The sequence below is a fragment of the Solea senegalensis genome, linkage group LG2 (assembly GCF_019176455.1).
Source record: "Solea senegalensis isolate Sse05_10M linkage group LG2, IFAPA_SoseM_1, whole genome shotgun sequence".
Classification (NCBI taxonomy): Eukaryota; Metazoa; Chordata; class Actinopteri; order Pleuronectiformes; family Soleidae; genus Solea; species Solea senegalensis.
Genome location: NC_058022.1, coordinates 13865873 through 13991820, shown reverse-complemented (window position 1 = coordinate 13991820; position 125948 = coordinate 13865873). Strand labels below are relative to the sequence as shown.

The 125948-nt window shown below is 40.6% G+C and overlaps 9 protein-coding genes across 20 annotated transcripts; 4 read left to right on the top strand and 5 right to left on the bottom strand.

Annotated features, from left to right (window-relative positions):
- Positions 1–11595: 11595 nt before the first annotated feature.
- Positions 11596–22189, top strand: nme9 (NME/NM23 family member 9). Its single transcript, XM_044019232.1, has 17 exons — positions 11596–11762; positions 11841–11898; positions 12990–13093; positions 13192–13263; positions 14422–14538; positions 15011–15089; positions 16306–16388; positions 16499–16591; positions 17225–17379; positions 17644–17840; positions 18508–18652; positions 18741–18848; positions 19001–19152; positions 19248–19392; positions 20645–20895; positions 20992–21087; positions 21922–22189. The coding sequence occupies exons 1-17, from the start codon at positions 11730–11732 to the stop codon at positions 21984–21986; spliced, it is 1953 nt and encodes a 650-aa protein (XP_043875167.1). The 5' UTR covers positions 11596–11729; the 3' UTR covers positions 21987–22189.
- smarcal1 (SWI/SNF related, matrix associated, actin dependent regulator of chromatin, subfamily a-like 1) lies at positions 22186–33104 on the bottom strand. The gene is made up of 17 exons (XM_044019231.1): positions 32459–33104; positions 31500–31854; positions 31127–31177; positions 30755–31015; positions 30606–30656; positions 30329–30512; positions 29436–29586; positions 27971–28132; positions 27758–27823; positions 27089–27229; positions 25868–26086; positions 25417–25487; positions 25118–25220; positions 24424–24606; positions 23356–23456; positions 23056–23152; positions 22186–22952 (listed from the first exon to the last, which is right to left on the bottom strand). Exons 1-17 carry the CDS (start codon positions 32732–32734, stop codon positions 22818–22820), a joined length of 2607 nt encoding a protein of 868 aa, XP_043875166.1. The 5' UTR covers positions 32735–33104; the 3' UTR covers positions 22186–22817.
- A 1375-nt stretch (positions 33105–34479) lies between these two features.
- Positions 34480–45779, top strand: marchf4 (membrane associated ring-CH-type finger 4). 3 transcript variants are annotated; one of them, XM_044051097.1, is made up of 5 exons: positions 34480–34718; positions 35248–35940; positions 41898–42053; positions 43372–43564; positions 45172–45779. In XM_044051097.1, exons 2-5 carry the CDS (start codon positions 35446–35448, stop codon positions 45591–45593), a joined length of 1266 nt encoding a protein of 421 aa, XP_043907032.1. In that variant the 5' UTR covers positions 34480–34718; positions 35248–35445; the 3' UTR covers positions 45594–45779. The 3 variants fall into 3 exon arrangements, with proteins under 3 accessions (XP_043907032.1, XP_043907015.1, XP_043907024.1); XM_044051080.1 differs by having other exon boundaries at positions 34480–34879; XM_044051089.1 differs by lacking the exon at positions 34480–34718 and having other exon boundaries at positions 34889–35940.
- A 6753-nt stretch (positions 45780–52532) lies between these two features.
- Positions 52533–63695, top strand: LOC122765083 (collagen alpha-2(VI) chain-like). The gene is made up of 28 exons (XM_044019154.1): positions 52533–52691; positions 54432–54594; positions 55599–56206; positions 56289–56309; positions 56405–56470; positions 56575–56628; positions 56719–56763; positions 56847–56873; positions 56971–56997; positions 57122–57166; positions 57271–57324; positions 57542–57604; positions 58232–58294; positions 58389–58442; positions 58545–58580; positions 58670–58732; positions 59165–59227; positions 59475–59537; positions 59621–59683; positions 59764–59814; positions 59894–59992; positions 60913–60975; positions 61068–61103; positions 61191–61236; positions 61319–61471; positions 62208–62663; positions 62741–62779; positions 62871–63695. The coding sequence occupies exons 1-28, from the start codon at positions 52677–52679 to the stop codon at positions 63470–63472; spliced, it is 3138 nt and encodes a 1045-aa protein (XP_043875089.1). The 5' UTR covers positions 52533–52676; the 3' UTR covers positions 63473–63695.
- xrcc5 (X-ray repair complementing defective repair in Chinese hamster cells 5) lies at positions 63628–74214 on the bottom strand. 2 transcript variants are annotated; one of them, XM_044019158.1, is made up of 21 exons: positions 73983–74214; positions 70461–70574; positions 70202–70385; positions 69513–69561; positions 69305–69427; positions 68898–69077; positions 68676–68790; positions 68338–68476; positions 68150–68262; positions 67954–68016; positions 67721–67858; positions 67540–67630; positions 66548–66678; positions 66211–66407; positions 65532–65628; positions 65334–65403; positions 65083–65192; positions 64739–64835; positions 64444–64511; positions 64261–64335; positions 63628–64077 (listed from the first exon to the last, which is right to left on the bottom strand). In XM_044019158.1, exons 1-21 carry the CDS (start codon positions 73995–73997, stop codon positions 64063–64065), a joined length of 2184 nt encoding a protein of 727 aa, XP_043875093.1. In that variant the 5' UTR covers positions 73998–74214; the 3' UTR covers positions 63628–64062. The 2 variants fall into 2 exon arrangements, with proteins under 2 accessions (XP_043875093.1, XP_043875091.1); XM_044019156.1 differs by lacking the exon at positions 73983–74214 and adding an exon at positions 72618–72893.
- A 547-nt stretch (positions 74215–74761) lies between these two features.
- tmem169b (transmembrane protein 169b) lies at positions 74762–78853 on the bottom strand. 2 transcript variants are annotated; one of them, XM_044019159.1, is made up of 3 exons: positions 78703–78853; positions 77704–78125; positions 74762–77077 (listed from the first exon to the last, which is right to left on the bottom strand). In XM_044019159.1, exons 2-3 carry the CDS (start codon positions 77975–77977, stop codon positions 76443–76445), a joined length of 909 nt encoding a protein of 302 aa, XP_043875094.1. In that variant the 5' UTR covers positions 77978–78125; positions 78703–78853; the 3' UTR covers positions 74762–76442. The 2 variants fall into 2 exon arrangements, with proteins under 2 accessions (XP_043875094.1, XP_043875095.1); XM_044019160.1 differs by lacking the exon at positions 78703–78853 and having other exon boundaries at positions 77704–78684.
- Positions 78854–79520: 667 nt separating this feature from the next.
- On the top strand, positions 79521–83328 carry LOC122765087. The gene is made up of 14 exons (XM_044019161.1): positions 79521–79532; positions 79712–79768; positions 79912–80038; positions 80134–80223; positions 80308–80495; positions 80856–80898; positions 81006–81114; positions 81205–81331; positions 81428–81498; positions 82035–82180; positions 82259–82394; positions 82493–82534; positions 82613–82640; positions 82731–83328. The coding sequence occupies exons 4-14, from the start codon at positions 80135–80137 to the stop codon at positions 82856–82858; spliced, it is 1107 nt and encodes a 368-aa protein (XP_043875096.1). The 5' UTR covers positions 79521–79532; positions 79712–79768; positions 79912–80038; position 80134; the 3' UTR covers positions 82859–83328.
- pfkla (phosphofructokinase, liver a) lies at positions 83074–95398 on the bottom strand. Its single transcript, XM_044019155.1, has 22 exons — positions 95159–95398; positions 93985–94058; positions 93815–93892; positions 92082–92271; positions 91822–91987; positions 91213–91257; positions 91033–91141; positions 90819–90914; positions 90545–90637; positions 89080–89205; positions 88929–88993; positions 88743–88806; positions 88502–88648; positions 88357–88427; positions 87676–87763; positions 87430–87582; positions 86647–86811; positions 86505–86566; positions 85998–86109; positions 85249–85348; positions 85044–85149; positions 83074–84952 (listed from the first exon to the last, which is right to left on the bottom strand). The coding sequence occupies exons 1-22, from the start codon at positions 95241–95243 to the stop codon at positions 84805–84807; spliced, it is 2343 nt and encodes a 780-aa protein (XP_043875090.1). The 5' UTR covers positions 95244–95398; the 3' UTR covers positions 83074–84804.
- Positions 95399–96608: 1210 nt separating this feature from the next.
- On the bottom strand, positions 96609–124607 carry si:ch211-45c16.2 (mitogen-activated protein kinase kinase kinase 13). 8 transcript variants are annotated; one of them, XM_044016652.1, is made up of 17 exons: positions 124457–124606; positions 121900–121986; positions 115051–115686; positions 106777–106916; positions 106216–106659; positions 105701–105884; positions 105416–105607; positions 104585–104743; positions 104250–104408; positions 104002–104110; positions 103735–103844; positions 103412–103528; positions 102921–103064; positions 101962–102712; positions 101799–101869; positions 100414–100705; positions 96609–99827 (listed from the first exon to the last, which is right to left on the bottom strand). In XM_044016652.1, exons 4-17 carry the CDS (start codon positions 106847–106849, stop codon positions 99726–99728), a joined length of 2907 nt encoding a protein of 968 aa, XP_043872587.1. In that variant the 5' UTR covers positions 106850–106916; positions 115051–115686; positions 121900–121986; positions 124457–124606; the 3' UTR covers positions 96609–99725. The 8 variants fall into 8 exon arrangements, with proteins under 8 accessions (XP_043872587.1, XP_043872582.1, XP_043872557.1 ...); XM_044016647.1 differs by having other exon boundaries at positions 101962–102640; positions 106216–106916; positions 124457–124607; XM_044016622.1 differs by having other exon boundaries at positions 106216–106916.
- Positions 124608–125948: the final 1341 nt, after the last annotated feature.

The window sequence follows — 125948 nt, the reverse complement described above, 5'->3', positions numbered from 1 at the left end:
GAATACATGTGGTACACCACATTAACTTATGTTGCCTTGTATGCAGTTTGTGGTTCCGCCCCCAAGTGGCCAAAACAACAAATGAAATCTCTCTTCATCCGACATATAATAGTCATCAGAATAAAACCTTCACAAAAGTAGTGCTGTCTGAATGGTGTGACTATTACATATTCTATTGTGTTATATAACATAAGCCTTTTTTTTTGTCCTCCTCCTCCTTATGAGGAGGAAAGAGAACCCTGAGGCAGTGCGATTACAAGCCTTGACAATAGTTCTCTTACTATTCGGCTGTGATGTGGAGGGGAAAAAAAGTGCAGCTGGAAAACAAGAAATTGTAGCTGTGCAGGTAAAATGCATGGGTATTTTGTAGTTTTGACCTATTAAACACTCAAATTATGTCATGTCAAGGGTCACATGGTGGAATGGTGGGTTAGCATTGTAACTGATGGCAGAATATCTTACAATAAGCTATTCAAAATTACACACTAGAACTGCAATCACAATCAGTATAGTGTAAATTTTAAGTAGGCGTCAGTCAGGCAGTTTTCTCTCACATTTTGCGGGAACAGAATAACCTTTATTCTACAAATTAATCCAGACGGGGTGTTTAACTGTTTTCGAGTAGATATACAGCAATTGTGTTATACTAAAAGGGCTACAACCACCTGTCTACAAAAAGCAAACAAAAGACTATATCTGTGCATAACAATAATGTCATAATAACATGTTGTAAAACACCTGGGTGAAAACGTGTCACTTGGCCATACATGTTGTAAATTGAAGGCTCAATTGAGCTGAAATTTGAAATAGTTTATAAATAATTATCATTCCCCACTGATTGTCTTTAAAATGGTACAAATGGATCTCTTTACGTGTTAATTCACATCTAGTATGTGTGATCAACTAAGAAAGGGGGTCCACTGAGGATGGATACATCAGCAGCTGCTTGTAGATGCAAATAGGAATCATAAAGCGTGAGGGATCGTCAGTGCAATCAGCCATATTTTTTTCCACCAAGCCTTTCCCTCCACTGTACAATATCACTGTAATTAAATTCACATAGTGTGAGTGCGCCGCTGTGGAGTGGAGGATACCTTTAAATCCTGCAGCAGAGGAAGATAAGCTCAGCCCACAGACTTGGTGTTCTCCTAATACTGTTTACTGATAGATAAAAAAAAAAAAAAGAACCCTGCAGAATGCAAAATTTGACAGTCACTTTCGATTCACACTTTGACAGACAAAGCTAACTCAATTACTCCTCATTTTGTGCAAAGACACTCGCTGACATCGAGTGCTGACAAGAGAAAAAAGTCGTCTCTGTCCTGAAACTGCATTGATATTCCAGTGGCTCTCTAACTGGGGGTCAGGTCCCTCTGGGGTGAAAGGGTTAGTGTTGGTGTTGGCTGAAATATGGAGTGAAGCCACGTTAAAGGTCCGGTGTTTAATATTTAGTAGCATCTATATTGTGAGACAGGGCTGAAGAGTGTAAATGGACTCCTCCACCCGTTTGTCAGGAACCTAGTGGGCTTTGCAAGCCAGAAATAATGTAAACACTCTGTCACAACTCTCCCCGCTGTCTCACTCTATCTGCCAATTTCCTCCTTTTTTGTTGGTTCATGCATCAAATTTATGTGGGTGCAACTAATCCCAGCCCTTTGCTTTAAATCACTTTATTCAATATACCTTAAAAAGAATGTATACACAATTATACACTTAAACAAATATAGTGATAGGTTCTCCAAGATGTTATTCACTGGGCCTTTAACTGATTATTTATTTATGTATATGACTTATGGAAAATGTAAAAAAAGACTGTTGCTTTATTTCGCTAAATGCATCAACGCTAATTTACTAGTAGTTGCTTCCCCTATCAATGGAATTAAGTGACTGAAAAAAGGTGGTATCACTAAGGCCTGCAATGACAGCTCATTATGCTGATTAGGGCGTCTGAGCAGAACTGTAGGACGCGGGTTCTTGTGGTGGAAGTCCGTCCTCCACTCTGAGTCAGGCACATCATCTTGACTGCATTCGCTCTTTGAATTATGCATGCCAGCTATCCGCATGCATCAGCAACGGATGCACAAGCCTGGCATAGCACTTTTCCTCACAGCCAGACTGCAGACACCCCATCTGCACCCATCAACACTCAAAAAAAAAAAGAAAAAACACTAAAGCAGTACTGCTGCAGCATCACATTAAAAGTTCAGCCTTCAATAGCCCCGTAGCAGAAGTGGACACTGCCTCCCAAGCGTTTCTGTTTTTGGAGTATTTTGTCAGCAGTAGATGTCGTGTCAGGAGAGCTACTGTACTCCACTCCCTCACTGTTACAGCATGAGCAGCCCACAGACATGCACACATATGAGAAAGGAAACACTGGTGGCTGAACATCTCATCTCTCTCTGTCTTTGGATGCCAAAGATCACAGAATCATGTTTCGTGCCATCAAAACCACTGAGGTTACAGTGCTTGTGTGCGCTCCTTTATCACAATCTTATGCTGAGGGGCAGAACCTCTCACAACCTCTTCAGATGCTCCTCTACTTGTTTCACGTCTTAGCATAGTTACAGCTTTCTTTCAGATACTAGGATTATGAGCTCTGTGTTTAACCCTTAGTGCTCACGTGGCACAGATCTGTGCCACAGGTGCACCCTTGGAAAACTGCAGTGGGACTAATACTCAACTTTTATATGGACATCTCTAGGGGTGTGTGTTTATAGGTCACATCTTCAGGCTTCTTATGTCCTATGTGTTTTAAATGTGGGAGTAGTGATAATTGTGTGAAAGTCACAAAACTTTGAAATGGGACGTATTTCCAAATTTCACAAATTCTATCCGATTTTTAAACATTTTGGCTCAGGTGTGTTTATATAGTTGGTGAAAATGGAAACAAAAGTCATGTCATCAGATTGTCTATAGGTTGTGCTCTATATTGCACATTCTTAAAGCCGCTACATATACTTTTTTAACATAGTAATGGAAAAAAGCAGCCTAAATGCTCTGTGTTCTAAGGGTTACAACAGAGGCATCATTCATATGTTATTCTTTTACACCAGTCCAAATAGATCTGACAGTCATGCATCCACAGCTGCCACGCATAACCTGTATACCACAAACCAAAGGACTTGTTAGCGTCAGGAGTCTCTGCTCGCACCGGTCTTTTTTATAGTTGCATCACGTTTTAATCAACGGACAGAACAACTGAAAGGAATTGATGGAACCACAGTGTTTTTTTTCCATGACTCACACTGGCTTCAAACAGCCTGCCGCTGTCAAATACATAAGAGCTACGCTAATGTAAGAATCCCACAGAGCAATGTAAATGCAGAAGAGTATGTTACGCCGAATAAAACATCGGAATAAAACATGTTATTATCACTACATTGAGTGTTACTCTCACAAGACCTGCAGGCAAATGGACGCAGTTGACAAGAGTTATATCTGAGAGAAGTTAAAGCTTCAGAAGAAGCAGTCCATTATCTGTAATCTTTGGGGAGGCTATTTCGAAACAAGACCTTTAAACCACAACCCACCCCTCCGGAGACCGTCTACCCACTAATAAACTGGCTTTTCAATTAGCACCTATCAGACATTACAACGATAACACCAAACCAATTACACGCTGTGCTGCAGATAACTCGTAATCCACTTAATATGTCTGATTTGATTTCTTCTTCTCCCTCCTCCTCCACCATTTTGCTGGCCTGGAGCTTTTTTGTTCTCCGACCAGAACAAGGTATCGCTTTGAAATATCAGTGCGGAAGGCACCTCTATGATAACAGGCCAACCAATCATCTGGACTTCCTGATAGTGTGTTTTCATGTCAGTGTCAACAAGTAAAACATGACCACATACACACAGACACACACATCACTGTGCTCTTTGTGTTTTTCCTCTCACTAATTACACCAGCTTTAACCTTTAATCTTCACACCCTCGGTTTGAGACTGCAACTTGATGTCTTTTTTTTAGTTTTTTTGGGCTGAATTAAAATCACAGTTATTGTTAATCTGCATCAAATGTTGTGTTTTAATTGACCTGACTGCACACTAACTATATCCAACATCGGCAGTATTATACACATGTTCTTGTAGACTGTTATATTTAATTCAGGGATGCTTGTTCATCTAAAACAATTAAACAGTTAAACATTTAAAATGGCATCTTTTGCTGGGTTTTTATGACACAATACTAATTATCACCTTTTTGAATCTTGCACCTGGCAAATACTCTAAACTAAACTAACTTACTAAATACTAAAACTAAACTAAAACTAAGCATTTACAAAAAATAAAAACCAATAAAAACCCGCTCTAAAAACTAATTAAAATTAAAACTAATGAAAAATCACAAACTAGTTTAACCTTGGTCTTGAGTAATGGCTTCAGTTTGCGATGTGTTACTATTCTGTCTTGCAAAGCAGATACATAAAATTAATGAGAGCTTTGAATATTAAGAACTGTGGGATATTATTTGTACTTTCATAAAAATCAAAAATGTCCCTTTTATTGACTGATATAAAGGATTGCCATTAGTGTTATTCCGTCACCCCAAACATGGCGTGCTGGGGAAAAGATGAAATGAGGAGCAGCAAAGCCGAATTACGTGTAGTAGACTGAGTGTCTGCAGCAATTACGCTGACGTTGATTCGGCTTTGACAGATTACAGAGACATACTGCTAATGATGCCACAAAGCCAGATGAGCTATCTAGAGCAGTGGTTCTGGGACTTTTTATATCAAGCACCACCTGAGAAAATATTCAGCTCTTGAAGTAACACCATTATCGCCTACGTTAAAATACAGTGGGCAGATTTATTCCCAATAAGATAATTTGCTATCTCATCATCCTCCTCTTCCTCACATATACAGTATACTTCACACACTGATATAGTGAAATTAGATTAAGATGGAGCGAGAGATAAGGTAATTATTATTTAATATTCAGGTTTTTTTTGTCATTTGTTTCATTGTGTCATTTCATCATTCAAGCGCACATACTACTGGTGGTACATGTACCGCAGTTTTAGAACCATGGATCTAGAGCAGGGGTGTCAAACTCAAATGACCTGGGGGCCAACAAGTGTCTAGTCTGGTCAAGAGGGGGTCGGTCTAGAGTCGGCAATAACATCTTAAATTATAACACAATATTCCACTATAATATCACAATATAGATATTCAAAGTGATATTTCACAGAATTCTAAAATAAAAGTGCTTGTTTTGATATGAAACAATGTATACTTCACAACAGAAACTTACAAAATAAATCTATTTTTATATAAAAACAGAAGTAAATCAAAATGTACGTAAATAAAATGGTAGACATTTGTAATTAAAACATTACACAAGCTTATATATGTGGTATTTAATGTTAAGAAGAGGAGGTTGTGGACCATTTTTTCATTATAACATGATATCAAGAGTGGGCCTCGTGTAATTGATTGGGGGGCTGCATGTGGACCACAGGCCGCCAGTTTGACACCTCTGATCTAGAGCCTTCACTGACAGAAGAAAGAGCAGAACATCAGCTGCTTTGTTTCAGTCAAACCAGTACTGCAGTTGGGCAATCAGATGCAGCAAGCGAAAATAAAAATTTCAACTTCCCAAGTTTAAATCAAAACAGTTCTTTAGAGACCGACATGGTCCACCAGATGTGAGACAAATTTCCCCGGTGCATCATACAGTCCACAAATCAATCACAATTTGCATCAAAATTAAATTTCAATGGAATCTTTCTCTCACTGCACGTTCCCCCCTTTTTAGGAAAGTCATTTTTGCTTCAGGGTGATTTGTATGAATGGGAAGGGGAGGAAAATAGATGTGTTTATCAAATATGGCAACTTGTTAATGGACTTTGACAAAGCCATTGGCGGTCCTTATTTAGATGCAGATGACTTCCTCCATACTGGCTTCCTCTGTCATTCTTACAGCCGCCTGTCAGGAAATAGAGGAAAAAGCGCCCCCCTCTCCACAGACTGACAATCAATATGCTGTCTCTCTTTCTATATATACATGTATATATATATATATATAGACTGCCTGTATAAAATCACCATTAATGCAGCAGAGATCAAATAATTTCCCAGCTAAACTGCTCAATGACTGTAAAACCACAGGTCATTGTTGTCATGGCGTCTAAGAAAAATGGGGATAGTTGGCTGAGGGGAACAATGAAAAGTCTAAAAATGGGAGTGTTTCATTTCATCTAGCACCGTATCACACAAAAGCACAGCTGCCACTCCTAAACTCGCAGCCTGGTGCAACGAGCAGATGGAATAATGTCTGTACTTGACATTATACACCATGACGTTCAACAAATATATCAGCAGAAAATGTAAGCTATTTCGTATTCAATTACTGTATTGCTTACAGGATAAGTTTGAGGCCTGCAGGAGCTGATAAGCATAAAACCAGAATATTGAAAGTGCGGAGCTTTTCTGAATTAAAAAGAAAACAACTCCCAGCATAGTGTGTGTCTGTGTGCGTGTGCGTGTGCGTGTGTGTGCGTACTCGTATTTGTTGCCACTTTAGGGCCTTTGTCAGTACCAGTAGTCCTCATGGGGACCAAAACCTGGTCTTAATGTGGTAGAACTTCATTTCTAAAGGAAATGGTTCAGTTTAGGTTACCAATCTCCTGCGGGTGTTTGGGCATTACTCTTCCTCAGAAGGTAAATGTGTTTGTGCACACATTACAAGAAACAAAAAGTGAAGCTGAAAACATCTCTGTCTGCAGCCTGTGTGACTAGTTTTTTGATTTGGTGTGTGTGTGTTCAACTGTATTTGTTACCATTTGAGGACTTTTTCTGGCATAAACACTGAACTTGTCAGGACCAGTAGTCTTCATGGAGACCAAAACCTGGTCATAATGATGTCCTACACCCTGATTTGGAAGGAACGGGTTAAGTTTATGGCTAAGATTCGAATTGTGGTTGAGGTTAAGGTTAGGATTAATGCTTTGTTCAAATGAATGTATGCCAATGCAGTGTGTGACGTTTGCATTTGGAGCTTTTTAGAGTCGAGTTTTATTTATTATTTATACTTTGCAGCAGTGCAGTGTGGCACTGATTATTTGGGTTAGCTAATCAACATGAAAAATAATCTGCAATCATATTTATTATGATATTTTTCATAACGCATACTCCCTCTCCACATGAGTCAAAACATTTTGCTTTATGAGCTGGTACACCTTTATATTTTAGCCACCACACTGATTTTATATTTATCATTTCTTGAACTGAAACAAGGAGGTGTAGTGGCTCACATTGTTGCCTCACAGCAATAAGGTCTAGATTTGCAACCTGATTCGACTGAGGGCCTTTCTGTGTGGTTTGCATGTTCGCTCCATGTGTGCATAGGTTTTCCTCCCACAGTCCAAAAATGCAGAGGTTAATTGGACACTAAATTGAATGTATGTGTGAGTGAAAGGGTGAATGAGCGACCCTCCTGTCCACGGTGTACCGCGCCTTTTGCCCTATGTCAACTGGCACCCCGCAACCTTCATGTGGAGGATAAAGAGGTAGAAAATGGATGAATGGATGATTAGCTGCAGCTAAAAAAATATATATCAGACAATAACAAGCAAACAAACTAAGAGTTTGTTTTCCTTGTTTTGAGCAGTTCCTTAAAAACACAATGCTAAAGACCAAGTGGGATTTCTCCACCATTTGTCTCTGAATAATTAGACTCAAATCCTTTGGGCCTTGGCTTTGACGATCTTATATGGAAGCAAAAATAAACACAACAAATGGAGTCCTTTAATGAGGCTTAAAATTACTTTTGTGCTTAAGATGCGTTGACAAAGATTAATCTCCGGCGCTGTCATGGCTTCAAATCCTCAGTGTCTCTGTATTTCAGAGGAGAGATTAACAGAAATTCACCAGGGGAGATGATAAGTGGTTCTTCAAGTTAACATTGGGACTGAAAGCCTGCTTTATAACCTTTTGTACCAACATCGGAAGAGAACGCATCTCAAAGCAGCGTCCTTCAGATTCTAAGAAACAAATGATCAGCGACATGACGTGAACATCTCGAGTCTAGATTCATTCCATCCACAGTCAGCGGTGATGGACGGGCAGACTGGCACATCTTTTATTTTATTTAATGGATGGTTATGAATCATTGTGTTCTGAGAGCAAAATATTAACGTCATACTGACTCTGAGACGTGAATGAAGCAAACAGATACACAGACGTTTGTCAGTGGCAGCATCATGAGAGATGTGTGTTACTTTAAGAAGTGGAACTGTGAGGATGCACCAGCCCATCTGAAGAAAGTGTGCAACTGGGAAAGAATTCAATGCAATATGCAAACTATAGTTCAGGCAGTCAACCGGAGCGGCATTTTAATATCCATCAGATACGCCCCACATACACTCGCTCTCAATTTAGAGGGCTATTTAAGCAACATTTCCAAAGATTGCTACTGCTACTGCTACTGCCACTGCCACTGCTATTGCTCCTGCCATTGCTACTATATGCTACTATGCTATTTTCATGAAATTAAAATTTGATTGGGGCTTCAAAAATAAAGAAATACTTGATCTTTAGTCACATCAGTTACCACATTATTTTTAGCATCAGGACTAAAGGAAATTGTGCAAGAAACTGAGTCTGTTTGGAAGAAAGAATCCCACAGACTGGGAGAAAATAATTTATTTTGTGAAGGAGTAAATGTCTTGTGAGAACAAGAAATTCCAGGCTGTTCATTAAATGTAAAACAAAGGGAAAAATGTGGAGTTCTTGTTGTTTATAGGTTATTATCCTATTTTACAGCTCCAGCCTACTTAAGATAAAAAAAAAAATATTCCGATTAGCTCCCTGAGACTAAACTAAATCTAACCATTTAAACTAATAAAAACGAGCAAACATGCTCTGAAAAAGTCAAAACTAAATAAAAACTAGAACTAATGAAAAATCCCAAACTATGAAAAATCCCAAACTATTATAACCTTGGTTTCTCATCACTTCCATATATCTTACTGATGAAAAGTAGCAAAAAAACATGAAGCTCACACATTAAACGCTGGCTGTATGAATATATCTGCAATAAAGGGTTGTGTCAGGACCTTGTTGCCGCAGCCGTGACAGAGGGGAGGTGACTGCTCTTTCCATCTGGCTGCATAATGAGCTCGGAGTGAGACACAGGGTTACTAATAGGGACATGTCATACGGTACATACAGCAGAGTGCGGAAAACAAACGGTGCAGCTGTTGTTAATAACAGAAAGGGGCCCCGACATTTCTTTTTGAGTGTTTCCTTTTTATTATTCTCTTTCTCACTTACTGTCACAGTGCACTGCGATATGTCTCTCAACAAAATTGCTCTAATTGTGGGACTTGCTTTTCTGGGCCCACTTTGTGAGCGAGGTGTCTATGGAGCTGAACCACTTAAGCGCAGTAGTTCATTGATATTCATGAGGGAAGAACGTGCAAAAGTGGTGGGCGCTCTTTGAAGGTGTATCACGTTCCCTATTAAATGAAATGTTACAGTTGGGGGAAGCCTCTGACACTGAGAGTTTTACTATAGGCTGCAACCTACAGTAAAACCTGGGTCAAGGTTAAAATTGAAAAACATTTTTGTTAACTGATTTTAAAAAATCGATAACTAGCTGAAACTGAATTGTGTGTTTATAGAACTCACTAAAACTAAAATTGTAGTAAAAATGTGCTTTATTTCATACATAATCCTTTTGGGTTTATATGAAGTGTATTTATTTTTCTCTGCCAGCAATTTTGAAAGGTTGTATTTTCATTCATAATATAATGTTTTCAATTTTGTTTTTGTTTACAATGTGGGACACAAGGCTATAAGTTAAACATAACATTATTGGGTTGAGTTGGTTCATCTAAGTGAATCAAACCTTAAGTATTTTATTGGATTTATTGTTTAGATTGAGCTTCCTGAGACTCCTGGCTCATAAGCCATGTGATGCGGCTTATGAGGGTTATTTATTATTATTTATGTTGTTATGTTCATGTGTGTCTTTAGTCTGTTGGCTATTTGATTTTTACCTGACACAATAGCTGCACCCAACCTCAGCAGTATGACGCACATTTTCTTGTAGACTGTTATATTTGATTGATGGTTGTTCATATGTCCTAATACATTTTTAAAATTGCATCTTTTGTTGGGGTTTTTATGACACAACATCTATTATGACTGTTTTGAATCTTGCGCCTGGTCAATACTCCATATTACAAAAAACTAACTAATAAAAACTAAACTCAAACTTAGCATTTACACTTAAACTTGAACTATTAAAAACTAGCAAACCCGCTCTAAAAACTAATTAAAACTAACTAATTTTAAAAACTAAAATTCAAAACTAAATAAAACTAAACCTAATGAAAAATCCCAAACTACATTACATCACCAAATTTACATAAAAGACACAAAGACACACAGTAACGTTAAATCTGTCATGTCACTGATCATACATCATTGATAGCGATTAACTATTTTGTAAGTGCTTTACGTAAGGCTATGACATTATGTTCTGTTTTACAAACTGAGCGTATATTTTGAATTTGTGAGTTATTATAATAAATATCTCATCTTCTACCGCTTTATCCTCCACGGTGCTAGTCCCAGCTGACATAGGGCAAATGACAGGAGAGCACATTGGACAGGTTGTCCATATCAATAAAAAAAAATATCATTAAAATGGGACAAAATAAAGTCACCTGACATGAAGCGGTTCAGAAATAGAATAAACAGGAGATACTTTACCACAAAGGGTACTCGTCCTTGTCCTTGTCCTTATACTACACTTACTTTTAATTCCTGACTGCACTGTGACATTTTAGAATTTAAAGGACTTTACGGATATCAGCCCACAGAATTTTCTCTGTAATCTTTGAATAACATACTGTTTAGAAGTGCCTAACATTTACAGCTTGGAAAGTTCACAACAGCAAAATAATATTGGTAAAATGTAATATAACTACAATTCAATTGTTAAAAGTGCATTTGCACCCCATATTAGGCAGTGATGTATTGCTGTACATATACAGAAGGGAAAGTAATGATTTGTATGACACAAGAAAGAACCCCAACCTTGTTCAAAAGTAACTAAGTACATTTTATACAAGCTACTTTTTTACTTTATTTTGAGTACATTTTAGACCAGTACTTTTAATTGTACTTAAGTAAAATTTGATCAAATTAGTGGTGCTTTTACTTGAGTATCATTCCACTCCTGTACATATACTATATATTTTTTTTAATTTTTCTAATGTGAAAAATGTTAATAAATAAAATAAATAACAGGGGACTCCTCAAGATGGTATAACTAACAGTGGTAAAATGAATGAATGAATGAATGAATGAATGGATGTAAGAAACAGGTGCAACATGCAGGTACGTACAATAGTCGCAGTACTGATGACGATCGATAGGGGGCAGTAGGAAGCAGAGCAGAGAGGTAAAGATTGTTGTAGCTCCCATTCATATTTAGAACATGTGCCATTAAGCTAATTCATTTTAGTAGCGAACAGAAAACACGACCGTCCTTGGCATTAATTCCCAATAACACAAAATGTCACTTTTTGTACGCAACATACGTAGCTACAGGAAGCGGAAAGTGCCGTTGCTTAGCAACCAGGCGGGTCAAACAACCGTGAGCAGCATCTGAGGAGTTTGAGAACGTGGCATAATTTCGACTCAGTCAATTAGCATTTCAGCGCTTTGGGATAAAAAAAAATAACGAACATTTTAAAGTTGACAGGTTAAACAAATGGCAGGAAAGAAGAAAGAAGCGAGTTTGCAGGTAGAACAGCACACACACACACACACACACACACACACCTTTAGTAATGTAAACATTTACATTGGTTTTCTTTTGCAGGCGTCGGTCACAAACCAGGAGCAGTGGGAGGAAATGCTTGCAACCAAAGGTTTAACTGGTAAGATCAGTCAAAAGTTGTTGTTGTTTTGTCCTTTAAACTATGAAAGTGAATCATGAGCATCACATCAAAACATCAGCCAAATACTGTCTGTGAATGAGCTTTTTTTTCCATTTAATTATTTCAAATTTCATTGCAAACACTCAGAACTAATTCAATTTATCTTTACACAACGTTCTCCAATCACAATATAACAAATGTTTAGTCTAACATTCAAAACACATATACAGAATTTATACATCAGGTAATGTTTAGACCAATAAATTAAATCAATAAAGAAAATGTTTGTCTTCATTATACTTATATACTTGATACCATGTTTGTTCCCCACCACGACACCACAGAAAATCACTGTAAGTCAATACCTACTTAGTAATAAAACAGATTCTCAAAGAATCAAACATTTAGAAGGTTCTCAGTTATTATCTATTAAATTGTAAAGTCTTGCAGCACTATTCTTCTTTATTAATTTCAAGTGCCAAAATATAATGATATAGTTCCTTGAGAAGGATGAAGTTTGGCTCAGTTTTTAGGAATCTGTCCTTATGCAAAAAATATTGTAATACATGTAATGCATACATGTAATACATGTAATGTAATGTAATATTATGAGTGTATTTCTTGAAATTATACAAAAACTGATATTTTCTTTTGTCAGTGTGGGAATCTGTCAAACTAAGGGAATTAACCGGTCAGGTAGATCTTTCCAAAACATCTGCAAATGTAAATCTAAATGTTCCTTTGTTTACATGTGTTCCTGGCAGAAGGTACAGTTGTTATGATCTATCAAATGAAGAATTTTAAAGTGCACTTCCTTTGCAGTGAATGGAATTGGAAACACATTTTGGTTAATAAAGGCTCTCTAAGTTAGGGAGCTGCAGATCCAATTTTCTTTTAAAAACTAGTTTTAAGACATCATGATTATAGGCTGTTGGATTGCTCGTAGGTCTGAGCGTGAGCTCTGACAATAATTTATTGTATGCTGCTGCTGCCCCACTGTGTTCACTGCAGTAACTGCAGATGAAATGCTTGGACCAGTCTGTCCTTCTTCCCTGTCTCTCGCACACAAACAATTGTTTGTCTTTTTACAGTCGTCGATGTTTACCAGCAGTGGTGTGGTCCCTGCCGTGCTGTTGTCAGCCTTCTGCGCAAAATAAAAAACGAGCTGGGTGATGACCTGTTACATTTTGCCACAGTAAGGAAAAGACAGTGTATGTGAAAGTGAACAAGTTAAATTTGAAATGAATTTAAATTGTGAGGCAGCATCTGTGTGTGTGTTTGTGTTTGATGCAGGCCGAGGCAGACAGCATTGATGCTTTGGAAAGGTATCGAGGGAAATGTGAGCCCACTTTCCTGATCTATGCGGTAAGTATAGTGTGTGTGTGTGTGTGTGTGTAACTGTATGTTTAAGGTTAAGCATATAAATTTGTCCAGGTAAAAAAGTAAAATATTTTCTGGCTATTACTCTCACATGTATATGTTTTTAGGCACTGTGGGGGGAAAAAAAAGTATGACTATAAAACATTAGGGGTGGGAATCATAGGGAATCATACGATACGAGATACAGCGATTCTGTGATAATCAATATATTGTAAGACAATGATATAGTGATACTGTCACAATATTTGTCTTAACTGAAGAAAACAAAATGTCTGTGAAAAGTCAAAAGTGCAGGATATCTCTATTTATTCACAACAAAGAGAGTGCATAAAGTCTATGTATTGAATGTTGATGGTGCATCTCTTAACATAGTTTTCTCCACCATTATCAGCAAGGAGACATGAAGCAGTGACGGCCGGCGACTGAAACTGTTTACTTTAGATCAGTGTTTCCCAACCCTGGTCCTCAGGGAACACTGTGCTGCACGTTTTAGATGTTGCCCTGCTCCAACACACCTGACTGGTCAGCTCGTCATCAAGCTCTGCAGAAGCCTGATAACGAGCTGTTCATCCGAATCAGGTGTGTTGCCCTGCTCCAACACACCTGATTTAAATGGTCAGCTCATCAGCAAGCACCGCAGAAACCTGATAACGACGAAGGAAACCTCTAAAACATGCAGGGCAGTGGGTCCCCAGGACCAGAAACCCTGCTTTTGTTAATTAAAATATTGACATTTCCCCTGGTGTACTGATTATCTCATTGCACCAGGAAGGATATATATCGCCAAATCAATAATCTGACCCACCCCTATAAAACATACAAGGAACAAGTGAGAATAAATTATACTGTAAGCAGTTGTACTAGAGAATGAACATATATATATATAGTATATGTACTCTTTTATTTATCCTGTTTATTTATATAAAGCATAAACTACATGTTTTGTTTCACTCATTAACATACTTTAGTGCAGTTTGTTGATTAAAATGCAAAATAGAAGAGATGCACTCAAAGTTCACCTTCAGGCCCTGCACTAGTACGAACCAGCAAGTCATTTATTTGTAATACCTGTTTCATACGACAAAATGACACAGTAAACTAACTCTGTACCTATAAAGAATATTATTTATGCCGACTGGACAGGGCGGGGAGCTGGTGGCGGTGCTGCGAGGAGCCAACGCTCCTCTGCTCCAGAGAATGATTTTAGAGGAACTGAGCAAAGAGAAGTTGGTTCTGGAGCACGGTGGTGAACGTAAAGTGGTGAGCACTAAAAAACACACTCACACAAATATTATTATTTTAAAGCCAATCATATAAAAGTAAGGTTTTTTGACTTGTCAGGTGTATCAGGTGTTCAAATTAATAGTGGCTCTCTTCTACCTAAATAATGCAGCAAACCATCAGAATAATATAAAGAGCCTGAAGCAACTAAATATAAATCACTCAAACTTAACTTAATTATTTACAAGAATGTATTGATGCTGATGCTCCTAACGTTATTTATAATATATATATATATATATATATATATACACACATATATATAGTGTTTTTTGGGTGTCACACAGCAACTCTTCCTCTTCCTGGCTTAACATTTTCTGATAGTAGAAGCTGATAGTACAAGTATTAACGTAAGTAACCAGCCATAGATCATTCATAAAAGAGTTGATGCTTACGAGTGTTTACAGACTACAGCCATGTCTATTATCTTTTTTCTTTGTGTGTATGTGAGGTTAAAGACGACGGTCTGGTGAATGATGAAGAAGAGGAGGAGGCGCCTCAGCAGTCAGAAAATGAAGAAAGCATAACAGGTACGATGGAAATAGTTTAATTTACATCTTAACCGACACGAATGGAGTTCAACTTTTTAACCCTCAACAAAAAGAAAAGTGAAATTATTTTCTTTGGACCTGTTATTCTGACCTCTTAGATGATTAATTCTGTCACGCAGCTGTCTGGAAACTTTGTGTGATTATGGAAAACACCTTTAAACTTGAGAAATAAGCTCAGTATTTGCAAGGGCCCCTTGCAAAGGTGAAGGCCTACATTCTTCCCTCAAAAGACTGAGAGAGCGAGCAATTCACACTTTCTTTTCAGACACTTACAGGTTCTCCAAAATGCTGCTGCTCGCCCTCTGACAGAGACAAAACACTGGGCTCTTTACACGGGCTCCCTGTCTATTTTCCTTTTACCTGCTTTTAAAAGTCTCAATGGCCTGGCACCTGTGTACCTGACAGAGCTCTTGAAGCCACACTCACTCACAGAGCTCTGATGTCAGGTGACCTGCTCTTACACATGCATAGATCACAGCTACAAAACAGGGGAGATCCAAATGTAATGGAACAGCCTTCGTTTACATGCAAGAGCTGTCGAGACCCTCAAGCAATTAAAAAAAAAACAACAAAGATATATCTCTTGCTTAGCAAGTCATGGAGTATTCTAATTTATTTTTCTATTGTTATTTGATTTCATCCTCCACTAATTGTTCTCCCCCTGTCTCTCTTGTACACTCCTGCTCCTGGTCTCTCCTCCTCTCTTGTCTCCCACCTCTTTTTGCCCTCCCCCCCCCGTTTTGGTTTTATTATGGAGGCATAGTCTGTCCTAGCTTGCCATCTGAATTTCATTGGTTTGTTTTTGTTTGTATTTTATCGTTATTTTAGTTTTGTTCTTTTGCTGTCAGTTTCTTGTTCCCTCTTCCTCTTGTTCTCTCCCTTTCCTCCAGTTTTATTGTTGATATGTTGATTTGTTGTCTCCGGCTCTCATCTCTTCTTGTTACTTTTTCTCTTTTTTTTCTACCCATCCTTTCTGTCCCCCACCTATCCTTCATCCCCTATTTTCCCTCTCATCCCAACCGGCCGAGGCAGATGCTGCAGATCTTTGAGTCTGGTTCTGCGAAGAAATTTCTCCCTGTTAAAGAGAGTTTTTTCTCTCCACTGTTGCCTAGTGTTTGCTCATTGAGTAAACTGTTGTAAATTATAAGCCTTTTTATTTGTTATTCATCACTTGCTCTGCTCTCCTCTCCCATAGTTCCTGTCAGTAGATCCTACACAGTCGCCATCATCAAACCAGATGTTGTTGCTCATGGCAAAGCCAATGAGATTATTATGAAGGTACACAGAGACAAAAAACTGCTCACAGTCTGTGAGGATTTGGTTGTTGAGGTGTGGTAACTTACTGCTGATATTATTTCATCATGCTGACGTTATTCCCCCCTCGCTAGATTCAAGATGCAGGGTTTGAGATTCTGGCCCACGAGGAGCGCACACTGACTGAGGCCGAGGCTCGAGATTTTTACCAGCACAAAGCAGCAGAGGTATGATGTTGTGAACTGAAGCATATGAGCATATGAAACGCTAACAAAGAGGATGTATCATATTTATGTTGTACTTACGCAGTATGTTCAATGTAGACTTGTAAAGACTGTACATCTGACACATCCAGACAGTGGGTGTGATGAACTCTTTGTGTTTGTGCAGTTAGAATCCTCTGTGAACATCCTAATGTGAGAGAAGAGACAAAACAAAGCAACAATCATTTCAATTAGGTTGCATTACATCACACATCCATCTGAATATCTGCACAGGCTTCACAATGGAGCCTTTTATTTTCCTCAGTGCACAAGCTGTGATGAGACTATAGCATTAGAGTTTCAGATTCATAGCATGCGCCTCAAGGTAAAGCAGTTCTTTTCATGAAATTATAATACAGTATATATGTGTGGCTTGTGGTGTAGAATATTTGTCTTACCTGTCTTTTATATAATCATTTTTCCTCGTTTCCCTGCCTCCTATTTTCACTTTATTGACTGAATTATCCGCATAACCTCACAGTAAGAGTAAGAGCCAGAATTCAAATCTCAAACACTGACTGATGTAAAAGGACTTCAGTGCAAATCACATGCTATATATCTGTGTCTTCCTGTCTCTGTATGTGATTATGTGTATAGGCTTGCTTTGAGGACTTGGTGGAGTTTATGTCCAGTGGTCCTTCCCATATTCTGGTACTGTCTCAGGCGGAGGCCTCTGCCAACGTTGTTCCAACGTGGCGTGAATTCATCGGCCCAGCAGACATCGAGGAAGCCATAAGAGAAAAGCCAGACAGGTTTGTAACTTGAAATTGTTCATAAAAGAGAACGATTAAAATGTTATTCTTGTGTCTGTACATAAACAGACATTTGTTTATAGAGCTATGTATTTGTGCAACAGTGTGTGCAACAATCTCAATCTAAAAATCTGGAAAGGAGAACGAACAGCACATTCTGGCTGGCTCCGTCAGACACACCCAAACATTATGTTTCTCTCTGGTTGAGCACCAGCAGAGCAGCCATCTGCTCTCCTCTCCTTACTCCCCTCTGGCTTCCTGCAGCTTACGGGCACAGTACGGCACACAGCCACTGTTCAATGCAGTGCACGGCAGTGAGGACAGCGACCAGGCCAGCAGGGAGCTTGCCTTCTTCTTCCCCAACTTTAGCACGGCCTCGGTAAAGAAGCAGGATGGGGAGGAAGAGCGTGTGGAGAGGACACTGGCTCTAATCCGGCCTGACGTTGCCAGAGAAAACAGAGGTGGGGCCCGTGCCAAATGCACAAGTGAACACGTGTCTGAACACGGACACACACTACAGAAAATCACTTTCTTGATAGAATTTAGCAACCATCTATATCCTATATGAATACTGTGAATCAATCTCAGGGACTAGGTTGGGACGCGGGAGATTTGTTTTGGGTTGCCAAATGAATTAGCTGAATTTAGTTTTCTAGCGTTTTGCTCTACATGCTTTAAATTACAATTAAAATGCTGTGATGCATTTGTTATATAGAGAACTTGACTGGCCCACAAAGAGCCCTGACAACAACCCCATCGAGCACCTGGAACAGAGATGGGCACAAATTCCCATAGAAACATTTAAAAACATTGAGGAACGTCTTGCAAGAAGTGTGGAAGCTGTAGGTGCATAATAGGGACCAACTCAGTCTTGGCTATGCATTACAGTCCCTGTCGGTGTAATGTGAGGCGTCCCAATACTTTTGTCCATATAATGTATATCTCTGAAATGTCTGGTTTACCTGTTCTAAATAATATTATTGGTAACAGAAATGGCAGTCAAACAAAATCAGATTTCGATTTCAAGTGTGAGATGGGTCACAATGGTTTGTCATCTTTAAAAAGTTGGCTTTTTATTTAAAACTTTTGGGAGCCACTCGTGTAAATCACATGTCTATGGTTCTGCAGAAGACGTCCTGGCCCACATTCACAATTCAGGATTCTCGGTGGCTCTTCAAAGAGAGGTGATATTAACAGAGGAGCAGGTCAGACAGTTTTACTCCCAGCATATTGATGAGGACTACTTCCCTGCACTGATGAAGAGTATGACCAGGTAACTTCCATTTGATATTAAAGAATTGTTCGACTAATATTATGTTACTGGGGAAGTTTATTCTTTTTGTGTTTGTGTGCATCTACAGTGGACCAGTGCTTGCTCTGGCTCTAGCCAGGACAGGGGCTGTACAATCCTGGAGGAGCATGCTTGGCCCTTCTGATGTTAATAAAGCCAAAGAGGAGAATCCTGACTGGTGAGTGGTTTGTAGCTGGCCTGTCAGATTAATGAACATTTGTGCTTTAAAAAAAAAGGGAAATGCTCGTATTTTTATACTGACATTCACACATGAAGAAAAAAGCATTATTCAAATTTGTATTTCTGGTTCCTGCAACTTTCATTACTCAGTCTGAGGGCCCAGTTTGCTTTGGAGAATGAGCCCATCAACCAGCTCCATGGCAGTGCAAGCCACGAAGAGGCAGAGCGAGAGATCGACTTCTTCTTCCCTCACCAGCGAACACTGGCAGTCATCAAACCGGATGCAATGGAGGATCACAAAGGTCATTTGGAACAAAATGGAAATGTTCAAAATGACCCTTGTTTATAAAGATAATGATAAGTTCTATTTTTCTTTTTTATTTATTTCCTCTATCAGAAAAGATATTAGAGGAAATCCACTCTAGCGGTTTCTCTGTATCACAGCTGAAGGAGACGGTGCTATCGAAGGAAATGGCTGAGGAGTTTTACAAAGAGCACAGGGGGAAGCCTTTCTTCGAGCAGCTGGTGGAATTAATGTGCCGGTTAGTTTCACATGTCGTTAAATTCATCCCCCAGTCTCAGGAGTCAAAGTGACCACAAGTGGCCCACTACGCGTTTAATGAGCACTTTTAACAGTCATCATTGCACCTCATAATCAAGGCAGCGCCAGGAAAGTGGCCAGGAAGTCCATCTCAGTCAATTTCATCCTTTGTTCCACAGCACATGTAGATTTTTAGAGTTATTTCACGCTCCGATTAGATCCTTTACCTGCTAGTTACACAACTGCCAAGACACAATGGGTGGAGATATTGGTGCAGCTGGAAACCTCAGTTTACTGACACTCTTTCTCAGCCTAAGCTCGGGTTTTAACTTAACTTTAACTTTTAACTGTACTTTTATATCAATTTTCAATCATTTGTTGCCATTTCTGCCTTCATTAGAAAGTCAGAGATCCCAGGAAATGAGAGGAGAGAGACAGAGCAAACGAGTGAGAGAAAGCGAGCGAGCGAGAGAGAGAGAGAGAGAGAGAGAGAGAGATGGGGACTGACATTAGACAATGGTCCTGAGCCAACTGCTGACCAAGGACATTTCAGGGTGCAGTTAGTTGCAGTCACTGGTCACTGCGGAAAGAAAACACTTAATCTTTATCACTTTGTCTCAGACAACACAGTTCAATCATTCGCATAGTATTAAAATGAGAAGGCTGGTAGATCACTCTTTCATACTGAGTTTGACATGCATTGGCCGAAATGCATCAGTCATGTCATACTGATTAACACATACCAGCCATCAGCCATATATATATATGTATATAACATACAGTGCACTAACAATTTTGGGATAGAGGTGAATTTATGGTATGCAATTTCCAACTTGGCGATTAAAAAAAACTGGAGATAATATTACATTCATACCATTTTTTTTCCTTGCAAATAGCTTGGTAATGGAAATTTATATAGGATATAATCATTATAATACCTTCACATGATAAAGTTTAAATCAATCCTCCTTATAGTGTATCGCACATACATTTTCCTTTTATATACTACTATACCAACTGTCCAGGGTGTACCCCGCCTATCGCCCGATGTAGCTGAGATTGGCACAGTACCCCCCGCGACCCTCTGGTGGAGGATAAAGCGGTAGATGATGATGATACTACTATACCATAAAAATAAGATGGTATTGCCAAAATATGGCGTCACTTTGTTATTACCACAAATGATCAAAGCGTCACTGTAATGTAAAATGTTACAATTTTGTATGTTAAATGAACATCTTTGGTTGTTTTAGGGGGCCCTGCATGATGCTTGTCTTGACCAAAGAAAATGCCGTGGAAGAGTGGAGGGCCATGATGGGACCGACTGACCCCGCCCAAGCGAAGGTGTCATCCCCAAAGTCTCTGAGGGCTCGCTTTGCCTCTGACATCCTCCACAACTCAGTCCACGGTGCCTCAGATGAGCAGCATGCAGATGAGAAGATACATTTTATCTTCGGTGAAATCGACACAGATGAGAAGCCCAACCATGATGGAACCGTTTTAGGTAATCACACGACGTACGATATAAATAACACATTTCCCTGTTACAAATACAGACAGAGAGAGATAGGAAATAAAACAAAGATCAATTTCTTTTCAGCAAAAGAGCAGTCAGGCAACACTGCCAGTGAAAACACAGTTGTCTCAAGATCTGAAGATCAGAATGAAGACATGCCTGATGACCATCACCAGAACGGTATGCAAGGATAACAGTGTCACTGATGTATCAGGTGACCAAATTAAAGGACAAGTCTGCTTCACATGGTCAGCTATTCGTCAGAAGAGCATGGATTAAACAACACAACATGAAAAACTCAGTCTTTTATCCTTATTAATAATAATAATAATAATAATAATCATTATCATCATAATCATAATAATTTACCTGCAAACAAATTGACAACAGCTTTGAATAAAAACATTGCTGCTGCCTCAAAATTATTTGATTACAAGTTATCAACCAACTGAATTACACAAAACCATTAAAATATGAGGTAAAATATTTTATATATAAAATATATTATATAACTTTTTTATTTTTAATCCTCTACCTACCTCAGAATGTCGTCTTTCATGATGAAAGACGTTGAATTTGACAGTTTGTAGTCTAATAAAGTGCCAGTACAAGCATTAAGTGCAATTTTGGCATTTACTTTATGATGATTTACTAAATCATTGTTTACAGACACTACAGCCAAAATGACTTGTTATATTTGACAGATTATAACTCACTGTTGAGAGTGAATACAATCAGTAAAATGGAGTTTTCACTTGCCAAAAATGTATTACAGCTCCTCATCATTTGGGGAAATACTTATTTCTGGCTCCAAATGACTTCACGAGGGTTGTATTAGAAAGGATTATAGCCCACTCAGTTTTGTTTGCTTAACAGATTTCCTATAAATGGCCAGTACAGAACACTAAACAGCACTTTTTTGCACTTGCCTTTGGAAGTTCCTTGATTGATTAGATTGAGGGTTATTGTTATTATACAGAAATGTTGATATAATTATCCTCCTTTATATTGCAGGTGACTCACACAGTTCAAACACTAGCAGTCCACAGACAGGAGAGAATGATGAGCACTCAACCTGAATCAGCACAACTCATCTTATCTTTTTTTTTTATGTGTTCTTTCTCCAACATTGTAAGAGTGATAAAATATGTCTTTTTATTAACTAAACAAATCATGTTTATCAGGTCACATGGTCAACTACCGCTATGCTGCGATAATTTAAGCAGAAGTGATAAGGCTGGAGTATTAATGGCTTTTATCCGTGAGCATAATAATGATGATATGAAGGGCCACATCTGTCATGTTACTTTCCTGTACTGATTGTACAATTATACTGATCAATATAAACAGGTATTAATAGCTTTGTTTACCAATTAAGAGTTGAGTTTGTTAAGTATTTTATTCATTTGTTCATCTTCTACCACTTCATCTGGCTAGAAGATAGCTGGTGCCAATCCAAGCTGACATAGGTCGAAAGGCGGGAACACCCTGGGCAGGTCAATTTAGACTGTCCAATTTGCCTAATCCCCAAATCTGCATGTTTTTGGACAGTGGGAGGAGACCAGAGACCCCAGAGCAATAAACTATTTTATTGCATAATTCAAATAATGAACTGCTTGACTTATACTTTCTTGACACTTCCATAAAAAGTAGTGTGAAAAGAAGAAGAAAAAAAACAACCTTTCAAATTTACACCCAGTAATCCCAATGGGCTGCCAGGTTTTCCAAAGATTATCAAAGCAGTCTTGAGTTAAATTTACTTATTTTCTCTTATATATATATAGGTTTATTAGACCGTTATTTTACATTATAAAACAGAGGCAGAACAAAGTAAGTTTACATCTGTCATGATAAGTGAAAGTAATAATTCAGTTATCTGCTGAAATAATCGATCACGCGAGTTTGACCAGTCATGTTGTGATGTTGTTCTCAGTCGAAGTGTCGTCCCAGACCTCAGCAGCCTCCAGTAGGTCGGTTTCGTCTATGTCGTCATCTGCAGTGAAAGATCTCTGAAACATCTCTATGATGCTCCTCTGTTTCGGGTCCTGAACAAATCCATATTATCAGTTTAGAGATGCAATCGTTGGACATGTATAATAAGCTGTGAATGCTCAAGTATCAGTGTGTACATGTGGTAATGTACAGTACCTTCGAGTGAAAGCTGGCACTGACTGCCTTGTCCGAGAGGTTCGACTCAGAAAGACCCACTTGCTCCAAGACATTCATTTTTTGTTGGATCATTGGCCTGCATCAATGCATAAATTAAACGTTTGGAACAGAGCAAACACATTTAAACTCCCCATTTCTTACACATACACACATGGACTAGACATTCCACATCGACATGTCTGGCTTACTAACCAGCAGCAGAGGGAGGATGGATGACTGTTATGGAAGGAAACAGACTGAATACCCATGGTGACTGAACATGTTGTCATTGACACATACCACAGGTGATCGTCAGCAGTTCCCTTAGCAACCAGGTAGTGAATGTTCACATTGTTGGTCTGTCCAATACGGTGCACCCTGTCCTCTGCCTGAATGAGAACCTGAAGGGGAAAAGACAATCATTTATTAAACAATGACAGCAAAATCATCTGAGGTTTATCAGTGTCAATATAAGACATTAAGAAATGAATCATTATTTTTTTAGACTTATAATTCAAGTGCTGTCAGTTGAATCTGACACACCATTAAGAGATTCCCTCTGGATTCGTCCCCTTGTACTCCCCAGTTTTAGAATGGTCACCTTGCCTGTATTGTGATCCATGTCATATCTTCCCATCACTACCAGCTCCACTGGAGTGGAGTGTGGAGGATGTGGACAAGCTCCTCTGACAGACACAGGTAGACTTATTTTCCCATGTGAAATGGTTATTTTGGGGGTGCTGTCAACTCTCAAATTGGAAAAAAAGGGAAAACTGGCTGCCAAACAGAATGAAATTCTATTCTATACTAATTATGAAGTGCGAACAGTACTTTTCTCCTCAGCTGCCTCTCACAGCTCACAGGAATACAGTTTCTTACACATTACCGTCAACAAACAGTGTCACTCAGGGCAGAAGCTGCAGATGCACAGCCTTGATGTTGTTGTTTTTTTAAAAAGCCATTCGATGGCAGAAAAACATGAGAACAAATGGAGAGATACAATGATACATCAAATTGGGATATAAAGATATAATCACTAATATGTTGGCAGAATATTACACAACTGGGAACCAGAGAATAGCAGTCGTCACATGAATAGTAATAAATCACAATTCACTTATATTTTAAGCTGAATTTTTGACTGCAATGAACTCAGAGAGAAATCAGTCTTTCACTGCTAAATGCTATTACTTTCCTCACCAGCCACTCTATTTTACATTGGCAGATCTCAGTCTTTATGTAAATACTATATAAAGACCTGGATGGAGGAGATGAACTGGGCTGGAACCGAATAGGAATATATTGTGTTCCTGATAAATTAATTTTATCAAATGTTAACAGATGCTGTGATGATGTGTTGTGGCTTACTCCGGGGTTCCAGAAAAGCTCAGCAAAGATCACCAGGTCTGCAGAGTGCAGGGTCAGACCCATGTTAGCTGCAGTGATGGACAATACAGCCACACAAGCTTTGGCCGAGAACTGGAATGTCTCGCACAGCTGCTGCCGCTCAGCTGATGGGGTGGCCCCATCGATACGAATGAAGAAGACGCCCTGTGGAGAAGAAGTGAAAGGACATTTTGATTTACCAACAATTAACCCTTAAAACACCTACCAAGCTGAATATTTTGTACAACTTAGACTTAGACTTCTTTTTATTGTCATTGCAATAAATGGGCAACGAAATTCCGTTGCTTGGCAACCGGAAAAAACAATAACACAGCATTGAATTGTGAGGTAGTTACTGTAAACTATGATTCGAGAAAAAATAAATAAGTGTATATGTATATAAATATATATAAAAGTAGTGCAAATATAAAATATAGACTTAAAAACAGGAAAGAAAAACTGTAAGCAAACAATATATGAAAAAATAACAGTTGATATATTGCACAGATAGTGTCCCTGAGTCTGTTTGTTCTGCAGCGGATGCTGCAGTGAGGGAGCTTGACCAAAGAGCTGATCTCACCCTTAGTTACAGGTTTTAAAATGCAGTCATTTTCAGGTATGAATAATAAAAAAACAACAACTCAACTTTTGAGTGACATCTGTGTGTCCGACTGACCTTTTTCCTCAGTTCAGAGGTGATGTGATTCAGGACTAACTTATGATGTGCGAACACGAGAAACTTCTCCCTCCCACACTCCAGCATGTCTGTGATGTACTCCCTGCCGGTGACAAAAACAAAACACGACTCTCTATTATGTTAAAGAACCACTTTAAAAACATCATCATCGTCATCGTCGTCGTCTCCATTCCAGTGCAATCACAAGATTCAGATTAATTTTCCATTTTCAACTCACAGTCCCACCGGAATCACAATTCAACGTCACTGTTCCTCGCCATTACGGCTCATGCACTTACATAATAGCTTGTAACTTGGCTTCAGCTGTGTGGTTATAGAAAACGAGGAGGGCGTCCTTCTCTTCCGTTTTCTGAAAAAGAGATAAGGAACAACCGGAGATAAGAACTGACAAGAGCATACTGTTTGATATGATAAGACTGCCATTAGTCTGAGAAGCAGTGTGATTGTGCCAGTCAAGCTCAGCATCTCGTTCCCACCCGACTGCATAATCACTTTTAAAAAAGGGCTTATAAACCAACTTTTTGGTTGATAAGTCCTTTGTGCATGTGTGAGGCCACAGCAAGGTTCCTCAACCTTTTATTAACTGTGCTGCTTTGTAATTTGAAATTCAGAATATGATTCTATGTTCATTTTGAGGAAATAGAAGGCTGTGCATGCTGCTGAAGGATTCACATTGTAACATGACATGACTAAATGCAAAACACTTCCATTTTCACATGTGTAACCTACATTGCGATGCCCTTTGGCCAACTCGTTGGCAGCAGCCGACAGAGCTGCTTTCAAGCGAGCGTTAATCCCGTCTATGGTCACCGTGACAACTTTGCGCTGTTTAGCGGGAAGCTGGGACAGGACTTCGGACTTCAGACGCCGCAACATCAGACACTCTTGCAGCAACAGCTTCAACTCCCCAAGATTAGACGAGCCGGAATAGTCCCAGCCCCAATTTGTCTAGAGAGGAGTGGAAGGAGAAAGATGTGGAGGAAATAAATAACAAAATAATGGATAACACTGGGAGTAAGAGGTGGACAGACACATTATTCTCCTTAGGAGGCTAAAGGAAACACGGAGCACAGCACACAACATGGAGGGCTGGAAATGTTCGATTTAGAAAAAGCTGGAAATACATCAAATCAACTTACATGTAGAGCTGCAACTAATGATTATTTTCATAATCGATTAATCCGTCGATTATTTTCGCGATTAATCGTTTGGTTCATAAAATATCCAAAAACCTTAAAAAATTTTGATCGGTGTTCGTCGAACCTGGAAATGATGATGTTCTCAAATGTCTTGTTTTGTCCACAAACCAAAATCATTAACTTTGAATGATTTCTTTGTTATCCAGAGCAAAGAAATTAAGAAAATACTCACATTTAAGAAACTTAAACAATCAGGAATCTTGTTTTAATCATGAAAAAAGATTCAAACCAATCAATTATCAAAACTGTTGTCGATTAATTTAGTAATCAATTAATAATCGATTAATTGTTTTAGCTCTACTTACATGTCTGTTTTCATCAAAGTAAATCTTGAATCTATAGATGGGATAGAAAACCCAGACTGTTGACTCAAATGTGTAATTTCGGTGCAAAATCTTGACAGATATGACAAATTAAAAATGTAATTTACCTTTAAAATCTGCTCTGTATTGATCTCATTAAAATAGCAGAAATAAATACACTCGCGAGTGTTTAAAGGTATAAAAGCCATTTCAGTGACATTCAGTGAGACTGCTAAAGTGCACAACTTTACCTCTGCAACCATATTGCCCCCTGCTCGTCAGCAAAGCTGTCAAATTTCCTCAACCTACAGTCGTGCACACACTTGATAGCCCCTTTAAAAAGCTGCAGACTATGCATTAATGCAAGGTATGTAGATTAATATTGATTCATCCCTCATCTGAAATTGGCTGTGGTGTTTAAGGTGTCCTGGAAGGACTCCTCAAAGTACCTGTTTGGCATCACAGTAGCGCAGCCCAAACTCATGGAAGCGAGGGAAGAGTGAAGGTCTGACGGCCAGAATCTGGGTGTAGAGCTCCGAGGGCCTGGACATGGCAGGAGTCCCAGACAGAAGAATCACCCTCTTTGCTGCCTGAGGACATAAAAACAACTGATCACACCACTCCTAAGGGAGTTTAGGTGTCGGAGCAAGAGAGTAAACACAACCAAGAGAAATAGAAACAAACCACAAGTTAAAATGCTGCAATGTTTTTGGCTTCTGCTTTTCTTTGTAATGAATTCAAATCTAAAACACTGCCAACTCTGAGCTAAACCAACATTCAGCTCAGCAAGCCTGTCACATACAGACTCAGGAACGACACAGTTCAACAAATATTAAAAGAAAGCATGAAAGTGTAATTGGTCAATTGTGAAGCCGACCTTTACACAGAAAACCTGTATCTCAATACCTGAAATAAAATCTACTTCTGTGACATTTTCAGAGGGAAAATGTGAATATACTTCTGTGAACTGATTCACTTGGGTGATTCGATTACCTGCTTCTTTGGATATTTTTCAGATATGCTGAAGAGTCAGGTTTTTCGTAACAAGTAAACATATTACTTATTTGGCTTAGGTCGTAAAACACAAGTTTCGCTGAAAGAGAAGGGAAAAAAAGCACCTTGAGTATGACCATAGCTGCCTTACAGCGAGCTGTCTTTATGTTCTTCAGAAAATGAGACTCATCCTGCAAAGAATGACAGAAAGACTTTGTTTTACAGAACAGTTGGTTTTTAGAGGTCAAACCTGCGTCTAATAGCATTGAGTCAACAGATGGAAATGAATGAGGATTCGGGAGGCACATGTAAATATACAGAACCACCGCACAGCTGACCATGATGAGAACGTTGAAGGGCTTTCCAGGCAGCTGCTTGTCCATCCTGCTCAGCAGGTCGTAGCTGATGATGTTGACCAAACCAGAGCGCAGGTTGTCTTTGGCCTTCACCACCACATTAATGCTGTCAGGACTCAGGGAAGGGAGCCAACGTCTGAAGGCCTACAGAAATTCATAACACTCGCGTCAGAGATGCAGAGCGAGAAAGAGCTCAGAGACCAACTATTGGTTTAAATGTCACATACCAAGTGCTACTAACACAGCGCTTCTTGAATAAACACTCAATCCCATGGTTTGGAAAAAAAATGTTTACGAAAGCCAAAAATGTTTCTGACAACCTGAGTTATATCGGCCGTGCTTTGCAGCAGAACTGTCCAAAGGCTCAAGACTAACCCGAGCAGATAAGAGCCAGGCCAGACAGAGCAAGTGTACTTTAATAGGACAACATCCAGTGAATAAACTCTGCTCTGTGATTCCAGCTTCTGATTGGGGGACTCTTTTCTGATCCAAGATATCTATTTAGAGAACAGACTGTCTCATCCTGTCAAGAGACAGACGGCCAAATACAGCTCTTCTGAGAATGCAGCACTCTTAGTGCAGCCTGCTATGCTACTGCAAGTGAAGCAGAAAATAGATGCTACAGCACATAGGACACACACACACACACACAGAAAAAAAGACGCCAAAGATGAACTCTGAATTTAGTATTGGTGATATTGTAGAGGAAAAACAGCGAAAAAGAGAAGCACAAACATTTCAAGGAGTGTGTGGGCGACACAGTGGATATGTGGCGATAAAGTGTGTGTGTACCAAAAGTGTTAAAAGTAATGCAAAGCATAAACCATGGTCCAAAAACAGGGAAAACAATCTATTACTCAACTGAAAAAAAAGAATCAAATAAACAGTTAATGATCGATTGATCTGCTGTTTTCTTCGTCAGACTCAGGCATGTGCAGTAACACACCACAGACAAAACAATGCAAATATGAATTGAGAAACTAAATGGGAAATATCTTTTGCAATTTCTTGTTCTGAAAACAGGTATCAATGGAGGAGAATTAGAAGAGCAGCAAAATAAATAAGCTGCATTAGCATCTCCATCATCAATCAATGGCCCACAATTTAAGTTACACATCTGCTCCCACGAGACAGATAAATGGAAGCCTGAAATTCAATACTACCCTCCTTCTTACGGAAGACGGAGCACCTCGCAGAGTGCAAGCAGTCCATAGGGAACAGTATTAGCATTCCTCAAATGCAGAGAGCTTTAAAGAGAAAGTGGCATGATAATGTGAGGAGCATTGCCTTTTTTTTCCCCAGAGGAGATGAGAAGGATATTATTCAGACAGTGCCTTGCTGATTTAATGTAGACTGATAATGACACCATTAATCAAAGTGATAAGTCCCTAACACTTAGAAAGTAATGACTTCTTCTAGGCACAACAGTTTGGATGAGTGTCATTACCTCAGCCCAGGTGAATCGTACAGAGGAGGGAGCCACCACCATCAAGGGCCACTCGTTCCTGTAGTAAGCTGCGATGCAAATGGCCTGCACGGTCTTTCCCAGGCCCATGTCGTCGGCCAGCAGGAGACGGCCTTGTTTAAACACTGCAAAACTACAGGGACACGGACAAAAAGGGGCACACAAATATTGATGATTATTAAAGCTGTTGCAGTTATTGCATATCCACAGATATGCTGTCTTGACACATGCACCACAGAGTCAAACTCATCAAGAAGAGAAATGATGGCAGCAGACACTTAGTCCAACAGCAGTGGATCACACAAAGTAAATAACTGGTTCTTATAGAGGCGGTTTTTATCCAGACACATCAATCACTGTTATCAGTTCAGCGGAGAGGCTGCTTTGCTGATGGCACCTGTGGCAGCGCGAGCGTGTTCCTGTCATATCAGCTGCTGAAGCGGAGACGTCAGATGTGTCTCTGCACTTTAATGTGCATGATTCTTAACTTCTGCTCAGTTTTGCATGTTTAATGCATGTTTTCCCAGTTTAAGAGTCTAAGGAATCTGTCTTCTGTGCTTTTTTTTTTTCTCCCCTTGCACCGCAGCTATGTGGTGTGCAGCACCGCAGGCAGAACAGCTAATAACAGAAGGAAGAGAAATAGCTTATTTTGTAATGATTAAGTTTGAGGTTGGGTTCTGTCGCACTGGTTGGGCTTTTTTTTTAATCTTTGAGTATTAACTTGCCTGGAAAAATAAACAACAGGCTATCAGAGATACAAGTCCAGCTTATGTTAACAGCGTGATGTTTAAGTCCCAGTGACACGAATGGTTTGTTATGGAGTTATTGGCTATACCATGCAGATAGAGCACTAGTGGCTGTTCAAAGACACCTACTTGACTCCCTCCCTCTGGAAGGGCATAAGGCTGTGTGTGAGCGAGGGGTCAATGCTGGAGAGGTCTGCCTCAGGGATGGCTAAAGATCTGGCATCAGTCCCTTCAAACCTGGCAGAGAAGGCCTGGATTAGTGCCCTGGGCAGAGGCTCCACCTCCACTGCTGCTATCCCACTGAGGAGATCCACTGGGTATGGAACATAGCATGGTCAGACAAGATGGAAAATGTAACAGAGACACACATGGAGATAAACCTGCTTAAAAAAAAAAAGGCACTCACTCAGTCTCTTGTAATCCTCAAGTGAAAAGCTCCATTTTCTTGTTTTCATGTCTGCCAACAACAACAAAAATTTAGAACTTGCAAAGCATAAAAAACACAATGACAGGTTGAACAGAAAAACAACATTAATTAAACGAAGTAACTCTGACCATAGTTCTTTGTTGGCATTTGCTTGAACGCTGCAACGACATCTATATGATAACCAACGTCAACCTCGAACTTTGTCGGAGACACCAGGATGCACTGGCCCTGCAGAACGGCTTCAGGTTTCTGCCAGCCATTGCACAGCTTCAGCAGTGCCCCCAGCGCTGCACCGTCACGAGGACGGCAGGTGGCTGCAGTGATGTCCAAAGCTTCCATTCCTTCTAGAGGCTTCAAAGACACGGAAGCAATAGAGGCAGCTTGCTCCACTGCAACACAGGGTCAAGATGAGATGCAGCAGCAATTCAAGACAAGAGAAATACTAATACTGAGGCAGAAATAAGTACATGTTCCTATGAATATTTTCCTAATCTACACACTTAGCTGTCGATAGTCCTCCAGGCTGAAGTCCCACTTCTTTGTGGCAGGGTCTAAAATAGCGCAGAAGCATAACACTTTAATTCAAGAGACTGTTCTTAATACTGCTAAAGATAAAAAACAAACAAAAAACAAGTGTACTTCACTTGTTCACCAAGATGCTACAATGCTGCAGCTCTGGCCAGTAGATAGAATACATTTTATGTTGTTTATGCAGTGATACGTTCAGCATTTTATACTTATTTGTATACATATACTTAAATTCTATGTGTTTAAGTGTTCCTCTCAAGTAGTATCTGAGGTGGTTTACCCCATGGGAGCAAAGTGTGGCAACAGAAGGCACTGGCCATCAAGAGTCAAATAACAGTAACTTACCATAACTCTTGGAAGGGATGGATTTGAAAACGGCAATAAGCTCTGCATGGTAGCCCACTTCTATTCTGAAGCGGTCCTCTGCGTGAGGTACACATTTCCCTCTCACTGAGATGGCAGGCTTTTTCGCAGCTGGAGCGTTCAGAGGTGAGGGGTTTGAGGGAAGCTGCGCCGCTGAGCTTTGGACAGGTTTGCTTGTTGCTTGCTTGTAGAATGAGCCAGATGCACCGGCAGAGCTGCCGGAGCCGAGGTTAGGTTTGGGCTGAGCTGATTTGCCAAACGCCTTTCCTACACTGAACAAGACGGGGCTGCTCACTTGCTGAGTCTTTGTCTGAGGAAGTGGGTCAATAACTTGGATCTACAAGGGAAGACAGTAAAAGGGGTTAGGGCGGACGATAAACTGCGTTTCACACATGGAAGCCTCAATGCCACTTGTTTGGGTTCAATTTCACTAGCCAACCTTGAGAATCTACAGATATTGATATCAGTCCAATAGAGTCTTATTTAATCAAAAAATAAGTTGACTGTATCATATTTGTGCTGATGCATTTACCACCTACTTGTTAGAAATGTACAGCCCTCACACATGACAGCAGTGGTCACATGACATTACAGCAGAGGCTCACAGCCATTGCTACAGCCCCAGTGCTTATTGAAGCTTTATGTAATATTTAAAAGGGCTACAATGCAGTTTAAGTTTTATAAAGGAACTGCACAGATATCTGCTCAGTTTATCGAGGGTTAGATTAGATGACGGTACAAGGGCTGAATGGTTGCAAATTATAACGATGTCATTCTGTTCTGTTGTGTCTACTGTGCAAACTATAAAATGCAACACATACATGTTGGAGGCAGACTTCTCATCCTTTCAATAGAAAATACAGTAGTTACTGTCTTGATGAAAAATTTCACCAAATATTGTCCCTAAATCGTTCAGTCCTAGACTGAACACTAAACCTCACCTGTCTTGAAGAAGCAGAGTTACACAGACTGCTCTGGTTGACTTGATTGTCTTTACTAGATGACTTTTGATGTGTTGGGCCTTGATTCTGGCAGCTAGATCCATGTGGTTGTTTTTGAGGCGGTGGAACGTGCCTCGGAGCTGCTGAAGTGCTGCTGAAGCCTGCTGAAGTACTGGTGCTTCCAGCTTCTGCAAGTCTCTGGGCTCGTCTCTCCAAAGCCCTCCGCCGGTTCTCCTCAATCTTTCGCTGCTGCTCTGCAGTCAGCTGATGAGACATGCTGCCGTTTACCAGTTATATCAGTTAGCAAAGACACCGCCAGACACACCGGGTAAGAGCGCGCCAATTCGTCCAGCTAACAACCAAAACAAGTGATCCATGTGGACACTGAGACGCCGGAGCCCACCAGGTTACTGCACTGCTAACGACAGCAGCTACCGCGGTTAGCCTGGACGTCAACAGCCAACAAAAATCAGCCCGGAAGCGTCACGGTGGCGGCAGGACACAATCACGCGTGGAAGAGCAGGTACTGAATACAGTGTAGTCCGCAGACGATAACGAAAGTTTTTGATGTTTGTACGACTAAGTCGTAGTTAATGTAGTTACCGCTGGTTGAATATTCGGTATCTGCCGCGCCGGAAGTGACGTAGAAAACGCAGCCAGAAAAAAATAGCTAACGGCTGTCTCTCAATGCCTAAGTATGGAAGGATGTACGCGAATACTTGGGAAGTATGAGTACATAAAGTACGTAAAGTGAGTGAAGTGAATTTTACATTTCATTTACGTAGATTTTTACACTCAGATGTGTAATTATTTTATCTTCAATTTCTGCCAAATGTTAATATTTTCACCTATATTATACACACGTGACCTTTAAGTAGAAATTCCAATTGGTCTATTAATTGAATTAGTATTGCCGTAACAATGTAACCTCTAGTGCGGGCAGTGGCGTGCACAGACGTTTGGAAGGGCAGGGGGGAAATTAAAAGGGCCCTCAATTAATTCCATGTGGCCCTCCACTGAATATAAACTCATAAATATTATGTCAGACTTTTAATTCACAGATTAATTGTGCATCATTTATACATTTGTTTATGCATCATTGATACATTTGTTTATTTTACTGACATGTCAAAAGAAACACTTTTATTTTGAAATTCTATTAAATACCCTCACACAAATATCATTAGTGTTATATAATGGGGGGGTCGTAATGGACCTTTTTCCCCATGTCTGACCAGACTTGATGCTCAGTGGCACCCAGGTCATTTGAGTTTGAGACCCCTGCACTAGAGGGTACTTTCCTATGCGTCTGCAGTTTATGTCCATTAGGGCACGCCCCCACAAGTGGAATTTGAATTGGAAAGTTGCAAACTGTCAATAAAAATACATAAATACACCTTAGACATTTGTTGACATTGACAAACTTAGGTTTTACCCGTTCCATCCACTCCAGGTTTAAGAGAGCCAGGCTTGTGGTATAGTAAATGTAAGAGTAGGTCACACTGAATACTTGACATTTCAACCTGTGACACATGTTTTCTGTATTTTCTAGATGTGTTCCAATGAAGTGATTGAGAAATAATTAAATAATTATACTGTTTGGTCGTGATAGTGTTGCTAAAACAACAAATGACTTTTGCACAGTGCTGTAGATCACCTTTGACTGAATGAAAGAACTTAGAATACAGTTCTGCTTTTATACTTATAAAGCCTTGAATAGTCTTGCCCCATCTTACCTCATGCAGTGGACTTTTACATCCACATTCACTGTCATGATCACCGAGGTCTGCATAAAGATCTCTTCTTGTGGAACCTAGGTTGACCTTGTTTCTGTGTTTTATTGTTTTTTTGATTCCATTTTAATTGTTTTTTTGTTTTATTTAATCATGCCTTTAGTTTACATTATTTCATATCCTGTCTGTTTCTATGTATTTATGCGCGGTGCAGCACTTTGGTCAACTCTGTTGTTTTTAAATGTGCTATATGGAAATAAGTCTGGACTGGATTGGATGTATATGCTGCGTTTTTGACCCTGTGTGTGTGTGTGTGCATGGGTCTTGGTGCACAGTTTTAGTAATGAGTTGGCTGCTTGCATCACTGTGCGCTGGTGACGTGTGGCGTCTGGGAGCTGTCCCAGGAATCATGGTGCTGAAGCTGCAGCATCGATTCAGCAGCCAATGATCGCAGGAGAATCCGGGGCTACGGATGCTTTCACCCGGAGCAGGACGGTCCGACACTCTGCTTGGATTTTAACCGAGGTGTACGTGAACCTATCGGCTTGTTCCTGGCACATGGGGACTCCATAATTTGGGACGTATGGCTTCATATATATATGCCAGCGACCTGCAGTCTGGCTAGATACCCATAATAATAAAAAAAAATCCTGAAACTGTGGATATAGAAAACGCTGTCGCTGACCAGGTAAGACAGATTTCGCCTCCTAACATGGCACACCATCGTTTGACTTCATTTGCTTTGAAATCCTCGCAAAGACACCGAGAGTATAATCTGAGCTGTGCTGCTTTAAATCAGGCTTTCGCTCTTGTCAGAAGGCAATTTTGAATGTTAAGATTGGGCGCTGACATTTGGTTTCGTAGTCTGTTTGAATCGACCAAAGGCGGATTTTATTGTGGGTTTGTGCGCTCGTCGTGAATCTGGAGAGAGAAGCTTAGTTTATGTTGTAGAGCGCAGGCAGACTGTGACAGTGGGCACTGAGTGAACGGGCCACAGCCTTTTTATTACTTCAATGCACATTACCATCAGTCTAACATTTGACTTTTTCCTTGTAGCTGCTACATTCGCTGAACTTAATGGCTTCAGACACTTGTTTGCATCGCTGGGATTTATTTGCCTTTTGGATTTTGGAGGACAATAAAAGTCAGATGCTACAGTTAAACTAAAGGAAAAAGACCCTCCTCCAGCCTTTACACACAATCCCACAGCGTATATGAAGGAGTGCTTTCTCATGACGGGGACACATACAGTGCATGCTGTTTTCTTCCAGCAGCACCTTTGCACGGTGCCGTGACTTTCTGGCCGCAGATAGCTCGATGCAGCGCAGCCGGGGAATGTTGAAGAGCCGCTGCTGCGTCCTGCTCGGTGACCTGAGGCTGCTGCTGCTCGGGCCACCACCACCGCCGACATCGCTGCCCCCGCTGACCCCGATGAGCGGCCAAACCGCGGAGAGCCATGAGACAGGCGTCGCCGTTCCCGACAACAACAACACGTTAACGCGGAGCCACCAGCGCGCAGGGGACCGGACTGCCTCACCTGCGCCGGGGGCCACGGGGCCATCGGGTGGAGAGCGACCATCGGCGGGCTGGGTGGATGCTGCAGAGCTGTCGGCCGCCCTGCGCGTCTGCAGCAGCTCGTCCGACGACTGCTCCAAAGGCAAACTGGAGGAGAGGTTCTCCCTTACCAGCTACACGGAGAGTGGCTTCAGGACGCCCGTGTGCAGAATCTGCTTCCAGGGACCAGAACACGTAAGTCAAGGGAAATAATGCTTTCAATGTAAAAATGAGGTACTGCTGTCATGAAGTGCAACATCTGTTTTTTCAGAATGAACTCCAAGGGCCAGGTGATCTAATCATCCTTTCTGGCTGAACAACTGTTTTGTGCAGGCTTTCTGTGCTGATGATTTACTGGCAGTGGCTTGCGCTGACATTTCAGGGGGGCAGGGGCCTAAGTGAAAAAAGGGCACCCCCTCATAAATATTGGATGGGGAAAAACTGTGCAGTAGCAAATCTAGGATTTATTCAATTACATTCAGTTCAATTCCATTAAAAATAACCTCAGTTGCTCACAGAGCAGTCATAAAATACATTTAATTAGTTAAGAAAAACAAAACACAATGTCAACGAGTATTGAACAAATTTAAGTGCATACTTGAAGTGTGGATATGGATATAAAGGCAAATAAGTAAATAAAAGCAGTACTTTAACACTACAGTACAGTATAACATGACTGATCCCACAGATGTTACAGTTCAAAAGCAATTTTTGGGCATTATATTCATATTTCCAAAATCAGTGGCACATGTCAGTCTGACACTTATCTAAAGTGAGTGGGACAGTGGTAAATAACATGTGCAACAGATCTAATTCTATCTATCTATCTATCTATCATGAGATATGTGTTACATGTAAGACAGTTTTATTAGAAGTATAACAAGTGAAGGTAATGTGCACATGTGTAGGAACCGTCCTGTAACATCTGTTATATGCAGGCTTTCTTGTTTTGAGGATTTACTGGTCAATCCTTTCCCAATCCTCAAGGAGAACCTTTTGAACCCTGCACTTGACCATGAGGAGAGAGCCATAGCCAGTTGTGGGGGGTTGCACAAACAACTCATTATAGCCAAATGCTATATGAATTGGCTTCATATCAAGAGAAAATATTAAAACAGTAATAATAATGTGCACAGAGTCAGCCACACTGTGAAGCCTTCACATCTTAGGCCATATCGTGATGATAGCGTCACACAACATCAATCAGGAGAGGAAGAATGGGAAGGAAGCCGACTTAAGTGTGTGCAGCAATAAATAATATTAAACGATAACAGCGAAGCAGGGACTTAACAATTTGCAGACATTAGTTACACTGTTTGACAGAGCCTTTGACACCACAATGACAAATACAGTATGTCACACCTCGCCAACTATAATGGAGGTAGAGCACTTTTAAAATGTGAAGCAAGAGCGAGATAGCTGAGGTGCAGGACAAATCCAGAAGGCTGTACTCACAGTTGTCTTTTCTTTGCCCAAGCACCAGATTTTGATGATCATTTCATGGTTGTTGCACACAGTATGTCCTAAAATCTGCCTTTGTTTCATCAACTCATTATTCTCACAACGATTGTGTGCATCAATCCACCTCTGAGCTCAGCGTTTGTAATTATTACTGACATGGGTCTAGTTATGAAATTTGAAGACGAGGCCTCATCCTTGTTCTTTTTCACAGAAAGTCAGTGCACTCTGCAGTGCATACAAAGTACTGATTTGAGAATTTGCAGTGTTTCCCATGGTCTCCTCCAGCTCAGCTCATCAATGCATCTTGCAGCTAGTCAATAGCATTTGATTTTATGTCATCCCATCATTATGCAAGTTCTTATCTATCACCAGCTCTCCTTTTTTCTGCCACTGCTGCTGTTAGTTTGGATAAAGTCCAGATATGGATCTGCTGAGGTGTAAATGGACACAAGGAGAATGAGGAGGAATGAGTGGACTGTCTTGTGTGTGTCACTGTGCGACACAGGCACCAGGGACATTAGTTATCATCTATTCTCCTCCTCTATTAGCCTCCAGGATGTCACATAGACTAAGGTAGCCATTATGTGATGCGACAGTCCATCTTCAAAACACTATCTCCCCCAAGGCTGAGAAACTCAAGAGTAAATAAGGGAGGAAGTTATAAAAAAAAAAAGACCAGTTGGCGTAATCAAGTACATATTTACATTTTTGTGCCATTTTCCCTTTGTCTCTATGTAATACTTACTGTGTATTTATGCTTCCGTGCTTTGACATATAAATACTTCTTTTCGCTTCTCTTGTCATGAATCGATGATAAATCGAGTGGATTGCTTCCAAAAACAATAAGAAAATGTTGTGCAAGTGAACACAAACATAGGGTTGTTTTTTTTGGCATTTTGTTGTTAATGTGTAACGTTAGCATTACATATCTCTCCATGGCCAGTATGGCTAAGATAAGAGCCGTATGTAGGCAGCCTTATAACGAGAGACAAGAATCAGAACTGACCCTTCAACCCAGACACACATAAACTGAGCCATTGCTAGTCAAAAAAAACCAACATATTTTCATCTTTTGCTTTATTTACTACTTACAGTATGTACTTCAGGTTATTCATTTAGTCTGATTTTCCTAAGCTTTACAGAAATCATGTTTCAGTCAAATTATCACTTGTGGTCAATTTGAGGCTTTACAGAGCTCGTCTTGCATGGAGCTTTAGCTTTATTCAAACTTGTGCTTTAAGACTTGTTCTTGACCTCTGCTTGACCCTTTTGTTAGATTGCATAGATTCAAATGATGTATTGCACAACATTTTAAAAGGAATATTTAAAAGGTAAAGTACTATGACAAATCATGGACTATTTCTGCACATGCTGAGGTATTTTTATTTTAAAAGTGACTATTACACTTTGGGGCCGTCACTGCTCTGTCCTCACTTCAGTGGCACATTGAGAATATGGGAATCCCTGCTACTTAAAGATAGCCAGCTTTCTTTCCTAAATCATAACACAGATAATGCACTCCCATGTTTGTGCTGCATAATAAGAAGCCTTGAGGGGTCAAGAGAGCATCTTTTTTTTCTAAATGGCCCCACAGTGGCAAGGGACTATGCTTTCGGTAGTACATCATATGCAGGATGGCTCCTTTGCCAGTTATTTTGGAATGAGATATAAACAAGTTATGTAAGCACATAAAATGTCCTGGCTTGGCTGAAGTCTGTAGATAGGAGCTGTGAAGTCTTACACTTGAATTATATACCCCAGTTTCATTTTTATTCAGTCACTTTAAAAGGACCATTAAGTGTCACCGAAGGCCTAATGGTTCCCGTAAAATTAGCAGTAAGTGGAAAGTCTCCCAGCATATGTTTTATGAGTTCTAATTATAGGTAAATAAATTTAAAATGATCTGACTTTCAAATTCATTTTTAGATGATTAGATGTCTTTTCCCTCTAACTTGTTGAATGTAGTAAAACTAATATATGGAGCTGTTTCTTTCGGATGACTGCAATATTGCAGGTTGCTGAAAAAAATCCTTGTGGCCTCAAATGTTATTGGCTCTTGTAAAAAAAAAACGCTGTCATTCAGCTTGTGTGTGCGCACTAGATTATTATACCACAATTTCCCTTCGTCTGGAGTTAATGGAGTTCACTCGCATCGATTCTACACCCTTAAGAATTGTGTGTGACCATCTCTAATTTAGCCTCTTGTCATTATATATACGTTGAACATAGATCCAATTTTCCGAGGAGGAAATTGGGTGCACTGAGGTGTTTTAGGATAATTCGGCACATAGGAATCAATCGACATGACCAAAGTGACCAGATTTATCATCCTCTTCATCCATTTGTTGAGTTATTTGTTTTTGTTGTCCAATAATCATAGCAATTTGATAAACAAAAGGATGTTACCACTTTGTGCGTGGGGGTGTAATGCCGGGTTTGTTATCAGTCTCTCCTGCTCCTTCTCCCTCGTCTCAGTTGTACTGAAGTGATCCAGGTTTCAGCTTTTGGCTGTGATCAGGACAGTCACAGTCAGCAGTCCGAGTCCCCCTGGACAAGGCAGAAGTGTTGGCGCTCCTGCCAATACACTCCCACCCTGACCATCTGTAGATGGGCCTTTTCTCCTCGAGCTCCCTGCTTTTGACCAGGCTACTTCTCCGTCTGTCCGAGATGTCAGCAAAATGACACCATGGAGCCTCAGTGCATTTTATAATTTTTGCCCAAACCTCTATTCTATATCCTCATGTTATACAGACACAGTGCGTGCTGAATACTACATTAACCATAGGCTTTGAAATTCAGTGAATTGGTTTATAGAGGTGGAGAGTTTTCAGAAGGGGGCCGACTCATTTATTTATGTTTTGGTCAGTGCAGTCATGATCGAAACATTTAAATAAAAAAGTGTTGAATTTAATATTCTATAGATCCAAGTTTCTTAAAGGTGGTAAGTCTACATCATCTATATTCCATATGACAAAACTATTAATGTATTCTAACGATCTTGGAGCCCAAGGCGAGAATATATAGACCCGCCATTTGTTCCACAGGCTGAGTGCGGCATCATAATACGTTGAAATCTGGCAGAGTCATTTCCAGTTTTGGACAGTTGCACAGAAAGACACATTTGGCATCCTTGTTATCTTGAAGCAGAGGAATGGGAGTGTGCTGCAGCTGTGCAGTGTTTTCTTATCATTTTATAGGAAGTGGGCATCTTATTATTGTATATAATTGTAATATGTACCCGCAGGTGGGGACATGCGCTCATTACAAACAACAGAGTTCTGCTTGTCCACAAAGTGAAGGCCTTTCCCAAAGGCGCATGGCACAACCATGAACAATGCCGAGTGCAACACTTTTAATTCATGTGTTCGGGTGTTAAACTGCCAAGTGGATTTGGACTCTCTATTGCTATCACTTTTCCAGTTTTTAATTCTGTACATGGATTCTGTAACTTGTGAATTTTACCCATGTAGATCAACACAGGATCCTTAAGTGTCTTATATTGCTAAAGTATAGCCTTCCATGTCAAAAGAATTAATTAATTAACAGATGTTTTGTGAAACTTCAAAACTCCACCGTAGCTGTTGAAAAGATGTTGGTCAAGTTTAAATCTAAGGCTGATAAATCTAAGATTTTTCACCTAAAAACATCAATAGTGTACTTGACCATTTGAGCAACTTGAACAACTTTGAAAGGTCTGGTTTTGTAAGCTAAGCTACCTCTTCAAAATCTCGGCTTCTGCTTCCCGCTGGTTTAACACAGTCAAGTACATTATCCCTAGCTCTTCAAGTGAGCAACAATATCTTCTGTAATAACCGTCCAATATGTTGGATCTGGTTTAGAAGTGATGGATGGAATATTAGTGAAATGCAGGGCAGCCAAACAGACAGGATGTTAGATCAGATCAGCTGCAGACAGAGACTAAGTGTTTCTTCAACATTTAAATGAGCTCTGTGCAGTGTAAGCGCTGCAGTAACAATAACAGTGTAATCATTTACAGCATTGTTGTGGTTTTACTCGGTGACACATCAGCTTTGGTGACTAATCCTACATGTTTAAATGATGCAAGTAATCCAGATTTTTTGGGCGGGGGGCTTTCTGCAATGCTAAGGGTTCATTTCACACCTGAACTGATGTTCTGCCAATACATGGCTGTGTGTTTTATACTTAAGATGCATGCTTGCCAGGACTGAACACTCTGAGAAAATCAGTGATCCAGCACAAAAAAACTGCAACGAAATACAAATGTGTGTGTATAGTGTGTCCTGCAGTATATTGTATGTGGAAGAAATAACTGCTTTGGGGGAAATAGAAGCAGAAAGCCAAGGATCATCAATCACTGGTTGGTGACAGCACATATGTCTTCTTATTATCCGGCTCTTAGTCTTGTGCAGTTACAATAAGATTTTTTTTTATTTTTTTTTAACTGTTTGATATTTTTTGTTTGAGTGAAGTTTTTGTGCTGTTGCTCAAAAGTGCAGGACGGGTATTTTTGCTGCTTCTTCTTTCTTTCTTTTGCTTCAAAGTTTGGCACAGGTTGTGAGGTACATTCACAACTGACAGCACATATTTTCAGAGTGAGAGCTCTACTGACTGTCAAACAAATATCTGGAGAAAAAAAAGGTTTGCTAAGAAGTTTCAAACACTTACCGCATTGCTTGTAGTGACTGTGTGACTTTGCGTCTCTCCTGCAGGGGGAGCTCCTGAGCCCATGTCGGTGCAGCGGGTCAGTGCGCTGCACGCACCAGCCCTGCCTCATCAAGTGGATCAGTGAGAGGGGGTCATGGGCCTGTGAGCTGTGCTACTACAAATATCAGGTCATTGCCATCAGCACTAAGAACCCTCTACAGGTGAGCTGAAAGAGTAAAAAAAAACACAGTTGAAAAGGTGAAAAGGTTCAGATAAGAAACTAAGGATTATAAAGAAATTGCAGTATACTTTTTTAAATCTACCAAACACTGGCAAGTCAATTCCCAGATTAGTCACCGAGTGCTATTATGTGTGCATGCATAAAAAGAAACTGGATCCCGTATGCAGAGCCAGAAGCAGATCGCAAAAAAAGTTCCCAAAAAAGAATGTTGAGTTCATTTGCACAAACACGTTAAAACAGGGGATTATGAGAGTGGCAGGATGATATGTTTGCTGTGCTGAACCAGAGAGATCAGAGTGATGTAAGCAGCGAGACTGTCGTTACAGGAATGGAATTTGAACCAGGGTCAAACCAGAAACCAGACCTAGAGTATGTGGACCTGAAGCAAAGGGAGACAAGGGTTAGTCTTCTGCAGAAGACACAGAGAATGAAGGAGTGGCATTATAATTCATTCATCTTACTCGTCTTCTACCACTGTATCCTTCACATGACGGTCATAGGGGGCGCTTGAGCCAATCCCAGCTGACATGGGGCAAAAGGTGGGGTACACCCTGGACTGATTTCCAGTCCATCACAGGGACACAGAGACAAACAACCATCCACTCTCACACCTACAGTCAATGTATAATGTCCAGTTTACCTAATCTCCATATTGCATGTTTTTGGACTGGGGGAGGAAGCTGGAGAACCCAGAGAAAACCCCCACACACACACACACACACACAAGAACATACAAACTCCATGCAGAAAGCAATGCCCTTGTTCCGACCAGTGTTTGGAACAATGTTTTGATGAATCATCAGGAAAGTGAAGGTGAATCAAGTCACTCATTTCAATCCATTTTTAGTTCACATATCAACATTGGTGGTTAAAATAAAACTGTCAAATAACACAATTTTCAGTTTAGGTCTGAACATATGTTAAATAACTTCATGCAGGTCTTTTCTGTCATCTGATCCCTCCGACAGAAAGATTACAGATAAAGAAGATAAAGAAAAATGTTCTTTGTTTCAGATCATTTTGAGTGGAAGTTCATTTTTACCATAGATTTGTGCTTGAGAATTTAGATTGTGTGTTTAATATACTGCTTCTAATATAAGCAATATCATTCCCTGACACTGAAGGCTTTTTCTTTTGTTTCAGTTGAATTGTTTGGAAATGGCCTGGTTAAATTAAGATGATGTTTAAATCTTCATCTTTATGTCTTCTCCCCTGTTTCCCAATTATTAAAAAAAGAAGAATGAAAACAGTCAGAGATACAGAAACTGATCTTTCCTGTGGTCTTTGTCCTGTTGCAGTGGCAGGCTATCTCCCTGACAGTGATAGAGAAAGTGCAGATAGCAGCAGCCATCTTGGGCTCACTGTTCCTGATGGCCAGTATCTCCTGGCTGGTGTGGTCGTCCTTTAGCCCGTCGGCCCGCTGGCAGCGACAAGATCTGCTTTTCCAGATCTGCTACGGCATGTACGGCTTCATGGATGTCGTGTGCATCGGTGAGCTGGTTTTCTTCCTCTTTAAAAGTCTGCACTTGTGGGAATGAGTTTTCACATTTTTATACTCACATTATTGCAGGTATATTGTGTTTTCATCCAGCAAAGTAAACATAATGTCATAGCTGTTCAGCAGAGTCAATACTTATATCCTCCAGCTGTGGACGAAGTTTTGTGGATTCCATTGACAGTTTACACTATTGACATTTAACGCAACTGGTCTACGCCATTAAACCAATATTGGGTGTCTGGAAAGTTATATTTCAAGTGCAGGATTTTTTGAGCTTTCTTTTTTAATATATGCTGCACACACCTGTGTCTGTGTGTGTTTTGCAGCAACTGAAGTGTTTTATTTGCATTCATTGAAATGCATTTCACTTTTTAATAAAAGCTGCAGTGTCACTGTCATGCAAACACTGACGACCATTGTGTACTGATATACAACCCAAAGGGGCGAAAAACAAACAAAAAAAAAAACATTTTAATCATCTTCTCATCTTCTAAACCTTTTGTGTGGGAGTCCAAATTGAAACTTGAAGCCAGCTGTCGGCCTCTGGAGCCCGAGGGGCCCTCGGGTTTCGGATGGCTGTGTGATGGCATTTCACATAATAAAAAAAATAAAAACATAACTGCCTCTGCGTCAGGATGAGAGTAGGAGATTGATTGTCCCCGGTTTGGTGGCGATGATCGACCGTGGTGTCATAAACTCACTGCATTTTACAGATCTTAGCTTGTCACCTGGCAGATTTTCAGTGCAGACACCTCACTTGGAATGACTATGAAGAGGAAAGACTCAAATAGAGAGGAAATTAAGTCCATATGATCAGTAATTGGCGTTGATTGCAACATGTAAAGCTTATTTAATTCATATTAGAGAAAACTATTATGCTATAACCCAAATGATGCTTTGTTATTTGCAGTCTGTGAGAGAATATAGCCTCTACATACAGTAGTAACACTTATTTTAACCACTCTGACTTAGCATTTATTGTATTTCTATCGTCCATTAAATAAATTATTCATGAAACAATGTTTTATAACTTCTCCTAAGACGTATTTTACATATGCAACTGTTTTACACTATGCTCTTGTTATTATCCGATTGTATAGAACAACTGTAAACAAATACATCACTAAACACTTTTAAATGTTTATATCAGCTTTAAAATGTGAAATGGAGGTCTGAAATAAAGTGCAACAGTGTGTACTTAATAAATAAATCCAAACCTTATATTCCCTCTATGTGGCGTTAACGCTGTAAAACATTTGGTTTTAAGAACCCAATGTCACAGATTGATTTCATTTTTTCATATACACAGTTCAATGAGCACAAATCAATAAGTAATTTGAAACCTTGATAAGATGTTTTCGAATGACCCCAGAGAACAGATGCATCACTTTAGCTCACCTTAATTTGAAAATGGTGAGTGTCTTTGTGTCATAAGTTGTGTGATGTGTGTAGTGTTTTTGTTGTCTTCTTTTGGTTTAAATAAGATCTTATCTTGGGGTTATGATGCAATGCTGTTAAAGATTTTATTTCTCTCTCTTTGTTTCTTCCTCTGCTAGTACATTATACAGGCTTGATCTCTATGTTGCTCTGATCTCAACAGCTCTAATTGTCCACGAGGGACCTTCCGTGTTTCGTATCTTCCACCGGTGGCAGGCGGTGAACCAGCAGTGGAAGGTCTTGAATTATAATAAGTCAATGGACAGTGATGACCTGAAGAATACCACTGTGGACAGGACTGTGTCCCAGCCCACCGAGGGCTATCAGACTGGGATAGGAGTGTCCACCTCCACCTCCTCCCTGATGGTGGTAGCCTCCACAGCCGCCGGCTCCACTTCCACAGATGTGGTGACAACCACAGGAGGACTGGGAACGCACGTGGATCCCAACAGTGGCAGCGCAGTGTCGGACCAACACTGTTCCTACAACATCCTCCACCTCCTCAGCCACCTGAGGCAGCCGGAGCCACGCAGCCAATCCAGCAATAGTTCACGAGAGCTGGTCATGCGAGTTACTACAGTCTAAAAGAGGAAAATAAGGCCTTATGTCACACGGACGTGAAAGATTTACAAACCAGCTGACAGTTGAGAAGAAGAAAAAACAACAACCCTAACTGCACTGGATTAATACAATGTTCTTGTTTGTTTCAAAATGCATCTCTGCTGTCCTTACATGGATTGAATAAAAGTCAAAATTGTTTCATTTTCAGAATTGCTTGGGAAGTTGTGTTTTTATTTGACGTATAATTTATAGTACGAGTGGGACGAGCGCGGTGAAGCGATTACATGTTCAAAGGTCATTTGAATAACGACTAAAAGCTTCTAACAGCATCATTAGTGACAGAACCTTTAACCATACTTCATCCTACTTCATACATTTTTAATGTTTTGCTGGGATGTGTGTGTGTGTGTGTGTGTGTGTCAGGAAAAACAAACATCAATGTTGGAATGTGCATTTATGAAGAGAAACACTTTTCTCCGGAAAAGGACAAAGCTTTTGTCTGTGTGATCATTTACTGTCTCACACAAAGTGGAGCTGCAGGTATCACGTCAAATATATCAGATTCTATAAATCCAAAAAAACAGCAGTGGGTTTTGTTGATTGCAGTCATTTGAGGCGTTGCAAGGTGCCAACGCACAAGACTCACATGCCATCCTACAATTATATTAAACAGAACTGATGCAGTTTTTTTTTTGTTTTTTTTTAAGTATAGGCTTTTTGTCAGCTGTCTTTGACAAGCACTCAGCTGCCACACGGCGAGTTTGTTGATTGTATTTTGCAAAATCTTTGAGCAATTTGTTCTTTTTGGAACACCTTGTCTCTAAACAACACTTTCTTTTTCAGCCCAGTGTTTCTAACAATGCACCTGAGCATTAGAGAGGAATAAAAACGATAATAAGGACCTTCATCAGCCAGTACGCTTAATTGCTCCTGCTACTTTAGCCACACATGAAAACATTTCTGTGCTCCAAAGCACCACAGTGTCACTTGCACTCCATTATGCACATATTCATGTTCACATTTGGCTCACAGAACCAGAGATTTTCCCCCATCCCTCGGCTCTCAGACTCAGATATGCTCTTTGATATTTAACTCCATGTCCATGAAAGATCAGTTTTATCCCAGGGGACTGCACATCTCTAAAGCGTGTTGTGGGAGGGAAAAAACATTGGTATAAAAACCCGCTCATAGCTGGGTGGGGATGGAAGAGGGCGTCTTATTGATGCAAGTCCTTTTATTCATAATTTCAAGAGGCTGACACTGTGGAGGTGAAACTGCACACTTTCCCACAGTTTTCTCCTTCATTGCTCCTGAAAATCGTTTTGATGATAACATTATTTTACTGCTATTATCGTGCTATGAATATTATTACAAGGCAACACAGATGATAGCGTGGAACAGAAGAAGAAGCTCTGCCTCTGATGCCTTTGAGCGCTTTCCAACATGCTTTGCATTAAAACACATCATTAGCGTCAGTATACTTGGGATAGAAATGAGCCACATTAATTCAAGTGATGCTTGTGTGTAATGTTGACATTCATCCTGTAGGTTTTTGCTTTGCAGCTTCTTCATATCTAATATATGAAGACTATCTGATATACATGGTAATAATTTCATTGCAGCATTTAGGGAAGTCAGGAAGTCAAAATTCAGCTGTCAAAAAGCATTAACACAAATTCTTAGTATTAAAATAGCTTGTTTTGCAACCCTGCTAGACCTCATCATAAGCAAATGCCAGGAGTACAGTATCTGCAGAGAATCAGGTGGTGCCATGACTTTCTGCTGAATTATTTAAGACATGAAGTGCTGATATCAATGGGTGGGAGCCGCACGTATATATGGAGCCCACTCACAAAGAACTGCAAGGTTGCAGCAAGTTCATCATCAAGCACGCTCGCCTCGGTTTTCTTCACACCTTGTCTCTTTAAATATAAAAGCACATACAGCACACCTGACTGTGATGAAACTCAAGTCGACAGAAAACAGCCAGACGGATAAAAATGTGTCACCCGAATCTCCTCAGTGTGGTTTAACATGAGACACATGCAGTTTAAATACTTAAACTTAGTTGCACATGTTGAGATGTATGCATCTGTGTCCCGATCTAACAGGACATAAGATTCAAATAGAATTTAAAACAATTAACCAACCCCTATTGACACAATTTTCATACATTTTTCAATTCTCAGTATACAGTCGCTAGAAAATCTCAACACTAAACTCGCTATACTGGAACAATGTGTAACTTCAAGATAAAACACACCAAACATCGAAATTTTGCCTCCAGCTTACGACATTTTAGTTAAAGTAACAGAGGAACTGCAAAGCTTGAATGTGTGGGAAAGTATTGTTTCAGTGAGGTTGCCGTTCTGTCTGCTTGTCACTCCATTGTAATAAAACCATCGTATACACCACTTTCATCTGCAGAGAACTGACCCAAAAATTGGATTTCTACAGGACGCTGAACCTTTGAAAGTAGAAAGAATTGCATATATTGACAAGTTGCAGGTCATCTGAAGTCAGTCTGCCATAACACGCAGCGATTGACTCGCTGCACATTTGTGTTAGGGTGAAAAGAAATTTAAATTGGTATTATAACGTCCACGTAGGCAGTGATGGTTGAGGCGGCTATAGCAGACAGATTGTTGTTTGTTTGTGTGCCCACTTGTTCCTGTTCGGGGTCAGAGGCTACTGAATTCTGATGCTGCATTCACCGAGTAAACCACCACTGAAAAACAGGCAGTGTGGGCAGTGTAGACGTTCCACTAACCCTTACTTTAACCACTTCCAAATTAGATTTTTTTTATAGCTTGTGTTCTCCCCCTGGTGGTTTATTCCTGTACTGCTCTTGGGGACTTTCCTACACAATTATTTATTTAAGTGTAAGTAAGTATCAACTTTTTTTTACACAGCAGCACATTTTATAAGAGTGAACAGCAATGTAATGGTCTGAAACAGGGGGTGGTGTGGGGGTGAAGCGCACTGGCTTACTTACTCAAAAACAGTCAGAGGTCAAACGTAGGAGGAAGTCAGTCCAACGAGGCAAACAGATCCAAATAACGGCAGGCAAGAATCCAGAGGTCAGTCTACAAACAGGTCAGATCCCAGTAGACTGCAAAACTGGAAATGCGGGAGAACTTGGCATAAACACAAGACAATCTGGCAGCTGTAAGGTGGTCGAGAGCTGGTGTGAATACAGGGGAACTAACGAGCTGCAGGTGAGGAGAAGGGGCGTGGAACAACAGGTGCGGGGAATGAGCTGATTGCAGTGGAGGGCAGGATCTGAAAGGACAGGAGAGTTAGTGATGAAAAGTAAGCGTTTGGCAGAAATGTTAGATAACGTTTTCCTAACATTGATACATTTTTACTCAGAGACCCTTTATTGTATGGAGAATGAAAACATTCTGTCACTTTTGTGCAACCCAGCAGTTACTGTACATGCAGTAAAACGTGCGGTATTGTTCATTGAATTTGTTCATAATCTGTCCTGCCTGGTTAAATAAATGTTTTGGTTTTATAGCAGTGGACTGGAAGGTATACATTTATACTGGTGATATGTAACAGTGTCATAAGTGTAAAACTTGTAAACTGGGGCCTCCACACAGTTCATCCACCTGGATGCAGCTAACATTTAAAAAAAAAGAGTGTTGCTCAGGGAAAAGACTCAATTTGCCAGACTCTCTCTCTCTCTCTTAATCGCCCACTTGCACACTCAGCATTTCCTCAGAAATTCACACACACACAGACACATTAGCAGGTAAGTGGATGAATCCCTGCATTTCTGGGACGTTCCTGCTGATAGTCACACAGTGTCGTGGCCTGATTAAAAGGCAGCTCTCAATCTAAATATACTTTCTTGTTGAACTCTTGTTTGCAGTGGTACGGATTTTACACTGTATGTTGTGTAAATCTTAAAAGCTTAGTTTACCATTAAATCCTTTGCAGATTTGAGGAGATTCTCTGCAATAATACTTATTTAGGCCCCTTTACCCCTTTGCTCTATAAGCAGAGCATATACTGTACAGACCTTCAAAGACACTCTTCCATCGCACTGGATTCTGGGCTCACCTCTCTGCCTCTCTCCACCTAGTTCGCTCTTCCATCAGTTCCACAACAGTGTCTTATCACCAGCTGTTCCTGGACCGTTCCTCTCTGTGGGCTGCAGGTCAGAGTCTGGCAGATGATGCTTGATGCTGGTGTTTTCCTGAAGGGGTTTTCTCCAATTCTGCCCACCTTCCATCTCAGGATCTGCTTGGCAGCTGGCTCCTGTGCCACTCATTAAGGATTCCGTCAGTCCACCTGGTGTTAAATACATGTCTCAGACAGGTGTTAAACTTCCGCTGCAATATCTTTTCCTCCAGATTTCTGAACTGTGAAGTATGTAAATGACTGGATCTGGCAGTTTATTAAGATTCGCCATCTGGAAGTATGGATAGCTGCAATACATATACATACAATAACCCTTTGACCATATTTATTTTTGGAAAGATGGAACTGGAACGAGCACAAGAGAGATTGATGACATGATCCTGTGTTACGTTTTGGGAGAAGAGCAGTGAGTGCTGGAGGAGAATAATTGTTGAGGATTTGAAAAAAGATTGCTCATTAATTGTGTAGTTGTGGAGAGTCAGGGCACTGAAGTGAGAGAGTGCAGTGCAATAGTAAGTTCAGGGAGGATGGTTATTATGGATCTTAGAGGCTCTGTTAGTGGTTTGGTGAATTCTTTGTGGAGACGGAATGATACGGACGATAGAATAATGGTTGCGCTTCATGGTTAAATTATGAGTATGTTTTTTTGATAAGTGAGCTGTGAATCAATGAACGCATCAAGTTATTCATAGGTGTCTGTGTGCTGGTTCATTTTTGATATGCAAAAATGATTGGGGTCAGTCAAGGATAAAGAGGAGTTTGGTGATTAGATTTCATCAAGTCATGCAAGGATCAAAGATCAGAGGAAAGTGTTTCAGTGTTCTTAAAACCAAACTTAAAACATAGTTATTCTGAATGAGTTTTATTCTGTTTATTCTTTTAATTTTTGTAATTCACTTTTTATTCTTTTGTATTGTCTTTAATGCTTTTATTTTGTAAAACACCTGTCGGTTGTTGTAAAGTGCTATAGAAATAAAGTGCACAACATAAAAGCATATGGAAGACAATTAGAGTGTTTATACACATTGAGAATATAATTAACATATAATAGAAAAAAGTAAAAAGTACACAAAATGCTGCCTTGTGGTACTTGGAATAGGGGGGAAATGTTACATAACCATACTTCTAGCTCTTATTTGTACCCAAATGTTTAAATGCACTTATTGTAAGTCGCTTTGGATAAAAGTGTCTGCTAAATGACATGTAATGTAATGTAATGTAATAACCATTTGTTTACCTCATGGGACCTGTTTGATTAAAGGTATCAATTGAGCACTTTCCTCATTAGCACAAACAATATTGTGTAACTAAAAGGAATGGATAATTATAGTAAAAAGAAGTTGGAATGCAACACTAATTCGTCCCTGAGTGAAAACATTTTTCATTTTTTGTTATGGTTGAAGTCCTTGATCAGCTGTAAAGAAAAAACAACTAACAGTGCATTCAGACTTTTCACCATCTGAAAAGTGTCTCTCACAATGTTTTCATCAAAGCATTTGCTTTGCATGCTTATAAATACTGGAGTTAAATGAAGCATAAAGTTCACGTCATCAGGAGGAGGAGGAGGAGGAGGACGAGGAGAGGACACATCTCTGCCCTTGACTCATTAAAAAATATGAATAAAAATCATAGAGGCATGAAAAGACAAGACAGATCATCTGTAATAATCTTCAGTGAGAGGAAAAATGTCCTTCAAAAGTAAATGAAAAATTGATTGGCTATGAAAACTAAGTGTGTGCTGCAGCATCTACACTGTGGTGCCATTGAATGCAGAGAGCCTGTAAAGGAAGAAGATTATACTAAACATGGCTTCACACATTGCACCTGAAACAATACAGACTGGTATTAAATGAGCCCCTTAACAGATTAGAAATGCCTGGTCTTATTTAAAGAGGGACTCATTGAAGATTTTTAATGATGTGATGTCAGGGGTTTCATTTATTTGAAAATACTGCTGCTGAATCACAGTACAGTATTTTTTTTTTTTTTACCTAACTGTACACTAACTATATCCAACCTCAGCAGTATTATGCACATTTTGCATTTCAGTGTACTTTTTGTAGACTGTTACATTTGATTCAGGGATGGTTGTTCATCTGTCCTCATACATTTTTAAAATAGAACACTTATTATGACCTTTTTGAATCTTGCACTTGCACAAAAACTAACACTAACACTAACACTAACACTAACTAATAGAAAAACTAATGGAAAATCCCAAACTATTATAACCTGGGGTTACAGTAAACAGATTTACAATGGACACAAATCCACAATAAAATGATACAGTAACCTATTGTAAATGGATGGAGAGTAATTTACTGTGAATGTAAAGTCATATGCTATTATATTACAGTACATACAGAAATCTTGGAGGCTATACTGAAGGAGTAATTGTGTAGATTTTTCTGGATAGTTGCTGCAGTTAAATTCCAACATGACATGTGTTCACGGTGCACGGTGTGGAGACATAAACAAGAGAAGTAAGTGTGAGCGGCATGCTCTCTCTCCATGTAAGGATGTGGAGCAGTGAAGCTGCTGCTGTTTGGAGACAATGAGTCTGTGACACGGTGTTCTTTGTCACACTGGACAGACAGACAGACAGACTGATGGACTCCCGCACCCTGTTAGTATTCATGTCACTGCTGCGTTTTAATTCCTTTTTCCTTTTTTTAAATGTATTTTCGGCGCTGTGTTTGCTCCGTGCAGCTGCTTTCTCAGCACCACCATAAACATCGCTCTACACTCCCAATGTGAGGTTCCCCGCGCGTGCACGCGCACGGAGCGCGCGACCGAGTCCGTTGGGAATAAAACGGGCGGCCCCCTCGTCATCCAGCTGCTGACCCAGACTCACATCTGTGATACGGATACATTAAGATGATTATCTGTTAGTTCACAGACTCTGGGAATTATACTTGAATTTCCTGACAGTCTGAAGTCGCAGCTTTGGAAATATACATGCTGTTTCCTGCGGTGAGTGCTCTTTAGTTTGACTTTTAGAGGATTTTTATCAATGCAGTTTAAAGTTTATGTGATTCACACGCGTTACTGTAACATATCTCATGTTCTCTCGCCCGTTTCTCCCCTAAAGACTGTAAAACTGACGCGTAAATAACAACAAGTTAAATTATCCATAGCTCTGTATGGGATAAGCAAAAATAAAATGTCTGAACTTGGATTAAAAATGTCATTGTTTAATTTTATGGATTTTTTGGTCATAGTATTGGACCACAATGTTTGATGTGTCGTTCATAAATATTATTTTAAAGTTATGGCTGGTGCAAATTTTATATACTGCATATATACTGTCAGGATAGTATGATTAAAATGTTGTTTTGTACATTTAAGGAAGAGCAAGAAATGTAAATATACAGTATATGCATGCACTACATGAAAAAGAAAGAACTGTGCAACAGAAACTAAAATACTGCAAAACATTACAGACTTTAAAACACAGATGTTAAAGAATAAGTGAAATAAAAATACTCATGTAAAGAACAAGTACCTCCATATACAGTAGAAACTTCAGTAACTGCCATCTGTTACTGTCCACCACTGCAGGGGCGTTTAAGAGGCTTTGAGGGCCCCAGGCAAAGGGGGACAAGGGGTCATACATCAGTTCAAAGCAATAAAAGTTAATGGCTTTGGGCCCAGTCACAAGTTTTACAAACATAGTGTCACTGAGGGCTCTTGTACAAACTGATGTTCTCATGTTCTCTGCTGTCATAGAGTTTTCACTGAACCATCAGTCTAAGAAGTGTTTAGTTCATGTATTGCTTTTTGATGATGGGATTTGAGGAGATTTTCTATTTCTAGTCGATGTGCTCCTCACCTGCATTTAACATTCCTGTGCTTATGCTTTTTAGGATTGTGTGTGTCAGAATCTTTCGATTGCTTAGTTAGTTTTCAAAGGATCCGCCACTAATTGTCTTGCACAATGACTATAAAGGTTTTGCTGTATCTAACGTTCTAATCCAGGGCTCGTCTGGTAAAGAGGGGGCCGGTCTAAAGAAAAAAACAGTGGGTGGACAACATGATCTCAAATTATAACACAATATTCCACCATAATTTAATTCATTTCAAAGTTAGAGTGTTTGTTTTGATATGAAACAATAAACTTCACAATAAAAATATATTTATGGTGCTAAATAAAAAATCTATTATCATAAAAACCCCAGAAATAAATCTGTAATTAAAACATTACACAAGCTTATAGCTTAAGTGTTTTTCATTATAACATGATATTAAGAGTGGGTCTTGTGTAACTGATTGGGGGGCTGCATGTGGCCCACGGGCCGCCAGTTCGACACCTCTGTTCTAGTCGGTTTCCGCCAAACGAATCAGGTCTTCTTTGGATGTTATTTTCTTACCCGAAAAATCATTCAGGCCCACAATCTGTTTTTTTTTTATTATTGTGCTTTGAGGTTACCCAACCCAGGATTAAAGCTTCAGTGAGCAGGTGGAATCCAACAACCACCATTTTTATCTTGGCCACAATTCAAATGCTTTTTTTTTTCTTTCTTGTGTGTGGTTACACACTGACATTGTTTAAAACAACGATAAACATTCCTAAACTCTGCGGAGACGCCTTCTGTGAAGGCTCACTTGTTTGACAGCTATTTCCTGCATTTAAAGCGAGCTTCAGAGTTAAAAGTGTGCCTTCAGCATGTGTGTGGTATCGTAATGCTGTACCCCTCTGCCTCGTCTTTTTAGGGGTTGCTGGGGAAAATGGAGATGATTTCAGGGTTCATTTTTCTATGCATTCTCCAAGCTGCTATCTCTCAAGGCGTGGGCCCTCGTGGGCCCAGGCCAATACCTGGGAGAGGGGACAGTCCAGGACCGACTCAGCCCCCACCGAGACCCTCAGGTTGTGAGAGTGAGTTCCTCATCGATTTTCCTGCACAAAGAAAGTGTGATTATAATATCATGTTTCAATATGCACTTAAGCGTTTAAACCAGCGTTTAAAACATATTTCATGAGAAAAAGTGCACAACTGTAAGCAACAAACTGAACTAAATATTAAAGTAAAAGTACTAATTATGCAGCATTGTTCTTGTTAGCCTTGGTGGAGGCAGATGGCCGTGCACTCTGAGTCTGGTTCTGTCAGAGATTTCTTCTCTCCACTGTCACTAAGTGCTTTCTCATTGTGTAAACTGTTGTAAGGTAATTGTAAGGTCTTGACCTTGTAAACCATGTAAAGTGCCTTGAGATAATTGATATTGATTGTTAGTGACACATTGTTTAATAGCAGGTTGAGGATGGAGTTGTTTAATCTGCAAATGCATCACAATATATAAACTGTTCATATGTTATAAATACACTTTTTTTCACAGTAATATTAGTAATATTCCAAACATCATAGTATTTTTTCATTTATCAAGGATAAGAGGCAAGTTCATGAACACTAGAACCAGGAAAAGCCCGACTTTTATGCTGAAAGAAAGACATTAAAATAGTCATTAATTAGAATATTAGTCATGTCGTAAATAAAGCTATAGAATAATTGTCGTAGAATAAAAATTACAATAAAGACATGCAGTAGAAGTATAAAGATTTTAGTCAAGTTAAGTACAAGCACCTCAAATTTGTTCTTACAATGATTGTGCGTAACTTTTAATTATTAACAAATGTCGATTAAGCCTATCGGTGCCACATGACTCCCTGTGCTGCACACAGGAAGTGATATATTTCATGTCAAGAAAGAGCAACATTGTACTAGTAAAGCAAGGCGGCTGGAGTATGACTGCAAAGACAAAAGACTGCAGCTTTATGTCTAATCGTAGAATAAATGCACTTGTGTTCCATGACTGCATGTAATACATACATACTGCACAGAGTTAAGGTACTTGCACTGAAATGCCTTCTCTCTCCTGCATCAGGGATTGTCAACTGTCCCATTAAGTTGTACTTCACCATCGACACCTCAGAGACCATTGCCTTACAGGAGTCCCCGCCTGGGATTCTGGTGGAAAACATCAAAGAGTTCACCAAGATCTTTGCCCAGAAGCTGGCCGATGAGGAGTACAAGGGCCAGATCCAGATCAGCTGGTCCATAGGAGGCCTACATTTCTCCCAGACGCAGATCGTCTTCAGCCAGTTCACCACCAGGGAGAACTTCATCAGGAACCTCGGCGGCATCACGTACCTAGGGAAAGGCACCTACATCGACTGCGCCCTGAAAAACATGACGCACCAAGTGACTCATCACTACTCGGGGAGCAGCGCAGTGCTTTTCGCTGTGGTCATCACTGACGGCCATGTGACAGGAAGTCCATGTGGGGGGATCAAGACGATGGCAGAGAAGGCTCGTGAGGGAGGGATCAAGGTTTTCTCAGTGGCAGCATCCAGGAACATCGACGATTTAGGGATGAGAGAGATAGCCAGCTCTCCCTCTGAAGTTTACCGTGACGACTACATAGCTGTAGACATTGTTGATGGGCGGCCAAAAATAAAGATAGACTCCATTGATCGTATCATAAAAGCCATGGTGATGTATTCTTTCTTGTCTTTATCTGTTTATTTTTTTGACTTTTCAGTCATTTTCACTCACTGCTATATTCTCTTTGCAGAAATATCAAGCATATTTGCAGGTAGGAAAGATTATGGGTACACTAGCTTTAAAAAACGAGAAATACACCCAGTGTTGTCATGTGTTGAATACAATGTTTTCTTCTTTATCCTGTAGTGTTATGAACATAAATGCTTTGAGACTCCTGGGATGCCTGGATTGACAGGGTCTCGAGGTCCAAAAGTGAGTAATAACACCGGAAATGGAAATGTGCATGTACATGTACATTTATATTTACGTGTTAAGTGTGTTTTTTTCCAAATTTCAATATTTCTTGTTATTTCCAGGGTGTTAAAGGAGACAGAGGTAAAGTTGGGCGAAGAGGTGAAAAGGGTAGACAGGTACATGGACATTTATCTGAACATCTGTAGAGACTCTGTTTTAAGCAAGTTTATCATCACTTTAAAGCTGTATATTTTTTTATATTTCAGGGTGATCCTGGTATTGAAGGTCCAATAGGACAACCTGGTCCAAAGGTTTGTTCTGGTTGAAGAATTTTGCACTTTGTAGACTTTGCACTTTTTTTTTTCCTAACAATAACATGTCTGCTCTTGTACAGGGAGACGTTGGCTCTCAAGGTGATAAGGTGAGAGCACATTTTGATATATATTCCTGTTGTGACATTCATCGTTGAAATTGAAAGATGTTTCATTTGGATTAATGGCTCGGTTTTATCTCATCAGGGTGAAATGGGTTCAAGGGGAGCGACGGTAAGTGATTATTTTAATGTTTTAATGTTTGCCTCCATATATGGTTCCCTTTGTGTATACTTCTACACTCAGTACTGTGAAACTGTGGGTCATTTTCTGTCTTCACTGACTCCCATACACTCAGGGTGTGGCAGGAGTTCCTGGCAGGGATGGAACTGACGGCCAAAAGGTGAGTAAATGTACAGCAGTATATAGACATATGATATTGGTATATATATGTAGACATGATATGATATGATAAGATATGATATGATATATGTGCGAAATCTTCAGGGTAAAATTGGCCGAATCGGAGCTCCTGGTTGCAAAGGTGATCTGGGTGAAAAGGTGAGTTGTGTAGTCATTTACTCTTCATGTTTGTCTCAGTGTGCTTGTACGAAGGTGATACATTCTGTTATTGTTAAGATCAATACTCATCTTATTTGGTCATCTTTATTAAAAGAAGAATACGTACCATTTGACAAACCCTTCAGCATCAGTGTTGTAAAAGATTAGTTTACTGCTCTGCTGATATTGTGCATAAGTGTTTTCTTGTGTCTCAAAGGGACCTGATGGATATGCAGGAGAAGTTGGTGACACAGGGTTACCTGGTGACCAAGGAGCAAAGGTATGTGTTTAATATCTTCTCCCCGGAAACAAGCAAAAGGGAAACATTCAGTTCATTTCTATCAACCATGTTAATGGCTCAGGAGTTGGTACACTGCAGATGTTGTTTATGTGGTTGTGTGAGTCTGTCAGTCCAACACTCAGGTCCAGACTTAAATATTTACAATGAAGTGAAGAGATTCCCATGAGAATTAAGTAAAGACGTACCAACATTAGTTTTCCCACTGTGGTCAGAAAAGTAAAGTTTAGGATTTTAAAATCTTTAAAAAGATTTTTTTTAAACGAATGATACCATATCGTAAAACCTTGAAGACGTGTTCCCAGTGTTGAGTTGGCTGTTACAACCTGGCTATTAAAACAGCTGTTGTAGAAAACAGCTGAGCAACATTTTGTGCCAGGAAAAGTGTTTTTCTGTAGCCTGCTTCAAGGTCTCTTGAGTGCGACCTCTGCACAGCAGCCATTTTGACTTCTTTTAGCAGGAAAAGCGCAGTTGTTAGAGATCACATTGACAACAACTATGTTCAGATCAGTAAGTCAGGACATTGTGAACCAGCAGCTGAGGAAGGAGATTTTCCTACTTTTACCCATCAAACATGTACAAGTTAATGTCTTTAAATCTGTCATCTAGGGAGACATTGGCCTACCTGGGAAGTCTGGCCCCCTTGGACCTGCGGGTGATCAAGGACCAAAGGTGACCTTCAAATTAAATCACAACAGAAAACATGGTCAAAACATTCATGTTTGTTTTACTTTGAAAGCCTGATTTTTTTTTCCCTTCTTGTTAGGGTGAAATAGGAAATCCTGGAATCCCAGGGCCTCCAGGAAACAAGGGACCTCCAGTACAGAAGACATTTTTATTCCTTATTTCATCATTATAAATATTTCTATTATGTTGTGGTAAGTTGTTGCAAAGCTGACTCTGAAAACAAACACTTTCACAGGGACTTGAAGGCTTACTTGGACCTAAAGGCGAAGAGGTATAGTAAAAACTTTAAGGCATTCATTCATTTATTTACTGACTCTATTTGCCATAGTTTGTTATAAGTTTGTCTGAAATGTGATGAAGGGAAGGAGAGGAGACTCTGGAGCAAAGGGAGCACCAGGACCCGATGGACTAAAAGGAGAGAAGGTAAGTACAGAGTCAGAGAAAGCTGTGTGTGAACTACATTAACATACATGTATATTCATTTTATTTACACATATATAATAGTAAATATAAATGTATGCAAGTCGGATGTCAAATGAATGATCATGAACATGGTAAAAGGAGCTTGTGTTGATGGCCTCGCAGCCAACTAACAATGTCATTAGGAACTCACCAGAAATTTAAGCTGCATGAAGGAGACAAGGAGTGAAATCTCTCAGTTACTCCTCCAAACAGACATCAATATTGTTTTTCAAGGCACAAAAATGTGTCTCTATGTAGCTCAAGGTCATTTCCAGACCAGATTCCCAAGGAAATTGCTCTGATAAGTTTCTCAGTTGCTGTTGTGTTTTGGTTTACATTAGTTGAAGAATAATGGCGTGGTGCAAATCCTGACACATTCATTTATTTTTCCAGGGAGACCGCGGTCCACTGGGAGGCAGAGGTCGTCCAGGGGAAGAAGGATTTAAGGGTGCAAAGGTGAGGGGATCATGAAGTGGGTGGACTTTGGCATTAAAGATGAGTCAGCAGCTTCCCTTATAAAGCTTCCAGTACAAATGTGCTCATGCACTTCATTCTGAGTACAGTCTGTTATCATTAAAACACATTTTCCAGAGAAACTGTAATGCAAAAACATTTATCCGCTAACATGTATTGCCAAATTCACAAGAATAAATAAGTTGAAGATGATGTCCAGCAATGTTTTTTTTCTCTCTCTCTTTTCTAGGGAGACCAAGGACTACCAGGGCCGAGGGGTCAGCCAGGAGAACCAGGGCCCTCTGGTGCAAATGTACGTAATTCTTTATCAGCTTTACTAGTGTTGTAAATGATGCTTCACACAATATCCTGCATAACATCTTTCATTGGTCGCAGGGCACCAGGGGAAACCCTGGAGATCCTGGACCAAGGGGGGACTCTGGATCCCAGGGACCAAAGGTAGGCAAATAGTTTGATGTTTGAGATGATCAAATTCAGCAAAGAAATTGTAATGTTTGTTTTGTTTTTTTCTCTAAAAGGGAGACCAGGGAAGAGAAGGATTCAGCTATCCTGGATCGAGAGGACCCACTGTAATGTTTTCCGTTTACCTCATGGTATTTCTACGATCCTGCTTTACATGTCTTTATCTGAGTCTTACCTCATCTGCAGGGAGAGAGAGGTGAACCAGGCAGCAGAGGGCCGAGAGGGGGCAGAGGTGAATGTGGCCCTAAAGGAGAACCTGGAGACAAAGGACAACCAGGAGAAGCTGTAAGAAAGAACAATGTGTAGTCATAAATAAACAAGATCAGAATAGAGGTCAGTGTAGTTCTGGAGCATCAGAGTTCCCGTGCAAACGGTCTACTGCTAAATGTTTTTCAACAGCAGATTAACCAAATCTTTCAAATAATTGTTAAGCTCTCGTGCAAATAACTGTTTTATTGCCCCATGATTTGACGTTAGACTGAATTTTTCCGACTATTACAGTTGCAAAATGACTTTGATGTTCATGCCACTGAATGGTTAATTTTGTAAGCTCAAACAGAATGCATGATTCCAACAATAACAATGTAGGCGGTTCTCAGGAAGTCACACACTGCAATCTCCCATCTTTTCAGAACCAGTCATCAGTCGGGTAGTTCCAAAAAAAGATATTAATGAGTAGATTTGTCTTAGAAACACGGGCCTTGCCTTCGCCTTTGGATTTTGGCTTTTAGGTCCTGTATCAGCTATTGAAGAAGGCAGTGTATCAGCTAATGAAACCGAAAACATGCTCGACTACACACAGTACTCTCTGTAATCAGGGTGGAATTGTAGAGCAAACCTTGAATTTATATTAAGAATAAAGCTTCTGACGATACTAGATTTAATTTTATCAGCCATTTAGTCATATTTGGCAGATTATACCTCATCTAGTACTTTTTACCTGTTGAAATACCCCTAAAGGACCATTACAACACATACAATGTACATTTCCACTTGCCAAAATATGATTACAGCTCCAACTTTGTACGCTAAAGGGTTTTTTTCTGGCTCCAAATGTCCCGATTTCATTCATGAGGTTAATATTTGGCAGATTATACCTCATCCTGGTGTTGTGTGTGACCAAGTATGTAGTGTATCTAGTGCAATTATCAAAAACAAAACAGAACAATTAGTAACAGTAACAGTGTAGAATGCTTTTCCTTTAGGGACAACCAGGTGAGCAAGGTGAGCCAGGAGAACGTGGACAGAGAGGAGAACCTGGAACTGATGTAAGCAACAACACGGTCACTCAAATAATTCTTTTTGCATTCATATTTTGAGATTCAACTGCATTGCTGCGTCTGTTTCTGTGTGAGTTCAGGGAGACCCGGGACCTGCGGGTGATCCTGGGCTTACTGTGAGTAAACATTACAGTCTTGTTTATACTACATCATGTAAACTTTCATGGTCTTGTTGCGCCTAACTTGCATACATGTCATTGCAGGACTGTGATGTCATGACCTACGTTAGGGAGACGTGTGGTTGTTGTGGTAAGCAAATACCGTCACCATGACACAGACACGGTGCGGTCGATGCATCAAACACAAGTTCCTTATCTTGTCTTTGCCTCAGACTGTGAGAAGCGCTGCGGAGCTCTGGACGTCGTGTTTGTCATTGATAGCTCGGAGAGCGTTGGGCTGACAAACTTCACCCTGGAAAAGAACTTTGTTATCAACACCATCAACAGGCTGGGCTCCATGGCCAGTGACCCCGCTTCACCAACCGGTACAGCTGAGCAAAAACACAGCACACAGAAACACAGCCATCCCCCGTAAATCCTTCTGCAGATGTAGTATCAAATGACCAGCAGAGGTTGCCATAATAGATTAATGGTTTCCAAAGACTGAGTCATTTAATCCACCAATGAATAAAGAGTGAACTATTTGGAAAGGCCCCCATATTAGCCCACTACTTTTCATAAACACTGAGAAATAACATAGCACAGATTGTGAATGTCATCTGTGAGCTTTGTGCCGTAATTTAAGTGTAAATACTTGAATGTACTGTATCTTCAGTGATTTTTCATTAATTTCTAACCAAACATTTTAACATATGTGGCCTTCCAGGTCGTAATATTACTCTGTATTAATGTATATAGAGTGTAAGAAATGAAGGACCCTGACTTTCCCAAGAGCGTCAGGGAACTATGTTAGCCTTTACTTACCAGAAAGGACGTTGTTCTTTTTTCGTGCGAGAAAGAGTAAGTTTCCACTTCAAAACGTGAAACACATGCTGTTGATGGTTTGTCCATTCAGGCTACAGTAGAAACATGGCAACCATGGCAACCATGGCCCGTACCTATTCTAAAGCTATGAAAACCAAATGTTTTTTTATTTTAAAGCATTTTAACACTTGACCAAACATACTTACGAGTACTATATTCAGTTTCTGCCAATAACCCCTGCACACTGGACCTTTTCAACTCATTCATGCATATCACTTATTGTATTTGCTCTTTCAGGCACAAGAGTCGGAGTTGTACAGTTCAGTCACAACGGGACCTTTGAGGCCATTCGTCTCGATGACCCCAACATAAACTCCATGTCCACTTTTAAAACGGCGGTGAAGAAACTACAGTGGATCGCTGGGGGCACCTTCACGCCATCGGCTCTCAAGTTTGCCTACGACACCCTCATCAGAGACAGCAAGCGAGCCAGAGCCAAAGTTTCCGTGGTGGTGATCACAGACGGTCGCTTTGACCCGCGCGACGACGAGGATCTGCTGCAGTACCTTTGTGATGACGACAATGTGGTGGTGAACGCCATTGGAGTTGGCGACATGTTTAAGAAGACGCAGGATGATGAGATCCTGGGGTCAATAGCATGTGGCAAGAAGGAACGTGTCACTGGGATGAAGAGCTACATTGATTTGGTGGCTGAGGACTTCATAGAAACGATGGAGACTGTGCTCTGTCCAGGTAAAGCCTGTACCAGTGCACTCCTTCAATCCTTCTGACCTTTTGTCTAATGTGTGTCCTTTGGTTTCATCTTCCAGAGCCAGTCATTGTGTGCCCTGATTTGCCCTGCAAAAGTGGTCGGTGTCAGTCATACCTAGAATCTTCTTGCATGCTCAGAGTTTAAATGTGTTGCAGCTCTGTGAGTTTTTTTTCTCTCTCATCTCATAGAACCTGACGTAGCTCGTTGCGTTAACCGGCCTGTGGATTTGGTGTTTTTACTCGACGGCTCAGAGCGCCTTGGGGCTGAGAACTTCCGTCTTGTTCGTGAGTTTGTGCAGAAAGTGGCAGACGAACTGGGACTCGCCCGAACCAAGAGCGACCGCATGCGGGCTCGTTTAGCACTGATGGAATTCGGCAAGGAGAACGAGAACCACATAGCCTTCCCTCTCACACACGACCCTGCCCTCATCGCTGACGGGATTGGACGCCTGCCTTATATGGATTCTTCCTCGAGTGTGGGGCCTGCCATCATTCACGCCATTGACAATGTACTGGGTAAAGGAAATGCTCGCCTGACGAGACGCAATGCAGAGATTTCGTTTGTTTTCATCACAGACGGCATCACTGACAGCATTAACCTGGAGGAGGCGGTTAGTGCAATGCGAGGGGCACAAGTCGTCTCTACCGTGTTAGCCACCGGCAGTGACGTTGACCAAGAAGTCCTCATGAAGTTGGCTATGGGTGACCGGCACGCCATCTTTAAAGGAAAAGAGTTTTCTGATCTTTCCCAGTCCGGTTTGTTCGACCACTTTATCCAGTGGGTATGTTAAAGTGAGACCATGTGGACATGAATATCATGATGGTGCTACTGCTGATGATCTTGCATTTTTTTTAACGGGAATTCCACTGTGCACTGTACAGTTTTCAAATGTCAATGCAACTGTATTCATCCTCAGTATTTTGTTATACAAATACGTAGCACAAGTTGAACTTTTTCAACAGTTAACAGTTAAGCTTTACTGATCAAAGATAATAAACTTGCAGTTTGTAGGATGCCAGAGTGCTGTTTTCTATTAAGTAAAAGGTTTCAAGTGCAGTTAAATGTCAACATTGCAAGGACTGACTCTATCCAACATGACAGTGTATTACAATGGAATGATATAATTCATAAAATGTACATATGAGACTGACATTTCTCGCATAACACAGGCCTAAACATTCTTGTTTTCTATGTGAAGCCTTTTTACACAGTACTAATCTGCAGTACTGCACACCCAATATCACCAGTTTCAAATTTAAAACCAAGTGGGAGGCAAAACAATGGACGGCTGTAGTGGTTTTGGTCTGGTTGGGCTGAAAGAGTGCATTCTTCTCATTTCTCTCTCCATGTCCACTGCAGACTCTCCCATTGCCTCCCCCGTTACATCATGTCCAGCTGCACAGGAAGAGAGGGAAAAAGTTAAGATCAGGGAGTTTATATCACAAGTCTCCATAGACCCCGACTTATTATTAGACACAGGCATACAGTATACTGGACTGGAATTTACAGGAAATGGCTTTTACATGGGTGAGGAAGACATGATTTGAAAATTAAAAACGTGTTCACATGAATACTAACCAAGTCATCAACATCTCCTGCATCTTCAGCTGGAGGTGCAGCAGTCTCCTCTTTCTTCTCCTCAGCAACCAGAAACTAAGAAAGTATGATTCAGTCAGTAACAGACAGTCACAAGATCACCTTCATTTACAAACATTCACTCACTCGTTCCTAAGTAGTTAATGTAGGTTATTTTTAGGTCACCTGATTAGCCTCGTTTTTGGACACAGTGCTCCCCTCGACCTCGTCCTTGCTGATCAGACTGATAGTATCTGTTCAACAACAAGTTTAGAATTACATCCAGTGAGAACTACTTCAGGACACTTGTAATTCAGGCCACAGGACATTTTTAAACATTAGTCAGCTCCCATTTTTGCAGTAATCACATTTTTTTGCACAAAGCTATGCAAACATTTCATCTCCTCCCAAGGGAGGAGCAATTTGTGAGAAAATGAGTACAATACTGCAGCACGAAGTGAGGAAGCTTATCATACTGAACCTTGAACAAGCAGGTCCCAGAAGACCTCTAACCCTCTGCTTGGGATGCTCCTTTTCAAGGACTGGAGGTAGCTGTTGTACAGGTCAGCATTCCCTAGCTGAATTGCAAAAGAGATGCAAGAATCAAAATCTATTTATAAGTCTCCTAAAAGCTCACATCTACATGCAGACAGACACATAAACTTAATCACACAAGAACTGGCCTCAATTCAAGTCTTATCACAAGCTGCTCAAGTTGACGCTCGGTGCACATCTAAATATTGTTTTTCAAAACAGACTCCAACATCAGAATCCCCCCACATCACCATTAATTTCCCAAATGCAAGATAGTGAATGTTTATTTACCTTAACCGACTGCTCTCTAAAAGCCTGGATACAGGTGATGCTCTTCATGTAGTACTGTGTGTTCTTGTTGCTAAGCAACTGCTCTATCCTGTGAGTCAGTTGCTGACAGACTGTGAAGGACACAGAGGCCACCACAACCCAACAAAGAGAAACACATTTACAAGAACTGAACATGAGTCATGACAGTCAACGAGCTGCATTTCCCAAAACAAAAATACCAGAAACCACATAACAGGCAAACTGGACCTCACCTTCTCCAAATGGAAGTCTCTTCAGCTTGATGAGAGTGCAGAAGTCTCGGGGTGGATCGACGCTTCCCACCTGGTTAAGTGTTTAATATGATTCAGTACTTAAGTGAGATGAAAATTTTACAGCAAGCCAGTTCAAACAAATGCCAAAGTACTTCTTTGGTTTTGATATTCTCTGTGGTTCTCGCCCCCGATTCTTACCGAAGTCACAGAGCCTTCAGCAATGTTGGCCAGATTAAACTCCTCTTCTTCTTCTTCTTCATCTACTTTTGCCTTCTTACTATCCGGCTCCTCAGAGCTGTAAATCACAAAAGGGGTCAGTGAGATATTGTTTTTGTTATTAGTAAAATCTCAAACCACAATCAAAAAGCCTTCTCTGTAAGATTTAAGGTTCCTTACAGACATGGCACTATCAGCCTATCCAATTGCATGCAAACAGTGCTATCTATGTCTGCGTGCACTTGATCCAATACGTGGTCAGATGTGATAAAAAACAAATCCCACCCAGAGGAGGTTTGGGGAAGCATTCCTGAGCATGTGTTGGTCCTTTGCCAATGGTTGAAATATTATTTCATGTTACAGCAGCATAAGTTGACACCCATGCAACACACGCACAAACACTGACAACAGACACACCGGTACACGCAGGCTGGTTAAAACCACAATTTGTTCTCACAAACAGAAACTATGTCTATGTATTTGAATACAGCGTGATCAGATCACATGTGGTCATAGGAGATACACCCAGGACACATTTTACTTCCAAGTGTTAACAGTCATACTCAACCCTGTCCGCTGTGATTGAATCAATCAGGACAGATGTTAATACCAGTGCTGAATGGGGCCTCAGAAACACAGCACCACAGTGACTCAAACTTACTCTTTGCCAAAAATCTGAGCACTCGTCTTTGGCTTCTTTTTTTTCTCCACTTCTGTAAGAGGAAACTTCCTCTTTATCTCCTCTAGTGGAGCTTGGCGACGTGTAGTAATGACCTCAGGTGGCTCGAGAGCTGCCTTCAGCCACGGCTCCATGGGGGGAAGTGGGGTGCCGGGGTTCACTGCCCGATGATGCAGACACTGATGCAAATGTTTGGAAAATGAAGTGAGATAGACGGTGACTGGTTGGAAATCATCAGCTTTTTGGGTGGTGATGCTACAGTGAAGCATTACGTCGTCTGTGTGGTATGTCTGAAATACTAACACTGCACTGCTTTTACCTGGTAGTGCCTCTGGAAGTAAGGGTTGGGAATGTGGTGGACCTTAAACAGGTCGTTAATTTCTCCATTTTCATCTTCCTCCACTAACATCATGGAGTCAATGAGAGAGTCCACAGCAGACAGCTGAGTGTCTAAAAAAAACACATACCAGTCAACGGTCCATCTCGCACAGTAGAAACTAGATAAACTCTACCAAACAACACAGAAAACATCATCTACATTCAGATTTGCACCACAAGTGAGCAATGGTCATCTGTAATGAAGGACAATTTTGATGTACCTTGTATTTAGTTTTATTGACATTTATACTAGAGCTTATATATACTTTTCTTGAACTAGTGTCTTATATCTAGTGACTTTTCAGGGGGCTATGCACTTTTTACTTCACATTTATGTAACAGCTGATGATAATTTACTTTTCAACTCAACATTTTACATATAAAACATGTATACGAGTTCATAAAATGCTGCTACACTTATATTCAGGCGAGTCAGACTTTTGGACCCCACACAGAATACGAAAAAAAATAAAACACTATCAATAATGTACTTTTAGATAAGACTTTGAATCCATGAATCATCCTTGTAATGGAGGGACTTTTTTCCCCTGTGATATTAAAATTTAAACTTCATTTGAAAAATCTCATTAACTTGTGCCGTTCTTGATGTTTACTAGTGAAGCAAGGTAGACATGCTGATGTGTGCCATCCACAGGCAAACGTCAGCATGAAGTGCAGTAATGTTATCATTCTGAGGCAGCTTTTACTTTCTGTGCCTGTAGGAGGCAACAAAGGTTACGTTTACATAAGCAGGTCGTGACAGCCGCTGTCTGACACTGAAAAAAAAATCCAAATTGCAAAGAAACTTCTACTGGTTATGAGTAAAGTACCATTAGGGGTGCTTCATATTGAGAAAGAGAGAGATCTTTTGAAGCATTAACATTATTACAAATGTAACAAATTTGAATAGACAGAACACAAAAACAACAGTACCTGATGGAGTGAACTTTTTGTTGTTCTCAAGAGAAGGAAAGGTAAATTGCCTGAGGTCTTCTGTGAAGGGCAGTTGGATGTAAATCAGACACTATGGAGGGTGACAGACAGACCATTACCGCAATGCCATTTCAAACAAGTTGAGTGAGTAAACGGCACATTTTGGAGTTGATAATCTCACCTCGTAGTTCTGCTTGATACAAGGAAAAGCTGCTCCTACTTGAGGGTTGCAGCGCCGGTCATAGGCATAACGCACGATGGCCACCATTTGGAGTTCGTCCAGTGCTTGAATGACGGCCGACAGTGCCACTCCAGCATGCTGTACGGACAATGTAGAGTTCGACACGAATGACATCATCAGCATGTACTCACTAGCACTCCATGTACTGTATATGCAGTTCTCTCCAGTCTCACCTCATCATCCTTGGGAGCAAACATCTTGACGACCTGATGTCCAACCAGCCTATGACGTTGTACCTTCATGCAGACATTTCCATTGTAAAGTTAAGGTTTAAAGGTTTTAAAGGTTAGGTTTTTTGTTCCTATTTTTGTCCTATTATTTTTAGATGCCATGTTTGATCACATTGTTACAGGAAAAAAAAGTGAATACCATTTCTTGTTTGGCAAAACCCAGAACAGCGAAGCACTTCCCATCGTGTTTATACTTCATCTGCTCTTGATCCACTTTGGAGAAGGGAACAATGTCACTTCCATAACGAAAACCTACAAACCAAGAAGTGAACGATGAATGAATCGATCGCAGCGCATAGTTGTACCACAACGTGAGCGTCCCCTAACCTTGAATGATGTCATCCTTTTGCACCTCGGTCTCATTGTCATCGTCCAGACAATACACAGTCTCCCTCTTCACGTCTTCTTTCTGGTTGGTTTGAGCATCAACTGTGATCCACGTCTTCTTCAGGTGCTCTTCGGTCACCTGTACAATACCATAGGTAGTATTAGTGGATGAGAAAACCTTTGCTTCACTAACAAGGCTGTGTGCATGTGTTTATGGTGAACACTCCACACTCTGGAAGCTCTACTGCAGCCTTTTAGCCAAATGTAATACTCATTCAATAAAGCTATATAACAAACATGTTAAAGATATTCATCTACTGTACTTAAAATCAACTTACTGCTTTGTATCCAACAATACGGATTGCAAGAGAGCTGCCAATTGTAAGCTGGCAGGGCCAGGCCATGGGTCTCCTCTCGATACGCTTGAACATGTGCAGGTGTTCAAGTGCGTTCCTAAGGTGAGAGAAATCCAAGTCACATGACACCATCCAAAAAGAGTATTACTCACATTTATATGCAGAAAGAACAATGAAACAAAAGCCTGAACAGAGTGTTCTGACCTGTATGTATAAATTTCATCCAGTCCGTCCTCCTCATCCAGACATAACATGATGTGTTTCATCATATCCAGGCTCTCCTTCTGTTGCTGTGACAGACCTTTCCCTGTGCCTGGGTGACTAGGGCCTCCGTTATCTCCATCCCCTCCATCCTGCTCATCATCTTTTACAGGGAAAGGCAAACTGGCAATTCAAAGGATCACAGTCAATCCACATTTAAGAAATTCTATAATTATCAATCAAAAGTGATCATATGCAAGGAACATAGCCTATAGAAAATTAAAGCACATTTTATCCAGTGACAAAGATAGGCAAAGATATACAAGATAAAACTTTATGTGTGCACTACAACATTTGTGTATCACATAAAGCAACACGTGTTAGTTTTGAAATTTCACACTCATCCTTACAAGAACTGTAAAGTGATGCCAGCTTGTTTCAGGTTTTCAGTAATAATATCCAGGTGGTCTGCACTGGACTGGCTGTTGAGGTCAGTCAGGAGGACGATGTTGAGACGTTCGTATTTCTTCCCCCTGACAAAAAAAACAAACAGTCACAATAGTTGACATTTTGATTTGGTGCAATGAATTTAGTGATGAGATACAAACAGCTTCTTACTGTGTTTCTGTTTTAAGGAGATCCATGCAGACGACAAGAGCATCCAGCCCTGATGAGCAACGGTTAAGGTGTCTTCTCTTTTCTCTATATCATCTATAGGATACCCATTGATCCTTGAACTGAACTCCGAGCTATTTCACAGTCCCAACTTTGACTTTGGGATCTAAAACATCTCACTAACGCATTCATGATCTTGTCCCACCAAACAGAATCCAGGACTCGAATAGTTATGTATAACAATGTCACTAAACTGATTTATATTTACTGATAAGGCCATGGAAAAAATAGATAGAAAGTGGAATTTCCAATCAAAATGTTTACCAGAGATATCCATAATTACTCAAGTTACCTCAAGTTATTTTTGTAAAAGTGCTGAAGAAGTCAAATCTCATATTCATCCTTGCTCTCCATCCACAAAGCCAATTTCAATTATTCAGCCTATTTAGACATCAACAAACGTCTCTGTTGCAAAGATATGTTCAAGCCTAGGAGATTATGTACGATAGCATGAAGAGCAATACAGATTGAAGCCTCTATCATACTAAATGTAAAAATGTATCATCACTGTATTATTATCATTATTTGCATATTAACAAATATTACACTATACAACATAAAGGTACCATAATTAGAAGTAGAAATTGGGTGATAAATAATGAAATTAACAAACTGATAGATTCAATGGATACAATCTGCCTGTTGACTCTCTGGATGAATTTGATTTTCTATTTCCTCCAACAAATCAAAATCAGCCAACATGAGGTGGCGATGGATGGTGATGTTCTGGTACTGGCCGTCCTTGGACAGAGGGTTTTTAGTGGAATCCGTGCCAAACAGAACAAGAGCCAGTTCTTCCTTCGTCTCAGCAAAAACCTGTTAGACAGAAAAATATGCTAAGGACTTGTGTCCAGCATGTATGATCTTTGTGTTCATTTTTGTAAAACGTACCTGACGTTGGACAAACTTCTGGATGACTTTTTTCGCGAGTTCAAAGGGCGACTCCTCACCCGGTGCAGAGTTGGACATGGAGAAGCCCACATCCATGCACAGCACCAGCGCTGACTACAAATAACAAATTGACATAAAACAGGTTTTTATCCTCATGCATCTTGTGTGGTTCAGCACATTAGAGGTTACAAATACAAGAAAGCCATTTAAGGTTCATTTTATAGTCTTGTAAATTTTAGTTCCAATACCAACTTTCACCACAGGTCACAGGACTTTCCTGTTTGAATAGGAGTTAATTCCACTGTATGGCTACAGCACTTAACCAGACATTAACAGTCAACTAAATTAATCACCAATCAACACCAATTTAGATTGGATTTCATTTTACTGATCCCGTAATTCACTTGTTACCGCAGCAGGGTTGGGACCACTGAGACATAAAATATACAAATGCAAAACAAAAAAAGTACAATGATATTCTAATAATATATACGGAAAACAATGGAACAGGGATGAACAGGTGTGTAAAAGGGTGTTTCTGAAATATCAAAAGTACTAAAAGAAAAATATTAAACCAATTTAACTTGATCGATTAATCACTCGATTTGATTCATCACTGTTGCAGCGCTGCAAGACCCACATTAGATTTTAGAGCTACTTATATGTTACATAACTGTGTGTATTAAAACAACATGTCCGTTTAACACCTTGCAAAATCAGTTTGTCTAGCGTTGTGTATGTTGAAAAACAGTTTCTTTAAACTGTTTATGTTTTCAATACTAATTTAGGTTGATTCTAATATTCGTGCAAAATATATATTACACAAATGTAATATAAAGCGATGTGTGCTGTTTAGACAGTGTTACTGATATTGACAATGATAGTGTTACAATTTCTCATTGGTATAGGTCACGACATAAGCAGTAATGTATGGCAAGCCTTTTTAACATTTGACTGTAATTACTATTACAGATATCCATTTCATTGCAACAAGTAGGAATTGTAGTTGTAGATATCTGTGGCGTTGTTCTTACAAGTCAAAACTACAGCTCCAGATATCTGCAATTCAGGGGTTTACTAATGTAACTTTTGCCATTCTATGTACATAATTATGGCTATCTGGAACTTAATTGGAGATATCTAAAAAGGACAATGTAAATTTCTGCAATTCATTTTGAACTTCAATTTTGACCAGTCATAATGACTTTGCAGATATCTAAAACTGTAATTTTGACTAGCAAGCAGTGCCAGGTATAGGCACAGGCTACTATATATATGCATACAGTCATTTAGGGCGCCATCCACTGGAGGAGCAACGGAAGACCAGAAAGAAGAAGAAAAATATGGTGCCTAACTGTAGGAGCCATACATGTAAGTTTTGCTTATTCATTATGTGTTGACTTAATGCTGGAATTGGTGCGCACTTGGGATTGGCACATGGGTGTGTCACTATGGGGAGTACGTGGCAATAAATGATATAAATCAATAACGTTAAATGTTCCCCGGTTGCTGGTTGTCAGTCATGCCATAGGGCGAGCACAGTGACCGAATCAATGCGTATTTTCGTATTCTGTGTACTATTTCTGTCTTTGTTAACAGCGCGAGTATAATGACAATGGTATGGAGTTTAATGTGCAACGGGTTTAATAAAAGAGTGATAGAGCCACAGAGAATTATATGCGTTCTTGTGCGCGTCAACACTAAACTCCAGTGTTTAGCCTACAGCGACTTGCTTTTGAAATTATTTAATATCGATCGGCCGCTATACTTACTTTGCTTAATAAATGAACATACCTAAATGAAACAAGACAGTGATATGTTTACATGATCTGTAATGTGTTTAATCTATAGTTACTATTTGTATTAGCATTTACTACTATTAATTACTATACTGCGTCCCGGCAAGCCGTACAAGGAGCCCAGTATCACTGTACATTGCCAAGCCTTGAACACGGGAGACAAGTTCATATACCTGGGCAGCACATTGTCACGACAGGCAAACATAGACGTGTCACCACTCTCCTCTATGCCTGTGAGACTTGGACGGTTAACCACCTTCACACAACATGTTCACGCAGACTGATGAGAATCCAGTGGCAGGATCACATCTCTGACATGGAGCTCCTGTCTCGTGCTAAAAATGACCAGCATACATACCCTCTTGGACAAGGCCCGAACAAGATGGACAGGAAACGTCCGACGCATGCCCGACCAGTTCGGTAAAGTTGGAAAGATTCAAGTAGGAAAGATTGACAGATTTCTTCAGACTATCCGGTTCAATAACGTGTAAACGAAACTTTCTATAAACATAAGCGTGGTCTCCTCCCAATCAGAATGGTGTACTCGATGAGCGACAGTAAAATTTTCATCTAAGTGACCTGAATTCCGCGCTGGAAGAATAACATGTGTCTCTATGTGCAGCGGCAGCGAGAAGGGTGTGAGGCGAATACCCAGGGACAGTCTGAAAAGTGCGTCACTAAAAAGACAAAAATCAACTCAACTCAAATCAAGTTCACTGCTCTTAATTGTAGTGTTACAAAAACCAAGACAGCCAAAGATGACCTTCCCGTGGTCACAATACAGCTCTTATTTTGGACAAAAATGCTTTTAAACAATTTTGGCGAATTTTTAATTCAAATAATATTCAATAACTTTGCTCCTGTACATTGTAAAGTCACCACAATTGTTTAAAAGCATCTTTGTCCAAAATAAGTGTTGTATTGTGAACATGGGAGGGTCATCTTTGAGTGACTTTGTTGACTCTACAACGTATACAGTAGCAAAAGTTATTGCCGCTGAACATAGAGACACATGTTATTCTTCCAGCGCGGAATTCAGGTCACTTGGATGAAACTGTTACTGTAGCTCATGAGTACACAATTCTGAAAGGGAAGAGACCACGCTTTTAATTATAGAACGTTTCGTTTACACGTTATTGAACCGGAAATTACGAATCTGTCAATATCTTTCCAACTTTACCGAACTGTTAACTTTTCATAAAAAATATCTTTTGAGTGTTGGGTGACAGTAGACGGAGGAGACTCGTCTAGGGCATACATAGAGCTACTACATACATAGAGCTGACCTTGCTAGTAAGAATGACACGGTATCGGTAGTGAATATCCCGTCTATCGATTTAAAATGTTAAAACGGCTTAAGTTATGACATATTCAGATTCAGGTGAGTATTTATTGATGGTTCTTATGAGAAAGCACCGTGATTACGAACGTGTATCTGGGTTCTGGAGTGAATATCTCTCTTACATTATCGGGTGTTGTTTAAACTAAACACAATGTGTGTGAACATTCAACACGATGAGAGACTGAGAGCGTTTGATTCTCAAGTGTACACCTCAGGTTTGAACAAGTGAACATGTCTCAACATGCCGCCGACTCGTCTGTAATTCAAAGCACCTGCGAAACCGCCAAACAAACACAAACAAACAAGAATAAACCCCTATAACGCTGCGTGACGTGACAACGTCATGTATTTAATGAGAAATGTTGCAAACAGCAAACTTACTTTGTTCCGTGCCATTTTCGGTTTCCCTCTGCTAAAAGCTCCGTGTCACTCTATTATGGCTCCGATGGGGAACTGTGAACGGCGCGAATTGTTCCGCAAGTTGTCTCTCAGCAAATTTTACGCTACGTCGTTCAAAAGAACTTTGTATTTGTGCGTCAAAATAGTGTTGTGTATGCGGAAAGGTGTCAAGCTGTCACAACGTTAATATTTGCTTCCTTGCGACAACCCCGCTTTTTGGTGATCTGTTAAAAAAGCTGCCAACATTGATGTAGGTCCAACGCCCCCCAGCGTTTCATGTGGCACTGTGCACAGAGGACAGTCTGGATTTGTCAAATCTAATTTCAAGTAAAAACGTGATTCTGGATTAAAAACCAATTAATTGAAAAGGTAATAATATTAATTATGATAATAATGATAATAAATACTGAATGTAAAATAACAAGAATAATATATACTATACTGTAATATACAGAGCCAAAAACCAGATTACATATTAACAATCATACGATTACTGTATACATTGACCTGGGCAGAGCTCATCTCTTGGATTCTGTATTTTCCACACTGCTGAGCTTGCACTGAAGCATATAGATTTTCTTCAGGAGCCATTCCAGGATGTCAATTATCAGATCTCAAAGTACACATCACTAAACATTTCTGTGTGTGTGCACCAGTATGTGCTGACCTGCGACCTGAGTCTGTGCGGCCACAGTAAATTAAGACTTGCTGCAAGAGGCTCTTTTACACCATGACAAAAAAATAAGCACATTATTGCAATGTAATTGTTCAACACTTTATTTCATTGGTGTGATTCCATACTCTGCACCATGTGGATTCACGACATGCAATGTGGAAGACAAACCACAACCACTGATTAATTTTTTTTACCTATAAATAAGTAAATGGTACATTTTTCACCCCACCAGGTCAAACCATTGACATCCAGATCCACACATATTTAAACCATCTAATTCAATTTGCTGTGTTTACCAGTCAGTCAATAATAACTGTCTATAACACTTTCATTGCTTTTATTTCAAAGTGCCAGGGTATAAAACTACTTGCTACAAGAATTTCCGAAACTAGACTTAAATATTTAAAATAAATTAAAGCAACATTCAAAATATTAACAAAAAATGTAACTTTCAGGTAGAAAAGACAGAAAACTTCAGTTTACCTGTGTGATCCCAAATTGTGAAGACAAATAGTTTAATATCACAAACATATGTTTTGATTGATGACTTTGAGAAAAGATAAACTCATGAAAGAAGTGTTTGTCTTGTCAGATTGTGCTGACTATGGCTTCCCCCATCCCTCCCATTCTCTGTGCCTTAAGCACTCAATTTTAAGTTCTCCATCAAGTACAGAGCACATAGCACCGGAGACATGGCAGTTTATTTATAATTAGCCTAAAGGCCCAAAAACCAACAAGTACTCACATGTTAGAATACTTCCTGGTCCCTGTTTTAGATGAAACACAAAGAACTTGAGGATGAACCATGTAAACATGATATCATACAGAATAGGAACTATTCTATATATTTTCTTATTGTCAGCAAACATCTGAAAAGACAAAATCCAAAAAAAGACAAAAAAAGAGTGATACTAACAATCAAGACTAATATATAGTTCAATCCTCTGACATGTTTCTTCACTTCATACAGTAACAGCTCTGTTTCTGAAATAAGAAAATCACTAAAGTGCGAAATATACATTATTAATATGAAACTGAGCTCTTGAAACATGTCATGATAATTTACGTGTCCAGCTATTAAGGGAAGACCTACACCAGTGTTTATTACCCATTAAGAAAGTTTTACACCTGGATTTTGTTGACGATAGGAAAATAAACTGTGTGGCTCGTCAGATTTGCTATTCAACCATAAGTTCATGAATCGATCGCAATAACTTTGCATGAAAGACATTGGTTAATATGTTTTTTGATGTCAGTGCACAGTGTCTACATACATTTAAATACAGATATTTACAGATGAAGTAGAACGTGACTATCCACAGACAGTTTATGAACACTGTATGAATCATGATTTATATTTATAAACAAATTGTTTTGACTCGGCTGTTTGGTCATCTAAGGGGAGCTGTGATGACCTTATCAACCTGGAAGTAGAAAATAAGACCTCCCAGTAGTTCAACTCTTTAGGACAGTTCAGGCAGTACAGAGGGAGTAGCTCCTCTATGATTTCCCCATTTTCCTTTTTTTATAACAAGAAATTTGTTTCTGCGGGAGCTTAGAGTAAAATTTCCATAAGCTTAAGATACCATTTTCATCTATCTGTTAACCTTTAGTCTTTAATCATTATTTGTGATTAACAGGAATGTCCTGGCACTTGTGTGGCATCTATTACTGAACCAAACTTGCATGTTGAAATTCAGTTTAATTATTTAAAGCACTTTGAAGCAACGCCCAATATGTGCCTTGGCCCTCGGCATCAGCCTGCTTCACACTGATGATGTCTGAGCGAGTTCACTGGGAGCCTTGCTCTGAAGTGTCCCAGAAACAGTGTCAGAGTCGAGCAGCTCCACTATGCTATAGGGCGAACAATCCTCCAGTCCCAGCTTCCCACAGGCCCAGCCACAGAAGCCTTTCTCCAGATCTCGAACTACCTGCCACCACTCACTAAAAGCCCAGGACACCTGCACCACAGCCGAGTACAGAGCAAGAGACAGCGCCATGGGCATGATGAGCATCGGGTAGAAGATGATGAGGAAGGGGCATATTGTAATCTTGTGCCAGAACGTCCGTTCCTCATTGTACACCAGAAAGACATTGTACCAGGTGAGGGTGCCATAGTAGAAGGAAGTGATGAAGGAGAGGAGAAAAACCAAAGGGGCACAGGAGATGCTCCACAGCACAATGTGGGGTCCCTCGCCCACACCTAAGCCGCAGGTGCGTTTAGAGCCTTCTCCTGCTTCACACTCTGCATCGAGACGCTCTTTTGACCTGGCCAAGTCCCTGAGTTCCTTCTGTGTCAGAGTGACATGTATGTCAACCACCTGACCTTTCTTCTTGCCCCGGGTGATGGTGCCTGTCAAGGTCACATAACGGCTGTCTGGAGGAAGGTTCCATCCACCACCTGTTAAGAGATAATATAAAATACTCATCTGTTTATTCTTAATTATGCTCTAAATAATATTATACCACAGCAGGACCATGGTGACTGTGAGACAGTGCACCTGCAGCACTCCAGTATTAGTGTGTAGTGTACTTAAGTGTAGAGATGTAGTTAACACAGATTAAGTCATTCTTTTTGTCTAACTGGAGACAAAACAACGTGAAAAGTTAAACGTGCTGGATTTCTCTATTTATTTACAAGATAGAGAACAAAGTGCATAAAGTCTATGTATTGAGCTTGGATGAGGCATCTCTTAACGCAGCTTTCTTCGTCAATTTTCCTGCTGTATACTCCCTGTTCTTCAGCCAGGTAACTTCTGAGCTTTTTTTCCCAGTTGGCAGCCATGTTTTCAGTGAGAGCAAGTGCCCATGTCTCAGGCTGGTTCTTACATACACTGGCGCACTCAGCAAAGTCACTGCTGACAATGTGTCAGTACCTCATACAACCATACTTCAAAAAACCTGAAATATGCCTTTCAGTGCATTATGACATCTCCTTGTTTGTAGAAATCAAGACACATGACTGAATTGTTGAAATGGGACATGTTGAGTGTCAAAATAAAACAAAATGACAGCTGTCTGTCTCACCGTCGCTTGTGGGTGTGCAGAGGAACTTAGCTCCTTCCTCAGTGCTCCTCTCTGCTCCCTCCTCGCCGCTTTGGTCCTCTCCGGGCCCTCGCTCCACATCAGAGCGGTAGACAATGATGGACTCTGGACGCAAGTCTTTCTTCTTCCTCCTCTTCCTCCTTATAGAGGGTGCCACTTCTCCATCATCTACATGATTCCCTGACACGTCTGATCTTCGGGAGATCGTCTGAGGGCTGCCCTCTCCTTCAGTTTGGGATTCCTCTACCTGTGCCATCACCTGATCCAGTAAACTGTTTTTGACTCTTGTGCTGTTTTTGACTCTTCGTTTTTCCTCATCTAGAGACTAGTGACATCTGGAGTGGCACAAACAATGTCACCCATTGTGTTCAGGAGGTTGATTCCAGTCTGATGAAGACTTCCAGCTGGAATGAAAAGTGATACAGAATCAGAGATACAGAGAAAGAGGGAGAGCTATTAAAAGCATGTTTGTTTTTAGAATCACAATAATCCTGCGCGTTTGTATCCTGGCCTACATCTTGCTCAGTCATCTATTCTGTAGTGATGAGGAATAATAGCATCCACATAGTGACACATTATTATTGACCAAATGGCAGCACAGTACCCATCAAACAGACAGAGATCAAATCGTTGCAGACAGATGGCAAACAAATCGTGATGGATTTGTTCTAAACTAGGATGTTGCCTTAATTATCTATTTTCTGCATGACAGAGCACCGACAAGCGTCGAGCTCCCATCACTTTGCACACACAATGACACAAACACTGCTCCGATCACAGGCGGATCGAGCCTTTATTAATCCAGAGAAATAATGCATACTATATAAAGAGAAGATGGATGAAATCGAAAAAGCAGCCCATTCTTCTCACAGCTGATCTCCTCCCATTTAAATCCCACCCATGTCCGCTCTTTGTCTGCGGACGGCATCCGGCGAACAAATAAGTCCGGTGACTATATTTGAAACAAATCATTTCTCTTACCTTAAACAGACTGGACGTGCGCCGATAAGTAAACTAGTGCTGCGAAAGCGCATAAATAATCAGTACATTTAGCTGACACACTGCAGGAGAAGCACAAGCATCTCAGCGCTGTGTTTCCGCCGCTACAGATGCGTTACGCAAAATGACTTCCAGAATAGCACTAAACCCGCCTCTCTAACCTCTGTCGCACCAATCCCACGACTGACCCCACCATCAGGCTCCCACTGCCTTCAAGAGGGGGAATCATGAAATAAAATAGTATAATAATAAAACATAATATCACATTTGATTACATTTATATAAAGAATAATTATACTGTGCCTGTAGCCTACCTATTGAAAGCCAATTGGCTACTTTTGTGAGCACATAAATACTAAGCTAAATGAAAAGACAATATAAACAATTAATAAACACAATTGATAAAAACAGTAATTACATATTTGTCTTTCCTCACACGCTATTGACAGTTGACAGATGTTGCAGCATCAGTTTGTATTTCCCTGATCAAAATAAATTTGGAGTGCGCGAATGTTTGGATCTTTATGGTATATACATTGAAACGGCCAAAGGCGACCTACCTCGCAAAGTGTACATATACCGATCCTAATTAAGAAATAACATTTAGATATATCCACGTTTATGGAAAAAAATATATACTCATAACATCACACGAGACCTGTTTCGCCTTACCGTAACCATTCAAACAAATGCGCTCACAAACTTTATAGGGCAACAGGTTTACGATAAGCAGCTGACTTGACCCCATGGTTGTTGTAAAATGGACGAAGAGGTTCCCCTGAGCAGCATTGACAGTCTTCTCTGTCATTTTGGTGTGTTTGTTTTTTATTTTATTGATGCTTAATAGTTTTGTTGTAATGTGATATTTGTAAAGGTTAAATGTTTGGTATCATGACAAGTTTAGCTAATTGCCAGTAGTATTAGCAAGCTAGCTACTGACAGCCTAAGCTAATTAAAGTAGGCAAGATAATTAGTATTTTTTATTTTACAGGTCTTCAAATTCGGCAGCTTTCTCAAAAGAAGAATGAATACAACCAGCAAATTGAAGGTATGACCATAAAAACGAGACTGTGAAACAACAAACTATCCTCAATTAAATTAGCTACATTGTGGAGGCCTTATTACCACTTTTAGGTGCAATCATATACGTGTTAAATGTTGTACCTCACTTGTTTATGAATGTCTTGATAGTATGCAGAGCTCACATTGCTGAGTGTCGGTCTCGCATTGAAACCCTCAATAAAAATATCAAAGAACTTGAGGAGGAAATCAGGGTGAAGCAGATCTCTGTGAAACATAATAAAGATGTTGCAAAAAGGTATAGTATGATGACTGGTGGGTGGGTGATAGTGTCACAATAGGATGGTACATTTAACGTAACTATCTTACTTCTTGTCATCCATCTCACTGTAGCATGAAGGTGACTAACAGCCGGCTCCTCCAGTATGAGAAGATGCTGAAAACAGAACTTGAGCAAAGAAAAGCCAGCTTCAATGATGACAAGTTGGTTCAGTTACTTTTTTGAATGTGTTCATCACACTCTTTTGCATGCCTTAACTACTGCTGTATTTTTTGCAATCCCACAAGGGAAGTCTTTGAAGAGAGGATTGCAGGCTACAGAAAGATATTCCAGTCACACAAAGAACATTATTGCAAAAACCCTCTGGCTCAAAAGCTGCTTGGGCTGCAGGCTGAAAATGAGGAGATAGAGTGTAGGATCAAAGCTTGTGATGATCAAGTTACGATGAAACAGAAAGAGCTCCACCATCTCACTGGTAATTAGAGGAAGCACTCAGAGTGTGAAAACCTCTGCCAAGGTGGCTCAGATGTCCACATTTGTGTCTGGGAAGGTTAACAATTGTTTTTTAAGAATTCCTCAATCAGGATCTAAGTGAGATTATCCACCGCAATTGAATATTCTTCCTTGGGTTGTAATCATCATCCGCAGAAAATGTAATGAAAATCATACTTTACTTTTTGATCCATGCTTAAAAACAGACAGAAACCAAACAAACAGATGAGGACATAAACATAAGCTCCTTGGCAGAGGTAATGACCCTTTAAGATCATCACATCTTACTCTGCTATGGCTGAACTCTTTACACTTCTTAATGCCGTTTTTTTTGTTTGGCCAGATCTAGCAGCCAATCCTAATTCCACTGAGGAATTACCGAACAGGTATAATTTAATGAATGTAACAAAAACAAATATATCATGCAAAGCGTTTTGTTTTGTTTTTTAACAATAAAGTGTCAGAAAATGACTGATTCTAATTTTCTTTCCAGTGTATGTGTTGAACTGCCCATAAAAGAGTCACAGGAGAAACCAGATCCTCAGATAGAGGACAGTGATTCTGCCGTTGACATTGAATGTCTTCATCTCAAGCAAACAGAGGTAACACAGGTGCCATAAAACAGTTCTATGGTCATGAAGAGCATTGTATCATCAAGTAGTCGATCTGCTAACGTGGCCAGATTTTTGCAGACGAAAGAATCTGTAGAAGCAAGTGCTGAAGATACTCAGGCAGAACACCAGGGCCTGGACACAACCACCTGCAGCCCCAAGCCACAAGAACGAAGCAGAGAGTTGAGGTCACTTGAAGAGCAGACTGGTAATTGAACATTATTTTATTTAATTTAATTTGATATTTCAGTTAATGCCAACATCTTCTTCAATGTTCTCCATGTGCTGGTGTTACAAAAATCAGAGGAAAATTTGCCAAATGCGATGCACATCGATGAGAAGGAAAAGGAAACGCAACTACAGGACAAAGTCTTGGTAATGTTTATTTTTCTATTATACCAACAATGACTTTCAATGGTCAGTTTTCCCTGGTTTACAAAAAAACTTCCCTCTCACTGCCAACTGATACTGACACCTCATCTACCGAGCTGTGGTGTAATCACAGTTAAGTATCGGAGGTTCATGAGTTTATAGAGAGTCTCCACGTTTACATGTTATAATCAGCTGACTCATCATGAGGACTTCTGTCCATGAGAGTGTTTTGTATCATCTCTATATGAAGTGTTCTTTAGTCTCAAACATTTACAACAGTGACAGTGAAAGGAATTCTCAATTGCGAGGTATTAATCTCTCTCTTAGATAATTTATGACCCCTCACTACACCGATGTGCTGTTTCTGAAAAAGAGAATTGTTTAATAAAAAATGATGTCCCTCACTGAAAACTCCTCTCACTTGAAATTCAATATACTGTACATCAAATAATGACACAGCATTATTCATGACTACACTACTGTTTAAATGGTTTCCATAATTTGAAGAAGTTTTTATACCCAAGGTGTTTTCTGCATAGGAACAGCAGACTAATGTGTCGGAGATGGAAGAGGCAGTAGAGGTTGGAGATGAAGATCAAACCTCAAGAGAAAAGGACAACAAGAGACACGCTGATTTTTCTCAGTCGCCAGCCACTGCACCTTCCACCCCTTCGTTTTCATTCACGTAAGGGTTTGATCCGACTTGAATTGAAATCACCGTCTATACAACTATTGAAATTTGTCTTTCACGCTTTCACTTCAGTTACAGTCCAACCAGGTCCCCACACACAGCAACATCCGAGACCAAATCTCCAGCTCTCCTGTTCTCTGTCAACTCTGACCCGAACACCCCATGCTTCTCTGGATTTGGGTTTGACATGGGCCCGTCACAGGTTGAGGTGAAAAACAAGCAAAAGAGAACAAGCAATGTTCAAGAAACCTCTTTTTTTAATGATTATTTTTGTTATTTTGGAATTAACTCTAATTTTGCCTGCAGGACACGTCTTTTACTTTCACCAACTCTTTGTTCAACGAGAAGGTACTTCATTTGTTACTGGAACACTTTTTTCATCCAGTATTACTGCAATGACACAGAATGTTGTTGATCTCTTTTCAGAACACTACAGAACCAAAGTCTTCACGTAGTAAGTTTTACGACGCATCACCCCATTTATGTGTTTATATGTGACATCTGTTGCCCATTTTGAATTAACGGCATGCAAACAATTTTGCAGCCCCCGAGTTTCTGTTTGGCCAGTCAGAACAAGGAGAAGACTTTCAGTTTGCCTTCAACTTCATGAGTCCTCAGGCATCTAGCAAAGATAAAAATAAAGACGATTGTCCATTTTCATTCAACTTTTGAGACATTTGTTTACTCACACATTAACTGAAAATGGTTTGTTTTGTTCTTAGACCAGTTCTTGATTCATCTGTTCTTGGTTTACGTGAAATTTGCGGTGTGACTTTTCAAAAGGCATTTTCTGTTTTAGTCTCTTAAATAGTTGTAAGAGTGTACATATACCTCAGTTTATTATAAAGTTAATCAGTACTTTGAACATATTTCACATCAGCCTCACAGTTGGATAACATTTTATTAGCAACAAAATAATATACAAATCCATATTTCTTTGCATGCTTCCCTTTTGTGACAGCAGCAGTTACGAAGTTAATCTTACAGTGTAATTAACTGCTCATTGGTATTCATTTTCTGATTCTAACATTTACTGTTGAGTTTGAAATAAAAAATAAAATTAATACCTCTCTGGTCTCACGAGTCATTTAGTCACATCTCTATCTCACATCTATATTTTACCCATAAAGTTGGAGTTTTGATTTAATGTGATTTTGCAGCAAACCACAGAACAAATATAATCTGCTTTATATAATATTTACTGAACAAAGATTTAAAATACATAATTCAGTACTTTACAAAACATTTTTCATAACTTTCAGCAAAGCATTTGCAATACTTTTCTATGACAACAATTAACATTTAGAGAATAAATGTGAATAGCAGAGAGTGCATGTGAAGCGTTAAAGTGGCAGAAAGGCAGCACAACAGAAGTTCAGATTTTCATCTGCTCATTTGGAGTTCACAGCAGTGTGAGTGCTGGCCTGTGGAATGTTGTTCCACTCCTCCACAGTAGCTGTGGATTGTTGGAACTTTACTGGCTGTGGCATACATTTCCTAATAGGACGATCCACAGCATCTCATAGATGTTTAAATACAGCATACAGTAAATTAAATACAGTATGCAGCATAAAGATGCCTTCAGTGTCTGATAGAATTTGTCCAAAGAGCTGGCAACAGCTCTTGTAAAGTAAAATGATGGATTCTTTTGTACCTCCATACAAACTACTGTACATTAAGAAAAAAATGAACATCCATTTGTATTAGTAGTACAAAAAAGTATGTCTTTGTAGATTTTCATTATCCAGGTAACCGTTATCCAAAACAGGCAAGTGTAAAGGGAGCCATTGAGTTGGAAGCAACTGGACTTGAAGTTTTTCTTGTAGACGTTACACCTCATCCAAGAGGCTTCTTCAGTTCTGAAGGTTTGTGGTGAAACACAGGAAATGTAACCTCTGTAAAAAGTGGGCAGTGCTCACGGCTGGGCTGCTCCAAGGTGCGATAGCCATTTGAGAGTCAATTACAGTTGTTGGAGAGCTTCAGGTTGTTAACAATGATCATCAGAGTGTTAACATTTCACACGGTTGGTGTAGTGTTTAGCACTCTTGCCTTTGCAGCAAGAAGAGCCGGGTTTGCGACCTGGTCCCCTGCATGGAGTTTGCATGCTCTCCTCGTGTGTACGTGGTTCTCTGGTTTCCTCCCACAGTCCAAAAACATGCAATATGGGGATTAGGTTAATTGGATACTCTAATTGTGTCTTAACTAGTGAAAATGGATAGAATGCCTGTGGTCACAAAAAGTTCATTTATAGATGAAATATCTTCAAGAAAATCTTCCAAGTCTCACTTACTACAGACTTCGTTTAAAAAAGGTAATTCTGCGATCATATTTTTGTTAAGTTATCTTTGAACTAACTTAGTTACACATATTTTTTAATGCAGTGATTTGACTTTCCAAAGGCTTGTTTAGTACAAAGAAAAAGACCTGTATTGCAAGCACCAAAGAATACCTGAAGAAGTATACTTTCATATTATTTACAACTAAAGCCACAATGGTACTGCTTTTAAAGTGTTCAGTCCTGTGAATATACACGGTAGAAATTGGAAACTCTTGAGAGGTGAAAAAAACTGCAGGATAAAGATTAAAAAAGTGCAGAGTATACAGTAGACCTACAGAGTTTAGAAGCCAGCATCGATGCTGATGGAGCGTCGAGTCACATGTTCGATCTCTCCTGGAACATATTCACAGAAGCTGGTTTGGTACTTGGCCAACATTTTGAGCATGGGTCGCAGACTGAACCACCACTGGACCTTGGGCATCCGGTGCCTAAAAACCAGTGACACACAGTATATTAACATATCGTTGAGAATACAACTGAAAATTGACGTTATTTGACAAGAACTCTGAATTTGCTCACTCGAAATCAGTCACGGCCTTCAGTTCAGCAACAGGGACGAATGAGATGACCTTCCTTTTGAGGCTGAGCACACAGGCTGTATCTGGTGAGTTGGTGAACACTCGGCCTAGTGGGGAAAACAGTGGAATCATGACATCACTGGGCTTTGATCTGGCATCCTGAGCAATTGGCTCACATAAACCACGACTTTACACAGTAACTCTACCTTCTTTGAAGTTTTCTTTCAGTTTCGTTGAAATCCACTGGATTGCCCTCACACCCAACTTTGTGCCATAATTCCTGTCAAACGGAGAAGGTGCCCCTCCCTGAAGCACAAAAGCAAACCAATTATAGATGCGGTCACATTCTAGAAGGGATGGCCGATACTTATTGCAATTTTTATTTTCATTGCAAGTTTGCACAAACTCACTTTGAGATTTGGGCAACTAGCATAGTTCCAGCATACATGTGGAGGAGAAACTGTATCTTTCTATGAGCTTTACATCACAGAAACACAAACAGCGAATGGGGAGCTGGATCGTGCTGAGGTTCTGTATGTTTTTTTACCTGCTGTACATGCTAATTGTGATACAGATTAGATTGAGCATGGCTGTTATGGTTGCTGTGTTGTTTGAAGAAAGATTTCTGGCAGCAGTACTGCAGTTTATACGTCTAAGTGTATACATGCAGGAGTAATCAGACTATGAATTGCATTATCCAAGTATGTTAGTCCGATTAAGAAAAGCTCAACTGTAGTCTGACTAACGTATTTAAATGATACTAAAATAACCAAATTATTGTCATGGTAAGAAATAAATAATCCAATGTTAATCAGTAATTAACAGTATATGTAATAAGATCAGCTTCTTGGCCGCATCATCCAGTCCTACTTAACATTGGAGTGTCACTGACATAGATGTTTGTAAATTGCAAAGCTTTGATCAGTCAGTGTATGATCACACAGATGTTCATCACCTGCTGAAGGTGTCCCAACACATTGACTCTGCAGTCGAAGATGCCCTTCCCCTCAGCTGAATACAGCCTATGAATGAAGTCTGTGGTGTAGTTTTCATGGCATTTCTCATTCCTGTTGTGACAGAGAAAGGGATCGAGTAATGTCAAACTACATTCAGTAATATGACATGTACAGAACAGTGCTGACAGTAATATCTTTTATTCCTAAGCGTGGTAATGTCCCTCTGCTAGTCTGTTCTGTTCTATCACTGAAATATATTCATTTTTGATTCATTGCCATGACATTTTGTACATAAAATATGTTACATTACCATGATTTATGAAATGTTTTTCTGCAAATTGCTTTGTGTTTAGAAAACATTCACAAGACGGTGTCGAAACACCTGACTGTTAAGTACTGAGTAGATAGTGATACACGTCATTCACTACGTTAGACAACATGATGGTAGCAAAAGCACAGATGGAACACAGATTAAAAGATAAAAAAAAACAAAAACGCTTATGTACCTCAGTACAAGGCCCCGCTGGACATCCTTCTTCATCTTTTCAGCTAAATGCTCCACATTGGTCTGTCAAAAGATACGATTAATTAAAAGCCACAAACATTACAGCTGAAGGAGAAGACACAGACCTTTAGTTTGGTTCTCACCTTCAGGTCGTGGATATTGAAGGGGTCCTCAAAGATGTAGGCTGCATCAGCACCCACAGCCATGGCGGTGGAGGTTGCGAGATAGCCACAGTATCCACCCATGGTCTCCACCACAAACACTCTTCTCTTGGTCCCACTGGCAGACTGCTTGATCTTGTCACAGCCCTAACCAGTGACGTGAAATTAGGTCAAAGTGTAGATGTACTCTCAGATGTTTACTTACTCCTAAGCAACCCTCACCTACACTGCACTGTCACAGTGAAGACTCTTTGAAAAGCAAACGAAAGCGCAGAAAAGAGCAGCTTTTCGACCACGTACATACAGTATGTCCATTTATTTTCATATTGGATCATACCGGAGTGTCTCGTTTAATAAATCAGAATGAAGTAAATGAAAATATTGTCAATCAGGCAGTGTCAACTCATATGTGCCTCTAAAAGGGAACACAGTTTACAGCATTGGCATCATGTGCTACTGGAAAAACTCATATAGTGAGAAGAAGGCTCATTTACTAGTTCTTTTTGCAACCTATGGTATCGCCCCCTGATGGCTACTGAATGAATTGCTACTTACTTGGTTACTCACCCTTAAAATGGAAGACTATGTGAACATTTTATGTACAGTATGATCTAAAGCTTTTACCGGACATGGCATTCAAAATTCGAGAGGGTTACTAGAGTTACTACCTGTCTCTGTTTTGAAGAGGATTTCAGAGTCTAGCAAAGTGTTTGCCCATATTATTCCCAAAACATCAACGTTGATGTGCCACCTGCTCAGTGTTACCTCCATGGCAGCGTTGACTGCAGTGTCTGCTCCCAGGCTGAAGTCAGGTCCGGGCACATTGTTGCTGATGGTGGCAGGGATCACACACATGGGGATGCAGAGCTTCTCATAGACATTCTGAGCTTCATACAGCTGCAGCACACCTTTGTAGCCCTTTAAACGTCATCAAGCGAAGCACTGAAAACCACTCTTATCTCAACACAGACACATTGACTGTTCAGCAACCACACGTAACTGATACTTTACCTCAAACCCTCCGATTACAAGCAGAGCTGAGATGTTAAACTTGGTAATGGTTGCCACAATCTTCTCCATGTTCTTGTCTGGAAGAGTCCTGAAAAAAACAACATTAAAATCACTCAAAAGGACACATGTCAAGGTTATGTGTTAGCCACAGGCAGGTGTGATACAGCATTTTTCTTTAGATAACAACTAGATTGCACCGATTAAAAAAGTGGAGAGGAAGTTAAAAGAGATGCCGGTGAGGATACTGTAGCACACTTTACTGCAGCCAAGGTTAGCTAATGGTCTCTCTTTCCCTCTCTTACACTTTGTCGGTGGATATTTAACTTCAATGTTTCTACGACCAGTTATCATCACCTTGTCGTCTAACTCTCCACTGTTGCTGCTGCAGACACACTATCACTTTCAATCTCTAATGGCATACGTTCCGTGTATATAAATATAAAAGAGATGGTAGAACAATTATGGAAGTATGCGTCTAAGTGCATGAGCACAGTGTAATACCAGGTATAAGTGCACCTCACTTTCTGTGAGTGGCAGCCCACATTCTCCCAATGATTTGAATTGGGATTGCAGTAACAGTTGTAAAAGCTAAAGGTCGCTGTTGTACATATTATAGATGTATTGCCTTTAAGAATCGTGAATCCATTTATCTTATAGAAATCAAAGGGTTATGTCGATTACCTTTTGGTTCCTAGCAGGGAGCCACCTTGGCCTGTCCATCCCGCAACTTTGTGCCATTCCATCTCAAAAACCTGGACAAAGACAGCGGTCAGAATAGAACAGATTCACCTGGGATATGATAAGATAAGAAGATAAACGGACTTACTGATTCATTGGCAAGTCCTTGAAATCCATCTTGGACCCCATAGACCCTGTGTCCATGGGCCAGCGCTAATCTTACAGCTGATCTCACTGCCGAATTCATCCCTGGAGCAGGAGCACCCACATTCATGATAGCCAAAGTGAAATTGCTCTGTGGAAACATGAGTCACATATATGAATAAGCACATGTGTTAAATATATTTGTGAGTATATAGTATGTGTGAGCATGGTTGTCAGAGACTCACCTTCAACTGGGCAGGTTTTTGGAAGGCAAGAAGTTTGTAGATGTTCCAATTGTTCTCAAAACTCCTGCAAAAGCATGATCGGTTTTAGCTTTTTCTTGTTTTTCATTGGCTAAGAAACACCAAATTTAGTCACCAAAACCAGATTCTATTAATATTTAATATAAAGGAATAAGTATCAGCTCTCACCCTCCACGCAGTTTCACAGCTTCTTCAAACCTCTTCTCATTCATGGCCTTCTGTACCAGCTTTGTCTAAAAGTTGAAAAATACAGCAACGCTGCTGTTTTAGGTTCATGTCCATCAAAAACTATGAAAGAAGACAAGAGAGAGAAACTCACCATCTCCACACACTCCATTAGAGGAAGACGAACAGCATGGTTACCCGACAGGCCAATGACACAGGCCGGCGTGTCAGGAGAGGCCTCTAATAAGGCAACCACTGCTTCCACACCCTGCTTAGTGCTCTGAAAAAAAAGTGTGCGTTAATATGGTGGAGATTTGATACAAGCAAGGAATAAATAACAACATTTTTTTTTTTAACTGGTCTCACTTTCCGATGCTGGCGTGTTTGTGTGCGGTCCTGTATGTATCCATGCATGCCCAGGGATGTGACTACATGTATCCTCAAACCACTACAGAATATAGTTGGGTTATCTGAAGATGCTTTCAGGTTGGATTGGGAGTGTGCAGGCCTGTTCTAGCCACAGTCAGCTCATGATCAGGGGCCTCAATTATAAAACTGAGCATAGAAAGTGCTTACGCACATACATATTCTGATTTATAAAAGCATGCGCACGGAGATTCCACTTTCCCCGTTTTCACAATCAACACGCCATTCAAGCGCAGCTTTTGCAAGCTTTAGGTAACGCCCATAGTTGCCCATGAAATGCCCCAGATTGATCGGAAGTGACTGGAAAGTCATGGTAAATGCAGAGAGAACAGGGAAGAAGAGGAAGTTGACACAGAAATCAAAAAGTATTGAATTGGACACACAAAAGGCACCAGAGTGGCAGAATGTGACAGACGCTGTGCATGAAAGAAAATCAACTGTGCTCCAAAACAGCGCACATTTAAGTTCCGCTGGATCCATGCAAGCGTAATCTGTCGTCCTGTTTGCCCGTGACTTGTGCATTTCAGGGAGTATCAGTCAAACAGGTATACATTTATTCGTTTAAAAATACGCCTCGTCTACTTGTGCAAACACCCCTGTTTATGTCCATACACATGTTTCAAAGTATCTCTTTTATATATACCAAACTTTGTGAAGAAAGGGATGTAGGCTTTCTTTTGTGCTTATACAAGAACTAGAAATGAGGACAGATACCAGGTGTGAGTACACGTATAGGACAAGGGCAAGTCAAAGACAGTAGGTTGTTGTTGATTAGGCAGACAAATGATCTGTGACACGACAAAGATGAGCTCAACTCATCAACAACACAAACAGATTACAATCTTCAGTAATCCCATTTGGTTAATCTCATCAACATCTATGGTATTTTCCTATCTGTGCTGAAAGTGGTAGCTGACAAACATTTATTTACATTTTCGACTGATGTGTTCAGTAGTTATTACAACCTTTGAAGAATGTTTTAAGCACTGAACCGAGGCAAAAGACTTCCCAATGCTGGCATAAACAGTTTGTGCAGTGTTTAACATTAGGATGTGATTTTCCTATATCAGTTAGTAAACCACAATTTGTACAGTGTCATACAAAATAAATAATATAAAACATTAGGGTAAGGAAAAATCTTGAGTCTAACATGCATCTTTACTCGTAGATTAAACTATAATATTCAAACTCACCAGAATTCTGTCAAACGCTGAGGGAGTTCCACCTCGCTGAACATGGCCGAGTACGGTCAGTCTGGTGTCATAACCCAGTCGATTCACCACCAGCTACAAAGAGACATTAAAGCATTTCAGTGTGTTGCGGCTTCATTATTCACTAGGATGACACCGAAAAAAAATGAGTCTGTAATACATGGCAGCAAGTTTCAGGATGACTGTCCAATAACTGACAACCTGTGTGCCTGGGGGTACATTATCAGAAACCCCTGAAAGGCTGATATTTACTTACATCTTTCACATATGTCGCTGAGATGGGGTTTCCTTGTCTGTCGATGGCTCCTTCTGCGATGATTATAATGTTGAGTCTTGACCCCTTTAAACGGCTCTGAAGGTACACGACACAGACGCATTAACTGATCCTGCTTCTAAGTACTGAATTAAATCTCGATGGCAGAAATGCTTGTAGGCCTCACATATAGCATAGTCTAGCTTTAATGTCTTACATTCTCCAGACGGGTACACATTTGGTCCTCCCAGCCTTCATGAGGAGGAGCCTCTGGAATAAAGAGCCAGTCTGCCCCAGACGCCAAAGCTGACACCAAGGCTAGATACCTGGAGTAACAGCAAACACTTTATAGTGGCAGTGTATAAATGACACCAAACCAGGTCAGAGTGTCACTCACCCACAGTGTCGACCCATGACTTCCAACACAAAAGTGCGCTGGTGGCTGTGGGATGGAGACAAGAGAGTGAAACGACATAAAGTTTTGCAGCAACTACAAGAGCATTCAACTGTTTTCAGCCTGCAGTCGTGTATAGCGATGCTAAGATACAAGTCTGTGCAAGCTCAGACAAACTATGCCAAACAGACTTGAATGGAGGAGTTGGGTGATTGTCAAATCTACTTGGCATTGAGGACTGCATTCCTTCCTCTTTATAGTTAAGATGAGCTTAAGCATCAAGTAACAACTTAGACCAGTATTAGTTTCTGTGCAAATCGAATACTTTTTTGACAAAACAGCAAAAAATATGTCCATGATCATTTCTCTGATCCCAAAGTGGACGTCTCCAGCTAGCATCTTTTGTCCAACAATTCCAACCCCGTAGATTAGGTTTTCTATCATATATGACACAAATCCTAACATTTAAGACAGTTTGGATCAAGTTTGACATACAGGATGAGGATACATATTACTGCTATAAATATCGCTATGTTCTTTTTGTATCTTTATGTACTGTAACTTATTTAATACATTTGACTTTCATCGTGACCTAAGGATCATCAGTCTGACCTCTGCGCGGTGGTCATGATGGCATCCACTATCTCCATGATGCGGTGCAGCGCAGAGTCCGCCCCGATGGTCATGTCAGTGCCACAGAAGTCGTTGTCAATGGAGCCCACGAGCCCCACAATGTTCAAGTGGTCATGCTCCTTGGCCATAACGTCTGTGATGCGTCCTAAAATAGTACACAGACACACAGCGGTTCACTCTTACTCAAATTGAATGAAATTGCGTTTGGTTTTTTTTTATCCATGGAAAAAACACTGTACCTTTCGCTACGAGCTCCTCCAACAAACCGCTCCACTCATTGCGAAAGATGTTGGCTCCGGTGAGGCTGCCGTCTCCACCGCAAACACACAGGTTGGTGATGCCTTTTTTTATCAGGTTGAAGGCTGCTGCAAGTCTTCCCTCTCGCGTCGTGAAGACTTTGCATCGTGCGCTACCAATCACGGTTCCACCCTAGAGCACAGATGTTGTATATTGTCAAATAAGGCAGACAGAACATTGCAGCCTGATCTGTCACCTAAGAAAAACCTAAGCTGCTACCACAGAATCTCTATCTATCTAACTGGATCTATCAGGATCTATCAGGACACATTTAAACAGGGCCACAGTCACAAGATAATCAAGTGATTTAAACACTAACCATTTGGCCAGTGTTAGAAAAAGCAGGCCTTAACACACAAATCCAATACCAAATTCCCACTGGATCAGTGGGAGCTTGTTTAAACACCATTCACTCGGAGGTCAAATGATTCTGCAAATGCACATGGGTTTTTAATCGCCTTCGGCTTTGATCAACACTAATGACAACAAAAGGACAAGCTAAATTTGTGGGCTTCATTTTTGGCAGCGACACAAATTCTTGCACCTTTTTTGCAGTTCTATGCTGTGTTGCGGATTCATGTTCCAGCTGTTAGTTTAGCAGGCAGCGATGAATGTTTGTGGTGATTGGTGACGTTACTTTTCACAGCTTGGGACAACGCTCAATATATTTATTTCATCAGTTGCGTCAACTGAAAGATTCACTGAGAGAGGTACCCAGAAAACAAGAACATCACAATGGGAATGGTGTTATTTGCCATTTTTAAAGCGGGTTCACTCGGGTTCAAAAATCCCAAGTATACTTGATCACTTTAGGAAAAAAGAGGCTAAGAAACATCACCATTGGCACTAATAGAGATGGTCCAATTTCTTGTCCAATACGATAAACTAGAGTATCTATTGATACGGATGTCAGTCTGATATAGTTCTGTTACATATTTTAAATGACTAAGCTGTTTGTGGCCTGGTGACAGTTAACCCCAAGCTGTGTGACAGGAAAGCAGATGAGCAGTATTAATGTGTGAGTGAATGGGTCTGAATGGCAAAACTGTAGTGTAAAACCCTTTGAGTGAAATATAAATGTAGACCATTAGTCATAACAACCTTGCTCACACTGTGTAATAAACACTCTAGGAAGCATTTAGCTGATATTTAATATCATAGTTTTGTATATTGGATTTTACTTTTCATCCTCCAATAATATATATCCAATGATTTCAACCAGTAATGGGATCGATACTGAATATCATATCTGCTCATTCCTAATTAGCAATGAAATGCAATGGGACTGCTTTTAACTTTATTTTCAATACTGCAGAGCAGACTGCTGTCTGGCACGCTTGAAACATGAGCACATGCAGCAAGAGTCCTTACCCGGTTATTACCAGAATAAGACAGGCAGGTAAAGAACAGATCAGAGGAGATGGATGAAAAAATACAGTTCATTTAAAAACCATCAAGAGAGAGATTTCAGGCAATGACAGTACCAACAAAGTAATTCAATTAAAAGCACATCAGGGATTTTATGCGGCAAATATTTAATTAACAATGTTCAACTAATGTGCTTCCAGCACGACTTGCTTCTGGGAAACCTGATTTAAAACAAACAGCATAACATTTGTGTTTCTCCTACAAAGACAAGTCAAAAGTATGAAAATGGCCTAACATGACTCCTTACCAGTTGGATGATGTTGGTCACACTATGCCAGTGGGCCAGTTTGATGTTCTCTCCCCCATCCACCAGGCCCTGGTATCCCTGAAAAGCACAGATTCATACAGCTAATCCCAGCCCAACGTAATGTGTGTATTTATTGTGGCGACAAACACACATAAAAACAGCTTGTTTACCTCGTTAATAAGATAGACCTTGGCTCCCACATAAATGCCCATCCGTGCCACAGCGCGGACAGCTGCATTCATCCCTGTTGCACAAGAACAACAAGACTGAAAAACCTGAACCCTGAGTCAAATTTATTGTTACACACACGTAGCTGCACCACAGACCAGCATGGAAAGCAACAACTGAGGTCGACATGACTTCATTGTCAGTTGTTGGGTAAAAGTACCATCTGCCCGGTGGAGACTATAACCGCCAGTTTTCACTTTGCACACATTGTTAGGCAACAGCTACACTGAATGACAACACACAAAAGAAGTACTGGCATCTAATAACATTGTAAGAACCAAACAATATAGTACTAGCATGATACTAGAGTAATTACACGTTTGTTACAAGTGCATTACTTAATTTAAATCAGGGCTGCAACGATGATTCGATTATTAATCGATTACTAAATGAATCGTCAACTATATTGAGGGTTTTTTTTAACAATTACAACAAGCTTTCAGATATGTCAGCTTCTTAAATGTGAATATGTTTTTGTTTCTGTGATCCATGTAACAAAGAAATCATTAGACGTATTGGTTTGTGGACAAAACAAGACATCATCATTTCCAGGTTTTGTGTAAACACCGATCAACCTTTTTCAAGATTTTACGGACCATATGAAAATAAAAAAACAGCAATAGCTGAACATATATATATGTATATATATATACATATATATATATGGATGGGCATAAATGGGTTATTACCATCTTACAACAAAGGGTAGAAAAATGCTGTTATCAGACCTACTCTACAGGTGATTAGGAAATACTCAAAGGTGTAGTATCAGTAGTACAATATAGCGATATGTAGCAATACCTGACATTTAAAATCAGTTACGCAGACCTAACCTGATAAAGACACCATAAAACACGAACATGTAACCAAACAGACAAAACAGGCAGCAGAAAGCACAGCACACATGTTGTGGTCATCTGAAATTCACACATCTCAGGGTTCATTATGAACAGCTGCATTTTGATGAAACGGTCAGTAAACATCCATTCCTCTCTGTGTATACAGAGCAGTTGTTTTCCCCCTGCTCACGTTAACACGTCGCACCAACCTCGCATCACACGTGTAACATGCACCTGAAGGCTACAACATGCACTATAATGCAGTCTTTAAGGTCACCTTGTGCATCTCCACCGCTGGTCAGAACCGCTAAGGCTTTCCCGGCTCCCGTCATCTTCAGCTTCTCCAAGTCCACCGTGGCCATTTTTGCTCTGTCACTCCAAAAACCACCAAACGGTGCGAATAAAAATAGTAAAAATCGTTTCAAAAAGACAAACACAGTATGATGTACGTGCTGTGACACTTCCTCGTTGACAGCAGGCTGGACCCTGACACACCGCACCCACACTGACACTTCCCCCTTCTACACAGTCTGACTCCGCCCCCGTCCATATAAGAGCTCACTCACTGTGCGTTTGTTTTATAAACCGGGAAAGTCCGGCGCCTCATTTGTCTCTCGTGCCTCTCTCCTTAATACACAATACTTGTCCCTACTCGAGAGCCCCGCCCACTTGAGGAACGCCGAAGAGGTGGCAGGAGGAAAAGGCTCACAGCACGTAGCACACGTATTACAGTCATCCTCCACTCCGGAAGAAAACTTACTTTCATCATCATCGACGTGTGACATGAAAGACAAAAAACTACATTTGATTGAACTCGGTGTATCTTTACGTTATATACTAAGTAAAAGCCTAACTTTACTTTTGCTAGACGCTCCTCTACATTTCTTATTAAACAAAATGTAGCATTATCGTGTACTGACATTCTGCAATGATATTGAACCAGTATCAGTCCAATATTGGTCAAGATCACTGGATCAATTATCAGACATAAAAGTGTAAAATCTCATACAACCCAAAAATCCCATATATCGCATGCTTCACCCTGCACAGACTGTAAAAGTGTAAATATAACAACAGCAGTTTAGCGTTTAGAGTTGTGTTGTGGGTTAATTATTTCTTCTTTATGGGAGAAGAATATTTGTTGAACAGTCGAATTGTGACTTTGAAATAGCTTGAAAGGGCCAGCATAAAATATATTAGCCACTTAATTAAAGGTGCACCTAGTTAAATCTATTTAATATACTTACCACCTTTTCTTGCAGTTTTCTTGCAGACAGCCTTTTCTGGCTGGAAACATTTTGTAGACCGTTCACTCCCTGCACCAAAGTCCATTATCCACTTCCATGTTAGAAATTCATTGTTTGGAGTTATATTAATGACACAAGCTTATCAAACAAGGCAGTAGCAGTCCAGTGGCTCCTCTGTTATTGCCAGACATAAATGCTTATTTTTCCTCAATGGACTATGCAGGAGTGTGAGTCGTTGGCATGTTTTATTAGGTGAGCCCTTGGTGTCCTGGCAGCTACAGTATATTTTCAGTGAGAGCAATGTGTCCAGATCCTGAAATGGTTCACAGAGAAGGCGGCGTGTTTGGCGGGGTTCTTGGCCAAGTCAGTCGTGGAATTTGGATACTTGAACAGCCTAAAGCAGAGTTCACATACACATTTGCATAGCTGCGATGTTGATAACACAAACAATGGTCAGCAAAGAAGAGAGAAAGCAGAATGTTCTGGGTACAGTACATCAGCATTTATTCCATGCAGTTGTTTGCTCTGATTTTATTCTCCCAGATACCCATTGCACTGTACACTGGATAATACAGGAATAATTACAGGATTGGTTGATCGTAATGCCATTCAACAGGAAGGGGAGTTAGAAACAATAGTAACAAAGAAACTGATGCTTGATACATTGAATGAGGCAACATTATGTCGACCTTAAGAGACAATTGCACTGAATGTAAGTTAGTGGTATTTTGATTAAAAACAAGAGGAAGGGATCACTGCAGAGGTACAGATATCGGCACTGCACGTGCCTTCAGGTTTTGAGTCTTATTTACCCTGCTGTGAAAGTCACTTGACTGGTTCTTGGTTGGAAACAGAAGCGATTCCATATAATAAACCTATGTTGAGTTAAAAAAAAAAAAGACTGAGGAACACTTGGTGTAACTAATTAGTGATGTAAAGTCTGCAATACAATACTTCACATCTGCAGTGATGGTCTAAATGATGAATGGTCCCCTTAAGTGATATGAAAATGCTTTTGTTCTCACATAAAAATACTTTTATCTTCCCATACCGATTCATTGTGCTTCCTTTAAATAATCATAGGTCAAAACATTTCTAAAGCTGCCTGAAATTAAAAATGCACCTTAACATTCATCGATAATAAATTAATCCAATAATCATGTAGGCCAGCTACAAATTTTTTTTTAAATTAAACCTTTACAGCAATCATACTTCACAGGATATATTATGTCAGGAACACAATGTTATCAACAGCTTGATCAGATTACCCAGCCATTACAATACACTAGGTTATTTCACTCACATATCAACAGAATGAAGAAGGTTAAGGAGGCTCGAGGAAAGGCAGCAGCTGTACCCACTATCAGGACTTTACAAAACTCCACAAAAGGTAATTTATACCTCACTTCAGTTCTAGATTCAGTTTGTGCAGCTCACATCCTCCTGCAGTGTTCAATACTGATGTGATACCGATTCAAGAATTTCCTGCTCATTTTGAACTACTCAGTGACAGAAGCTCAGGTTTCTGTCAGAGCTGTGCATTCACTACAGAGAGAGGTCAAAAACAGGTGACATTACATTTACAGATGATTATATACACTAACACTGAGATGAGGTTGTTGCAAACCAAGAGCAGCTCACTTGCTCTGTGGCCTTGTCTCTGGCTTTTATTCCTTATGCAGAATCTCAGCTGTCTGCAAACACTTGAGCATTCTTGACATCATTATCTTTAAATTCAACCCTGGCTGGCTATTTTTAACTGCAAAATCATTAAGATGAAGGACAAACACGCAGACAAGGATTAAAATAAAGCTCTCACAGATGCAGTATCCCCTCTTCAAAGACAACTGGACAAAAACAAGTAATATTGATGAAATCCTGGGATTAGGATGGTCAAAGGAAATGTGGAATACATTACACAGGGTAGAAAATGAAGCCTAGGTATTTACATATCACAAGGCAAACCTGGTCATTGTAAGTGTCGCCATCTAGTGGCTGTTGGTGCACTGCTTCCGCTCTTTATCATCAACGTTAAGCCTGAGCACCAAGCCTTGTGGCTTCACAGAAATTGGGCCAATTTAAAGACACTGCATTTCAAATAAATAGTTTGACCTTTGCTGCTCCCACCAGTCACTGTGTTGTAGCCAGCACCTGTAGCCCCGGAAACCTGAGCAAGCAACTACTTTCTCACCTGAGTGCCAACCTATGTTATTGCCGTTTCATTCAGCACAGCACAGGAAACAGTTTTTTGGACATTATAGATCAGACAGTTTAAATTATCTTGCTAGAAAATGGTACATGTGAGATGTTGCACCTTTTGATTTCAAGAAAGGGGATACTGCACCTGAAACGCACTTAGAGCACTCTACATGTTCATATAACGTCAATGTCCAGCAATAAGGGGTTGAACATCAAGGCTATCTGTAAGACCGTTTTTAATATTCCTGTGTGGTCCATAATATGTGCCGCTCGAAGAACAACATTCCCACATACAATAATTGGTCCAGTCCAGTTTCTCACAGTTCTCGAAACAATCCTGAGATGAGACTTGAAACTGTAATGTCTAATGGAGAGAAAAAGGCTTTGTGAGCACACGGACGTGCGCGCGTGCACACACACACACACACTGAAGTCCCTCAGTAGCTTAGGTCATTATATCTGATGGGTGATGATGATGGCATGTCATAAAAGGATAAGCAGGGTCAGAAAGGACAAAAAGCTGTCATCAGCTGTCACACGAGTCTTCATCCCTGTTGCTCTGCTTGGTTGTCCACTTCATGCAGTCTTCAGGAGGGTTTTGCAAACTGCACAGACATGCTTGGAGAAATCCTGATGACTACACACCATTGGTGGTTTTGGGGAGAGAGAGAGAGAGTCCACTTGTGAGGCAGGTTGTTTCATGCTGGTGTTTTTCACACTGTTTCCATGAGCTTCCTGTTCCTTGTTGGGGGACAGGATGGAAGTGGAGAAATGAGAAGGGGAGCTGAGGCTCTGCACTGTAAAGTCATGAGAAAGCAGACTGGCCAAACTGTGGACAAAGAGAGTAAAATGTAAAATTGTAAAATTCTGAGAGCGATCAAATGAAGTGACACCCTCCGAATGCGTCACTCGCCTGAGAGACCAACAGTAACAATGATGCGTCTTTCCCACAGCTGTCATCCTCAGATGGATCAGCACTTTAATACATAATCCTCTACTTCATCACAACTTGCATCTTCATCCTCAGCCTCAGTCCAACACACAGATAGCCCGTGGTCAGTTTTGAAAAGTTTTTTTTTTTGTCTCTGTTCAGATCATAGAACATTGAATTTTCCTTCAGAACTCTGACAAAAATAAATTATGAATGTTACACTATCTACTGTTCATTATCTTTCAAAAGGGAATCCCTGCCATGGGTTGCCTGAATGCTGTGCCAAAGATGAGGGCAGGTGAGGCTCATGAAGGGAAGGGTCGGGAAGGCTCTGGGAGAGATTGCATGGAGAATTGCTATAGTGAGCTATGTTTACAAAGTCATCCTCTTATTGCTGTATTTTCTGCGGCGCAGAGCGGGACACAATGGCCTCCAGGCAAAAACACAACTGTGTCCTCGGGGTGGTTTCACCACGAAGACGGAGGTCCCACTTTGTTATTTCTGATAGTGGCATCGGAGCACTCGGCTTCTGACGAATCACAGTCGGAGTCTCCAAACTGAAGCGGATTCTAAGACAAAAAGAGACAAAAAAAACAAACCCACACATTTGTTTCAAATGTTTGATTCTAATTTCTGATCATAAATTTATGGGACGTAATGTTCCTCACATCGACAGAATATGTGATGTGGCATATAATGCATTGTGATTTGTAGAACTAAAGGAGACAAGGATCTGTGTTTTTTCTGATTTTTATTTATATCTGTTTGTAATAAAATTGGGGTCACTTTATCACAAATAATATGTCTGATGATTATGATATACTTGGGCAGTGTTACATATGATATGCCCAACTGAACAAGAAAATATAATATGTGCTTTGAAGATGTTAAGACCAGCCCCTATAACACATACTGCACAGGCCCCTATAACTGCTCCTTTGTGGATTTCTTCACAGAAAAGTAGAACTTGCAAACCTGGAAATGTGTCTACTGATATAGAAACCATGATGCAGCAGTGTAAGGGACTCAGAACATTTAAAGCTTTACTGCAAAACCTGAGTCATCTTTTTGTTTTGCTGTTTTTTTCAATTAAATTATTTGGACCTTGAGTCTGGCAATAAAACAGAACTGAGATGAAGTGAACTGTGTACTGACCTCATAACTATGTTCATCCGAGCACAGTTTACCCAAAGAGATCTGGGTCTTGACCCTGCGGACAGCGCACTCCTTGTCAGAGAGGCCGTCTGACTGGGTGGAGATGTCGATGGGGATGTCTGGTGTGTGTGATAGCAGCTCGTCCAGGTGCTCTTCTTGACTGGCACTCATCCGTTCCAGGGGCCCACTGTGGGAGTGGTCGCTCGTATTTCCCTCCTCCCCATCAGAGACCGACAGGTTCTCGGAGCTGAAGGTGGAGTAGGACTGAAAGCTGCTCATACAACGATGAGGTCTGAGACGTAGAAGGAGAAGGAGAAGAAATGTTATATATTATATATATGTATATGTATATATATATATATATATATATATATATATAAATGTAAAAAGCAGTAATACATGCCGTGATTACGATATGTGCAATTTTTTCGTACGGTAATAATCAATATTGTACAGAAACAATATTTTTTAGAAACCTGCCAATTACTTAGTTTCCTTTTGTATAGAGCTAATTAAAGGCGACATAGACCGGAAGCTCCAATTAACGCTGCGTTTGTGTGAGTATCTGCGTCATTACCTCGTTTATGAAACCTTAAAGTTTCAGAACAAACAGTTCAGCCACTGCTGAGAAAATAGGGTTTTATTGTTTTCCTGGGCTCTGCAAAGTGGATCGGCACTTCCGTATGTTGATGATGTCATCAGTAAACCTCACCACTCCTCTCACCAGTGTAGCGCCTCCTGGTGCGGGCACTAGTCCGGGCACATCCGGTTGCGTACATTCAACCACAGAAGAAGAAGAACTACTCTCGTTGTAGCTGCTGAGATGCAGAGCATCCACCGTGCCAGAGGGGGAGCTGTGTATCTGAGAGCTGGCCTATCTATTACGTCACTTCCAGGTACCTGGCCAATCACAGGACAGTGGGAAAGCTCCTGTTGGCTGGCCAATCACAACACAGTCCACGTTCTGGGGGTGTGATTTTGGTCTGAAACAGTGCGGCTGATGAGAGCGTCAGTGAGGAGATATTTTGATCAGCTCGTTTGCAGCGACTAGGAGGTTTTTAATCACGAAAACAAGTTAATATATGTCAGTAGACCTCCATAACTAACATATATGTGTGATACAAGCATTCGATGTCACCTTTAATAATTAATTAGATTCATGGCCAGCCATGTTGTAAATCTGAACTTTCATATCTTACTCAAATTACACAGAAACCGATTACAAAAATACTTCAGTCAATAATCTTAATTCTAAAAAGAGATGAGCACTGGGGACGACAGCTGTGAAAAAAGTTGCTAACGAGGTTCTTGTGTTACCATCTACAGTCTATGGCTAAAAACCAGTGAATGTTAGTATGCAAACTGAATAACCATCTGTATTTTACCTCGGTCTCCTTGGAAACTCCACTTCACTATCCACCTCTCCTTCCTCCTCTTCGGATGACTCATCACCACCCTGTAAGAGAAGAGACTAACCATCAACCTTCACAGTTCCCTTAACACAAACACTCAACACAGACTCCCTGATGTAAAGCCAGTCCCACTTACCTTCCTGAGAGGTCTTAGAATGTGTGGCAGTGCAGTGGGCAGGGTGTGCGTGTGTTGGGACGCCTCCTGTGGCTCCAGCTTCTTTGTAGCCTTCGAGGCTGGATCTTCACTGGGCACAGCTAAGGAAGCCTGGGTTCCTTTTTGGGTGCCGAGCAGCGAGTAGTGGGGTAGCTCTGGGTTGTTGGGTGCAGGTGGGGTCTCCTGACAATGTAGGCATCCAGGGAAGGGGTGTGCCTGGCAGCAGGGGCACAGAGAACCAGCAGCAGCACCCGGGACAGGATTGGAGCTGGTGGTTGTAGTCCGCTGTCGAGTGTCCGCATCCACAGCAGTGGAAATGAGGTCGGGACTGGAGCCAGAAACAAGGCGCTGCAGGTGGTCTGTCTGAGGACTACGCAGGGCAGCTGCAGGGCCAAAGTAGCGCAAGTTGTTGGCACAGTTGACAACAGCCTCCTCACGGCCCTTCAAGGGAAGGAGGGGCCCCTGATTTGGTAGAAGGTGGTGGTGGTGGTGGTGATGATGGTGGAACAGCTGCTCCTGGAGAGAGTGGCTGTCTTCTGGAGCACCAGCAACAGGTTTCAGCACGCCAGGGAACTCGGTGTGGCTTCCTTTGCTGTTGGCGCGGCGATGACGAGGCTTGCTACGGTAGCGAGATTTACCAGGAGGTGTGGAGACCTTTGGGCTGGCAGACAGTGGTGAGGGGGAGGGGAGAGGGTCAACACTGGAAATGCCATCAGAACGAAGCAAGTCTGGCCTGTAAAAAAATGCATCCAGCAACATTAAGCATGTGTTTACATTTCCTGTGGACGTGTACCTGTGTGTTTTATCATATAAACATATAACAACTCATTTTATTCATGGAATAGATAAAAGTTTGAACAGCAAATGCTCATGGGTGTGCAACAGCCGAAAGAAACAGAGATTTATCATTTTACATTTCGCTAAAATGCTCCTGCACAGACCTTTTGGTGTTGGGCATCCCAGGTTTGTGGGAAATGCTTCCTTTCTTCTTGATGAGCTTCTCTACAGCATTGGACCTAACGATAGGTCGCACCAATTGCCTCTTGTAGTTACCGGGATATTTCTTCTCCACAGCCTGCTCTCTCCTGCAGAGACAGCAGCATTTAGTCGGAGGTGTATGACACACAGTTGTACATTATTATTTACTCTAACCTCTGGAAGGCAGAAGTCAAAGGTGCACAAATCTAAATACACGTCCGAATGAACGTCTTTTCTTAATACAACAGAAAACATAAAAGCAATTATTGAGAAGATAAAGGAAGGAACAAACAGAAGATAAAGAGAGGAAAAAACATCTGAAAACTGACTGTGATGTGACTCCAAAAGGTCACTGGTCGATGATTAAACATGACCAGTAAGGCTTGACAATAATGAAAGGCAGTGGTAAAAAATCTAAATAAAGACTCATTTGGCACAAGATTTATATACATACTTTATTAGATCTTTCTCCCGGACCTCCAGCTGCAGCATGATGGCACTGAGCTCCATGTAAAGATTGTTTGCTCTCTCCAGTTTCCTCTCATAGTGCTCCCTGATGTCCAGTGCATGCCTGAAGGTAAAAACAGGAAATGCAGCTCTGTGGATTGTTTACTGACTCAAAGCACTTCAGATGTATTTAGGAGGGGCTGATAACGTCTATGTGGATTACACAAATGAGGGTGTTGCAGTATGCTTTCTACCAACAGGGAGAACTAATCCATAAAAGTAACATGGCTACTATTGCCCTTTTTATCCATAGTTTTCTTTCACACTCACCTGAGTTCATCCCTCCTGCGTCGAATCAGCTCCTCGTCCAGTCTGTGGATGCAGGTGCCTTCACTCTTGATCTTCTCAAAATGTTTCTTCACCTCCTCCCTCCACTCTGCCTGTAATATAAACAGATGTGGTGGAAACGCTGTTAAACCACAGATAAAATGATCTGATCTCTATCACACTGCTCTTGTTTTGAATGTGTATCAAATGTGCCTGTGGATAGATTACGTGATCAACACAAAGTGAGTGTTTTTCAGCTTCTGAGCCAACCTGAGACTTGAAGTAGGTCTCCTGAGGAGCTCCAAGGATATCAGAGGAGGCAATATCCAGGTGAAGGAGAATCTGGCGAAATGAAGGCCTGTTTCTGGGCTTGCCTTGCCTGTAATAAACAAAAACATAGAGAGGAGATGCGATTGAGTGGGGAAATTTACAGCTGCACAGTTCTGTTGGCATGTCAAGTACACAGGAGCAGCAGCAGCAGGAGATCAGAATCCAAATGTTGTAAGGTCCATACTCACCATGTTTGTTTCATGAGGATTTTGAAACCATCTGGGCAGGTGGAGGGGACAGGAAGGTGAAGACTGTTGCTGCCAACACCCCAAATGATGGCAGAGGAGTCCACGTCTTTGTAGGGAATTTCACCAGTCAGCAGTTCCCACAACACAACTCCAAATGACCTGCAACACACAAGACACAAAGGTCTCAGTACAACAACGGCAACAGTATGTATCAACAATGTATTTACACTCGAGTTACAAATCTCAAATGTAAACTGTATCAAGCTGCATTTGTGCATATTTTAAAGTTATATTTAACTTTATCTCTTAAAATAATGTCATATTTTATGACTTACCAAATGTCAACCTTCTCTGACACAGGCTCATTTCGGATCACCTCCGGAGCCATCCAGGCCACTGTACCCGCAAATGACATCTTTGTACTTTTGTCACTGAGCTCTTTGGATGTTCCAAAGTCAGAGATTTTCACAGTGTCGCAGTGGGTGACTAAAACACTAAAGTAGACACAAACAGAGAAGCATAGGCACTCGTTAGAAAGGTTTGCTAAAGTAACCAAAACACGTTTTCTGTGATAACCTGTCAACTGTGTGGTTTCAGAATGATGCCCACAGTCTCCTATGACAGTGTTTTTTTCTGCTTATAAAATCGTCCATCCTGCCAGCACTCGTGGTTACAGGAGCACATTTCTGCATCTGAATCACCCTATTTAGCCAAATGAGATTGACCTTTTCCAGCACATTCATCCTGCCATCGTCCTGCTGACTCATACAGTGTTTGGCACTGCTGCGGTGATGATATTGATTAGAGGAAAAAGTACTACATTGTGCACACTATGAGGAAGGAACAGCAGAATGGGACAGAGCATAATGGTTACTGGCTTTTATTAATTCGGAGAATGGCATTTCAGCTAATGTCAAAATATTCTGAGCTGACGCTTTACAGATTGGCCTCATGAGCTGGACAACAGCACCCACTGGATGCTGAACAACAATAAAGAACCCAGAAAACATACTGTATCTCCCTGTAGATTTGAAAGCAACAACTTGTCCTCTTTAACCATATTTCTTTAGTAATAACACAATTGTAGTGGAAGAAAAGTGGGAAGTGGGAAAACATTTTTTTTACATTTGTACTATTTGCTGAGACCAGCAAAACAACAAACTCACTTAGGAGACTTAAGATCTCTGTGGATGATCTTGTGCAGGTGTAGGTAGTTCATGCCGCTGGCGATGCCTGAGGCCCAGTCCACCAACAGCCTGGGAGTCACTTTCCTGCCTGCTCTCAGCACCTCGTACAACTGGCCCTGGGCACAGTACTCCATGATGATGCAGTAGCACGGAGCCTGAGTGCACACTCCCCTGGGTGGGATAAGAACACGTGTAAACACCACTGGATAACCATTCAGTGCTGATAACGACAGGACAGCATCAGGTAATTTCTTGTTTTCTCACTTAAAGCTGATGATGTTGGGATGCTTGAGTTTTCGCAGGTGTTTAATGTCAGTCTCCTTCTGCTCCCGCACCTTCTTGATTGCCACCTCCTCAGAGCGGAATTTACCCAAGAAGACCGCTCCTTGCGCTCCACTGCCGAGCCACTGTAGCTCCGAAATCTCCTCAAACGGAACCTCCCACATGTCTGGAAACAAGTACATTTAAATATAAAAATACACTTTATCAGTATAATAATCCAGGAATAATAATGCTCTCTGTCCTGCCACATTTGCAGTTGGAACACATTTCTGAATTATAATGCCTGTTAAATTATGGGTATTGTATAGATACTGTTTTGTTTTTATTTTGTAGGTTGACGTGTTTGTTTATGTTTGTAAATATTGTCTGTTTCTGTTCATATTTTGCACTCAATGTGTGTCTATAAGGAAATGGGGGATCTAAAGATGGTTTCTGAAAGTGATGTGGAACACAGTATTTTTAACTTTGTGAGTTGTAGACAAAACCAAAGAGCTCACCTTGCTGTTGTAGCTTGTATTCTGTTGAGTATGTTTTCCCGATGATGTTCCAGACTGGCCGAAGACAGCCGAACAGCCCCTCTAAGAAGCCCCCGGACCCAGGTCCTGCTCTCTGGAAGTGCAGCTTAATGTCATCAGGGTGCTGTGGATGGCTCTGCCTCCCCTCGCCACTGTGGTCCGAGGGACAGTCCCCTTCTCCCATGTGCTCCTCCATCCCAGTACCATGCCCACCGTGCTCACAGGAAGCCGGAGAGCCAGCTTCTTCGTGGTCGTGCTCCTGCAGCTGGAGCACACTGTTGTCAAAGTGCCCACCCTCGCTCCGTGTAGAGTCCACACTCAGTGCTATGTTTTGGGGGGTAATGCCCCCCAGCACGGAGTCCTCATCCTGGCCAGGAGTCTGCAGCGTCTGCAGGGGAACGGGCAAGTGCGTCGGAGGGGCCAGGTCTGTGATAATTTGAGGAGGTAAATTAGAGGGAGGGGCCTGTGGAGCCTGGGGTTGGGAGTTTGATTTCTTCATGGCGTCCCCAACCACAGTGAGCTTCAGCTCCTCTTTCAGCTTACCCACAAGCAGACTGGGGCAGGAAGTCCATGACAGCACCTCAGGGGAGCTTCCCATGGTGCCGTGCGTGTGCATGGGCTGCCCAGTGACGAAGAGCGGGGCGCGGTCTAACACAGTGGTTTGTCTGAATTCTGAGAATCACCTGCAGGGGACAAACAAACAACGAGAAAGAGAGACAGAGGGGTTATCTAAATTGTAGAGTACACATAAAATAAAAAGCTTTGTTGATTCCATACAGTTGTTTGTCATCTCTGATGTGATATAAACACAATTGCATCTGTTGCCATGGTCTAACACAAATAGAAATGTAATCCTCTCACATCCTCTCATCGATCTGGGATATCGGGAGGTTACATCATTAATGATCGTTACTGCAACGACGCAGAGTGGAACACAGCAGACACACTGGCGGAATAAGAGACCATTTCTAAATCAAAGACTTTGTAGAATACATGCATATCAACAATGCCGCCCAGGCAAACATTGCACACACAACTGGCTTTACTTTGATCTCCGTGGAACAGTAGAATTATATAGCTGGGATTAAAGTTCTTGCTATGTATTAGGACTACAGAGAGTAAAACATCTGGCACACACACAGCCCATCATCACTGCTTAACCAGCAGAGCCGGACGTCAGTGCAACAGACCCACGGGCAGCTGCACAGCAAATAAACCAGTTTACTTCAGTCCCTGAAGCGGCTGGAGAGAATCTATTGCATATTAATCTGTCCGTTGGAGTTACACAAGACCATCTTTACACAGGGTGAATGATGGGTCATGTTTGCGGTAACACTGTGATATCTCTATTTTGATATGGTAAAAAAGACAGAAATTATTATGGATTTAATAACAAAACTGAAATGTCTGTATTTGAATTTAAAACCTGAAGAAAAAAAAAATCAAGGCATTCAACACAAAAGTGCCCTAAATTAGAAGTCAGAGGCCCATGGTGGCTCATTACGGTCAGGGATTTTTTTAAAAGCAGCCTCAGTGGTTTGGCAAAATCTTGAATAAATATAACTGATCTTAAACACATTTCATCCAAAATTATCAAGATAATATCATACTATTTACAGAGGATAAAGCAGTAGAGGATGAGTGAGTGAGTGAATTTCTTAGGCACATACACTATAGTAGACTAGATTGTCCAACAGCTTAAAGGATAATATAGTGACAAAATAATCTCAAACCATGGTCTACCTACCAGCATTTGCCGAGCTATTAATCACATCTCACAATCTCACAACTCACATCAGTGAATGGAACGGGATCAGCCGGCAACACGTGATGAGTGTGGTCATGTGATAGCAAACGTTCCTGCCGTACTGTACATGCTGATGTAGAGAAATCCTACACAGTGAATGGACCTTGAGCAGAGATCATTTTTGTCATGCCCACTAATCTTGAGGTCAAGTATGAACTTCCACACTATCAGACAAACTAGAACAACCCAACTATGTGAGAAGCAGAAAAAAAGTAGAGAGCGACACGACCACTGTTACTTTACAATTCCACAACCGTCATTTTGGTGCTGTGTGGCGAAAAAATGTGTATTGATTAATGTATGTCTGAATTTCCGCTGTGATTCTCTCATCTAAACAAGACACCTTCCAACATTTTTACACAAGTTTGCATTCACAGATTAAAAAAGAAACTTCTACATCTTATCCAAATAGATTTCAATACAGACAAACATGATAAAACTACAAACATTGCGATTCAAGGACAAAGTCCACATCTTGGGCCTCAGCTGCCATTTATTGCTAAAACTACAGTATGTGTATTACAGTAGTATATTCCTTAATATAATTTTGCTAGATTTGGTCAGAACAAAGCACCATTGTATAATCTCTTTAAAATGTTGACTTCTTAACAACTTCTAGACTACACCTGTGGATTTATCCAGAAGATTTGACATTACGGATCAATGTGTGCTGGGTTGGTCATGCACAGAATTAATGTTCAAGGGTAAATGCTCCTGTAAGAGACACAATTAATGCCATTATACAGGGAAAGAAAAAGACAAGGATTTGGATGTGAAGACCATATGAAGGGTTTCTGAATAAAAAGATGGACCAGTCAACACAGAGAGGTGTTTAAGACAATATAACAGTACATAATGTTGATTTGAGTTGTGCTTAAGTGAAATGGAATTCACTAAACATAATTCTCCAGTTAAAGTAAAGAATGTTTAGTCAATAAATTAAAAGCCACATTAGTTTATTTTGAAACACCTACATAAAATGTTTGTTCTGTCATATCTAGTAACAGTTAAACGGGTACTTGAGTGTTGTATTTCACATGATTGTGACATCGCCATCAAATGTAATGTTTTAGTTTGCAGTCCTGAAGTCATTTATCAGATGCTGCAGTGCACACATCTACAGACTGGCTGTAATGAATGTAATGAATGAACTGCTGTGTCTGGTTCTTTTGCTTTAAACTCTTAGGACACAGCCTCAGAAATCCAATCAGGTTTGGCAGTGCAGTAGAAAAATAGAGAGTATAGTATACAGTGAGAGGGAGATTGAAAGAGGCAGTGCAGTGTGTACAGTCAAGAAAAGGAGATCAAAGTCCAGGAGGGAGGAGACGGAAAGGCAGGGCTGTGAGTTGGCTCTGTGTTACGTGGAGGTTTCCTGACAGGGAGAGAACAGTTATGGAGAAACACACAAAACACACACTTTGTTTATGTTGCCCTCTGTGGGGAGTGCTGACATGAAAGCACAGCTTTTCCACTTGGCACAGGTCAAAGTACAATCAAGCACTGATCCATCGGATGCAGATAACGTCGCTGTTGAAATTCTGCAAAAAGCTAGGATTCGCAGCCTGCATTCAATACCCGGAAAAAGACAGTTTACAGTAACAGCTTGCGTGAATATGTACTTTGTATGTGTGCATCTACTGGGGGGTAACATGAGCGCTGTGAGAGTGTGGCGGCTGCCAAGGGCTCATCGATAATGCAGGCCTGTGTCTAAGCAGGCTGCTGAGAGTGCAGGGGAAGGAGAGAATGCTCTCTCAGGTATCCAATAAATCCGTCCCTTCCAAAGCAGAGACAATTGAGCTGTGCGAGTAGAGGCCCCACGCTGTAATTCCACCCCACGGATGACTCTCGGAGCTGGGCTTCTGACGTGGGTCGCAGTGGGTGGACAGAAACACGCACATGAAGACATGAGCCTGCACGCAAAGCAACTTCCACAAACCAACTAAAACACTGTAATTACTGTACGTATACTGGATAATGACTACAGCGCACAGCATGACCAGAAAATAAATCAAACACATTTTTAATTTTGTCTCTTTTTCGATCTATGCATCTGCATCCGACACCACAGAAAAGGAAATGGACCTCGCGCTGTCTCCAATTAATCTCTAATCTACAATCTCTATGAGCGTAGAATGTCTGCGCCTGACAAGACAAGACGAGCGCAAGGTTTCATTTACGGTCATTTATTTACAAGACTTTCCAGAAGTGACCATGACTGAGCAAAGGGACATGCTGACCGTCTGACGTTAAAACACTGTGATACACACATTACTACAAAGTCAGTATCTCTTCAGAGAAAGACACGATACAGATATTTAGCAGAATGGACAAAATGATGAGAGAGGGAGGGAGGGGGAGTGAGAAAGAGAGAGAAATTATCAGGGGCTGATCCTTTAATCCTTCTACAGGGCTCTAAATACAAGCTTGTACAAACACAGACCCTATTCAGCCTTCCCCCCTCCATGTATCCTCTACACCAGGGGTAGGGAACCTATGGCTCGGGAGCCAGGTGTGGCTCTTTTGATGATTGCATCTGGCTCGCAGATTTCGGCTTTTCAGATAAAACATAAAATATTATCACTTGTTTTAATCCATCCATCGATTTTGGAAGTGGAGGAAACGCAAGTGAATGACATAAATGCAGCACCGTTCTATTCCCTGGCTTTGGATGAGTCAACAGACGTAAGTCATTTGTCGCAGTTCAGTGTGATCGCAAGATATGCTGCTGGTGACACACTGCGCGAAGAGTATTATAACAACATTATTTAAAAGAATAAATTCAGAGGTTTATTATACTCACATTTAGTTAAATTCAGTCTTAAAATATATTATATGGCTCTCACTGAAATAAATTTGCAAATATTTTGCTTTCATGGCTCTCTGAGTCAAAAAGGTTCCCGACCCCTGCTCTACACGCTTCCTTTTATTTCTCACCTTAAAAATAAAAGCCATCTACTATCACTGGCACAATACATCATGGTTAATACATTTGTAGTATGAAAAACACACTTATAGGTGCGACACAAGATCGACAGTATTGTTACTGAACCACTGTATATGAGTGTGTGTGTATGTGTACACTTGTGTGTAGATCTATGGGAGGCCCCTTTATACTTATAGACTATAGAAAGCGAGTGTCCTCACTAAGATAACTGTGCATACACACACACACACGCCTGGGGCGTGTCTGGCAGGATCCAATAATCCCACTACTCCCAGCAATCCACTAGGGAAGGCAGTTTTTTTTTTTTATTGTTGCCTTTTTTGCCACTCAGCGAACGGCAATATGTTCGTTGACATTGTGTTTGAGTGTACTGTAGCTTCGGAAAAAAGCAGTTGGAAAATCTACAACATCTAGTAGTAGCAAAAGACAAGACACTTAACGCGGATATATATATAGATTGAAGACTTGCTCAAACGCCGCACCACAAGCAGAGTCCGTGTCTGTCAGCGCCTCCATCACTCAGCTGCTCATTAAGGGAAGCCCTGCTGGGCCCCACAGGGGGAACCTCCGTTAAGGTAACAGCTGCGCCACCAACAAAGAACCAATTTAGACCCTGTCCCACCTCGTGATTCAAACGTTACCATGTCAACACAGCATCCATCCTGACCTTCTGCTACCAGTAAGCCTCACTCTCAGTCAACTCTCATATTTGGAGAGGCCAAAAGCCCAAAGGAAAATGTTGCAACACTTTCAATACAGTGGTCTCCACTACTTCTAAAATGATAAGATTTCTTTGCATTTGTAGCGTGCAGCCTTTTTTGAAAAATGCATCGCATGCGCCTCTGTATCTGCAAGTCTCAGCCCCATGAGTTACCAGACGCTCTACACCTGTACAGCACTTGTAAACACATGAACCGACTTTAACTGTATATCCTCAGAGAAATTAGGCCTGCAGCGAAGCATGAACGCAGCTCACTGAGCCAAACCTTTTCACAATCAATGACTAGATCCAGTGGACTGACTCCTCACTTTATCCTGCAGAGCTAATTGCGGGGTGGAAAGATACACGTCTCTCGTAGATGGTTTCCATCGCCCCTGACCTCCTTTCTTGAAAACAAATAGAAAAAATATAAAAAATAAGATGCTCATCTCATCAAGGAAAAAGAAAATCCAAATAGCCTGGATGAATGTGAGGGCTTCTCATCAGAAGAAGAATTTTCTATGAGATTTGAGTGTGTTTGTTATTTGGGGTCACAGGACAACAATTGGACTTTCACGTCTGGACTCATTTTACCAAGTCATTGCAGACTATGGACTTTCATGGGTGGAACTCACTGTGAGAGCAAACACTGTTATGATGTAAGAACCTGAAAACACTCAGCTCATATGTTTGTTTCTCGTCACCGAAGCAGACAAAATGTGACATATTTGCGGATAACTCATGAATTTCTTTTCGGGAAGTATGCCGAAGTCTAATTCAGCTTTCTCTTGCTATCATGGCTTTGAGTGTTGCCAGAGTGGATTGGACATTTGTTTCAGGTGGACAGGAAAATTAACAATTTCTGTGAGAGCATTCAGACATCTGCCATCACACGGTTTGCCATTTTGTTATAATCCCTCTTATTTCATGTTTCTGACTCCCTCTGGTGACTCACCTGGACTGACTTAAATACCTGGTTGAAGCTGAAAAGGAAAGCAGGTCACATAATCTACGCGCCAACCCAGAGTTTGAGTGGTGCTGCTGGGCAAACAGGTACAAGGTCAAAGCCACAGGGAAAGTGCCAGGTGGGATTAAAGTATGAATGGTTTGTTGGAGCAGCAGGAGGGAGTATAGTACAGAGTTGAGATAAAAAAAAAAAAAGTGTATGAAAACATAAACAGCTACCCCTCATTATCTCCTTCTGAAGTCCAGTGAGTATTTGGTTTGGACTGATTTCATTAATTAAGCATTCAAATTCAGACACGGAGTGAAGAATAATTAGCACTTCACCCACACACATACACACACAACTTGTGCCTAAAATAGCCTCCGCTGGTACCAGCTAGAACTGGAAAAAATAAATAAATGAAGAAAACATTGTGCGCCATCGACACGTCACACACTCTCCCCCAACCTTCGTTCTCCCAGCCTTTCAGTGAGGCTGTACTGCAACCAGGACACACAGCGTCCTAAAATCTGAAACTACCATGCATCCAAAAAGCTCAAAAAGCATTAATGTTGGTCTTTGCAGACAGGCAGACTCTTTTTTCCAGTGATGCCCACTGATAAAGCTTAATAGCGCTCCATTTATGAATATAAACAAGATCCACCTAGAAAGATGATGACTGTATGAATGCAAACAGAGAGAAATGGAACAGCGGGGCCAACAAGACAGTAGAAAAGAACGACTCACGGAAAGGTACATGAAGAAAAGCCGATTAGAAAGACAAAAAGAGGAAAGGAGGGTTGTGAATAGGGGACATGTGGAGGCAGTTCTGAGAAAAATGCATGAGGGACAAGAAAAAAAGGAGACGTGCTTTTGTGCTTCTGATGTGGCTGCTCGCAGCATGATACTGTACCAACCACGATCCAGTGGGAAAGACTCCCAGAGTGACAACAAAGGACACAAGAGGAGCCGGCTCCATGTGAACTGGGCCCGTCTGCCCTGCACGGCCAGGAGACAGCAGTAGAGACACGCACACAGACAGACAAACACACACTGCACACCAGAGCAGCTGCTGCCACAACAATCCCCCTTGTGCTCTTTTAATACGGACGGACTGCTTGGTCTGCCAACAACAAGGGCCGAGGAGAGATACAACCCCACACACACACACAAGTGACACGACAGACAAATACAAATATTGCAGGATACTGGGTTTGAGTGACACCATTTTAATGGCTGCCCTGTGAAAGGGCACAGAAAAATGTGCAGATAAGCATGTGAGGGGAAGTGGTTGTTGTATTTTTCCAGCCTTAAGATAGACAGGAAGCTGGAAAATCAATAAACATTAGTGCCTCTATTAGCTCCTGAGTTCATACTATCTCTGTTCGCTCTTAAAATAACCACAACATGTCACTCATGTGCATTTAAATATTAAATCTTGTAACCAACGCTGCTGAAGTCAGACACACTCACACACACACAAACGACAAGCTCTTCTTGGATATGATGAATATGCAGCCCTTAATTTGATCACTGTGTGGAAAAAGGGACGGATAGATGGACGGATGAAACTCTCCCCCTCCTCCCACTATGCTCCTCCAAAGCCCGGCTGCCGGCTACTCATCCTGTGCAGTTACATAAACATGCTTAGTAGCAGAGCACAGAGGTGGGCACACACAGAGCTTTCCTGCTGACAAGCCGAGTAAATACAGAGATGGACGAGGATAGGGAAAGTCAGAAAAGAGGTTGAGGCAGAGAGAATATGGAAAATCAGAGGTCAAGTGAGAGAAAATGAGAGCCGGAGAATGGAAAGTGCCCTTGCATGTGCAAAACTGCAAGTTGCCATGCACAATAGACGTGTGCCCCAGAAAAGTGTGTGACGCCTCAGTGGCTGAGTTTGATTACCGTTGTTCCTCCGAGTTAAATGAAGGATGGGTTTTACTGGTTTACTATAAACCTTTCCTACGTCTCAACCTGTCCTTCAGAGGGCACGGAGAAGTACCGCATCAGAGAGCAGAAGCAGCAGCATCACTGAGCCTAAAATAGCTCCTGCAAACACACACACACACACACACACACACCGACGACCACTCAACACACTCCTGAACAAACACTGACCGATGATCCGCATGACAATAGCACATTGAATGTCTTGTTACAGCCATATACATGTATGGAATAACAGAGAGTACGCATACACACGAGCAGGAGGAGAAGTGCTCCCACATCACACATGCTTGCATTCAAACATAAGGCAAAGACACAGCATCAGCACATTACTCACAGTGTAAAGAGCTCAGATTCATGGTCTTCTTCACTCTGTTCTGATAAGAAGCCGGGGACTGGACTGGTGGTTAAGATCCGAGAAAGAAAACAGCAAGAAAACCTGGCAAAGAAGGAGACAGCGGCTGTAGACTCACAGGCATTCTTCTAACTCCTGCAGCACCTGTGATGTGAGTGGGTGGGCGTCAGCATCACTGCTGGGTCGCTAAAGAACCTGCTCACGTCACACTTTTCATGAATGGAGCCGTCTGACGCAGAGAGGACACGGCTCACAGAGCATAGGAGTTGGTGATGGGAGAGACGGGAGGGGTGGAGCTTTCTGCACAGACTCAGAGAGGAGGAGCAAAGACAGATGAAGAGGAAAGAGGGGAGGATAGGGTGGAGGGAGAGCAGTTCAAAGCAACAACCAGCTGGGAACAGAAGGTTAGGCTGTGCTGAGCTACGGTCGCCCCATAATTCCCCATATTGCACAATTCATTGCGGGAAGCTCTCTCTTCAGGTATGAAGAACAATGACACTCAGAGAAAAACCAAAAGGTCAGCGAATGAATGTCAGAAGAAAAATTCATTCTTTCCTTCTGAAAGGTCATTTAATGTCTCTGACACTCACTCTCACTATTTTGAAGTATTGGCTCTTCATTCAGCCATTCAGAACCTCAGCACATTGGTGCGTTCACGTGCTTGCTTTTGTGCACATGCACTGACCTGGCAGGTGGCGTGTGAGCATCCCAGAGGTGTGGCTTTGGCTCAGGGTTGATTTGGTTTTGCTTTCACCTGCATAAAAACATGAAGTTCACATCAGTGAGTGACATGTTAAATTAAGATTGTAGCCATAATGCACAATTGGAGCACCAGCAATAGTATTGTTCTTATAGTTATTATGTCTGTAGAGTTCATCAAGTGTATTGGCAGAGATTGAGACAGACTGTGTCCAGAGAGGGAAACAAAAGAGACCAATTAAGAGGGAGGGAGAGAGGACAAGCCTTGGGGAACAGATGCTCCACCCTGTCCTCTAGTTTCAAGCCCAAACCTTTGGGGAGGATGATTGGGGGTTAAGCAGGAATGTAGTGATGCATGGAGAGAGGGGGAGAGTGAGGGGGTGGGGTTGGGACATTATAGCAGCTCTGTCCAATCTCTGTCACCTCCCCAGCAAGGGTCACTGCCAGAAGAAGAGGTTTGGTATCCCAGGGCGCGGCTGCAGAGTAGGTGTTCAACCACTGCCTGCCTATAAATGGCCTGAAATGTCAGTCAAATGAGTCATGGCGCAGATGGCCTGGGATGCTGGCTCTAATGGGACTGACAGTAAGGAATGGTGAATGTGCCGGCTGATTGTTGGAACTGTTCAAAGCACACCTTTGTCATGCAAAGTCCCAAAGAAACACAGTGTCAACCATTCTTCTGGCCATGGAGTGAGTGCGGACCAAAGTTGTTCTGAAGACACTCACTCCTATGAACAAATACACGCAGAAACACACAGAGAGGGAATTCCCAACAATAGAACTCGAGTTCAATATTGACAGAGAGACTTTAGACATCCATATGAGCAGGGAACTCAAATTCCTGACCTGCCTGAGAACATCAGGCAGCTAATATAAAGCAAATAAATCCAATAAAACTGACAAGATGATGTAAAACGTCTGAAACACATTATAAAGTCCAGTTTTGAGTTTTGTACACAAATACAATGATAGTAAACTTTAGTCAAACAGAATTTTCATTCATAAAAAAAGGAACCGTGAACTAGATCAAATGTGACCTTCAAATAAAAAAAAAAAGAAAAAGTTCATTTCCTCCATTATCTAATTTTCAGACAGAAATCCGAGCTTGTTTACTTCAACATTAATCACAGCTTGCTGTGAATCCATTTCGTCCCAACTGTTTTGATGTAAATGTTTATCATTCCATGTTGATGTTCTGGGGAAATTTGCACCAGTCATTCACAGTTCTTATATCACAACTTTTTTAAACTATGTTGTGTGCACACTATTTTCTTCTATCCTCAGACATCATCTGTCATGGTCCTTTACTTTATAATGATATTTTGGTATTGTGAATCTATTTTACTGCATTGTACTGTATTGTTTCTTCTGTGTTAAATTTGGACTCCAGGAAGAGTAGCTGTTACCTGGAAGGATCCTGATAAACAAAACTAAATTAAACTAAACTAAGCAATGTTGCACTTATAAGTTGTCCCCATATCCTGCATCAGAACCTATGAACATGGTGGAAAACAGTCACTTAGATTCTGAATTAATCAGGTTAAGAGATTAACTGTCTGTATATTTTGTATTTTGCTTGAAATGATAAACGAAGCAAACTGTTCACTTATTTTTGGAATATTTGTTTAGACAAATAAAGACGACTTTACTTTAATCTCTGGAAATATAGGGTGCACATATATTCATTTGTTGGTAACCAACATGATTTAAAACATTTACACACGCACAGAAAATTATATTTTCAGCATTTCCCTTCAAAAGACAAAATTTGAATTAGTTACGGTCACAATAAGTGTGGTTGTAATCAGATAAATACTAGGCTGACTCTTTAAACAAGTTATAAAAAGGAGTCTGACCTCAGTACCTCCGCTAGTTCCTGTTCCAGCAGCAGCCACAGCCTCCTGCTCCGTCTCCATCACAGACCAGATGTACAGTCAGTCAGAGCTCCATTTGCCCTGGCCTCACTTCCCAACGCTAGAGAGCCGTAAACCACACTGGGTCAGCTCTGTTATACAAACTCATTACTATTTCACCAGAAGCGGAACAGCAGCACTGACAGCTCCTGTGTCCCTGGCATTAATAAGACAGAAGCACCATCGGGCACATAAGCTTACAGAGGTTTACCTTTCCAATCTGCCATCGCATGCCGTGGCCATGGACAGACACATCGCTAGTGCACTCAGCTATGAGTGACAAAAAATCTTCTTAGTGCCTTAAGTTGGCATTGAACACCTTATCAGATATCAACTTATTTAAATCCATAATTAGCCAGTTTAGACTTTTTTTAATGCAGGCAGAATTGAGCATCTAAAATCATAATAGGTAGTTTCTGCCACTAGGGGTCTCTCAGCCAAAACAATAACAAATTGATGAAGTCAGGAAGCAGCATGGGAATTGTTGTCTTTTTTAGTCATTAGCGGACCCTGTGCATTTGTATTAGTATCCATTAGTGATAAACACATGCACTAAAATAAAAAGACAACTCACTGGTTGACTAGTAGTAAAGCAGTAAAAGGCAACCAAAATAAAATGGTCCATTACCTTGAATAGAAATTAGGGATGGGACGATACCACTTTTTTGTGTCCGAAACCGATATCACAAACTCGAGTATCTACCGATACCAATATTAGTCTGATACAGTCATTTTAGACTATTTATGAACTCTGAAGCTGTTAATAACACATTTGTGCTGAGTCTTTTCAAAGACATGATTCTCCAACTGTGTAACAAATATTGTTCTCCCAAAAAGAAGAAATAAACAGCCCAAACATGACTCAGCTAAAATGCTTTTGCTGACTTTTATTTACATTTTTACAATCTGTGCATAGTAAAGCATGTATCGGTCCGATATCAGATCCACTGATTTTGATCTATACCTATTCCAATTCCTAATAGAAATTCTAATTTCACCGTTTTTTTGTTAGTGTCAGTACAACACTAACAAAATATATAGCATTACCCCCGTTTAATGCAGAAATGTTACACGTTTAATATCTTAAGTGAGAAGTTTGATTCGGTGTTACAGTAAAGACGTTTCATGTGAGTGCATTCTGCACAGGACACAGGATAGTCTTCAGTCTGCACCAGCAATCTCCGAGACAATCGATATGATACATTTGGAAAAAGCGTGCAAGTCAATGAAACTGTCAATAAAGGCCATTCTCAGCCACTGTGCATGGTTCAAGGTCAGTTGTTGGCAGTGCATCAGTCTGTCAGAGAGACAGAGAAGACACAGAGATGTCTCCATCTAAATGTTAATTTTCATGCAGTTGGAACATTCTTAACTCACAAAAACGTTTACCTTACTGACGTTCATGTTTCACCTACATTCTACAAAACACAGTGTTCAGTTTTCACATAAAATACAGTAAAAACACAGAGGAAGTCAGATGAGTCGAGAATCACCAAAACTGACCAATAAGCAAACTGACCAGGCTGATTAGTTGTTGTTTTTTAAAAGCAGACATGAATGAGTGAGTCCTGCACATCACAACTGCTGATTCTGAGAAACAGATAATGCTTAGCTGTGAGATTAATATGCGGAGCCTACAAACAACCAACAGCCAGATAAATCCAAGCTGAAGAGAATTTAAATAATAGCCGTTGAACGCTCCTGGAGGATTCGGCCATAACATTATATTCCACTGTGATTCCCTCTTCATTATTTCAGAGTCAACTGCAGGAACAAACCGACGACAAGCAGCAGACAGAGAGCCGGACAGTGCCGTCCTCCCTCATTTAACGCCACGCACCTGCTAATCCCGTGCATGATTTATGGGATTGTGTGCAGAGCTATAAAGCAGAACACAGCAGCTGGTCTTAGATAACATAAAATGTTATGACAACTCTCCGGCTCTTCTTGCTTCTAATTATTTTTCACTAAAGAGAACACATGTTGAGATGTCATGTTCATATACATTATATTCAACCTCATCCTTGTACACCTACGATTAGAGAGGGTGTGGGGGGCTGCTGGTCAGCCTGAGATTACAGCTGTGCAGCAGGCGGTGAATGCTGCTCCAATGCTTGTTATGGGGTGAGAGGTCACTGTGCTATATACAGCTGAATGATTATGAAGAAACTAAATCAAAACTATTTTAAGTATCATAACAATCATTGTTTCTCATCATACTTGGCTTACATTACATTTCAAGCATTGTCTTTATTGAACTGCTACAGTAGGTCTTCATTGTTTTTGTTGCAAATGTGTAATTACAAGTGTACAACTATGAACTGTACTCATTTTTTAAATTTCCAAATCCTTCCAATTCCATAACAATTTGAGAGAGAGAGGGAGAGAGAGAGAGAGAGAGAGAGAGAGAGAGAGAGAGAGAGACAATGGAGACATCTACAGTATGATGCTTTCATTGGTTTTAGATAACCTGAATTAACCTCCATAAATTCTGCTCCATATTTTAAAAGGGAGGAAGGACACGTTATTATTTTCTTCGTATAGGTGTTATTATTATATTTTATTCTTGTTCACATGTATACTGCAATCAATTCTCCAAGTGCTTGAAACTAAGCTACTGTGACACAAACTTTCCCCAGTTTTGGGATCAATACATTTCTATTCACCGGTCCAACCCCCAATCGGGTCTGTCCATCCATCCATCAATCTACTTAATTGCTATCAGCATCCTGAACACGAGATGGCACTAAACCCTAAACACTGGTCCTTCAATACTTGAACTGTTTAATTATGTACAACTACTACTACTACTAATAATAATAATAGTAATAGTAGATTTTATTTATAGGTGACTTTGAGGACACTCAAGGTCATCGTACAAAGTATAAAAACAGTACACAATGCAAATAGTCTACAAGAAATCCAGGAAAAAATAAACAACATGAAATGCTGGATCAGTTGATTAAAGAAAATGTGTTATTTAATTTGTAAATTAAGCCTATTTTGCATCTACACTATTTATACTATGCATTATTTTGGTCAACTGGTGCATGCTGCTCACTCACACCATGAGACTGATTTAAGCAAATACCCTCACTGCATTACACAAGCATAACTCATGGATATAAACAATCTATACCATGACCTATGAATAACTGTTCAGCCCTCTTATTCATATAATATTACAGTTGCACGTGTCAGATGCTGGAGATAATGTAAACACACTCAGGCAGCCATCGCCGCGCACACACACACACTCACTCTGTATGACTTGTGCATGTGCTCGGCTCCTTGCTCGTCCACTCGTGTGTGTTAATGTGCTTCCCATGAGGCGCTGCAGGCTGTGGTAATTATAGAATCTCCGCTAGCTGATACATCACATGAGATGCGAAGTGCACAAAAAGCTGTGTACTAGGGGTGGGTCAAAATATTGATTTGGTATTATATCCTCGTCCCTCCTCGTGAAATACGATAATTGATACGCTAAGGGCAAATATTGATATCTTAATGAATTAATTATGGCGTGGGCCTGGGTGTCACTACTTCATGTCTCCTTGTGGCGGTGCTGCTCAAATGAATGAGGGAAACTTGGAAGTCACCTGGCTGAAGAGGAGGGAGTTTATGGAGAGATAATGGCAGCAAAAGCTACGTTAAGAAAAGCTCTATCCACGTTTAAAATATTGGCTTCATTTTCATCATTTAGACAGATATCGTGACGTATCACAATATGATTGTCTTGCAAACATGACCAATTGACCATCACAAAATCGCTGTATTGTGATATTATTGGTATCATGAGTTACCCGATGATTCCTATCATTACTGTGTGTACCACTGCATAAATGCATCTACACACAAAACAATATTAGAGTTAGTTGTATTGAAAATTAGAAAGAAAAACTAGAATCAAATGTGAACTTATGACCACGTTTCTTGCATGTACTTTAGGAAAGGGCCTTGCTTTATGGAGTCCACCATCTTGTGCTGCCACGTGCAGCCTAATCAGATCATTCTGAACAAGATTCTTACCACAAAAAAAAAAATGGTTCCATCCACATGAACCAACGAGAAAGCACAAAGAAACAGCACAGTGAGTGGAGGAGTGATGAGAGTTGTGGAAGTGTTGCCTGACATGCTTGGGAATTCTCACCACTAGATGTCACTTATTCTTACACACTAGACCATTACAAATTAAAGAGTTAATTTAATAAATTTATTGTTTTTCCCGTTATGACTCAAATAACAAGCAGATGCAAACCTTTCTGCCAACTCACTCAATGTTGCTGTATATGTTGCCCCCCTACAGACACAACTGTACTAGCCTTGCCCAAATGAAAAGAGAAGTAAGACTTTACCCAATTCTCAGCAAAAGTCTCCCCAGTCTGCTGACCATCTGCAGCATCTGCAAGTCTCCAACAAACCCTCTGGCAGAGGACAACTATCTGCTCCAGAGCAAAAAACAGAACAGAGGGAAGATGTTTAGTCTCTTAATCAAGCTGAGTTGTGATCATTGGCATTTAGTGGTCTGATAACAACGTGAGGAGTGCCAGGCAGGCTCTCAGTATAACAAGCTGGCCCTGTGTGTTTATATATACAGTAAGATGAGGCTGTGATGGAGGCGGAGCTGGTAGATGGAAAAGAGGAGAAAGCCTGAGGGAGGGACAGGGAGGAGAGGAAGAAAGAGGAAGGACAAGCAGGGAGAGAACATAGAGAGATAGAAGAGAGCCACACTTTCTTGTTCACGTCCCTTTTTTAGCATCCTTTTCTTTAGTTCATTGTTTGCCTTTTTCCACTCAACTTCCTTCCAGTGGCTGTGCTGCATACCACATGGTCATTGAGCACTGTATGCAAACTGTATGTAGTGCATGTGATCTCTGATGTCTCACACTGGTTTTTGGACAATCTAGCTCTATGACATAAAGGGTTATTACATCATACGACATGTAATGTTGACTTTTGGTGTCAAAAACAAGAAAAACATCAAATAATAATCATTTTCCGTATCAATTAATCAGCTGATATTATTTTTAAATTTACAAATGAGTCATTTAGTCAATAAAATGTCAAAAGTGGTGTGTTCAGATGTCTCTACAGACAACAGCCCAAAGATATTTCATGTATAATAACAAAATGAACATTTGAGAAGATTAATCAAGCAGTACTTGCTTCTGAAATGTGTTCCAATCGATTGTTAGGCTTCTTTGAGAGCATCTAAAAGAAGGACATATTTGTAAGTATCAGGAAAGGAAAAATATTGTTGTTTCTCTCATGTGTTGTGTGTCAGCTGGTATTTTGCAAGTGAGAGCTTGGGTTCACTACCAGGGTTCTTGTTGTATAAAAAGTATGTCAAATGGCTCTAGAGGCTTCAGGAACTGGCCCACATGTGTGGCTGCTCACGTTTGCGGCAGACCCGGTGTTAGATGTCTCTGTGCCATAGTTAAGAACCCCTGAGAGGTGCAGCCTTCAACACAGTGTTTGCAGGGGACTACATTTGGCTGATTGGCACCGAGTGTGACCTGTAACTGCACCACAGACACAACACGGAGCCATTAGTAACACATGTGGACACATATAAGAAGCGTGCCACTCAGCACAATGAGGGTGGAACACAATGCTGCTGCCGTGACAGCACACAGCATCCACCGATCACACACAATTCTGTCCACCACCGGCTGACTGTCATTGTGCAGGACAGAACTGAAAACTGAAAAGCAGCCCTACCATACCAACTGTTCATAACCGACAGCTGAGTGATCGTCTCTGATTTGTGTCAGATGGCAACTGCTGCACTGCTTACAGAGAACATGCAGTATGAAATGTTACCAGCCCAGTGTCTGACAGGGCACAACTCATCAACCATGTACAGGCAGTTTAGCTGTCAGTCAAATGTTGTTAAAAATCCTTTTAAAGAAGCCTTTGGAGTCTTTGTGGAGGCTGTAGTATGAGATAGAGGTGTGGACAACATCAGTGCAATGCCACGTTGACTTCACTTAAATCTAAGTGCTTCTTTCTTGGCTTGATCTTGGCTCTTATCCCAGAGATTATACTGAAGGTGTGCAGCAACTCAACTTTTCATTTTCAGTGAAGGTTGGTTTCATGTCTTTTTTGATAACTGATCGATTTTAGTGGGAGAACCATCAGTTTCTTTGATGGTTTGTGGACAAAAAAGACGTTTTCCAACACTTTCTGACATTTAACAGACCAAACAACTGATCGACTAATTGGGGAAATAAAAAATAACAGATTTAATCAATAATAAAAATCATATATTGAAGCCTCAGTATATGGATTTGATCAAATAACATATAGTATATTGTCTAATACCCATAAACAAATGGCTCAAAACAAAACAAGATGAGTGAGTTACCAACACCATACCACAGACAGTTAAACCAGAGCCAAAAGCAATTCTAACAAAAAGTAGATTTTGAGCATTTAACTGAAAACAAACACTTCTTCCCTGCTCACTATAATTAAGCCTCCTCTGCTGCAGAAGCAGCAGCAGCAGCCTGTAATTTACTGCTACCTCAAACAGAACAGTCTTTCCTCAGGATCTTGGATTAGACTGTCCCCCGGGTTACAGAAAATTACAATAACACATACACTCTTTTTTATAGATATATATATAAAATCCACTCTGTGTCAACTCATAGAATCTAGTGTAGTGGGCTCGTTGTGGTGTCGCATGCGCGGTGATATATGCGGTTAGTGGCTTCATTCATAAACAGAGTAAACAGTTTATATATACACACATACACACTGACAAACGCCTCACTCAGCACATTTAGCTTCATCCCAACGACAACCGCAACACGACCCTCGTCAAACTACAACAACAAACGTGTCGCGTTTAAATGACACGACACAAGCTGCGTCTGCGGATAAATGTCACACATTAGAGGAGAATGTTACCGTTCAGCTCGCTGTTGCCTCAAAGATGTGCGGCTACTCTTTGCCTCGCTCTCGCTCGCTCATCCACCGTCGTTATCTCTCTTTATTTACTGTCCTCTACAATGGTTTAGTCCGGTTTAGTCCAATACACTCGTCAGTGGTTTGGTCTTGTGAGCGTCACGCGTCACATCCGGTCCGTTCACCTGTAAATCCGAGTAAATCCCAGCCTCTTCCAAAGATCGTCTATTGGTAAGATGATGACTCCGACTAGTAGCACCGCCGGTTTACTTTAAATGATAATACATCATATTTGAAATACACGTACATTACTTGACCTTTTATCCCTGGTGCTGACTCTTTACGTGTGCATAGAAAAATAACAAAAGAAAAAAAAAACAAATATAACAGCATTAAATAATAAATGAACAGGTTGGGGAAACCCCAAGTGAACGTGAGCCTGTTTCAAAGCCTTCCATGAAAACAATCATAATAGGCGAAAATAAAAAAAGACAGATTGATAGACATTGATAAAATAAAATAAAATACAATCAGCAAATGGTTTATAAAAAAAAGAGGGTAATAGAAATCTGCACACATAAAAATAAACAAGGGAGATATTTCTCTCAAAATCTCATATACGTAAATTACATTGACTCCTTCCACAGAACTTGTGTAAAGTGTGTTTTTTAGCATAATGAATTAGTGTAAAAGACTGTGGGGTAAAGCAGAAAGACTGTTCCACATGACTGCACTTATTCTGTGTTGAAGCCAAAAGTGATCTCATTTTGAAGTGCAGGTGAGAAGTTAGTATCTGATCTGGCGTGGTTCCAAGCAAGCTGAGACGATATGACGTTGACAGACTGCCGGCCATCGATTGGCAGAGAGTGTCGTCACTGGAAGAGTCATGAGCATGAAGTCAACACAGGAATCAAACCGAACAACATACCAATATGGTGGCACATATTATCTGTTTTTACTTATTTTATTAGTATTTATTTATTTATTTAATGACTCGTTATTCAAACTTGGCTTGTAAAATATCACTCTGTGGTTAATTTCACAAAAGCAGTTCCATTGTAATGAATGTGAATTGAATTGAAAGTGTTTTTTATCCATCGTCCACTGACACCAAGTGTATGGAGCCTCCTGAAAAAAATATGAACTGAACTTCAAATAGATTCTGTTCCCAGAATTGAGTGTTAACCCCGACTAAATGTTTGGTTTGAAAAATCAAAACACTGCTGTTGTCATGGATATTATCATATATGTTAGGCTCAAAGAAGAAGCAGTAATTCTTACTTAACTGAAATGATGACAGTATGAGTGCGTATCTCACACACATTTGTCTTCATAACAAGCTGGTAATTGAAGACAACATCCACATTATTGTTAGTTTATGGCAGCGAAAGTGGGTTTTAGTGTCTGACTGAGGACCTTTTAAGGCACTTTGGCTGATAAAGATAATGTGGCCCAATAGTCACTTGCTGAGACCTGACCTACAAGGACATGAGCA

What these genes read in the sequence shown, in the direction of transcription:
- tmem169b (XM_044019159.1), bottom strand. Translation starts at nt 77,977, where the DNA reads ATGGCACAGGTAGAGGAATCCCAAACTGAAGGAGAGGGCAGCCCTCAG. An exon ending in CTGCACACCCACAAGCGACG is followed by an intron (nt 77,078 to 77,703) that starts GTGAGACAGACA and finishes ATCTCTTAACAG; the next exon opens with GTGGTGGATGGAACCTTCCT.
- LOC122765087 (XM_044019161.1), top strand. Translation starts at nt 80,135, where the DNA reads ATGAAGGTGACTAACAGCCGGCTCCTCCAGTATGAGAAGATGCTGAAA. An exon ending in GCCAGCTTCAATGATGACAA is followed by an intron (nt 80,224 to 80,307) that starts GTTGGTTCAGTT and finishes CAATCCCACAAG; the next exon opens with GGAAGTCTTTGAAGAGAGGA. An exon ending in TTCATCTCAAGCAAACAGAG is followed by an intron (nt 81,115 to 81,204) that starts GTAACACAGGTG and finishes AGATTTTTGCAG; the next exon opens with ACGAAAGAATCTGTAGAAGC.
- si:ch211-45c16.2 (XM_044016622.1), bottom strand. Translation starts at nt 106,849, where the DNA reads ATGCACACGCACGGCACCATGGGAAGCTCCCCTGAGGTGCTGTCATGG. An exon ending in CCCAACATCATCAGCTTTAA is followed by an intron (nt 105,608 to 105,700) that starts GTGAGAAAACAA and finishes TATCCCACCCAG; the next exon opens with GGGAGTGTGCACTCAGGCTC. An exon ending in GAGTTTCCAAGGAGACCGAG is followed by an intron (nt 100,706 to 101,798) that starts GTAAAATACAGA and finishes TCTACGTCTCAG; the next exon opens with ACCTCATCGTTGTATGAGCA.
- LOC122765083 (XM_044019154.1), top strand. An exon ending in GAGGAGAACCTGGAACTGAT is followed by an intron (nt 60,976 to 61,067) that starts GTAAGCAACAAC and finishes GTGTGAGTTCAG; the next exon opens with GGAGACCCGGGACCTGCGGG. An exon ending in CGGGTGATCCTGGGCTTACT is followed by an intron (nt 61,104 to 61,190) that starts GTGAGTAAACAT and finishes ATGTCATTGCAG; the next exon opens with GACTGTGATGTCATGACCTA.
- pfkla (XM_044019155.1), bottom strand. Translation starts at nt 95,243, where the DNA reads ATGGCCACGGTGGACTTGGAGAAGCTGAAGATGACGGGAGCCGGGAAA. An exon ending in AAAAACCTGCCCAGTTGAAG is followed by an intron (nt 88,649 to 88,742) that starts GTGAGTCTCTGA and finishes ATGTTTCCACAG; the next exon opens with AGCAATTTCACTTTGGCTAT. An exon ending in AAGGACTTGCCAATGAATCA is followed by an intron (nt 88,428 to 88,501) that starts GTAAGTCCGTTT and finishes GTCTTTGTCCAG; the next exon opens with GTTTTTGAGATGGAATGGCA.
- xrcc5 (XM_044019156.1), bottom strand. Translation starts at nt 72,665, where the DNA reads ATGCGTCGGACGTTTCCTGTCCATCTTGTTCGGGCCTTGTCCAAGAGG. An exon ending in TTGCTCCCAAGGATGATGAG is followed by an intron (nt 67,859 to 67,953) that starts GTGAGACTGGAG and finishes TTGTCCGTACAG; the next exon opens with CATGCTGGAGTGGCACTGTC. An exon ending in GAGACTTCCATTTGGAGAAG is followed by an intron (nt 65,193 to 65,333) that starts GTGAGGTCCAGT and finishes TGTCCTTCACAG; the next exon opens with TCTGTCAGCAACTGACTCAC.
- nme9 (XM_044019232.1), top strand. Translation starts at nt 11,730, where the DNA reads ATGGCAGGAAAGAAGAAAGAAGCGAGTTTGCAG. An exon ending in ACGGTGGTGAACGTAAAGTG is followed by an intron (nt 14,539 to 15,010) that starts GTGAGCACTAAA and finishes TGTGTATGTGAG; the next exon opens with GTTAAAGACGACGGTCTGGT. An exon ending in CCAATGAGATTATTATGAAG is followed by an intron (nt 16,389 to 16,498) that starts GTACACAGAGAC and finishes CCCCCTCGCTAG; the next exon opens with ATTCAAGATGCAGGGTTTGA.
- marchf4 (XM_044051097.1), top strand. Translation starts at nt 35,446, where the DNA reads ATGCTGTTTTCTTCCAGCAGCACCTTTGCACGGTGCCGTGACTTTCTG. An exon ending in GCTTCCAGGGACCAGAACAC is followed by an intron (nt 35,941 to 41,897) that starts GTAAGTCAAGGG and finishes TCTCTCCTGCAG; the next exon opens with GGGGAGCTCCTGAGCCCATG. An exon ending in CATGGATGTCGTGTGCATCG is followed by an intron (nt 43,565 to 45,171) that starts GTGAGCTGGTTT and finishes TGATCTCAACAG; the next exon opens with CTCTAATTGTCCACGAGGGA.
- smarcal1 (XM_044019231.1), bottom strand. Translation starts at nt 32,734, where the DNA reads ATGTCTCATCAGCTGACTGCAGAGCAGCAGCGAAAGATTGAGGAGAAC. An exon ending in CATCCCTTCCAAGAGTTATG is followed by an intron (nt 31,178 to 31,499) that starts GTAAGTTACTGT and finishes GCGCTATTTTAG; the next exon opens with ACCCTGCCACAAAGAAGTGG. An exon ending in GCCAAGTTACAAGCTATTAT is followed by an intron (nt 25,221 to 25,416) that starts GTAAGTGCATGA and finishes TGTCACCGGCAG; the next exon opens with GGAGTACATCACAGACATGC.